The 123803-nt window shown below is 44.2% G+C and overlaps 2 protein-coding genes and 1 pseudogene across 4 annotated transcripts; 2 read left to right on the plus strand and 1 right to left on the minus strand.

Moving 5' to 3' along the window:
- Positions 1 to 548: 548 nt before the first annotated feature.
- Positions 549 to 69497, plus strand: LOC147418873 (pentatricopeptide repeat-containing protein At5g40410, mitochondrial-like). Of its 3 annotated transcripts, XM_086505466.1 has the most exons (3): positions 549 to 823; positions 65968 to 66059; positions 66136 to 69497. In XM_086505466.1, exon 3 carries the CDS (start codon positions 66346 to 66348, stop codon positions 68545 to 68547), a length of 2202 nt encoding a protein of 733 aa, XP_086361592.1. In that variant the 5' UTR covers positions 549 to 823; positions 65968 to 66059; positions 66136 to 66345; the 3' UTR covers positions 68548 to 69497. The 3 variants fall into 3 exon arrangements, with proteins under 3 accessions (XP_086361592.1, XP_086361591.1, XP_086361593.1); XM_086505465.1 differs by lacking the exon at positions 65968 to 66059; XM_086505467.1 differs by lacking the exon at positions 65968 to 66059 and having other exon boundaries at positions 66145 to 69497.
- A 132-nt stretch (positions 69498 to 69629) lies between these two features.
- Positions 69630 to 75389, plus strand: LOC147418874 (uncharacterized). Its single transcript, XM_086505468.1, has 2 exons — positions 69630 to 70588; positions 71377 to 75389. Exons 1-2 carry the CDS (start codon positions 70123 to 70125, stop codon positions 71784 to 71786), a joined length of 876 nt encoding a protein of 291 aa, XP_086361594.1. The 5' UTR covers positions 69630 to 70122; the 3' UTR covers positions 71787 to 75389.
- A 36020-nt stretch (positions 75390 to 111409) lies between these two features.
- Positions 111410 to 112569, minus strand: LOC147418875 (uncharacterized; annotated as a pseudogene).
- Positions 112570 to 123803: the final 11234 nt, after the last annotated feature.

The following is a 123803-nucleotide window of genomic DNA, read 5'->3' on the forward strand; positions in this document are numbered from 1 at the left end:
CGGGCTCATATAGCGTGCAAGCCTGTGACCAACGACTAAAATCAAGCCATGTCAAGATCTTGCATATGAATGGGCTCTAACTAGCATAATCTGGTTAATGTCGAAGCCACAAACGAATCTCTACAACAAATTGGGTCAATGGTGGTCAAATATGGAATCTGCAATCAAATCGAACCAAAATAAAAAAATGCACGTGAACATGCTCTAAAGCTTGTCAATTGGTCCAATGTAGGCCAAAATCAAACTCCGTGTACGAATAGGGTCTATGCGTGCAATCTGGCTCAAGTCTGGCCAAATTTGGCGTAATCAAACAAAATCTGGCAAAATTGGGCACTCCAGGTGTATCTACACTAAAATATGCAAGGTACACACATGCGTGATGGTTAGGGCATTGGGCTATCACCTTGCTGGCGCAGGTTCCAATTGTGGGTGTGAGGAAGAGAGGCATCCCAAGATTAAGCCCCGCATCCCCAGATTAGGTTTTTCTCGCACTAATCTCGAGATTTATTTTTAGAGATGGACGGCAGAGATTCAGCGACAGCCCCGATTTGAATATGGGCCATGGTTTCACCGGCTACTTTTACTCTCTTTTTGTAGAGTCACGCTATTTTAAGTTTGAATTTACTTAAAACATTTGTACATCAGAGCTGAGGTGAAGAGAGCGAGAGCTGTCTATGGGTACGCGCGTGCAGCTCACTCCTCTGAGTGGGGCTTACTCTGAGGGCCCTCTCTGCTACCTTCTCGACGTCGATGATTTTCGTTTCCTTCTCGACTGCGGCTGGGACGACCTATTCAACGTGGACTCCTTGCAACCTCTCGCAAGGTTAGCTTGTTCTTTGATCACTCTGAGGTCTTCTAGTTACGCCCACCTCCACTTAATCAGATAATTTTTCTTTTTTATAAACGTCTTCATGACTTGGCTATGAAACTACATAGCATCAGTTTTATAGTCGTGAAAGACATGTATGTGCTTTCTGCATTTTGCGGGATTCCACAAGTTCCATATCCATATGGGATTCTTGAATAGCTCAGCTCATCAAACGCATAGAAACAATCACGTATCAGGGATCGATTCCGAAGAAGTTCAATGGCATCTCACCTCAACATCTTGTAACCTCCAACAATGCATTTAAGGATGATATATGATTAACATCTAGTTGCAAAATTGTACTCATGTATCGTGTGAGTCGAGAGGAATGCCCAGATTATAGTTTTTTCTTTTCTTTTGTATGCCTTTTACGTGTGTTCCTCAAAGTGGAACGTAATGAATGGATGTGAGTGTTTTGTCTTATAGGCCACTTCAGTTTCTTAATAGAACGTTTTTTCCTCCTCCTCCTCCTTCTCTCTCTCTCTCTCTCTCTCTCTCTCTCTCTCTCTCAAAAGAAAGGAGTGCTTGACCCATTGTATTATGTAAGCATGTTACAAAACGCATAGGTATTACATCTGTCCGTAGGCGACATATACGGAACCAATAGCGAAATACCCACAGAAATATAACAATAGCAAGAAACCATAGAGGGGAAAAATATCTTGCAATAGAGAGTTACAAAAGATGGGTAATACACCATAAACTAGACACAGGGGCATAATGAAAAATTGTATCAAAGAGTTGAAGCAAAAACAAGCCTCCGATCTTCGACGTGGAAGCCGAAAACTCCACAAGAGAATCTCCACTATCAATTTCTTGAGCTTCCACGGCCAAAGGCGCACTCCAACAAATAAAGCATCACCACTGCTATCCACTATGCACTAAATTGCGGAGGAGAGATAGTCTCTAGTCATCCCTGGCAGCAATTAACAGGGCTATGACGCTCTTTCAACCTGCAAACACAAGAAGCCAAAGACGAGGCTGAGACCTACTTCGCCCACACACTCCCCGATGCCTCCATCAAACTGTAGCCAACCCAGACAGGGGGGAAATCAACAAAAACATGCAGAGCAAGCAGCCAGGCAACCATACACACACCCCTCACACCTGCAAACACACACAGGCATACAAGCGGACTCTGATGGGAATGAGATCGTGCTAGCTAGGGTGGATGGAAGACAAACATAATGAACACAAATGAGTGTGTGTAAGCTAGATTGGTACTCGAGAATTAGGTTCCAAGATAGATTAACTTGACTCATAAACATGATCTTGAGTAGTTTACTCACCCATCACAAGCTCACCATAAACAAGAGAGATGTAATGCAAACATGGAATGGATTTGTCTATTCATGAAATGAGCTTTAAGTAGCTCTACAGCCTTGCACCACTACATGTGGGAAAATTTCACCTTTTCTCTCCTTGACTCATCCTCTAGTGACTATAGGACAAAGCCCATACCTTACGATCCTCCCCTTGAGGTTTGAACTAGGACAATACATTGAAGATTCTTTTATCCACTAAGAATGACACAGGATGTCAATACATATCCACAAAGGATGACACAATATTCACACAGGATGTCAATACATATCCATAAAGGATGACAGATCCACAAAGATTGACAAAAAATGCTCCTTTTGAACTAGAGAGGCTACAATTTTCACAATATGTTGTCGCAGTAGACCAGGTTGTTCTCTCCTTGGTCTTTCCCTTCTTCGTCGTCTTCAATTGCTTCGTATCCTTCCGTGGAACGAGTGCTTCTTTCCTCTTTTATTGTGCTGACAAGTTTTATTCCATGCGTCATAATGACATGCAACAATATGCTAAAAGATCTTATAAAAGAAAAACTTATGCGAAGAACTAGTGTTTCCTTTTCCATCTTTGATGTTGCCTTGAGAGGCTTGAAAAGAACTTGATTGTTGCTTTAATGCTCGAATTTGTTGATGCCTTTGAATGTCGAGAAGAGGGCTTCTAATTTTGGAGTTTGAAGGTCTTTCTCTCTGGTGGGATTGCAGAGTGGGAAGGCCCCCTTGTGTGGCTTGCTGCAGCTCGATTTGAATCGAGACTTAAGAGTTTATGGCATGTGCAATGCAGGCAGAGGTCGTGGGACGGGAGGCCCTATTAGGGCGGACCCGAAAGACTTTCAAAATTTGGTTGATTGCGGGTGTGAGGTCCGCCAACAATCGAATGGGAGTGGACAACTAAGTCGGAGTGCAGGCGGTCGGTCAATCAAAGTGTTGAAAAACCACCGGATGTGGCGGGAGGGCCGACTGTCAATCGTTTGGACCCGAAAGACCTTATAAATTCCGCTTTGGCGCCTTTTTCATGTCCGTCAGGCGGCCAGTCAGCACGTGAGTGACCTCCTTTGGTGTGAAGCCTTTGACTCCTATATTTAGGAGGTTCCCACGAGCTGTCACCTCCTTCAAAGGAATTCCTTTATTCCTTCAAGCGATTTGATACACACAGAGCTACAAAGGGTGTCCTTCAAATCTACAAATCAGAGAGAAAATCAACATACAATTTGTACTCCAAAACCATGAAATTAATCAGGGCATTAATCCCTCATGTGGCACTTGATTAGAGCACAAAGGGGTGCACTGGAAAGCTTGGGAGTTTGTGAAATATCTTGATATAGCTTTGTTGATTCCGCGGTCTTCAATGGAGGGGCTTCAATATGATGCAACCTAAAATGCAAATGCTCTAATGCTAATTAGGCTTCCAATTAGCCAGTGAGTAGTGTCCCGAGAGTCTTAAACTCAAGAACATGCTCATGCAAGCCAATTGAATACTAATTAGGCATGAGATATGCAATGGGGAGATAAGAAGAGAAACACCAAGGATCCTAATGATGATTGTAACAATGTCAGACTTTGTTAATAATTAATTTATTTATGAGAAAATAATTATCTAATTAGTTGTGTGCACATCAGAATAGAACTAGCAGTTCTAGGGCCTCATGTGCGCCCACATTTGGGCCAAAGCACCTCAGGGAGACCCTAGCAGAAAATACCCTGAAGCCCTAGTGATTGGAAATCGGGTCTTCAATGAAGGGGTAGATAGTATCTTTGAAGCTCAAAGAGACATGAGTGACTTTAGTATCAAAATCAAGGCATCTGTTGACAAAGGAGCGGAGTAACTCCCCTCTTGTGCATCCCACTACACGAGATCTTCGGCCAAGCTGAATTTCTGGGTTCCGTTTGGAGTAGACTATGCTAAACCAAAACATCGAGGTAAAGTTTCACAATCCGAGGAGTATCTGCTAGGTCCTCCTCCTCCATCCACTTGGCATCAAATGCAGGAAAGTTCTTGAACTTAACCAAGAACCGCCTTCGGACTTTACCTTTCTTCGTATCGTTATGTGCCAAAATCTGTTCAGGAACAAAGATCTCCTCGTTTTCTTACACTTCGGGTTGCTCATCAGGCTCCCCATCATCAAGCACATCACCCTTAATAGGTTTCAAGAAATTCACATGCAATGCATTGTGAATCCTCCAAGTATCTGGCAGTTTCAATCGGAAGGAGACATCATTTATCTTGTCAGTGATCTAGAAAGGTCCGTAGTATCGCATACTAAGCTTTGGAAAAAGCCTCTCCTTTCCCTTTTTCTTTCGTAGGCGTGCCTTCTCAAAACGTAAGAGCACCCAATCATCCTCCTTCAGTTTCAAGACGCGACGATGACGATCCGCTGCCTTTTTCTGTCGTTCTTGAGACTCTTGCAAAGTCTCGCGAACCTTGGCAAAAGCCGTATCCAAATCTCGCGAATATTCATCCGCTTCCAATATCTAATCTTTCGTGCTCAGGAAGGATGGAACCTTCATAGCACTTTCAACAATCTCACATGGCGTCTTCCCCGTCGAAGAGTGTATCATGTTATTGTAGGCAAATTCCACCAAAGGTAAGTTCTTTTCCCATTGAGTCTTCTAATCCGAGATACAAGACTTCAATAAATCTAAAATCACTGAATTGGCAATCTCAAATTGCCCGTCAGTCTCTGCAAGTGGAACGATGACGAGAACTGCAACCGCATGCCAATGTTCTCCCAAATTGCCTTTCAAAACAAACTCATAAATCTGGGGTCTCTGTCGGAGACAATCGTCTCAGACGTGCCATGTAATCGGAAAATCATCGTGATCATTCTGTGTAATCGGGAGATCAAAAATGAAATCCATTTCAATACTTTCCCAGGGGCGGGTGGGTATGGGTAAAGGGTGTAACAATCCTTGTGCCTTATGCCTGTCAAACTTGACCTTCTGCCATACTGCGCACAACTCTTCCACGTCCTTTTTGAGTCACGGCCAAAAGAAGTATCTCTCTACCCCTTTCATGGTGGTAGCAATGCCGCGCTGACCCGTAAAAGGTGGACAGTGGCATTCAGTCATAACCTTTTCCCTCAACGGCTGTGTAACGCACAACATAGTCTTTTTCATCGAGTAGCCTTCCCGAAGGGAGTATCCAGCTACTGTCTCCCCATCCCGTATCCGTGTGAAAATATCTGCAAAATCTGTATCTGTGGCATACTGATCGACCATATCCTCGAAGCTCCTATGATGTATCGCGGAAATAGCCAGAACCAACGGTTTCCGAGACAAAGCATCTGCCACCACATTCTTCTGTCCCTGCACATGGACAATCTGGAAGTGGAACTGTGACAAGATGTTCACCCACCGCATCTGCTTTTCCGAAAGCTGCTTCTGTGACAAGAAGTAGCGCAAACTCTGATGGTTTGTAAAGACAGTAAAATCCGCTCCGAGTAGGTAATGCCGCTACTGAGTAAGAGCATGGATAACCGCCAAAAGCTCTTTCTGATAAATCTGTGCTGTCATCTCCGGCCTAGAGAACAAACGGCTCTCGTAAGCTATGACATGGCCTTCTTGCATCAAGACCGTACCCAGACTACGACCACAAGCATCACAAATGACTTCTGCAAGTCCGGCAAAGTCAAAATAGGTCCCGTAGTCAATTTCTCTTTCAATGTCCGAAAGGCAGTCACCTCTGTGGGTCCCCACGGAAAAGGTACTCCTTTCTGTGTCAAGGTATGCAAAGGGGAAGCAACCTCTGCAAACTTCCGTATGAATCGCCTGTAGTACGAACACAGTCCCAAGAAGCTTCTAACTTCATGGACATTCCTCAAATCGGGCCAATCACCGATAGTCTCTATCTTGGCCGGGTCCATTTGCACTCCTGCTGCTGACACAATGTGTCCCAAAAAGTGTATCTCTGGTAGGAAAAATTCACTTTTCTTTGCATTAATCACTAACGTGTAATCTCGTAAAAAACTGCACGCTCGCTTCTGCTGTGCCTCTTCGCTCCTCATCGCTACCCCCCCCCCCCCCCCCCCATAGCGCTACCCGTCGCTGCTGGCTGCTCCCGCCTGCCCTCAACCCCCGCTACCCCCCCTCGCGTTGCCCTTGTCCGCCCGCCTTCAGCCCCTGCTGCCGCCCCCACCCTCAACTCCAGTTGCCGCCGCCCGCCCTCACCCCCACCTTTTGTGCACTACATACGCGCTTGCAACAGCCCGCCATAAAAAAGAAAAAGAAAAATCCCCCCCGCCCTCCCCCCCCCGCCTCGGCCCGTTCGTTCGTCCGCCCGCTGGGGTCCTTCCCTCGGTTACTCCTTGCAGTTCAACACTTTCGGCAGTGCTTCAATTCCTTGGAGCAGTGTTGACACGCCCAATTGCAGCGCCATCCCGTCGTCCCTTTCTTATGCCACAGCAGTAGACACAGATGGAGGCTCCAGCTTCGCCACAGAGGGACTCGCCAGAAGCCCCCTCGCCCGACCCCGTTGAGCCCACCATTCGACTTGCTCTCTCGCCTACAGAGCAAGCGAGCCTTGCCGCAGAGGTAGAGCGATTGCAGGCGACCTCGGTCATCTGCAAGATTCTCGGCACCCGACCTAGCAGAGGAGAGCTGTGAGACCTTCTCCAGGCCCGCCTTCTCGCAGAGGTGGGCAAGACCTTGGATGTCCAGATTCTCGGACGGGGGTACTATCAGATCGAGTTCGAGACCTCCGAGATGGCTTCCAAGGTCATAGCTATGAGTCCACTGGCCATCCGAGTATCACGCGCCCACTTTCGACAGTGGCGACATGGTTTTGACCCGACTTCGGATGTTCTAGTAGAGGAGGCAGACATCCCCATCTCAGTCTGCTTTCCGGGTTTACGGAGGGAGTACCTACCACTTCTTTCCAGGATTGGCTCCGCCATCGGGACTGTCCTGGAGACACCTCGTACGGCAGCATCAGTAGCTGCCAAGGCGGCTGGCATCCCCTCAGTTCGAGTTTTGGTCAGAGATACCCACACGCTCCCGAAGGTCATCCTTCTGCCTCGGGTGAGTGGGGGTTGGTTTAGACAGAGTGTGGAGTACTCAGGCCTCCGGAACCAGTGCTTCATTTGCCGACAGATGGGCCACCTTGCGAAGGCCTGTCCACGGAGGAGGCCACAACCTGCACCTCAGCCTCAACCCCAGCCTGCCAAGGCTAGGCCGCAGCCTCAGTCAGCGGCACAGCGCACAGATTCAGAGCCACCTCCCGAGCCTGGGGCTCCAGGGGAGGAGGGGTGGCAGCAGGCCCGTGGCCGTCGACACTAGGGGCCACAGCGACAGCCTGGTACTCAGAGTGGCCCTCAGGTGCCTACTCAACAGCAGTGGGTTCCCACGGGGAACCGCTTTGGTCCTCTTGAGCAGGAGGAGTCCCCTACGCCAGCCCCCACCTCCGCTTCACCCTCGACAGCCGCTCCCCCTTCAGAGTTCCCCTCCTCCTCTTCATCCTCCCCCCCGCCCTCTGCTCCCGTCGCCTCTCCACCTCGCCCCTCTACCTCTGTCGCCCCACCCCGCTCGTCTTCTCCCCCGCTCCCCCCAGTTCCTTCTCCCCCCCCCTCCTGCTCCAGTTTCACAGTCGACTCAAGAGACTGGTCCCTCGCCGACGGCTAGGAGATCTCTTGGCAGCGCCTTTGCCACGAGTCGCCTAGAGAGAGAGGGTCAGCCCTTCTTGCGACCCCCTCTGCAGATTCAGACATCTTCCCTTGCAGCTATCCCTCGTGTTTTGACGAGCATTGACCTCCGACGCCGTTGGGACTTCTTCGACTACGGGTTCACTCGCTTTCTCGGCGATTCCGCAGCAGAGCACGAGGCAGCCTGCTTCAGGGTCCATGCTTTGTTCCTCGCCGCTAGGGGGACAGAGGCCTTGGACTCAGCAGTTGGTTTCTCCTTCCCCCTCTGTGGTAGGGTCGAGACAGAGTGGTCCCTCGACTCAGTTGTGGGATGGTTACATACACAGGTTCTCGAGTTCTCTCATCACATGGGAGAACTTGGAGTTACAGATTTGCTACAGACTTTGTGGCCACTGGCCAAGTTTGCGGTGACACCCCCAGACTCAGCAGGATGTAGGCACATTGTGGTGTACTTCTTTGCTGATACGCAGTGTTTGCCTTGCTATGTATACATTCATGAGAACTCCTGGACAGAGGAGGTTGCTTTACGCACGGCTCGCTCAGCTTGGGCTTGGGCTAGGCACACTGCAGTCTCGCCTATCTAGAGGACGCTCGGATGCGGATTACTCCCCATCCAAGCCATCCTCGAAGATAGCCCGTCTTGTTGCTGCGGCAGCATCTGTTCTCTCTCGCTCCACATGAGGATCGTCTCGTGGAACGTGCAGGGACTAGGTGGGCCCCAGTTTCAACGACAGCAGGGCCGATTGCGTTAGGAGCTTCAACGTTGCTTTGTGGGAGGAGAGATTGATCTCCTTATGCTTCAGGAGCAACATTTGTGTGAGAGCCGCATTCGGTGATGTGGTCAGATTTTGCATGGACGATATCATACCTTTTGGTCAGCTGCTTTTGGACCTGGAGGCATCCAGGGTGGGGTATGTATGACTGTTGCGGATTCATTGCAGCAGGCCATTGTGGGCAGAGGGATTATTGTGCCAGGCAGGGCTCAGTGGATTACTATGCAGGTTCGGGGTGGCATTGTGGGCTTCCTGAACATCTATGCGCCCAATGTGGCAAGTGCTCGTGCAGAGTTTTGGTCACAGATTGTTGAGTCTTTGCCGCAGGCTGACCATTGGTGTGTAGGAGGGGACTTCAACATGTTGGAGGACCCTTCTGACAGGATAGGAGGCAGCCATGCTACTGTGCATGGAGTCGAGTTAGCAGCTTGGGAGAGGTTGTGTATGACTTTGAGGGTCTCGGATACATGGCAGCACTCTGGCTTTGTGAGGCCTCCAGCTAGTCTTGCCTTCTCTAGATCGGACCGCAGAGTGGGAGGAGTGAATCTATCGAGGATAGATCGCTTCTACACTAGTGACCACTTCAGTGACTTGGGAGGATCAGTGGGCATCCTGGCAGGGACATCCTTCTTGGACCATGTACCAGTGATCCTCACAGTGGCAGACAGGCAGAGGAGTGGGAGCACGATGCTTCGCATCCCAGAGCGGGTCTTGTTGGACTCAGCACTCAGAGAGAGGGTAGAGGCTCTCTGGACAGAGGGCATGGACAGCCAGGTTCTACCTGCAGACAGAGTGGCCTTAGGCCTAGCTCAGCTTAGCCACTTTTTTCTCCAAGAGTCTCTGGCTCGCCGGGTTGCAACGAGAGAGGAGGAGCAGCGTCTCAGACGAGGCATTGCTTCATTACAGAGGATGCAGGAGCAGCATCCAGACAGTCCATGGTTGGAGGAGCAGTTACAGCAGGCTTGATAGGAGCTTGCTAGCACAGAGGAGAGGCGTCATGAGTTTGCCTTTTCACCGACAGGCATCTCAGTGGACTCAGGTGGGTGACAGAGTGACAGGTGCTTTTTTTGAGACAGTGGGACCTCAGCACTCGCATGCCAAGGTCAATCAGTTGAGGAGACCCGATGGGCCAGTTGTTTGTGAGCCCGAGGAGATGCGTGCAGTTGCTACTGACTTTACCGTGAGTTACTGTCGGCTGAGCCCCAGTCAGAGCGGCAGGATGCATGCAAGGGGCAGGTTTGGGCACAGATGCCTTGTCTTGTGACTGAGGAGATGCACCAGAGCCTAGAGATGCCACTTCAGCTTGAGGAGATGCACACGGCTCTTAGGGCCCTCCCTCGTGGTAGCTGTCCAGGTGAGGATGGGCTGACTCCAAGCTTTTTCTTGGAGTACTGGGACCTGCTTGGCCCAGATCTGTGTAGTGCCTTTCAGTACATTTTGCACACAGGAGTGATGCCTGATAGCATGAGTGAGGGCCTGATTTACCTCATTCCAAAGGAGGGTGGCTCCTTGGATGAGATTCGACAGTGGCGCCCCATCACCATCCTCAACTCAGCCTACAAAATTCTTGCCAAGGCTCTGAGTTTGAGGATTCAGCCACTTTTGGAGAGCCTTATACATGGGACTCAGACAGGTTTTGTCAAGGAACGCAGTATCCTTGACAACATCTTCACTTTTTGGGAGGCTTCTGCCCTGGCACGGCTCCGTGGGGAGGACCTTGTGATTCTTCCTCTCGATTTTGAGAAGGCATACGACAGAGTTGACTGGGACTTTCTAGTGGGCTCTCTACGCAGGATGGGCTTCTCAGATGCTTGGATCAGAGGGGTGTCAGCTTTGTACAGACAGGCTCACAGTCAGGTGCTTTTGGCAGGAGGTAGAGGTGAGCGCTTCATGCTCAGACACTCGGTCAGACAGGGTTGTCCTCTTGCCCCCTTTCTCTTTCTGTTCTATGCGGAGGCGATGAGCAGATTTTTGGTGTCACAGCAGGTTGGTCTGAGGGCTTAGCACTCCCTATTCGGGAAGATGAGCTACTGGACGCTGAGTTTGCCGATGACTCAGCCTTGTACTTAGAGGTCCAGGAGGCCAATCTGCACAGATGTGAGCAGGCTTTGGAGACCTTCTGTTGTGCATCGGGCGCACTGATCAACTGGAGAAATACAGTGGCTTTCTCGGTTGGCAGTGCTCCTGTGCCAGATTGGATGCAATGAGAGGGTTTCAGGTGGATTCCCCCAAGGACTGCAGTTCGGTACTTGGGTTGTAAGGTTGGTTTGGACTTATCCCCCGAGCAGCAGATTGCTCCTCTTCTCCTGTCCATGAGGAGAAAGCTGCTACATTGGAGCTCAGCACGACTTTCGTTGGCTGGTAGAGTAGTAGTTGCCAACCAGGTGTTGTTGGCGACTATGTGGTACATCACTTCTTGCTGGATCTTTTCGAGTTCTTGTATCAGCCAGGTAGAGAGGCTGATCAGGAACTTCCTTTGGTCAGGACGTGACACTCAGATTGCCCGAGCCAAGGTTGCTTGGTCGGTCATCACACTTCCTTGTTCTCAGGGAGGGCTTGGGATCATCGATCCAGCACAGCAGAGCAGAGCCCTTCTTGGGAAGTTCGTAGCAAGAGGACTTCTTCCAGGAGAGGAGCCCTGGAAGGAGTTCTTGCTGTAGAGGCTTCGTGCCAGGGTGCCTCAGTCAGGAGGCCCTTGGCAACCTTCGACCAGATGGATCTTTACAAAGATGCGCCGAGTTGGTTTGAGCAGGAGACTGGAGGACCGCTTCGCTGTGAGTTTGCTTCGATCTTGGGAGCTCCTACGGCGTGGCCTAGAGCAGAGACAGCCAACGTGCACGGAGGAGCGCCTACGGCAACCCCTCGTCTGGAACCTCATGGTTAGCACTTAGAGAGGCCACTTGGTTGGTAGTCAGCCTCATGTTTCTTGGGGTCGTATGGCAGCAGGTCCAGCGCGCTCTCTAGGTGACTGGCTAGAGTTCATAGGTTTGTCAGAGGAGGTGCAGGGTTTCCAGCTACAGGGCATGAGAGGGGTGCAGAGCATGTGTCAGGACATCTCAGAGTAAGTTCCAGCTGAGTGGCTCACGCCTCTCGAGCCAGTAGCACCCCGGTGGATGGGAGCCTTCACACGACTGGAGGTCCTCATTTCAGTCAGGGCCTGCTCAGAGTTTGTCTGAGCCCTGTTCTTCGAGCTTCAGGGTGGGGGAGGACTACAGCGAGTTGCAGTAGAGGCCCCGCAGGTAGCAGAGTGCTGTTTTCAGAAGATCCAAGTAGTGGGTATCAGTGGGCGGACCTGCGTCATAGACCCTGACCCAGCAGTTCTTGAGACAGGACACTAGAGGCTATGGGCTTGGGAGTGTTGTCCGTTGGCACGAGTACAGTGGGATCCTGGTGAGTGGCTATGGAGGGACCCCTTCTCTTCTGCAGACCACCCAGGAGTCCCGTTCTTTCAGTACACTGTTCGATTGGGACGTCATATACTAGCAACACACAGAGAGGCCCTCCCCGCTGCAGCACGTCATTGGCAGGAGGAGGGTCTCACAGTTGAGTTCTTGGCAGACTTTTGGGAGAGGTTGTGGGACTCCAGACAGCCGAGGTGAGTCACCTTGTTTCAGTGGCTGGTCGCACAGAGAGCCACAGCAGTAGGGAGCTGGCTAGTGCATAGTGGTCTCTCGGCCACATGTGCAGCTTGTGACCATTTGGTGGAGAGTCAGCGTCACTGTCTTTGGGATTGTCCCTCGGCCCAGCAGGTGTGGCTATGAGTTCTTCGGCTCATGCCTGCTCTCTCCACGGCTCGACAGTACACTTGGGGGGCAGCCTACACTCCAGCCTGCTATGGAGCTTACTCCACAGGAGTGGTGCAGTGAGAGAGAGGAGTGTTGGGAGCTCATCAGTGGCCTGACACTTTGGTTCATCTCGCGGGCCCGCTGTTTCCGCATCTTTGAGGCTCGCCCTGTTCCACCAGCAGAGACTGTTGGTGACTTTTGGCTAGAGCTGATCTATACTCTCAGAGGACAGCTTGAGGGACTACAGGGCAGCTCCGACCGCATGCGGGAGCGCCGCGAGGCTTTCCTTCGACTTTTGCGCCCTGGGCCTTTCTACACCATAGTCTAGGGGGTGCTCAGAGGGCACTACTGTCCACCTGTGTGGCTCTTCCCTCCTCCCATCTCTTGATTTAGCCTCATTGTATATATGCAGTTTTTTCATTGGGAGAGTCTCCCCATCATGCTTGTTGTAGCCCTCTCTTGCAGAGGTGGTGCTAGCCCTATGGGCAGTTTTCATTAACTAATAGAAGGATCTCTTTCTTGGAAGAAAAAAAAAAACGTGTAATCTCGTAATGCCTTAAAGACTTGAAGCAGATGATCTCTGTGTTCTGCCTGATTCTTTAAACAATGATGTTGTCAAAGAAAGTGCCAACAAATAGCTTGTACTCTCGAAAAATCCTATCCATCATCCGGTTAAATGTCGCAGGAGCATTGGTTAAGCCAAAAGGCATCACCAAAAACTCAAATAACCCAAAAGTCGTCCGAAAAGCTGTCTTGTAGACATTTCCTAGCGCTATCCTGATTTGATGATATCCACTCTTCAAGTCAATCGTGCTAAAGCACGAGGATCCCTGTAACCTGTTGAGTATATCATTGATGCTAGGAATCAGAAATCTGTTCTTGAAGGTGATTTCGTTGAGAGTGCTATAATTGATGCACACTCCAAGATCCGTCTTTCTTCAAAACCAACAACACTGGAGAGCAATACGGTGAAGTACTAGGCTGGACAAGACCCTTTTCCAAGAGGTCTTTCACCGGGTTCATAATCTCTTCATTCTGTACTCGGCTCACACGGTAAGGTGGCCGATTCGGTGGCGTGCTTCCAGGTATCAGATCAATGGTTTGATCTTCAGACCCTCTGAAAAGCAATCGGCATGAGTGTGGAGAAAAATCCTGGCGTTCTTTTGATCAGGTCAAAACATATTCAACCTTTATCCATCGTTCAGTTCTCTCCCAAAAGAATGAGTAAGAAATTGAAGTTCATCAAGTACAATCTCTAAGCCCTTCATTTATCAAAGTCGCTTTCTCAGCCCGGTAGTCAACCATGGCGTAGTTCTTGTGGTACCAAGGGATCCTGAGTAGAACGTCACTCGCGTGCCCTAAACACCCCTGTCATTGCAAACAAAGTTTGCCAATGCTCGGTGTAATGGCAACATCCCATCCAAGTGCCAGTCGAACTACCTCCGCCTGTGGCGTCAGTCTGTCGGGCGTAATTCCAAATCGAGCCGCCAATTCCAAGTGAAAAGAAGTTGGCCTTGGCTCCTTCAAAAGAGCTTCCTGATCCTTCACTTTGCCCCAAAAAGCGGCAAAGTTTGTACTTTCATTCATTTGATTCGGTGCAAGTCCCACGCCATGTGGTACCAGTTCTGCTTTTCTATCTGCCTTTTCTGCCACGCTCCTCAACTGCTCTTGAACTCTCAGGCCTGTTGTCGTTCTTATCATTGTGTTCTTTCTGTGCCTTTTTAGGGCACTTCGCGGAGATAAGTCCAGTTTCCCCGCATCCAAAGCACTTCCCCTCTGTGATGAAGCGAGCTCTCCCCTCAGGAGTAAGCTTGGGCGTGCATCCTTTTTCTCTTGGTTGCTCTTTTCTCTTTCTACTTTCATTCCCAGAAGTCTGTTCGGCTTGTTGTGTCATGGCCTCATCTGTGGGGTAGGTCAGACTGCCAGAGTGAATCGCAAAGCCCCGCTTCGCATGACTCATCAACTCCTGAATAGAAGCTGACTTATGTTCCAAGCAGTGATCTTAGATCTCCATAGGTAGACCCAAGGTAAACCGCTCAATTTGTTCTCTGAACTAGATCGTCTTGAATGAAGAGGCGGGTAGAAAAGAGCTCCATAATATTTCACAATAAGTATCTTTCTTGGTCATCCGAAGATGGTTCCAAGCAGCTCGTATATCTTGTTCATATTCTTGCGTCAACCCAGAAGAAATAAAAAGCTTCTTAAATTTCAGCCATTTAACTGACGCAGTCTTGTTTAAAAGAAGCGTGGACCACCAAGTACGAGCATTCCTCTTAAAGTAAGAGGCAGCTCTCCGAATCTTGGAGTGCTCTGAATAGCGTCCTCCCGCGAAAGCGATGTCAAACTGCTGTATAAAAGACAAAGCCTTCGAAGCATCTGAGTATCCTAAAAAAGTATCAAACTTGATCGAGTGGCCACCTTCCTTAAACTCTCGGACTTTCTTGCTTTTATTTTCGAGAAAGTCATACTCGGTAGCTTTGTAAAAAATCTTCTTGTTCGCATAAAAGTTTCCGTTGTCAAAGTCTGAATTGTCCGTAGACGAGTCCTCTGTAGAAGTGTCACTCACTGGGCGAGACTTAGACTTCCTTGCCTTTTTCTTGCCCTTTCCGAAGCGTTGTTTCTTGCTTCGCTTTTTGCTTTTCCTGTCTTCTTCGGGTCCTTGGCAAAATTGAGCATCATCTTTGTTGCATCGCCAATCAATTGACAACGCTCCATCTCTCTTTGCTCCGCCTGAGTAGGCCGAGGCGGGCCATACTCTCTATTTGAATCTTCGTTGTGATCCCAGCCCGCATCTCCAGATGCAGAGAGAGTCGATTGATCATTGCCTGAAGCCATAGGTGCCGCGGGAAAAAAAAAATCGGGGATCGGATTTCCCATAGAAGAGAAATCGGCCATGCTCTGATACCACTGTAACAGACTTGGACACTCCAAATCAAGAATCAACCGCGACAGCACCAAATAACCACTTCAAAACAAGTCACAGATCACAATAGATTTACACTGGCCCGGCGGAGTTCCGTGCCTAGAGATATTGGCCCCAAAGACTGGCGCCCCTTTCGGTATTTCTTTTTGTATTAATCAATCAACAAAGTACAAGAGAGTGCCTCGGGGTTCACTCTCAGACTTTGCGTCCAGATGCCCTGAGAAGTGAGGCCCTCACCACTAAATTTAAAGGTTACAAGGGATGCCCAAAAGCAGAGCCCCAAAAGCTTCAAATCAAAAGCAATTGCTCTCTCTCTCTCACAGAGAGTCAAAACTTGAAAGCAAAAGCATTCTCTCTCTCTTTCTCATTAGGTAGAGAAAAAGCAAAATTTGCGTCGCTCATATTTCTATTAAAAAATATATATTTTATTTTATTTTATTTTTTAATAAGCCTCCGCGATTTCCGGAAATTAGGGTTTTTGACAAAAATTAGGGTTTGCACGAATTTTAGTGTTTTTGGCAGAAATTAGGGTTTCTGTTGTCCGTAGCCACGTCATAACTTTGTGATACCTATCTCCATATTGTCTTCTTCCACGATGGTAGTGTAGTGTCACAAAATGATGACGTGGCAGTACTACCTGGCCAGAGAACCAATGACGTGGCAGCATGCTGTACAGACATGCCCGGAATTTGCGTTGATTTCTGCTAATTGCACTGACTGCTTTTTGGGCAGGTTTTGGGATCAAATGCTTCATGGATAAATTGCTTTTGAGTTTATTGCTTTTGGGGCATCCCTTGTAAGAATAAATAGACTCTGGGGGCCTCACTCTGGAGAGCATCTCAACGCAGAGTTTGAGAGCAGAGGTCCCGCGGGTGTTGTACTTTGCTCAAGCATTAATACTAAAATAAATATCGAAAGGGGCACCAGATTTTGGGGCCAATACCTCTGGGCACGGAACTACATTGGGCCGTATCGACTCCAATAATTAGAGTGTGATAAAGTTCTGAAGTATTTTACGTGATTCTCTCGAGTGTCGTGCCAGATTCTTGACTTGGGGTGCCCAAGTTTGTAACAGTGGTATCAAAGCACAGATGGGGTGTCCAAGTTTGTTACATGTATTGGTTTCTTTCCAGATGCATGTACCTTGAACTCTGACCCACGAGTTCAAACACTGATAACTTGAACAACACATGGGTCCAAATCATTATATGGAGCTTCATTCACCTCTCTCTGTCGCTCATAAGCCTCGCCCTCGCTAAAGCTACTTGCGGCAATGACCACCTGACTAGAAATCTAGTGTCGTGGCTGCTACCATGTGTGCCATGCCGATCTCCTCTACCAAATCTTTATCATCTATCTCTGTCAAGCTTGCCTTTGCCTTTGTCCTCTTGTCAGTTCCTGCTTTTGCCTTTGGATTCAAACTCCCGAGCCAAACAAAGCGTCTTAATCTCCCTTGAGAACACCAACTGTGTCGAGACAAGAAACTGAGTATTAGCCCTCTCGTCCTTGTCAAGCTTACATTTGCTTCTATCCTCTAGCAAGCTCATGCATTTGCCTTTGGCTTCACGATCCCGAGCCAAACAAAAAGGCTTCCTTGAGAGCTTCATACGTGCATAGGCCGCTAACCGGGTACTAGTCAATCCACTTTCGATAGCCGTTAGTTGTTTTTGATCTTGGATCTTCATGGTTGTCGTAGTCGCGAGAGGCAATCCCTCTGCCCGTTCAATGCTATCACCAAGCATATCAAAACGCACAGCATAACATCTCCAAGGTCTCCCAGCCATTGGCCTTCTCTGCCCTAGCATTTCAAAATGTTGTCGTGGGGTTTGCGTTCTGTTGCCTTCTTGAGTGCATTGTAGAATGTGGATTGAAGATTGCACTCATGGCCTAACCCGCGCCTACGTTTCAAAATACACACTGACGAGCGGCCAATGCGTTGTCCACGACATATTAAAACGCAGCAACAATGTTGATTACAGATTGCCCTCGTGGCCTAAACCGAGCCTAGGTTTCAATATGCACACTAACGAGTTGTCAATGCATTGTCCACTGTATATTAAAACGCAGCAACCAGGGACTAGTAGGGATATTGTTTTAAAACATAGGTGCCTCACTTGACAGCGTACAAGAAGTGCCCCTTGTCTAGCTCTTTGCCTGCAACGTTTTAAAGCGCAAGCAAGAGCAACTTCGCGATGCCACTTTCTTTATCCAACTCCTTTAACTCAACACGTGCTGCTCCCTTCCAATGATCAAGAAGCACGAGGCTTTGATACCATGTCGAAGTCGATGATGTAGAAGCAAAGAGCAATGGGGAGAATATATGAGAGAGAGAGAGAGAGAGAGAGAGAGAGAGAGAGAGAGAGATGTGCTCTTGAACCAACCAACTGGGAAATGAATTAGTGATATACAATGGAGACGGGTGTTGCTTATATACTAACAATTATATACTCACAAGGGGGCCTCAACTACCCCCTCAATAAATTGCCCTACCCATGACTTTGAAGCCAAAATAAATATTGGGATCACATTGAGCCATTCACTTGAGATGTTATAACTTTAACCATGTCAACAAAAATAAGAACCTGAAACAATAGCAATGAAACACTTGGACTACTAAAAAGAGAACTTTACACTTGAGTTGTGAAGAGCAATAATACCATAAGGGACACCTCGATAGCACCAATCCTTGCTTAGAGGCAAGTTTACAAATCCAGATAGGTAGTTAGAAAGATCTATTGTGGCTGTCCACAAGGAAGAGTGCTGTCATTGAACCGGGTTGCTGCTAGTTCATCATTCATTCACATTCCAAGTATGAACTACCTTGCCCTGGCAACAGTGAGCGCATAGAGCCATGTGTGCGAGATTGAGAGAGAGAGAGGGAGAGAAAGAAAGAAGAGGATTTTAACGTCGTAGGAAACTAACCTCTAAGATCTATCCAACGAGAGTTGAACTCAAGAAGAAGAGAGAGAGAGAGAGAGAGAGAGAGAGAGAGAGAGAGAGAGAGAGAGAGAGAGAGAGAGAGAGAGAGAACCTGACGACACTGTGTTGCTGTTCAGCTGAGTTGGCCTCCTCTCAGCACTATTGCGCGGTCCCTCCCCCCTCTCTCTCTCTCTCTCTCTCTCTCTCTCTCTCTCTCTCTCTCTCTCTCTGTCATTGTAGCTAGCCTACACTACGTTTAATGTTTTGATTTGACCATCGAGGACCTTTATTTCCTTTTTGGACAGAAGGTTCTTGCTGATTCACATTAGGTCTGACCTCGATGAGCTCTAAGGATAATTGGTCTATGCTGGTGCTACCTAGTTTGATTTTAAGCTTGATGGTCCTTGTAATTTTGATGGGCCCTCGTTTGGCTTTCCTTAGTCTTTTTTTTTTTTTGCTGATCCGATGTTCCCGGGGTATTTTGTCTCATTCAAATTCCCGCCCTAAAAGATGTATCACCTGGCTCCTTCCTCGAGCCCTCTGATGTAATATTCGGTTCCTACTAATTTAAATCTCATAGCTTGCTTGGTTTTTTTTTTAAAGGTTGCATTTTGGTAGCAATTGTGGATCATTGCATAAAGCTTACTAATTAGTGCCACATGGCAAGCTAATGATGACAACCTTCCTTTTTTAACTCTTGTTTTGTAGGCCTTTGTGAAAGGGTGTTGACAAGTGTTTACCTCCCTCTTTAAAGTGGAACAAGTATCTGAGTCCCATGTATAAGGCTCTCCAAAAGTGGCTGAATCCTCAAACTCAGAGCCTTGGCAAGAATTTTGTAGGCTGAGTTGAGGATGGTGATGGGGCGCCACTGTCGAATCTCATCCAAGGAGCCACCTTCCTTTGGAATGAGGTAAATCAGGCCCTCACTCATGCTATCAGGCATCACTCCTGTGTGCAAAATGTACTGAAAGGCACTACACAGATCTGGGCCAAGCAGGTCCCTGTACTCCAAGAAAAAGCTTGGAGTCAGCCCATCCTCACCTGGACAGCTACCACGAGGGAGGGCCCTAAGAGCCGTGTGCATCTCCTCAAGCTGAAGTGGCATCTCTAGGCTCTGGTGCATCTCCTCAGTCACAAGACAAGGCATCTGTGCCCAAACCTGCCCCTTGCATGCATCCTGCCGCTCTGACTGGGGCTCAGCCGACAGTAACTCACGGTAAAAGTCAGTAGCAACTGCACGCATCTCCTCGGGCTCACAAACAACTGACCCATCGGGTCTCCTCAACTGATTGACCTTGGCATGCGAGTGCTGAGGTCCCACTGTCTCAAAAAAAGCACCTGTCACTCTGTCACCCACCTGAGTCCACTGAGATGCCTGTCGGTGAAAAGGCAAACTCATGACGCCTCTCCTCTGTGCTAGCAAGCTCCTATCAAGCCTGCTGTAACTGCTCCTCCAACCATGGACTGTCTGGATGCTGCTCCTGCATCCTCTGTAATGAAGCAATGCCTCGTCTGAGACGCTGCTCCTCCTCTCTCGTTGCAGCCCGGCGAGCCAGAGACTCTTGGAGAAAAAAGTGGCTAAGCTGAGCTAGGCCTAAGGCCACTCTGTCTGCAGGTAGAACCTGGCTGTCCATGCCCTCTGTCCAGAGAGCCTCTACCCTCTCTCTGAGTGCTGAGTCCAACAAGACCCGCTCTGGGATGCGAAGCATCGTGCTCCCACTCCTCTGCCTGTCTGCCACTGTGAGGATCACTGGTACATGGTCCAAGAAGGATGTCCCTGCCAGGATGCCCACTGATCCTCCCAAGTCACTGAAGTGGTCACTAGTGTAGAAGCGATCTATCCTCGATAGATTCACTCCTCCCACTCTGCGGTCCGATCTAGAGAAGGCAAGACTAGCTGGAGGCCTCACAAAGCCAGAGTGCTGCCATGTATCCGAGACCCTCAAAGTCATACACAACCTCTCCCAAGCTGCTAACTCGACTCCATGCACAGTAGCATGGCTGCCTCCTATCCTGTCAGAAGGGTCCTCCAACATGTTGAAGTCCCCTCCTACACACCAATGGTCAGCCTGCGGCAAAGACTCAACAATCTGTGACCAAAACTCTGCACGAGCACTTGCCACATTGGGCGCATAGATGTTCAGGAAGCCCACAATGCCACCCCGAACCTGCATAGTAATCCACTGAGCCCTGCCTGGCACAATAATCCCTCTGCCCACAATGGCCTGCTGCAATGAATCCGCAACAGTCATACATACCCCACCCTGGATGCCTCCAGGTCCAAAAGCAGCTGACCAAAAGGTATGATATCGTCCACGCAAAATCTGACCACATCACCGAATGCGGCTCTCACACAAATGTTGCTCCTGAAGCATAAGGAGATCAATCTCTCCTCCCACAAGGCAACGTTGAAGCTCCTAACGCAATCGGCCCTGCTGTCGTTGAAACTGGGGCCCACCTAGTCCCTGCACGTTCCACGAGACGATCCTCATGTGGAGCGAGAGAGAACAGATGCTGCCGCAGCAACAAGACGGGCTATCTTCGAGGATGGCTTGGATGGGGAGTAATCCGCATCCGAGCGTCCTCTAGATAGGCGAGACTGCAGTGTGCCTAGCCCAAGCCCAAGCTGAGCGAGCCGTGCGTAAAGCAACCTCCTCTGTCCAGGAGTTCTCATGAATGTATACATAGCAAGGCAAACACTGCGTATCAGCAAAGAAGTACACCACAATGTGCCTACATCCTGCTGAGTCTGGGGGTGTCACCGCAAACTTGGCCAGTGGCCACAAAGTCTGTAGCAAATCTGTAACTCCAAGTTCTCCCATGTGATGAGAGAACTCGAGAACCTGTGTATGTAACCATCCCACAACTGAGTCGAGGGACCACTCTGTCTCGACCCTACCACAGAGGGGGAAGGAGAAACCAACTGCTGAGTCCAAGGCCTCTGTCCCCCTAGCGGCGAGGAACAAAGCATGGACCCTGAAGCAGGCTGCCTCGTGCTCTGCTGCGGAATCGCCGAGAAAGCGAGTGAACCCGTAGTCGAAGAAGTCCCAACGGCGTCGGAGGTCAATGCTCGTCAAAACACGAGGGATAGCTGCAAGGGAAGATGTCTGAATCTGCAGAGGGGGTCGCAAGAAGGGCTGACCCTCTCTCTCTAGGCGACTCGTGGCAAAGGCGCTGCCAAGAGATCTCCTAGCCGTCGGCGAGGGACCAGTCTCTTGAGTCGACTGTGAAACTGGAGCAGGAGGGGGGGGGAGAAGGAACTGGGGGGAGCGGGGGAGAAGACGAGCGGGGTGGGGCGACAGAGGTAGAGGGGCGAGGTGGAGAGGCGACGGGAGCAGAGGGTGGGGGGGAGGATGAAGAGGAGGAGGGGAACTCTGAAGGGGGAGCGGCTGTCGAGGGTGAAGCGGAGGTGGGGGCTGGCGTAGGGGACTCCTCCTGCTCAAGAGGACCAAAGCGGTTCCCCGTGGGAACCCACTGCTGTTGAGTAGGCACCTGAGGGCCACTCTGAGTACCAGGCTGTCGCTGTGGCCCCTAGTGTCGACGGCCACGGGCCTGCTGCCACCCCTCCTCCCCTGGAGCCCCAGGCTCGGGAGGTGGCTCTGAATCTGTGCGCTGTGCCGCTGACTGAGGCTGCGGCCTAGCCTTGGCAGGCTGGGGTTGAGGCTGAGGTGCAGGTTGTGGCCTCCTCCGTGGACAGGCCTTCGCAAGGTGGCCCATCTGTCGGCAAATGAAGCACTGGTTCCGGAGGCCTGAGTACTCCACACTCTGTCTAAACCAACCCCCACTCACCCGAGGCAGAAGGATGACCTTCGGGAGCGTGTGGGTATCTCTGACCAAAACTCGAACTGAGGGGATGCCAGCCGCCTTGGCAGCTACTGATGCTGCCGTACGAGGTGTCTCCAGGACAGTCCCGATGGCGGAGCCAATCCTGGAAAGAAGTGGTAGGTACTCCCTCCGTAAACCCGGAAAGCAGACTGAGATGGGGATGTCTGCCTCCTCTACTAGAACATCCGAAGTCGGGTCAAAACCATGTCGCCACTGTCGAAAGTGGGCGCGTGATACTCGGATGGCCAGTGGACTCATAGCTATGACCTTGGAAGCCATCTCGGAGGTCTCGAACTCGATCTGATAGTACCCCCGTCCGAGAATCTGGACATCCAAGGTCTTGCCCACCTCTGCGAGAAGGCGGGCCTGGAGAAGGTCTCACAGCTCTCCTCTGCTAGGTCGGGTGCCGAGAATCTTGCAGATGACCGAGGTCGCCTGCAATCGCTCTACCTCTGCGGCAAGGCTCGCTTGCTCTGTAGGCGAGAGAGCAAGTCGAATGGTGGGCTCAACGGGGTCGGGCGAGGGGGCTTCTGGCGAGTCCCTCTGTGGCGAAGCTGGAGCCTCCATCTGTGTCTACTGCTGTGGCATAAGAAAGGGACGACGGGATGGCGCTGCAATTGGGCGTGTCAACACTGCTCCAAGGAATTGAAGCACTGCCGAAAGTGTTGAACTGCAAGGAGTAACCGAGGGAAGGACCCCAGCGGGCGGACGAACGAACGGGCCGAGGCGGGGGGGGGAGGGCGGGGGGGATTTTTCTTTTTCTTTTTTATGGCGGGCTGTTGCAAGCGCGTATGTAGTGCACAAAAGGTGGGGGTGAGGGCGGGCGGCGGCAACTGGAGTTGAGGGTGGGGGCGGCAGCAGGGGCTGAAGGCGGGCGGACAAGGGCGACGCGAGGGGGGGTAGCGGGGGTTGAGGGCAGGCGGGAGCAGCCAGCAGCGACGGGTAGCGCTATGGGGGGGGGGGGAGGGGGTAGCGATGAGGAGCGAAGAGGCACAGCAGAAGCGAGCGTGCAGTTTTTTACGAGATTACACGTTAGTGATTAATGCAAAGAAAAGTGAATTTTTCCTACCAGAGATACACTTTTTGGGACACATTGTGTCAGCAGCAGGAGTGCAAATGGACCCGGCCAAGATAGAGACTATCGGTGATTGGCCCGATTTGAGGAATGTCCATGAAGTTAGAAGCTTCTTGGGACTGTGTTCGTACTACAGGCGGTTCATACGAAAGTTTGCAGAGGTTGCTTCCCCTTTGCATATCTTGACACAGAAAGGAGTACCTTTTTCGTGGGGACCCACAGAGGTGACTGCCTTTCAGACATTGAAAGAGAAATTCACTACAGGACCATATTTGACTTTGTCGGACTTGCAGAAGTCATTTGAAGTATTTTGTGATGCTTGTGGTCGTAGTTTGGGTGCGGTCTTGATGCAAGAAGGCCATGTCATAGCTTACGAGAGCCGTTTGTTCTCTAGGCTGCAGATGACAGCACAGATCTATGGGAAAGAGCTTTTGGCGGTTATCCACGCTCTTACTCAGTGGCGGCATTACCTACTCGGAGCGGATTTTACTGTCTTTACAAACCATCAGAGTTTGCGCTACTTCTTGTCACAGAAGCAGCTTTCGGAAAAGCAGATGCGGTGGGTGAACATCTTGTCACAGTTCCACTTCCAGATTGTCCATGTGCAGGGACAGAAGAATGTGGTGGCAGATGCTTTGTCTCGGAAACCGTTGGTTCTGGCTATTTCCGCGATACATCATAGGAGCTTCGAGGATATGGTCGATCAGTATGCCACAGATACAGATTTTGCAGATATTTTCACACGGATACGGGATGGGGAGACAGTAGCTGGATACTCCCTTCGGGAAGGCTACTCGATGAAAAAGACTATGTTGTGCGTTACACAGCCGTTGAGGGAAAAGGTTATGACTGAATGCCACTGTCCACCTTTTACGGGTCAGCGCGGCATTGCTACCACCATGAAAGGGGTAGAGAGATACTTCTTTTGGCCGTGACTCAAAAAGGACGTGGAAGAGTTGTGCGCAGTATGGCAGAAGGTCAAGTTTGACAGGCATAAGGCACAAGGATTGTTACACCCTTTACCCATACCCACCCGCCCCTGGGAAAGTATTGAAATGGATTTCATTTTTGATCTCCCGATTACACAGAATGATCACGATGATTTTCCGATTACATGGCACGTCTGAGACGATTGTCTCCGACAGAGACCCCAGATTTATGAGTTTGTTTTGGAAGGCAATTTGGGAGAACATTGGCATGCGGTTGCAGTTCTCGTCATCGTTCCACTTGCAGAGACTGACGGGCAATTTGAGATTGCCAATTCAGTGATTTTAGATTTATTGAAGTCTTGTATCTCGGATTAGAAGACTCAATGGGAAAAGAACTTACCTTTGGTGGAATTTGCCTACAATAACATGATACACTCTTCGACGGGGAAGACGCCATGTGAGATTGTTGAAAGTGCTATGAAGGTTCCATCCTTCCTGAGCACGAAAGATTAGATATTGGAAGCGGATGAATATTCGCGAGATTTGGATACGGCTTTTGCCAAGGTTCGCGAGACTTTGCAAGAGTCTCAAGAACGACAGAAAAAGGCAGCGGATCGTCATCGTCGCGTCTTGAAACTGAAGGAGGATGATTGGGTGCTCTTACGTTTTGAGAAGGCACGCCTACGAAAGAAAAAGGGAAAGGAGAGGCTTTTTCCAAAGCTTAGTATGCGATACTACGGACCTTTCTAGATCACTGACAAGATAAATGATGTCTCCTTCCGATTGAAACTGCCAGATACTTGGAGGATTCACAATGCATTGCATGTGAATTTCTTGAAACCTATTAAGGGTGATGTGCTTGATGATGGGGAGCCTGATGAGCAACCCGAAGTGTAAGAAAACGAGGAGATCTTTGTTCCTGAACAGATTTTGGCACATAACGATACGAAGAAAGGTAAAGTCCGAAGGCGGTTCTTGGTTAAGTTCAAGAACTTTCCTGCATTTGATGCCAAGTGGATGGAGGAGGAGGACCTAGCAGATACTCCTCGGATTGTGAAACTTTACCTCGATGTTTTGGTTTAGCATAGTCTACTCCAAACGGAACCCAGAAATTCAGCTTGGCCGAAGATCTCGTGTAGTGGGATGCACAAGAGGGGAGTTACTCCGCTCCTTTGTCAACAGATGCCTTGATTTTGATACTAAAGTCACTCATGTCTCTTTGAGCTTCAAAGATACTATCTACCCCTTCATTGAAGACCCGATTTCCAATCACTAGGGCTTCAGGGTATTTTCTGCTAGGGTCTCCCTGAGGTGCTTTGGCCCAAATGTGGGCGCACATGAGGCCCTAGAACTGCTAGTTCTATTCTGATGTGCACACAACTAATTAGATAATTATTTTCTCATAAATAAATTAATTATTAACAAAGTCTGACATTGTTACAATCATCATTAGGATCCTTGGTGTTTCTCTTCTTATCTCCCCATTGCATATTTCATGCCTAATTAGTATTCAATTTGCTTGCATGAGCATGTTCTTGAGTTTAAGACTCTCGGGACACTACTCACTGGCTAATTGGAAGCCTAATTAGCATTAGAGCATTTGCATTTTAGGTTGCACCATAATGAAGCCCCTCCATTGAAGACCGCGGAATCAACAAAGCTATATCAAGATATTTCACAAACTCCCAAGCTTTCCAGTGCACCCCTTTGTGCTCTAATCAAGTGCCACATGAGGGATTAATGCCCTGATTAATTTCATGGTTTTGGAGTACAAATTGTATGTTGATTTTCTCTCTGATTTGCAGATTTGAAGGACACCCTTTGTAGCTCTGTGTGTATCAAATCGCTTGAAGGAATAAAGGAATTCCTTTGAAGGAGGTGACAGCTCGTGGGAACCTCCTAAATATAGGAGTCAAAGGCTTCACACCAAAGGAGGTCACTCACGTGCTGACTGGCCGCCTGACGGACATGAAAAAGGCGCCAAAGCGGAATTTATAAGGTCTTTCGGGTCCAAACGATTGACGGTCAGCCCTCCCGCCACATCCGGTGGTTTTTCAACACTTTGATTGACCGACCGCCTGCACTCCGACTTAGTTGTCCACTCCCATTCGATTGTTGGCGGACCTCACACCCGCAATCAACCAGATTTTGAAAGTCTTTCGGGTCCGCCCTAATAGGGCCTCCCGTCCCACGACCTCTGCCTGCATTGCACATGCCATAAACTCTTAAGTCTCGATTCAAATCGAGCTGCAGCAAGCCACACAAGGGGGCCTTCCCACTCTGCAGTCCCACCAGAGAGAAAGACCTTCAAACTCCAAAATTAGAAGCCCTCTTCTCGACATTCAAAGGCATCAACAAATTCGAGCATTAAAGCAACAATCAAGTTCTTTTCAAGCCTCTCAAGGCAACATCAAAGATGGAAAAGGAAACACTAGTTCTTCGCATAAGTTTTTCTTTTATAAGATCTTTTAGCATATTGTTGCATGTCATTATGACGCATGGAATAAAACTTGTCAGCACAATAAAAGAGGAAAGAAGCACTCGTTCCACGGAAGGATACGAAGCAATTGAAGACGACGAAGAAGGGAAAGACCAAGGCGAGAACAACCTGGTCTACTGCGACAACATATTGTGAAAATTGTAGCCTCTCTAGTTCAAAAGGAGCATTTTTGGTCAATCTTTGTGGATCTGTCATCCTTTATGGATATGTATTGACATCCTGTGTGAATATTGTGTCATCCTTTGTGGATATGTATTGACATCCTGTGTCATTCTTAGTGGATAAAAGAATCTTCAATGTATTGTCCTAGTTCAAACCTCAAGGGGAGGATCGTAAGGTATGGGCTTTGTCCTATAGTCACTAGAGGATGAGTCAAGGAGAGAAAAGGTGAAATTTTCCCACATGTAGTGGTGCAAGGCTGTAGAGCTACTTAAAGCTCATTTCATGAATAGACAAATCCATTCCATGTTTGCATTACATCTCTCTTGTTTATGGTGAGCTTGTGATGGGTGAGTAAACTACTCAAGATGGCTACATTGCCGATAAATCATGGTCTAAGTTCCGAATGAATGTTGAATGTCATGTGATGTCCTGTGATGTCTGGTGATGTCCTGTGATGCCGTGTGATGTGACTGTCGATTTTGTACATGTGCTAGATGTGTCTTCCTAGTACGTAGGTACTAACAGTCAGTGTCTGCTAAGACGGTCTATGGCTTTTGTCGGTTTTGTGGGTGTAATCGCGGTCGATTACAATGCTTTCAAGAGGGGGGTATGTCACAAAGTGATGACGTGGCTACGGACAACAGAAACCCTAATTTCTGCCAGAAACCCTAAAATTCTTGCAAACCCTAATTTTTGTAAAAAACCCTAATTTCCGTAAATCGCGGAGGCTTATTAAGAAAAAATAAGTATATTTTAATAGAAAGATGAGGGACGCATATTTTGCTTTTTCTCTACCTAATGAGAAAGAGAGAGAGAATGCTTTTGCTTTGAAGTTTTGACTCTCTGTGAGAGAGAGAGAGCAATTGCTTTTGATTTGAAGCTTTTGGGGCTCTGCTTTTGGGCATCCCTTGTAACCTTTAAATTTAGTGGTGAGGGCCTCACTTCTCAGGGCATCTGGACGCAGAGTCTGAGAGTGAACCCCGAGGCACTCTCTTATACTTTGTTGATTGATTAATACAAAAAGAAATACCGAAAGGGGCGCCAGTCTTTGGGGCCAATATCTCTAGGCATGGAACTCCGCCGGGCCAGTGTAAATCTATTGTGATCTGTGACTTGTTTTGAAGTGGTTATTTGGTGCTGTCGCGGTTGATTCTTGACTTGGAGTGTCCAAGTCTGTTACAATAGGAGAAGTCCACACTCCAACAAAACCTCCTCGAATTGTTGTCATTGTTGACTAAGGGTCTAACACCACTTGCTCCACCTCTAAACCTCATCCAAGAAAGTTGGATGGTCAAACAAGGAGTGGTTCTGGAGATAGAATTATCCCCTTCTGTCCGTGAAAGCCAACTCCAACACATGCACCGAAACATGCACATGAACCGCTGCATACCGGATGGGCAAGAGATTACTGAAGCCGGAATTGGAACTTCCATCCTCAAATGAACCTAGAGTAAATCACAGAACATCCTCTGCTTCTAGAAGGAAAGAGATTCCTCTCCGTCATCCATAATCCTCAATCTGGTAAAAAAGTGCAACCGAATCCTCAACCTACTACCCATCGGATAGGTAGCTCTGTCGACAATTCTAAGAAAGACGTGCATTTGCAAAAGGCACAACAAATTTGCCAATTCATCTCCTCGAAGAAAACACGGCCATAGAAACCTCTTCCAAAAGTGAGGAAGACGATCCTACTGCTGGCCACACACTTCTCCTGAAGAAGAAGCTGGAAATGAATAGCTCCCTCTCTGGATCCAACAACCGCATGCTTGCTCCTCGTGGGAAGGCACGGCAACATGAATTCATCTAGGAGAGCCAAAGCAATCCAACACTGCTACACATCCTGAAGCCTCCATCAAGTTCCCCTCGGTGAAGAGAGGTCAAGGTAAACAAGGGTAAAGACGGGGAAGTCGTAGACGAGGATCAAAGGCCTTCACATACCTAAATCTGCCCCATAGTGGAGAAAAATAAGGAAAAACCAGCAAGCTTCTTCTCTCTCAATCAAGTCCAAAACGACACCGGATCAGCCAACTCCGAGCATCAAGGTGGTCGTGACACCTAGGGCTCTGATACCATGTCAAAAGTGGCAGCGGAAGATGCCATGAAGGCAAGAACTTGCTCGTGATCCGGTGGACACATCGACTCCGATCTAGAACACCTGCAATGCCACACACATGAACAAGGCACGTGTGGAGAGAAGAGATCACTAAGGTAGAAAGAGACAGGGCATTGGAGAATGAGAGAGAAAGAGAGACAAGAGGCTGATCTGAAGGAAGAAAAAACCAGATCAGGGCTGCCTTATCATATGGCTGAACATGGATTTGCTCCTCCCCTATGCCTCCACCAAGATGGAAGTGCTCTGCATCTGCATGATCATAGCGCCTCCATTCATGTGCCTTGAGAAAGAAAAATGCAAGCCCTTGCTGCCCATCAATTGTCGATGTGCTGCCCTGCTCACGATGAGGAAAAACGCTAGGGAGAGCAACCAGCAAAACGCTAGCCGATGCTGTCCCCATAGTTACCCGGAACGCGGAACGGGAACGGCGATGGGTCTCCTTGCGGAACGGGGGAACAAGAACGGGCCTGAAACGGGAACGGCACGGAACGGGAGGCTTAAAAAACACCCAAATAATGCAATATTTAGCGTTTTGTGTTTGAATACAAGTAGTACTGGAGTCTTTTGACTCTAATACCCACAAAAAACATGATTTGAAGACCATTCAACCTTATTATGACTTGATTGTGATGTGCAATGCCACGGTCATAGTACATACACAGAAGACAGAATGCCCATACACTTAACACATACAATTACAGAATAGAGCTCTCAAATAGTTGCAAGAGTAGAAGCTAGAGATAAGACTTGAAAGTTGAGCCATAACATTGAGCAAAATATACCTTTCGCTTGATTTTGGCTAACAAGTCTCAAGGCCTGCCAAGGTGCTACAAAAAAACCAAAGGTCACGTATACCATAATGAGACTACAAGGGGGGCAAACCACAATACCAAAAGACCAAAGGTGACAACTATCATAAAGATGCTACAAAGAGGGCAAGACGCAATACAAAAAGGTATGGATAATGGAAGTCCTAAAGTCTCAACTCTCGAGTCTCAAGACTCAAGACTCGACTCAAGAGCCACTAGCCTGAGAAGCCTCCCAATTAGTAGTAGCCAGTTGTATGTCATGCACATCCTCCCATTCCTCATCATCGAGCTCTAGGCCCAGCTCGACCTCAGCCATGGATGAAGTACCTGGTGTCGGTGCCTCTGTATCTCCACCTACCTGAGGAGCCTCTTGCTCCATCTCCCAATGTGTAAAAGGATCTGTCTGTTAATCTATTCTTGCAAAGCATTTTTAAATTTGCGCTGACAAAGACAAGATCATTTGCCTTCTCTACTCCAAGCCGATTCCTCTTCTTGGAAGCAATGTGGCTAAAGGTACTCCACAATTGCTCCAAGCATGAGGTACTAACTGATTGACTGAGAATACGGATCGCCAATCTCTGAAGCTCAGGGCTATCATAGCCATAGTCCTCCCACCATAGCACTGAACCTATCATCCTGCGATCCAATCTGAGCATCTGGACTGCCAAATGTGTCACAAAGTGATGACGTGGCGGACAACAAAAACCCTAATTTCTGCCAGAAACCCTAAAATTCCTGCAAACCCTAATTTTTGCCAGAAACCCTAAATTCCAGAAATCGCAGAGGCGGATTATTAAAAAAATAAATAATATATATATATTTTTGGAAAATGATGAGCGACGCGAATTTTGCTTTTGCTTTTTATAAAAAAAAAGAGAAAAGACTCTCTAAGAGAGAGAGAGAACTGATGCTTTTGATTTTAAAAGCTTTTGGGGCTCTGCTTTTGGGCATCCCTTGTAACCTTTAAATTAGTGGTGAGGGCCTCACTTCTCAGAGCATCTGGACGCAGAGTCTGAGAGTGGAACCCTAACCGCTCTCTTGTACTTTGATGATTGATTAATACAAAAAGAAATACCGAAAGGGGCACCAGTCTTTGGGGCCAATATCTCTAGGCACGGAACTCTGCCGGGCCAGTGCAAATCTATTGTGATCTGTGAATTGTTTTGAAGTGGTTATTTGGTGCTGTCGCGGTTGATTCTTGACTTGGAGTGTCCAAGTTGTTACAGTGGTATCAGAGCACGGCCGATTTCTCTTCTACGGGAAATCCGATCCCCGAATTTTTTTTCCGCGGCACCTATGGCTTCAGGCAATGATCAGTCGACTCCCTCTGCATCTGGAGATGCGGGCTGGGATCACAACGAAGATTCAGACAGAGAGTATGGCCCGCCTCGGCCTACTCAGGCGGAGCAAAGAGAGATGGAGCGTCGTCAATTGATTGGCGATGCAACAAAGATGATGCTCAATTTTGCCAAGGACCCGAAGATGGCAAAATATATGAACCAGACCTCTTTGGAAGAGGTACAGACGGAGTGGCAGAGAACCACAACACCACTCCCGAAACCCGCTCTCAAGAAACCTTCTGCCTCCAAGAAATATACGGAGAAGGAACTGGAGAACGTGGTTGATGCACGGATTGCTCATCTTTTCGACGTGCAAAAGAAAGGCGAAAAGCACGGCAAAAAGCAGAACAAAGGTACTGACTTCCTGGGATATTTGGGTCGTCAGTCGATATTCCACAAAGCAAAGAAACGGAAGAAGCGTGTTCGATTTGAAGGAGTACCCAGTTCTTCTTCTTCTTCTTCTGACAGTTCTTCTAGCTCCTCGGATTAGAGCGAAGAAGACAGAAAAAAGCAAAAAGCGAAGCAAGACACAAAGCTTCGGAACGGGCAAGAAAAAGGCAAAGAAGGCTACATCTCGCCCAGAGACTGACAGTTCTACTGAGGACTCGTCTACAGACAGCTCAGATTCCGATGACGGAAAGTTTTATGCGAACAAGAAGAATTTTTACAAAGCCAACCAGTATGACTTTCTCGAAGATAAAAGCAAGAAAGTCCGAGAGTTTAAGGAAGGTGGCCACTCGATCAAGTTTTATACTTTTCAGGATACTCGGATGCCTCGAAGGCTTTGTCTTTTATACAACAGTTTGACATCGCTTTCGCGGGAGGACGCTATTCAGAGCACTCCAAGATTTGGAGAGCTGCCTCTTACTTTAAGGGGAATGCCCGTACTTGGTGGTCCACGCTTCTATTAAGCAAGACTGTGCCAGTTACATGGTTGAAATTCAAGAGGCTTTTTATTTCTTCTTGGTTGACTCAAGAATATGAACGAGATGTACGAGCTGCTTGGAACCATCTCCGGATGACCAAGAGCGATACAGTGAATTCTTATGGTGAAAGATTTTGGAGCTCTTTTCTACCCGCCTCTTCATTCAAGAAGATCTCATTCAGAGAACAGATTGAGCGGTTTACCTTGGGTCTACCTACAGAGATCCGAGATCACTGCTTGGAACAGAAGTCAGCTTCTATTCAGGAGTTGATGAGTCATGCAAAGCGGGGCTTTGCCATTCACTCTGGCAGTCTGACCTACCCCACAGATGAGGCCATGACACAACGAGCCGAACAGACTTCTGGGAATGAAAGTAGAATGAAAAAGAGCAACCCAGAGAAAAAGGATGCACAACCCAAGCTTACTCCTGAGGAGAGAGCTCGCTTCATCAGAGAAGGGAGGTGCTTTGGATGCGGGGAACATGGACATATTTCCGCGAAGTGCCCTGATAAGGCACAGAAAGAACAGAATGATAAAGACGACGACAGGTTTGAGAGTTCGAGAGCAGCTGAGGAATGTGGCAGAAAAGGTAGATAGAAAAGTAGAACTGGTACCACATGGCGTGGGACCTGCACCGAATCTAATGAATGAAAGTACAAACTTTGCCGCTTTCGGGGCAAAGTGAAGGATCAGGAAGCTCTTTTGAAGGAGCCAAGGCCAACTTCTTTTCACTTGGAATTGGCGGCTCGATTTGGAACTACGCCCGATAGACTGACGCACAGGCGGAGGTAGTTCGACTGGCACCCAGATGGGATGTTGCCATTATACCGAGCATTGGCAAACTTCGTTTGCAATGACAAGGGTGTTCAGGGCACGCGAGTGACGTTCTACTCGGGATCCCTTGGTACCACAAGAACTACGCCGTGGTTGACTACCGGGCCGAGAAAGCGACTTTGATAAATGAAGGGCTTAGAGATTGTACTTGATGAACTTCAGTTTTTCTTACTCATTCTTTTGGGAGAACTGAACGATGGATAAAGGTTGAATATGTTTTGACCTGAAGAAAAGAACTCCGAGATTTTTTTTCTCCACGCTCATGCCGATTGCTTTTGAGAGGGCCTGAAGATCATACCATTGATCTGATATCTGGAAGCACGCCACCAAATCGGCCACCTTATCGTGTGAGCCGAGTACAGAATGAAAAGATTATGAACTCAGTGAAAGACCTCTTGGAAAAGAGTCTTGTCTAGCCTAGTACTTCACCGTATTGCTCTCCAGTGTTGTTGGTTTTGAAGAAAGACGGATCTTGGAGAATGTGCATCGATTATAGCACTCTCAACGAAATCACCATCAAGAACAGATTTCCGATTCCTAGGATCGATGATATACTCGACAGGTTACAGGGATCCTCGTGCTTTAGCAGGATTGACTTGAAGAGTGGATATCATCAGATCAGGATAGCACCAGGAGATGTCTACAAGACAGCTTTTCGGACGACTTTTGGGTTATTTGAGTTTTTGGTGATGCCTTTTGGCTTAACCAATGCTCCTTTTGGCTTAACCAATGCTCCTGCGACATTTAACCGGATGATGGACAGGATTTTTCGAGAGTACAGGCTATTTGTTGGCACTTTCTTTGACGACATCATTGTTTTCTCCAAGAATGAGGCAGAACACAAAGATCATCTGCTTCAAGTCTTTCAGGCATTACGAGATCACACGTTAGTGATTAATGCAAAGAAAAGTGAATTTTTCCTACTAGAGATACACTTTCTGGGACACATTGTGTCAGCAGCAGGAGTGCGAATGGACCCGGCCAAGATAGAGACTATCGGTGATTGGCCCGATTTGAGGAATGTCCATGAAGTTAGAAGCTTCTTGGGACTGTGTTCGTACTACAGGCGGTTCATACGAAAGTTTGCAGAGGTTGCTTCCCCTTTGCATATCTTGACACAGAAAGGAGTACCTTTTTCGTGGGGACCCACAGAGGTGACTGCCTTTCAGACATTGAAAGAGAAATTCACTACAGGACCATATTTGACTTTGTCGGACTTGCAGAAGTCATTTGAAGTATTTTGTGATGCTTGTGGTCGTAGTTTGGGTGCGGTCTTGATGCAAGAAGGCCATGTCATAGCTTACGAGAGCCGTTTGTTCTCTAGGCTGCAGATGACAACACAGATCTATGGGAAAGAGCTTTTGGCGGTTATCCACGCTCTTACTCAGTGGCGGCATTACCTACTCGGAGCGGATTTTACTGTCTTTACAAACCATCAGAGTTTGCGCTACTTCTTGTCACAGAAGCAGCTTTCGGAAAAGCAGATGCGGTGGGTGAACATCTTGTCACAGTTCCACTTCCAGATTGTCCATGTGCAGGGACAGAAGAATGTGGTGGCAGATGCTTTGTCTCGGAAACCGTTGGTTCTGGCTATTTCCGCGATACATCATAGGAGCTTCGAGGATATGGTCGATCAGTATGCCACAGATACAGATTTTGCAGATATTTTCACACGGATACGGGATGGGGAGACAGTAGCTGGATACTCCCTTCGGGAAGGCTACTCGATGAAAAAGACTATGTTGTGCGTTACACAGCCGTTGAGGGAAAAGGTTATGACTGAATGCCACTGTCCACCTTTTACGGGTCAGCGCGGCATTGCTACCACCATGAAAGGGGTAGAGAGATACTTCTTTTGGCCGTGACTCAAAAAGGACGTGGAAGAGTTGTGCGCAGTATGGCAGAAGGTCAAGTTTGACAGGCATAAGGCACAAGGATTGTTACACCCTTTACCCATACCCACCCGCCCCTGGGAAAGTATTGAAATGGATTTCATTTTTGATCTCCCGATTACACAGAATGATCACGATGATTTTCCGATTACATGGCACGTCTGAGACGATTGTCTCCGACAGAGACCCCAGATTTATGAGTTTGTTTTGGAAGGCAATTTGGGAGAACATTGGCATGCGGTTGCAGTTCTCGTCATCGTTCCACTTGCAGAGACTGACGGGCAATTTGAGATTGCCAATTCAGTGATTTTAGATTTATTGAAGTCTTGTATCTCGGATTAGAAGACTCAATGGGAAAAGAACTTACCTTTGGTGGAATTTGCCTACAATAACATGATACACTCTTCGACGGGGAAGACGCCATGTGAGATTGTTGAAAGTGCTATGAAGGTTCCATCCTTCCTGAGCACGAAAGATTAGATATTGGAAGCGGATGAATATTCGCGAGATTTGGATACGGCTTTTGCCAAGGTTCGCGAGACTTTGCAAGAGTCTCAAGAACGACAGAAAAAGGCAGCGGATCGTCATCGTCGCGTCTTGAAACTGAAGGAGGATGATTGGGTGCTCTTACGTTTTGAGAAGGCACGCCTACGAAAGAAAAAGGGAAAGGAGAGGCTTTTTCCAAAGCTTAGTATGCGATACTACGGACCTTTCTAGATCACTGACAAGATAAATGATGTCTCCTTCCGATTGAAACTGCCAGATACTTGGAGGATTCACAATGCATTGCATGTGAATTTCTTGAAACCTATTAAGGGTGATGTGCTTGATGATGGGGAGCCTGATGAGCAACCCGAAGTGTAAGAAAACGAGGAGATCTTTGTTCCTGAACAGATTTTGGCACATAACGATACGAAGAAAGGTAAAGTCCGAAGGCGGTTCTTGGTTAAGTTCAAGAACTTTCCTGCATTTGATGCCAAGTGGATGGAGGAGGAGGACCTAGCAGATACTCCTCGGATTGTGAAACTTTACCTCGATGTTTTGGTTTAGCATAGTCTACTCCAAACGGAACCCAGAATTCAGCTTGGCCGGAGATCTGGTGTAGTGGGATGCACAAGAGGGGAGTCACTCCACTCCTTTGTCAACAGATGCCTCGATTTTGATACTAAAGTCACTGATGTCTATTTGAGCTTCAGGGATACTGATGTTAGGGAATAAAGGCCTAAGTGCCTTGTACTTATAACTTATAAGTTAAAAACACTTATAAGTGAGGGGGCCCAAGTGTGAATGGCCCCCTAGTCACTTACTCATATACTCAAATATGAATCCCAAAAGTACAATAGCGTGGTTTTTCCCAGATTTCAACGAGCCCTCTCTCTCTCTCTCACGTTCTTCTCTGCGTGTGCTCTTTCTGTGCCAATCTCCTCTCCTCCTTCACTCTCATTGCATAGGACAGCAAGTGGGCTCTCTCTCCTGCTCCCCCACACATGGTATCAGAGCTTTAGGGTTTCCAAGAGAGCCATCTTCGCAACACAGATCAGAATTCTGTTTTTGCTCGCTGCGGGAAGGATATTCAACCGTTTTCGATCAACTCTGTCGCGAAGGGATCCTCTCACCGTGTAGAATCGACCTCCGGTGACAGTTTCCCCAAAATTAGGGTTTCAAAAACTGGCGAACAGCAGCCTATTTCTGCTGAAATTGACCAATTTCGGGGTCAATTTGATGCAATTTCATTAGGGCAAGTCTCACAGGTCAATCTTACAGGTGTTTCCACCAACGAGGTTCTGAAAATTCAGCAAAACAGGTGTTTACAGGTCTGATTTTTGCCCTAAAACAGGGAATTTCAGCAAGCAAATGATGTATACACCTTGTGGAAACCTTTGGTAAGGGTTTGGCAGTGAATGTACGCCGTTTTGGGGTGATTTCGCGTGAAATTTGCTCGCTGTTTTTCTGTAACAGCAAGCTGTTTTTTGCCCGATTGCGCATATTTGGGCGTGTTTAGGTCGGCAAAAGAGGGTTTCAGTGTTTGCAATCACTCAGAATGGCTTCTAGCAGTGAAAGTGGCAATTTGTTGCACATTCGCAAGCTTGAAGGTGCCCATAACTTTGCTATATGGAAGAAGCAATGTTATAATGTGATGTTGCAGAAGAAACAGGCGAAACCTATTAAGTTACAGGGTGTGAAACCGGTTGATATGGAGGTTGAAGAATGGGAAGAAGTGGACGAGTTGGCTTGCTCCACGATCATGCTTTCGGTGTCTGACAATTTACTCTTCAATGTAGAGAATGAGCAGACAGCATGGGGCATGTGGAAGCGTTTAGACGAGTTGTATGCACAGCAGAGTGCTGCCAGTAAAGTGTATTGGCTTAAGAAGCTTATGGATCTCCGCATGAAGGAGGGCACACACATGTCGGTGCACCTCAATGAATTCAATTCTATTTTCAGCCAACTGACAGAGCTGAAATTCACGATTGATGAGGAGTTCAAAGCTATTTTTCTGCTATGCACATTGCCCGAGAGTTGGGATGTATTCCGGACAGCTCTTAGTAACTCAAGTGCGTCACTTAAGTATGCAGATGTAGAGAGTTCTCTCTTGATGGAAGAGATGAATAGGAAGAACACCACAGGTGGGTCTTCTAATGCATTGCACTTGAGGGGCAGGTCTCAACAGAGGGAGAAATCTGACAGTAAGGACAGGGCACGCAGCAAATCTCGTAGGAAAGATGTTGTGTGTCATCATTGTGGAAAGAAAGGGCATTATAAACGGGAATGCTATGAGTGGAAGAAAGAGAAGAACAAGGGTGCTGAAACTGATGCAAAGGACAAGGGAAATGCCAAGAAGAGTATTGTGTTGATTGAGGAAATCAATGTTGCTAGTAGTTGTGACAGTGACAGCAGCACTGATGTACTCAATGCCTCTTCTGTGGATGCACATACCCTTGCTATGGGTTCTGATGTGGACATGCATACTTGGATTCTTGATTCAGGTGCCTCCTTTCATGTAACACCTCATAGGGATTGGTTTACACAGTACTCAGGTGAGGTGCAGGGCACTGTTTATTTGGGAGATAACTATGCATGTGACATTGCAGGTATTGGCAGTGTCCAGTTTTCCTTTGCTGATGGTATGACTTTTGTTTTGCACAAAGTGCGCCATGTGCCACAACTCAAGAAGAGTTTGATTAGTACAGGGCAGCTAGATGATGCAGGCTATCACACCACTTTTGGTGATAACAAGTGGAAAATTTGTAAAGGGGCCCGGATTGTAGCCAAGGGTTGTAAATCGGACACTTTGTATCCTTTGCATGTATCTAGTGTGCGTGACCATGTTGTCGCCGTAACCGAGCAGCCAAGTGTTTCTTTGTGGCATGGCCGGTTGGGACACATGAGTAAAAGAGGAATGGAAACTCTGTCTCGTTGTGGTTATTTGCCGTGTTTGAGGTATGCTGATTTTTCTCATTGTGAGCACTGTATTTATGGTAAGTACAGTCAAACACCGCACAAAAGGTCACTTTCTTTGAAGTCTGACAGGTTAGACTTAGTGCATTCCGATGTATGTGAAATGCCACAGTTGTCCTTAGGGGGAAAGAAATATTTTGTCTCGTTTATCGATGATGCTACACGTAAGGTGTGGGTGTATCCAATACGTGCTAAAAGCGATGTTTTGGATACTTTCAAGAAGTTTCTTGCGTTTGTTGAGAATCAAATTGACAAGAAGCTTAGGTCTTTGCGCTCAGACAATGGGGGGGAGTATGTATCAAAAGCATTTAGTGACTTTTGTGCTACTAAAGGTATTAAAAGAGAGCTCACGGCTCCTTTTAATCCCTCTCAGAATGGAGTTGCAGAGAGATTGAACCGGACTATCCAAGAGAAAGTTCGGAGTATGCTGTCACATGCTGCATTACCTCATGGTTTTTGGGCAGAAGCTGTGCAAACAGCTATTCACTTGATTAATCGCTCACCTAGCAAGGCTTTGGGTGGAAAGGTGCCTGAGGAGGTGTGGTCTGGCAAGCCACCCTCATATGCACATTTAAGAGTGTTTGGTTGTGAGGCCTATGTTCACATCCGGAGTGAACTGCGCACCAAACTAGAACCAAAGTCTCATAAATGCATTTTCCTAAGATATGGTGAGGATGGTGAAATGGGGTATAGATTATGGGATCCCGCATTACGGAAAATCATACGCAGCAATGATGTCATCTTCAATGAGAATTGCATGCACAAACAGCCCACAAAGGTCGAGGAAGTGCGCCGGGTTGTTTTTCGTGAAGATGTTACATATGGACAGCCAAGAAGGCCCAATGTTCAGCAGCCTTTACATGCTGAAAATGGTGCTGAAAATCAGCCCCAACAAGTTGCCATTGATGCACCACAGGTAGGGGAACAGGTTGATGCTCCTAGACCGCCCGTTGTTGCGATGCAACCGGCTGAACAGCCTGCTGTTTTTGATGGTTTACAGGCTGAAAATCCACCTGTTATGGATCATTGGGTGCGTAGGTCTACTCGGGTGACAAGGCCCCCCGATAGATATGAACCGTCTTTGGACTATGTCATGCTTACTGATTGTGGTGAGCCGTCTTGTTATAAAGAGGCTATGCAACGGGAAGACAGTAAGAAATGGTTCAAAGCAATGGTTTCGGAAATGCAGTCTTTGGAGAAAAACCATACATGGGACTTGGTTGATTTGCCTAAAGGGCATAAGGCTCTGCCATGTAAATGGGTTTACAAGACCAAGGTCACATCTGATGCTTCTTCTAAGTACAAAGCACGTTTGGTTGCTAAAGGGTACAAGCAAAAGCATGGTGTTGATTTTGATGAGATTTTTTCTCCTGTTGTAAAGCTTGCCACATTACGTCTTGTTTTAGGCCTGGTTGCTTCTGAAGATATGGAGTTAAAGTAAATGGATGTCAAAACAGCGTTTTTGCATGGCGATTTGCTTGAGATGATCTATATGATGCAGCCAGAAGGTTTTGTGTCAAAGGGGCAAGAGAAGAAAGTATGTAGACTCTTGAAGAGCTTGTATGGTTTGAAACAGTCTCCCCGTGCATGGTATCACAAGTTTGATACATTCATGAGGTCTCAAGGATACAAAAGAAGTAATTCTGATCACTGTTTGTATATCAAAACGGCAAGTGATGGATCTCTTCTATTGCTGATTTTGTATGTTGATGACATGCTTATTGCGGGTAACAATGTCACGGAGTTGGATGCACTACAGCAAAGCTTAAAGAATCGCTTTGACATGAAGGATCTTGGTAATGCTAATCATATTTTGGGCATGCGTATCTCTCGAGATAGACTCAACAGGCGTCTGTATCTATCTCAACGAGATTATGTTAATAAGGTGCTACATCGTTTTCATATGGATGGGGGAAAGGCACTTGGTACTCCGTTGCCTCCATATGTAAAACTGACTGCACATGACTGCCCAAACACAGATGATATGCGGGCTGAAATGGCCAAGATTCCTTATGCATCAGCCGTTGGCAGTTTGATGTATGCTATGGTTGCTACACGTCTGGACATTGCATTTGCGGTGGGAGTGGTAAGCAGGTACATGAGCAATCCTGGCAAAAAGCATTGGGAAGCAGTGAAGTGTATCTTGAGATACTTGAAAGGCACTAAAGACTTGTGCATTTGTTTTGGGAAGAGTGAGACATCTGTGCATGGCTTTACAGATGCAGATTATGCTGGACATCCAGATTGCAGGAAGTCTACCTCTGGATATGTGTTTACATTCACAGGAGGTGCAGTTTCTTGGATTTCTAGACTGCAAAAATGTGTTGCTTTGTCTACCACTGAGGCTGAGTATGTGGCTGCCACTGAGGCATGCAAAGAAGCTTTGTGGCTCATGCGTTTGGTAGAAGAGCTTGGCATTAAGTCACCGGTTCCTGTGCTACACTGTGATAGTCAGAGTGCTATTATGCTTGCAAGGAATCCTGTTTTTCATGCCAAGACAAAGCACATAGAGGTGAAGTATCATTTTATCAGGAGTGTGCTTGATGACAAGAGCATTACACTTGTCAAGGTGCACACAGATGACAATCCTGCAGATCTTTTGACCAAGAGTCTTCCAGCAGAGCGGTTTGCATATTGCCGTCAGATGATGGGTGTTGGATGAGTAAGTGCATGATCAGCTGTTGTATCATAGTTAGCTGATTCTTTGATCTCCCAAGGTACATTGCCTTTAGGTGGGAGGTTGTTAGGGAATAAAGGCCTAAGTGCCTTGTACTTATAACTTATAAGTTAAAAAGACTTATTAGTGAGGGGGCCCAAGTGTGAATGGCCCCCTAGTCACTTACTCATATACTCAAATATGAATCCCAAAAGTACAATAGCGTGGTTTTTCCCAGATTTCAACGAGCCCTCTCTCTCTCTCTCACGTTCTTCTCTGCGTGTGCTCTTTCTGCGCCAATCTCCTCTCCTCCTTCACTCTCATTGCATAGGACATCAAGTGGGCTCTCTCTCCTGCTCCCCCACAACTGAGAGCTGACAGTATTCTGTTGGATGACTTTATGAAATGGAATTTCTGATTATGATACTGATATGTTCTTGACTTCTTGTGAGTGCAGGAACTGATAGCCGAAATGACTGCAGCATTTTGGTCTGATTGATCTCGAATAGACATGGTTGCAATAGGGGTTAGTCAATCGGACATCGATGAGGTCCCGATTGGACCTAGATGTGATTGCTAGCTACATTGCCGAGAAATCATGGTCTAAGATCCGAATGAATGTTGAATGTCATGTGATGTCCTGTGATGTCTGGTGATGTCCTGTGATGTCGTGTGATGTGACTGTCGATTTTGTACATGTGCTAGATGTGCGTTCCTAGTACGTAGGTACTAACAGTCAGTGTCTGCTAAGACGGTTTATGGCTTTTGTCGGTTTTGCAGGCGTAATCGCGGTCGATTACAATGCTTTCAAGAGGGGGGTATGTCACAAAGTGATGACGTGGCGGACAGCAAAAACCCTAATTTCTGCCAGAAACCCTAAAATTCCTGCAAACCCTAATTTTTGCCAGAAACCCTAAATTCCGGAAATCGCGGAGGCGGATTATTATTTTTTTTTTTTTGGAAAATGATGAGCGACGCGAATTTTGCTTTTGCTTTTTAAAAAAAAAAAGAGAAAAGACTCTCTAAGAGAGAGAGAGAACTGATGCTTTTGATTTTAAAAGCTTTTGGGGCTCTGCTTTTGGGCATCCCTTGTAACCTTTAAATTAGTGGTGAGGGCCTCACTTCTCAGAGCATCTGGACGCAGAGTCTGAGAGTGGAACCCTAACCGCTCTCTTGTACTTTGATGATTGATTAATACAAAAAGAAATACCGAAAGGGGCACCAGTCTTTGGGGCCAATATCTCTAGGCACGGAACTCCGCCGGGCCACTGCAAATCTATTGTGATCTGTGAATTGTTTTGAAGTGGTTATTTGGTGTTGTCGCGGTTGATTCTTGACTTGGAGTGTCCAAGTTGTTACAAAATGACCCCCGCATCTCTCTGTACTGTCTCAATTGATCTCCGACAAGCGTCGCCTATCTCTGTCTAGAACCATCTTGTTTAAGATCTCTGTAAATTGGTTTATGACTTCTCTATCTGTCTCTTGTCCTGCACCTTGGAACTCTGGATCCACCATGTACGCTGCCCCGTGCAAAGGAGAGGCATATTAATTCCACCTCGAGCTGCAAAGCGTATGGATCTCCTCATATTGCTCTGCATCCGGCTCAAGCTGTGCAAGCTGCTCGATCATGCGGTTCATTGTCTCATAAACCTTGCCAATGCAAGGGTCCATGCCATCTACAACTCGAAGCAAATGAACCACCAGTTTTACCTGTGCATCTAGACTCTTGAGCTCCTTCCAGAACTCAAGATCCTCTGCCTTCTCCTTGCACAAAATCCATGCAACTGTCTTCACATAGGGCACATAGGGGGAGTGGTGGACTCATCATTAATGAAGACTTGGCGGACCTTATTTTGACATTCAGATAGCGTGCGCACAAGAAGAAAGTTGAATGCGAAGCGGGTGTCTAAATACTTTAGAAGCACTTTGCCGCCCAACCTCTTGAGGTACTTGCTCTGAATCAAGTTGTGATTGTTGATGAAAGTAACAATCTTTACTGCATCAACAATGATTGGAGCGATCCATTTTAGCTTGTCGATGTCTTTTAGAAGGTTGTTCAAGCAGTGTGCCATGCAAAAGCACACTCACATGCGGATAGTGGCCCTCTACAATAACTACTGTTGCCCTGTTTGATGAATCCCCATTCGTGACAAAGGCCATCTGTTAGGTGCAGCGGAATGAATGTTGAACTTTGCTCAAGATGAGTGCTCCGAACTGTGCTCAAGGGTTCCTTTTTCTTACGGAAGGGAGAGCCTTCCGTTCCTTAATTGAGAAAGTGCAAATGATCACAAACAAAGTGGGTAAACACTGTGCATGAAGGTGCTGAGACTGAGAGATAGAGAGAGAAGAGAATACGACACCAGAGACGTTGTAAAACCCTCCTCCGAAGGCCCCACTCTCTATGGCGAGAGCGGTCTACATATGATTGCACAAATCTCTACAATGCTTGGACTTGCCGAGGATGAGGACAACGACGAGGACGACGACGAGCCGGGCTGAAATCTGAAAATGCTAAGGGCTGAAATCTCTAAATCTTTATCTGCTGAATTCTGACTCTATGTCGATGACGATGTCGATGGCAACGATGTGACGACGACGCGCTGAAAACGAAGATGCTGAAATCTGCGTTTTCTGGACTGAAACTGTAAACTACACTGGATCTGACCGTGCGGCGAGGATCTGCTGCGGGAAGGTGAGATCTGCGAGGTTCGGGGACTCTACTGCGGTATTGAACTGCTGGAAACTGAAGACGTTGGTGTTTCTTGATGTTCCGTCGCGGTCAATCTACAAAACGCTGAAGTGTGATGTTGATGGAAAAACGCTAGGGCTGAAAATCTGCTAACGCTGGTCCTAGGGCTGAATCTGTCGTGATGATCTGCAAAAACACTGAGTTGTCCTGCAGATGCAAAAACGCTAGGGCTGAATTCTGCTCTGCTGCTGCGGGTTGTCCTGCAAATGCAAAATGCTAGGCTGATCTGATGTTCTACTGTCGCCGGAATCTGCAAGTGCAAAAACGCTGGTTGATCTGGTGCAAAAACGCTAGGCCTTCTGGTGAGAGAAAACGCCAGAGTTGTCGCGGGGGCTGGTCTTGTTGCTGCCAAGGCTGATCTGCTGTGCAACAAATGCCGGGTTGCCTGTGGATGAAAACGCTAGGACCTTGCAGATGCAAAAACGCTAGGCTTGCTGATGTGGGGTGTCTTGTTGAGAAGTTGCCTGTTGAGCAAGGTGCTCCTACTGCCTCTTCTGCCAGAAAGTGCTAGCTCTAGTTTTCTTATATACAAACTTAGCAAAATTGCCCTACCTACTTTCCAACAAAAGTCACTTAAAAATAATAAGTGAAAAATGTCAAAAATAGATATTTGCACTGTAAAAATGCTCTTGATGGGATCTAATGGGAATCTGATGGTCATGTTGTGTGCAACCAGAGGATATGCATCTACTCTACGTGATTGGTCATGCACGGTCTGCAAACAGACTCTCTTCCTATTCTAGACTGACTTGAGTGAACCGAACCCTGGTCATGCTGTAGCTTGTCCACGGACACAATGGGTTGGATGTGTCACGTGACACCATCACATGTTGCTCACCGATCGTTTCTATGGCCGCTGTCCACTCTGTAGCGAGGACATCGGCGGACTTGGCGCTCTCGGTGGCATCATGAAAATGCACAAAGTCATTTCTCCACTTGAGTATGCGACGAGGCCATGGATAGATTTCTTCCTTGTATTGCTCCACCCGTGGGCAATGAGGGAAACGACATGTTTTGCCCAAAGCCGTTGAATATTGAGTGTTGCTTGCTCCACGATCGCCTTCTCTCGATCGAGCAAAGTGGTTCGGAGAGCCTCTGAAGATGGTGGCACATAGCTGATGCCGTACTCTCCTATTTGCTGCACCATAACTTTCAAATACTCCGACCTATTTCGATCACACATAGAAGAGGTTAGTATGATTATTCATAGTTTAAACTTTAGAGATCACAGTGGTGGAAACGACGATTTCGGAAGAAACGAGAGAGAAGATCGATAAAGCATACCTCGCCGCGACAAATGGGATATGGTCATGATAGAAGAATCGGGCCACGGCGGCATCCTCCTCTTTCCTTCTTCTTTGGGTCCCAAGAGGTGGCAAGGGTCCTTTGGCGATGAATCGGACCCGATGAAGATCCACTGCCACCGGCATCGGTACAGAAGAAGAAGGGAAAATGAAGGTCTTTGGGTCGATACCTTTGCGTGTGGGCTTGGATTTATGATTGAATTGCCGATCCTTTTTCTCAAGCTCCTTTCTCTTCTCGACGCTTACGTTGGTGCAAAATCTCATCTCATGTCCCGGCACTCGACGAAGAAAGTGTGCCCTCACTTTCTCATGCCCCCCTTTCCGAGTGTAAGAGCATAGCTTGCATGCCCATGCACGAGAACCTCCCGCCGCCTCCGAGGTCACTTCATCCCACCACGACCATTCCTTTGCCTTTTGAGTGTTGCTCGCATGAATGGAGGGGGTTGTACGAGAAGAAGAGGCCATGGATGTGTGTGTGTGTGTGTGAGAGAGAGAGAGAGAGAGAGAGAGAGAGAGAGAGAGAGAGAGAGAGAGCTTGATCAACGAGCCTTGTAGACTTTAGACTTGAGCAATGAGAGCTTCTTGAGCCTTGAGAGCTCAAGAGAGAGAGAGGTAGGAAGATTCAAGAGGGGGAGAGAGAGAGAGCTTGAGGCTTGAGCATTGAGAGAGGGAGGGAGAGGGTAGAGTGGTGAGCCTCAAGAGACTAGAGCTTGATAGGGTAGAGGCTAGAAGTTAGAACAATGCAATGATGCACTTGGAGTTGTGAAGGGAAGGGGGGTAGCATTATATAGGCCTTTGCTCACTTTCAAAAAAACCAGTCCAAAAATTGTGGTCGTTTTTGAATGTTGGCCGAAAATATGGCCCTTGATCTGAATCCGACCGTCCAGCCAGTCTGTTGCCGTTTCGCCCGTACCGATTTTCCACTGTCTGCCGGAACGCCTGTCCGTTCCAGGAAGTTCCATGACAACCCCTACTGCCGGAACGCCGTTCCGGTATTCCAGAGCCATGCAGAGGCGTTCCCCCGTAACTATGGCTGCCCCCCCCCCCCCCCCTCCCCGCTCTCCATACACCTCCTAGGGCTCCCCAAAGGGGACGCCCTGCACCCCAAGGCCTGTGCACAACATACTCATCTTGTGCCCTTACTCACACCTGTATAGTCCCAGCTGTCCATCAACCCCCACGACCTGGTAAACTGGGAAAATAGGGAGAAAAGGCAAGAGAAGCCTTGTGGGCTATACGGAAAAATACTAGCAAGGCTAGAAAAATACCCCCAACTTGTAGGAGCCTAATGGGCATGGAACCAAGCCAAAACCCAAGGCTAAACTTGTCCTGACATGAGAAAACTACCTCACACTGGCAAGCACAGCCACAAAACAACCCTCACTCCCTAACACTTGTCCTGGGAGAAACTGGGATCGACTGGACGAATCCAGAGAGATGCTTGAACTCTAACAATTTCTTCCATTCTCGTTGGTTTTCAGAGACATAGCACTTTAAAATGTCTAGGATTGAAGAATTAGTAGCAATTTCGCTTTGTCCATCTATTTAAGGGATATCTTTCTAAGGCTTGTATTGTGAACATTATGTCTCTGTATCTTGCATGAGGAAAAGCATGGGCTTCATCCATCACCTTTGTTCTAAGTGGTCGTGACCATCCTTAATAGAATAGGAAAAAAATTTAGTACTAGTTTGTAGCTGCTGCCAGATTTCACCCAAGTCGGAGTTGTCAGGATACATCTTGCGTATACATTCTTGCTTCCAGAATTGTGTAGTATTTGGAAGTGAAACATGGAGAGGAAATTGGCCCATCTCATTTGTTTCTTGGACAACTTACGTTGGGAGAGAAAATATTAAAGACTTTGATGATCCATCTTGATTGTAAAATCTGCTTCTAGAAGGTAGTGTTTCCAAACTAAGAGAGCACGAATAACTGCCATGAGTCCCTTTGCATAGATGGAAGCATGAAGCTCTGCATCACGAAGTCGTGTGCTTTCATAAGCTATTGCGTGGTCTTCTTGATTAAGAACTGAGCCAATGCAATCACCCGAAGCATCGCAATGTACTTCAAATGGTTTTTGGAGATCAAGTACAATGAAAATTGGTCCATGGGTGAGAAAGTACTTAAGCTTTTCAAAAGCTTCCTTCTGTTTAGCCCCCCATACAAAGGATATCCTTTTCTTTGTAAGACGGTGGAGAGGTGCAACAACATGTGCGAAATGGCGAATAAAGCGTTTGTAGCAGGATCAGAGGCCAAGGAAACTTCGGACATCATAAACCGAAGCAGGCTTTGGCCAATCTGAAATAGCTTGAACCTTTGTGGGGTCCATGCATACTTGATGATGGGAGACAATGTGTCCCAGATAGTGAATAAAAAATTCACTCTTTCTTAGCATTAACTTGAAGTTTATGCTGCTGCAATTCTTTGAACATAGTTTATAAGTGTCGTTTATGCTCTTCCTTTGTGTGAGAGAAGACCAAAATGTTGTCAAAGAAGATTCATGTGATTTGTCGATGAGATTGAAAGAGACGATCCATCATTCGATTGAAGGTTGTACGGAATGCAGTCTTATGTATGTCTTCAGGAGCAATAAGAATCTGATGGTAGTCGCTCTTGAGATCTATACGGCTGAAAATTTGTGCCCCTTGTAGCTTGTCTAAGATATCCTCGATTCGAGGAATCGGAAATCTATTCTTGATCGTAATTTTGTTTAGAGAACGATAATGAATGCACATTCAAGAATTGTTGTCTTTCTTCTGATCAAGCATTATTGGTGAACAATAAGGAGAAGTACTAGGGCGAACAAGAGCCTTCTTCAAAAGTTCATTTACTTGTTTAAGAATTTCTTCTTATCGTAGGAGAGTAACTGTGTAAGGCTGCCGATTTGGGGGTGAACTGCCCAGAATTAGATCGATATGATGATCTTCCGGTCTTTCAAGAGGTAATACATCTAGGAGAGTGTCAGTAAAGCAATCTTGATACTGATTAAGAAAAGTTAGGCAACCTTTATCCAATTTTGACAAAACATTTTCACCACTCATCTCTCTCTTTGACAAAAATCAAGTAAGCAAAAAGACACTTCTTTATTCCTCTTTTAAGAGTGATGTGATTAACCATGGATATAGGCCAATCACTAGCACTTGCATCTACATTAAAGGCCCTTTGAAAGAAAAGGACAGTTTCTTATTTTCCTAATCTGAGATAGGATGAATTTTGTATAGCCAAGGCATTCCCAAAATAACATCGCATCCTTGTATTGGAGCAGCTAGGAAAGACTCTCGATCCGAGTACTTTCCAATCTTCAAATTCAAATGTCCTTGCACTGGAGTAGAGTTCGTGGTCAACCCCTCAAACGCTGAACCAGAACTAATTGGAGTTCCCAACCTCTCGGGAGTGAGATCGAGAGGTTCTGAGATATCCAACCAAATGAAGTTATCCGTCGAGCCTGGATTAAACAGGATCAAGACTCTTTGCCCATTCAAACTACCCCACCCCTTGAGTAGCTATCTTTTTCCTTTCTCCTTCTTGGTGTTAGCATGTACATCAGGGAATGAATTTGATGCAGGAAGAGGAGAGCCTTTCTTAAGCTGTGGGCAATGTGGTTTCCTGTGGCCTTTCTCGCCACAATAGTAGCATTTGCTCTCTTTCGTGTAGGTCTTCAACTGAGAGGGAGTGACAAATTTACTCATCTTAGTCCCCTTTGGCTTCTTTTTTGGGCCTTTGGGCTGATCTGAAGGCCCCTTTCGTGTGGGGGTGTTTGTCTCAGTAGAGAGAGCCTTCTGCTTTGTATGAAAGATACTAAACTCCTGCTTGCGAGGAGTTCCTTTCGAATGCAAATTACTGGCTACCAGGGCGGATTGCTTCATAATTTGAAGGGTGTTTCAAGGGTACAACTTCTTGCTTTTTTGAAGTATTGGCTGGAGTCTAGCTTCAAACTTGCGCATCTTCTCTTCATGAGCAAATTTCATGAAGGGAGTGACTTTGAGAAGATTCTCCCAAAACTTGTCGACGTAGCCAGAAACAGCTTCATTCTCTTTTTCGGAGAGCCAACTCCATTCTTTCTTTACATTTGTCTCAAAGTTGGGAGGATAGAACTGAGCATAGAAGTGGTTTTTGAATTCCTCCTAGTCTTTGGATTTGTGCCCTTCTAGAGTTGTAGTAAGCCACTAATTGCTAGCTGTATCTTTCAGATACATGCTAACATGGCGTAGTTTTGAGCGTTCCTAGAAGTTGCCTTCTGCAAAGGCCACTTCAAACTGACGGATGAAAGCTAGTGCCTTGTTGACCACCCTTCTTCCGTTGTAGCATTCGAATTTGATGTCCTTATCATCAATGCCTCTTGGAGATAGCTTTGAAATCTTTATGCACAGGGATTTTGTCTCGACTCTTTCTTCGATCCTCGTCTTGCTTTCTTGCTTCCAATGGTTGCTCTACAGTCTCGTTCGGATGCAACTGGAGATCCTCATCAGGAATGATATTATACAAGTCCTTCATAAAAGAGTAATTTGGAAAAGGGATTGAATCTTCTTCGTGATGTCGAGAGGTTCCCACTACAAGATCCCTCTGAGGCTATGTTGGAGCCCCAGTATGAGGTATTTCTTGAGTCGGCACTGAGGGATTTTGAGGTGGCTCCTCTACCATCTTTGCTTTCCATTTTTCAAGGGTCTTAGGAACTTGTTGCGATTCTGGCTGAGAGAGAGTGGCTTGTCATTCTGCCATCTGCTTCCTGAGCCACTAGAGCTCTTATGCTTGTCCTGCCATGAGGGGTATTTTCTTTTTTTCTTTTCTACGAAGGACCGTCTCTCCTTAAGAAAGGAAAAGAGGTGACCTTGCTCTAATACCACTGTCACAGAAACAAGGGAGCCTCGCTCTGATACCACTGAGCACTGTCAAAAAATGGAAGTGTGCACTTACATACTTTTGTGGTTAGTTAATTAAGTTCACGTAACCACACGAAGAAATTAGAAAATATCGCAGAAAGAGACCACAACAATAGGGACCAGAAGATGGGCTGGTCCTCCCCCTTCAAGAGATTTCTATTAGTTCTGAACCATTACAAGTTTAAACCTTAAAAGTTTATATTGTTCCGTGTCTCGAGAGACTATTTTGATGCATAGAGATGCATGTATTCATGCGCCAATTTGGCTGAAACTAATCGTACCCCACGGTCAGTATCATAAAAAGGATATCCATGCAAATCATCAAGTGAAGAATCCAATTGCTGTAAACCTTGCTTTACAATTGTTCAAAAATTCATGAGGATTTGAGGATGCACATAAAAGAAGCTCAAGAGAAATATAAGAGTAACGCAGACAACATCGGATGCAGCACCCAACATACAAAGGGGGGAATAAGTATGGCTACTACGTCATGATCTACGCTCCTCTCGTCCTTGCCAAAAGCTAGATTACAAAGTGTCACGAAACTGCGACAAACACTAACCTTATTTGTTGGTACTCTTTCCTTGATTTTTGTTTAATTTTTGGGACCCTCTTTTTGAAATCACAAATGGCCGGAGATTGTATGGCCAGTGGCTGATGGTTGAGAGTTTCACTTGCAGCAGTGAAGGCCAAGCTGCCATGACTTGGTTGGGCCGATCGGCAGTGAAATCTGAGTAGTAAAAGGGTGGCCAGGCTCAGTTAAAGTCATTTAGGCCTCTCACTGAGACTTCATTAGTTGATGGGTACTAGGAATTTGAACCAAAAGGGCATAAGGGACACTGGGTGGCTCCAAAGAAAATTTGCAAGGACACCTTAGCGAGGAGAGCATCTGATTTTGAGTTTGTTAAGTGAGTACAGTGTGTGTGTGAGTAGTGGATGCAGGTTTACAACTTTAATGGAAAGCTTGCCTTCTCCTCTGTCTTATGTAGCACAATGATTCTGCTCTCGTGCACCTCTCTCCCCTTTTAAATATAGAATCATGATGCGCGGCTCAATTCATAGTCACAACCCATTTTTGGGCTTCCCGTCCCCACTTTTCTATCCCCACTTGCCGTCCCGCCCTCTTTTTTATACTAAAAATCCATTTGAGCTCCGTACCCCGTCCCCACTTCTCGGGACGCTTCTCTTGTGACTATGGCTCAAGTTCTATATATGTGTATGTACAACTCTGTGGGTTTATGCGTGATTGCCGAGGCAAGAGCCTCTTGCATAGGTACCGGATTAGCTAATTTCTAATCCCAAGCAGGTTGTACAGGTTGATTTAAGGAGATTTCTCACAAGAAATAGGGAGGAGACTTACAGGTTGTTGTAATTTTTTGCAGGTTTAGGGTTTGACTCTCTTTGATGCCTGAAGGTCCTAGGAGCTTCGAGGAAGCTAGGGAATTGCTAAACAGGTGTTCAAGGCATTTTAGAGGCTGAAAACAGAGGATTTAGCATGCTGTATTTCTTGCCAGGTTCGCAAAAGTTCTCTAATTTGCGTGGAAAGTCACCAAGTACATGGGGATTTTGTTTGTGTAGCCGAAATTGGGCTAGGGTAGGCAATTTAAGACCTAATAGAAGTGGGACAACTCGTAGAAGTTTACAGGTTTTCTCCAAGTTTAATTGGAAGAAAGAAATACCGAAAGGGGTGCCAACCTTTGGGCCCAGCACGGTGTCAGTGTCTGCTTGGGAGCACTCTAGTTACCAAGTCGTGATTTGTTTTGAAGTGTTGAATTCCAGTCACAGGTTTATTCGTGAAGCTACTTTGTGTCATGAAGTACAATTAAAGTTAATCAACGTATAGATCAAGTGAAAGCCAAAGTTTTGCGGCCCTTTAGTAAGGCTACTAGCCAGTTTCATGGTTCCGTCGCTGGAACAATATCACTTTTTCCTCAAGAAGTGGCCTTGGTTGGTTTTCGGTGAAGACACAAAGTACAGAAACTTGGAATTCCATTATTGCTGATAGGACGAATGACACCAAAGAAGAGGTTTTCTCTTCATAGGACAGACAGGTTGTTCCTCCCGTGTTTGAGGTTGGTGAGAGTTCACGACCACCACTGTTTGTACCTTTCATTGATGTGAATTCACCACAACCTCAAGGGATAATGATTGGGCAACTAGATGAGATGCGTTCAGGACACAGTTGGTAGCTGCTATGAATGTGTTTACTCGATTGGTGCAGAATCCCAAATTTATGGAGTTTCTGCAAACTCCACCAATGTCACAGCAGGCAAGGCAACTTTCTCATCTAGTGGTGCCGATTTGAGAATTGTTTGACTGTGGTTTTGATACCGGTTTCAATGATTGGTGATTTACTCCTAGGAGGAGTATTGAAGAGATTTGATGTTTGAGAATGTTTGCACATACTCATGGCCCGGACCCTTGTGGTTATTTGCAGGCGGAGTGTTGAATGTTTGAAAGGTGTTGTTTTTACTCATGGCCCGGACCTGGATGGTTATTTATGGGGTGAGTATTGAAGACAAGTCTTAGCATTGGTTACTCTTTAGCACCTCCAAGCGATGTAGGTTGCGGTCTGGGGAATGTTTGGTTGTAAAAGGCCTCTATATCTCATGGTCCGGACCTCTTTAGGTTATTTGTGGGAGGAGTGATGAGGGAATCCGCTCACGGCCCGGACCGGGATGGTTATTTGTGGGGGGAGTGTTCATCGGTGACTATGTTTTTGTCTTGTAACATGCATATGTGAGCATTTGTGTTGGATTGTGATGTGTCAACCATTGAATATTCCTAATTGGGTGAGATTGCTTGGGTATGTAATTTTAGTGCAGCGAGACACTTGATCAAGATTAGTGAGGGTTGGGTGATGGCTAATTTTGCTACGCCGGAATTATCAAGAGCTTCGATCTGGAATGAGAACATTGAATGTTCCTCGGAATGCCCCTCGGATATTTTTGAGCTAACTTGAGTTGTTTTGCAGATATGCTGTAATCGCGGTTGAGTACTCTTCTTTCAAAAAGGGAGGATGTCACAAACTGCTGACGTGTCAAGCCACTAAAGACCCGGCGGGTTAGGGATTTCAGAGGCTAACCCTAACCGACTTGCAGATATTGGCCGAGAAGCCTAAACCCTAGAAGCAGTAGAAGAAGCAGAAGTGTCTACCAACTTATAGTTCCTGTCAAAAGGGCCAAGTATTTAAAGTCTTTCCAACTTATGGTACCCCGTCCGATGGAGCCCAAAATAAATAAAGCACAGTCACCCTTACACACTTGTGTAGCTGTTGATGATGTGGCAAGGTTGTAGGGACCTTCCGCATTTTGCGTTGCTGATTGCCACATGGCACGGTACGGATAGTTCCACGTTTTGCACTGCTCGCTGTTGACGTAACAGGTTACCTACCGGACTTCCTGATTTTGCGTTGACAAATTTTTGGAGACCAGATGCTTTTAGATTCCATGTTTTTCATGTGTATTGCTTTTGGATGGGCCTAGGGTCTTCATATATTAACGTGGGCTTTTTCTCTAGCATTCTACCGCGGGCAGATGCAGAGCAAAGCCACAACCGTTGTACTAAGTTGAAGTAATATAAAGAAATTTCGAAAGGGGCGATAGGGTTTGCGGTCAGTGCTCTCTTGGGATGGAACTCCGCCTCCGTGTCTCGTGTGTTGTGCATCTCATTCAGTTCAGTTGTTATTGAAGTGCTTTAAAGTTTGTTCTTTCTGTTCTTTTCCGTTGGCACATGGTGCCCTCCCGTTACACTCGACGAAGAGTGTCAACATTCAAGTGACTAACCTAGTAGTGCCATGAGTCGTGTATGTCATCAAGGACATCACGGAGCTTGTAGAGGGGTTGTAGAGTCCTTGGTCCATTGTGCTGCCTCTGACCTCCTTGCCGGTGCTATCATCCCAAATGCAGATTGAATGCTTTGTGGAAACCACCTTTATGCCAAGCTTACACACCTCGTGCTAGACATACGATGGTCAAAGCTGTGGAACATAAAGTACCTTGGAGGAATGCATCCCCCCTCCAGTAGGATTCATTGATTTGTCGCTAATAAGGACAGACTTACTTTGTCTTTGTATGTTGGATAGAAGTTCCTTCAATGGTGTCATGTGACGTGAGGCACTGGTGTCTAGAATCCAGTCGCAAGAATCCCGTACAGTAAGGACTGTCTCTATCTTCAATGTCGATGAAGAAGTAGTAGTATCTCTAGGTGGACAAAGGCTGGTGACTTCGTTGCAGCCGAGGATTCTCTAGCACGCTTTGGGTTCGCCATCCGTCTTCTTATTGTGTTGCCTTTCTTTGCTTTATCCTTTTTGTTGAAGAACAATTGAGCCAAAAGTTGGAGGTAACATCCTTCGAGCTGATATGCTTAAACCCATGTGAAGAGTGGCTTGCAAGTGTCCCCTTGAGTGTTCCTTCAATTTGTTGATGTGATCTCATGAACAACTTTGGTACATCCAAGGTCCTCAATTGCATCTCCATTAATAACTTTTTTGTAGAAACTCGATCACACAAGGAAGCACGTCAATTCCAAATCATCTTTGCATCCTTCAGCAATTTGATGTGGCTGATTACTACTGGTATACTATTGAGGATGATGAATGACTATTTCCACAATGCCACTCCAACCGCATTCGCCGGCCTTATAAACTCCTTGGTAACAAAGCCTTCAAGCTTTGACGATCTGAAGACTGCCATGGCAAGACTTCATATAGCATAATCAATTGCCGGTTCGTTGGAAAAGTCGGAAGAGTAGGGATCTTGGTTGGCTTATTTGCAACTCTGGTGCACAATTGAAGGGGAACAATTTTCGTTTTCACTAAGCAAACTGGTCCTCCTTCCCATAAAGATTTGCAACTAGAATATTCATGGAGTCAGAAGAATATAGAAGGTTTTTTGTGAACGTATTACAGGATTTGCTTTCTAAGCAGCCACAAGGCAATTTACTGCACTTGCAGAATTTTCAACAGTTCTTGGACTATGTAAATCCTCGAGTCCGCAATTAGTTCCACACAAAATTGACCTAGCACTTCTAGGGCTTCTACTCAGAATTATTGGGAATCGTCCTCTATTCCACTTGGGGGAAGTTTTCGCCTGATGGCAGTAGGACTTACATTTTAACCACCTCTATTGGTGGATTTGCCGTTCCTACTTCTCCGCCCCCACCGCTGGAAATTTCATACTGGCAGAACTATCATAGGTATCCCCATATAATCATAGCAGCAAGGTACGGGATCGAAGGTATAATGCGGTGAAAAATGAGACGTGTACTAGACGGTTTTTTTGAGGACCCCAAATAGAAAGCGTGGTTTTATTGTCATAGAGCTTTCTTTGCATACCCCTAGCCATAAGTCATATATTATACATGTATCATGAACTATATGACATGGCACAGAAATTCATAATCGGATTTCACTTTCAACATTCACCAACCAAAGTATCTAGATTCATAACTAAAACTTAACTTCCAAGAGACAAGAGTCATAAAAACCATAAAAAACCTCTCGCCATTAACTAAAATAGAGCTCAATTTTATATATACGGGCTGTCCATAACATTCTTATACAAAATTTCTAAGGTTCAGAAAGACGTACATGTTTTATCAATGCTACATACTATACGCAAAAAACCGTCAAATCATGTATTCTAAATATAATTCGCACAGTATAACTGTTATGCATATATTATTAACAATTGCCACCTCCTACTCATACTAAGTGTGAGACAGACTCAAAAGCCCTCGAGTTCCATGAGGCAAAAATATGCCACCTCACCATAAATGTGCGAAGTGACACATTTATGCCACATCATTTAAAAAATGCTAATCTTGCTATAAAGAGATTGTGAGCGCATAAAGACCTAGGAATGGGGGGTTGTGCCTCAAGCCAGCCTATCAAGCGGGGACATGTACGTAGCTCAAGGGGCCTTGTGCAAGTAGATCTACCTCACATACAACAAAGGTTGTCCACATCCAATGGATAGACTCTTTGTTTGACATGTCCATTTGTGTACCGATGTCCAAACTAGTATGTCAGGTTTCCGGCTAGTTTGACCGTAATTTACTAGCTGTTGTTTTGGGCAAATTTGGGTCCTTTAGGGCACTATTGCCCATGGGGCTAAGGGCCAAGGTTCAAAGGGGTGGGGCCAAAGTTAAAGGGGGTGGGGCCAAAGCTCAAGCCTCAGGTGCTACAAAGATGCCATTTGGGACTGTCAACTTTGGCATCCTAAGCTCTTTTCTAGACTCTCTCTCTCTCTCTCTCTCTCTCTCTCTCTCTCTCTCTCTCTCTCATCGTACGTGTCATATTAGCTTTGGCTTAGTTCATTTTATACCGTGCTAACATCGGACTGTACTAGCATTAGATGCTCAGACATGTCAACCTTGCATACTGCCGAGCACAACCACAAAATAACCCTCCCTCCCTTATGTATTCCTAGGAGATATTGGAGCCACCACCAACAAGAGGTACCAACAAGAGGTGAATTGCATTAAAAAGACTTGGAGAGAAATAGGCCTCTTGTATCATTATCGCAACAAACTCAGAAAGTAATTCATCTTCTTGCTTAAACTTGAGGTCCTAGTCAGTTCTTTGTGGATGCTGCAGTAGGTGAGCATTGATTATTTTTGTGATCGTGATTAGGCGATGTTCATAATGTGTTGGCTTTTGGCATTGTGAGCATGGATATGGACCATATCCAGCTTAGTCCTGGTGGAGGTGCGAGCAATCTCACATGCATTTTGTGACAGGCCATCCTGGCATGATGTACGTACGGTAAAGTTCTTGTTTGTATGGCTGGCATAGGTTTTATGGACTTGGTAGTTTGGGGATCCCATTAACATCTGTATTGCCATTGGTAGACATAATTGTCTAGCCTAGTGCCTTTCTAGGATGATTGTTAGTAACGGCTTGTTTTGTTACTTGTTGCCGTGGCAATTACCATTGTTTGTTATAAGATATTTGCTTGATTTCTATGCCCTCCATATCCGACAAGGGGTGTGAATTGAGGCTTAGCTACTGGGTTATGCCTACATCTAGGAAGTAAGGGCCTCTCTCTCTCTCTCATATATATATATATATATATATATAAAATATTCAATTACCTGTTAATTTTACACAGAGCACTGAGGAGAAAAGAGAACATAGATGCGTCCAGCAACTAGATCGTCACTCTGCACACAAAGACCGACAACTTGTAGGCCCCAAAGACTAGCGCCCCTTTCGGTATTATTCAATTGCAAATAGACGATCCGAACACTTAGATCAAACTCTCACAAAGCTTTCCAAACCTGGCGAGGGCTGAAATTGCAGGTTTTTGACCCAATTTCGGCAGCACGACGACGCCAAAACCCCTGTAGGTCAAAAGTACAGGTCTAGGACGGATTCCCTCGCAATTTAGAAGCTTTTTGGTGAGCTGTAACAGAATTTCAGCATGCTATAATTCCTTGTTTTTTCACCGCCAGTGCCCAAAGCTCTGTATAAGCATCCCAAGACCTTCCCAGGGCTCCCTTGATGATTTCTTGCAGTTTAGGTGCGAAACCCTAAACCTGCAGAAAAACACAGCAGGCTGTATTTCTCTGTTTTGGATCGTTTTGAGCAGAGCGAACACGTCTACGCGTGTCCCAAGGTTTCCCACACGAAATGGGACAGTTCCCTTGTAATTTGGACGAGTTTTCACACGAGAAAACTATCGAAAGTCGCAATCTTTCGGGATGGAACTGTGCTTCCTGTGGGGGATTAGTAATTAGCTAATCCGGTACCTGTTCAGAAGGCCCTTGCCTTGACAAACGCGCATAAACCCCCGAGAAGTATACATGGTCAATTGGGAAGGCCAACTAGTGGGGCATTACCATATGTGCAAAGAGAAGAGAGAGACGCGTGAGAGCAAATCGTTGCGCTACATGAGACAAAGGAGAAGGCAAGCTTTGCATTAAAGCTGTGAACCTGCAACCACTACTCACACACACATTGTAGATGCACACTAACTCAAAAATCAGACTCCACTCTCATTTGGGCGCCCCCTCTTGCTGAGGTGTCTTGCAGGTTGCTCTCCTACTGCATGTGTCCAATTTGCCCTTTTGGTTTAATTTCCTAGTACCCACCAACTTATAAAGTTGTCAATGACTTGCCGAGTGGCCCAAATTCCATTTGGCGAACACAAGCTTCCATACTCATCCGAATTCAATGCTAACTGGCCCGACCAGTTCTTGGCTGACTGACCTAGATTCCCGATGTGAGAAACCTGTTCGGTGGCAGCCGTTTCACACTGGCCATGCAATGTCCTCTTGCACCTCTTCAAGGGTTTCGGCGGGAAAACAAGTAAAAATAAAACAAATAAAAATATGTAGTACATATTTAAAGAAGGCAACATGAAAAATTCACCTCCTAGTGACAGTGCACTCTCTGGACCCATGGACCTCACGAAAAGAAATAGGAAGGCAAGATTTCGGATATCGAGATGTTTTTCGGTGATGAAAAACTTGTTGAATAGTCAAACTCCTCATCAAAGTGAGGGGACTGACTCCTCCAATAGTGCCTGTTGTAAGAGGCACCTTTGACTAGATCTCCAAGGAATCCAAAGGTTGCTGAACTGGCCTATCGTGGGACATCTCAAGCTATTGGTCATTCTTTGTCTGTTTGTTTAGCTGCGTTGAAACATCCTCTCGCTCCCGATTTGGTGACCTCATCATAGAAGGTCTGTCTAGGGGCCACTGTGCCTCAACTTACATTTGTCTCACTATGCGTCTGTAAACACCTCTCTGACCGAGGTTTCCAAATGGCTTAGTTATTTTACCTAGTGTAAATGAACTGTGTCTGCTAAAGGAAGCAGACCTACCTACTGACTCAAGTTGGATTCTAAATGATTCTGTAGGTGTGATTCCTGTTAAAAAGTTTTTGAACTCTTCAAGAAGCATTAAGTAGAAATTTTCTCCTTTATGGCTCCAAACTTTTGACTTTACAACACTATATACAAAGCTAAATTTTGAGGATCTTAAATTCAGAGTCAAGTCTCTTATTTGAAAAAACTTTGTATACAAGCTTGAGAAGGATAGGTATAAGGCATTGCTAGTAGAAAAGTGAGCCTTGAACTTTGACTTCTTATGGTTAAAAAGTAAGAATGTAGACGTAGACAAAGGAAGAAAGAGATTCACCAGGATTGTCGATGACATTGACATGATATCTTGGTTAGATTTTCTTTTGGATAACTGATATATAACCGTCAGTGACTCTCTTTTCAAGCAAAGATATCCCTATGGGCACCAATTGTGGTGTTTTTCTTGCTAATTTCTATCTTTTTACTTATGAGTTTGATTTTATGGAGTGTCTTGTCCTTGCTCCAAAATTTTTGCACAAGTTATGTATTGCAGGACACTTTGTAGATGATCTTTTTGTTCGTGATGTCCTTCTTTTCAAGATTTTATGTACTTGAATTCGAGTTCCGTAGGTGGAGGAATTTCTGGAGTTCTGTGAACTTACTGTACCACAAATAGTGATTGCTATGCCTTTGACCTTAAGATGTTTCAGACTCCCTTGGGATTGGAAGTAGATATCTATGATAAACACCTTGAACCGGAGTATGCCAATCCAAATATCATGCATATGCCTCACATTTCTTCGAACATTTCTCTTTTAGCTAAGTGCGGCGTCTTTTGCTCACAACTATTTAGATTTTCTCGTCTTTGTTCTAGTAAATCTTCTTTTATTGTTCAGTCGTGCCATCTTATTGCTTTACTCGTTGAGAAAGGATTTTGATTCAAAAGAATCATGAAAAATGTTCGTTCATTTTTGCATCGGGGTAAGTTTATTTTCAATGTTTCTTCCTTTGGAATGTTCAAGATAATCAGAAGTAATTTCAATAAAAGTGGGAAGCTTAAAATCCCACTTATTGTTTGACTTAGTAACTCACTATTTTGCTGTTTTGATTTCTAGCGCTTCTAGTATTTTTGCTCTAGCTTGACAAATGCTAGCCTTACTCATGGCTGAGTTTGCCCATCACCTCCGGAGGGTGATAGAAACTTGGTTCGTTGGTTTTATAGAGTAAGTTCAAAGCATGAATGACCTCTATACAAACTTATACCTACTCTTGGGCACTGACGATGTGAGTAGTTGTGATAAATTCTATTTGGACAAGCAACGAAGTTGAGGTCACATATTGTCAAGTTTTGATCTTTGTACTCCTTTGGTTTTTTCCAGCCTCTTCTTTGCTAGTTTGTAGTAGTATTCATTTCTAGTTTTTAGCTTACATTAGGACTTAAGAATTTGTTCCTTTAGAAGTTGTTGTGTGGGAGTCTGATTTCTAGGATTAAGTCTTTGAGATGTCTTATCCTTTTTAGTTTAAAATTGAGTACTTCTTTCAAGTTTTAGCTAAGTAATCTCCTTCAACTTATTTTGCGTATGCCTTTTCTATAAACATTTTTAAGTAAATAATGGTTTGTTTTATCTAGTTTTGTTTAGTAGCAGATAAAGTGATTTAGTTTTTTTTTTTCTTGTGTCCCTTGCTTTTGTAGTTTTATGAGTGTTTTATCCCCTCTTATAATTTGTGAGTTCAGAATATTCTGAACTTATGAAGGTATATATATATATATATATAGACTATGCTTGCCTCTATCTACCTGCCCGTCTCTATCGTTGGCTGTGTGTGTGATCAACGTTGTGTTGCTGTTGAGCACTTTGCTGTTGCTGACTCTGACCCCTTTGATGTCTATCATGCTTTCGCGCAATGTCCTATTGCTGTGCAGAACTCTCGGGGTTGGCTGTGGCTATGAGGGCCGTCCCCTCCTGCGACCAGTCTGTCTTTGTTGTCGCCCTCTTAGGCAATCCCTCACGAGATGCCCCATCTCATGACATGTAAGGCACTGGTTCAATCTGTCTATAACTGCGATCCTCTGCGAGTGTAGCACCCCTTTCCACTCAAAAGTGATGGTATCTGGAAACTCTGTGGCCGGGGTGGTAGCCCCCTTTATAGATGGCTCAGATGTCTGGGTCTATACAGAGTACATAAATGGTATTGAATAATTAGAACCCATCTGCCTCAATTTATCAGGCAATCAAAATTGTGATGTCAGCTTTGGAAAAACATTTTTTACAGGATACTTCGGGACCTGGCGAATGGGATGGATGGAGGCAACGGATGTGTGAATAGAAGGCAGCAGCAAGAAGGGTGAAGCAGTAGCCTCTGCACGAAGCAGCAACGAATGAGGCGGGTGCACATAGTAGATGGGGCGGAAGCAAAAGATTGGTTAAAGGGTCCCTCTTGTGAAAATGATTAGGGTGGATAGGCGGAATGTGGTTGTGTGGCGCAGGCAACCGGATGCCGTTGGACTGTTGCTGCGAAGCACAAGGGTGTAGGGCAATGCAATGCAGCATGTGATTGTCCAATGCCTAGAAACGCAGGTCATGAGGAGCTGCGCATGTCACGAGGGATGAAAGGGCACATAGGGAAAGCAGGTGATGGGTTGGGAGGTGGTGAAAGCTTTAGGCGATGGCTATAGGCAGGTCGATAGGCATAAGCTGCCCCCCCCCCCCCCCCCCCCCCCATCTCTCTCTCTCTCTCTCTCTCTCTCTCTCTCTCTCTCTCTCTCTCTCTCTCTCATGGTGGAAGGAGAAGGCCAACCTCCTTCAGATGGTCTTCAACGAAGGCGCACAATGGAAGAAGGAGAAAGAGAACCTAAACGTAGAGATACAACCACTTAAGGCGGACTCACAGGCACTCAAAGAAGAAGTCTCAGCCCTCAAACGGGAGCTTATCGACAAAGCAAGCAGTGGACTAGAGGAAGGTGAATTTCAGCCCTTTGTGATAGAGAAAATCAAGGTAATCAAGGAACAGGTAAGGATGATCAAAGAGGAAGAGAAATGGAATGTGGCTAAGACGTCTTCATGGGCGGATATGATAACAAAGACACAGAAGAAGGTGGACGAGGCCGAAAAATGGATTGAGGTTACCAAGAAAGGGAAAGGTACGGAAGCTCCTTGTACACAGACGCTTATCAACATGACCCTCGAAGAGGAACAAAGAAGGCGGATGCGGGCTCTACATGTGAGAGTGACCGGCCTCAAGGACATAAAAATGTGGAGAAAGAGGTCACAAGCCTCACATCCATAATGGGGGTGGAGAAGCCTTTGCACACAAAGGCATGGAGAGTAGGCAAGAAAAGTGATGGCCCGGGAGAGTTTTCAAAGGAGAGAGCTCTCATACTACGCTTCCCCTCCTTGGAAGAGAAGAAGGAATTCTTGAGGAAGAGGCGTACTCTCAAGAAGACGGGTATTTTCCTCGGCGATGACCTTACTCTCTCACAGCTCGCACATATGAGAGAGGTAATGCCAGAGATTACAGCGGCAAGGGAGAAGGGAAAGATAGCCTTCTACAGAGATGGTTGGGTGGTGATTGTAGAGCGGCGCGTTGCATGACGGTGCGAGACCTATGGGACCACACCGAAGATTGCTACTTGGAATTGTAATGGGTCTATGAGGTTGGACGTTGGTGCATTTGAGGATAGTTTTAGAGACAGGGACATTGTATTCTTCTCAGAGACTCACCAGGCCCCTAGACAGGTGATGCCACATGTGGTGGGATATAGATGGGAGACAGCCCACAGGACAGCTTCGAGATTTGAGCATGGGAGTAGAGGTTCAGGAGGAGTAGCAGTGCTATTTAGAGAGGAGCTACAGCCACCACTACTACATATTGTACGGAGAGATGATTATGCTAGATACATGTGGGTGAGACTGAGAGCTGACACAGGTCAATTTCTATACATTGCCATATGTTACTTTCCTCCCAGTACGTTAGTATATGTTGCATCTAGAGGGCAGTCACCTTTCTCTATACTAGACGATGACATATGGGAGTTTTCTAGGGATGGTGATATCATTGTCCTAGGGGACTTCAATGCCCGAACGGGCAACTCTTAGAGAGTCTTCTACGACACTTCAGATGAGATGCTTAGAGAGTTGGATGTGGGTGAGTTGGGGCTTGACAGGCGCTCACATGACAGAGAGCAGACGGAGTATGGGAGACACCTCATGGAGATGACGACTATACATGGGTTAGCCATACTTAATGGCTTACAACGATTTCTTGCCGGTTTCACATGCTTTCCACACAGACATGGGGCCAGTACAATGGACTATGTTATGACACAGCCGAGCTTTGTCCCTTGCATTCAGGATTTCACAGTGGGAGCCAGGCCAGTGGGCGTAGCAGTGGATCCTGCTCTCTTGACACTGTCTGTTTCATTTCAATATAATACAGCCCAGACATCAGGAGGCAGGTCACACTTGTTGTACATTTACACCAGAGAGTGATTCCGTTTATACAGAGGAGATCTGGGACCGTCTATGGGAAGGCACAGCTAGTACAGGCCTCTCAGTGGAGGAGTGCACCACTCTATGGACTGAGACACTGCATGGTGCTGCATCAGTGGCATACCCACACACTCAGCCGGGCAGGAGACGACATTCTGGGAGCATGCCCCAGAATAGTTGGTATGATGAGGAGTGCAGAGAGATGAGAGCCCAGCTTTAGAGGGATCTTCTTTTAGGAGTCATCACTTACTAACAGTCACGGATTGCTTCCCGGCGCCTTGTGCGACGGAAGAAGCGAGCTTACATGGCTCAGATGGAGCTAGACTTATATCAGATGTTCTTGAGTAGGGACTCAGGAGAGGCATGGCGACTCTTTCATGAGCACTCCCCTCCCCCAATGATTATTTCACCCGATGTGTGGGGCCAATATGCAACATTGTTATATACGGTTCCTTGACAGGAACCCCTTCCAGACCCTACAGAGCCATGCCCAGCTACGAGCACCTTCTTTGCCACTGGGATGGTACAGAGGGCCATTGACAGGATGAGGACCGGGAGGGCATATGATCATGACGGTCTAGTAGCGGAGCACTTTATACATTCTAGGGATATGTTGATGGAGGTTCTTGTAGTGTTGTTCAATCGTGCCATGTGTGAGGGGTTACCTGAGACTTGGAGGTTGTCTACTATTGTACCTATCTTCAAGGCAGGTGATCCTACAGAGCCTGGGAACTATTGCACTATTATGGTTGGACACACATTGGCACGGTTGTATGCATCCATTCTTGAGCAGCACTTGAGTAATTGGGCAGAGGGTGAGGGTGTACGAGCAAAGGGTCAGGCCGGTTTCAGGTTTCTCCACTCTTAATTATATTTTGACACTCAGAGCCATCATTGAGGAGGGCACGTCACATGGGAGACGGATTTATTATAGCTTTGTGGCTTCCCGCAAAGCATTTGACATGGTACCGAGAGTTCGATTGATACACAGACTACGGGAGATGGGGGTGCCCATAGAGTTGATTTGGGGGATTATGGTTTTGTACAGATCAGTTATGGGACATGTACGCACTCCGGAAGGGGTATCTGATTTAGTTCACTCTACTATTGGGGTGAAACAAGGATGCCCATTGTCTCCTACTCTATTTGATATGTATGTTGATGAGGTGTCTGATTACATTGACAGAGAGGGTGACAAAGGTGCCCAACTGGCAGGGACGTGGATCCCATTGTTGTTATATGATGATGGTATTGTGTTGATATCTGACTCACAAGAGGGTATGCAACGACATTTGGATGCACTACACAGTTTTGCAGAGGATAGTGGATTGTGTGTAAACCTTGGTAAAACCAAGGTTATGGTGTTTAACACCACACCACATTGGATCAGAAGATCAACACCTACTTTCACATATGGTCAGGAGATTGTGGAGTACACAGATGCATACACTTACCTTGGGGTAGTCTTTACTGGGCCGAGATTTTCTTTGAGAAGAGCAGCAGAGACTAGACTGACTAGAGCTTATGCGGCTTTGGGAGGATCGGAGAGTACGTGTTCGTAGGTTCAATTCCAGGAATCTAGGACAAAGTTATGGCTCTTTGATACTTTGGTTGCCTCTTCTATGCTATATGGGGTGCAGGTTTGGGGACCTTCTGTAGGCCAGGAAATCTATGATCTCTCGGCTGATTAGAGCCAAGGCCTCCGTACCGCATGATATTATTCGAGCGGAGTTAGCTGCCCCCCCTATGGAGATTGAGGCGCTTAGAAGATCAGTCTCCTTTGTACACAGCCTATGGGATACTACCAGAGATAGATATGCCAAGTTGGCCCTAGAGTCCTCCAGACAGTTAGCTCTACAGGGGGATACATCATGTTGGTATGCACAGATGACATCATGGTTTCAGACACATGGCTTCACCATGGACAGGCTGCCTCCTTTTCAGTACTCCCTGCAGGCACCCCTAATGTCTCTGACACGGGTGGAGATTAATAGACTCATTCGTCAGGATCTGATCCAGCCGGACACGAGGAGGACATGGATAGAGCCGGTACAGGAGTTGGGCACGAAGATGGCTTTCTATAGAGAGCATCTTCTTCACCTCACAGGGGATGGGTTTGTGATTCGACCTAGCTATATGGACACACATCTCTCTGCGTTGTGCCATTGGCCAGATACGCACATCCTCACATCAACTCGAGATTGAGACTGGCAGATTCAAAGGGATACCAGCAGATAGCAAGATATGCCGCTTATGTCATCTAGAGGCAGAGACAGAGTTACATTACATATGTCATTGCACAGTGTACTATGAGATACGAGGCCGTTTTCATTGTCTATTCAGAGAGGGTTTTGGGCCTCTATCTAGGGTCATGAGTTATGAGGATCAGAGATGTCTTGGACTGTTGCTACTTGAGTTACACAGGCATAGAGACACTTTACTGAGGAGAGCTGGAGAAAGACAGTCCCAGAGACAGATTACAGATTTCTTTACACTAGATATTCGACACCCAGAGGAGCAGCCACCATTGCAGAGCTCTGCCCGCACTCATACTACCACTACTGGCACTCTCATAGACCGAGCATTGGAGCTAGGGAGATCTAGACGACCGCGATTGAGGAGAGGAGCTACATAGTATCAACGGAGACTACAACAGAGGATTCGAGCCATACTTTCTTGACGTCCAGAGTGCAGATGAGGATGGATCTCTACCATATCCCCCCCCCCCAAATTGTACTACACATTGTATTGGGCACCTTTTGTAGTAGCTGGCACATCCATACAGTGCCAGCTTGTAGTAGTTTTAGTTCTTCTTGATTCCGGACATGGTATCAGATTCACTATCTTGTAACAGCTTGGTCTTATAGGTCATTTTGGCCTTTTGAAGACGTTAATATATCATTTCATTTCATTTCTCTCTCAGTATATGTACACACACACGCACGCACACACAAGTGTGCACACGTACAGAGTGCATGGCTTTGTTTTTTTGTGCTGTCTTAGGAGATAGATCATAGACATGCATATAAGGTTGGGACGGGCATTAATAAGGAGCTTACACTGGAAGTATACTGGCCTTGGACAAGAGCTGTAAAGTAATCATGCAAATATATTGCGATCTTCTCTGTGCCTTAGTCTTTTCAGCATTCTCACCTTATATAAATTGTGCAGGGGTTTCAGAATTCGAGTTTCTTCAAGTTTCGAAGCACATGCTGCAGAAAAGTATTGAGTGGATGATAAGAGGCTTGGGCTGAAGTGTCTTTGTGTTTGCCTGGTTCTTACCCAATATTGGCTTGGAGATACAGAGTCCAAATTTTCAAGCATGGTGTAGTGCAGTCGCAATGTGGAATTGCATTTTAAAGTTTTACAAAGTCAAAAAGGATGGCAAACATCAGCACCAAACCTCAACTTCCACGAACTTTATTATGGAGGCAACAGGGTCTTGTGAGCGAATTTCCAGCACAGGAGGGTACATATGTAGACTTGTCAACTTCACAGAGTAAAAGTTGGGAGGCATGTAGCTTAGAGCAGGCACTTGTCAATTTAGATAGAAAACCTGACCTTCCTTCTGTCAATGATTTTATTGACATTCTCCAAAAGTGTAGAGCTAATAAAAATTTGAACTCTGCACATCGTATATACCTCCAAGCTCGTAAACATGGGCTGGAGGTCCATAAAGAAGTTGGCAATTACCTTGTGCCCTTGTTTGTTGAATGTGGGGCTCTTCTTGAAGCTCAGCAGATGTTTGATAGGTTGGTGCATCGCAATGTGCACTCATGGACTTCTTTGATAGCAGGGTATGTGCAGTCTGGGCAATCAAATTATGCTGTCAACCTGTACCAGAGGATGCAAGAAGATCATGTTCACCCTAACAGTTTCACTCTTGTGGCAGTTTTGAAAGCTGCTAAGAAATTGGATGATATCCAAATAGTTCACCTTGACGTAGTCGAGAAGTGTTTGGAGAGGGATCTCTTCGTTGCTAGCTCTTTGATTGATGTGTATGCCAAAAATGGGGCTGTCTGGGATGCACATAAAGTTTTTAATACGCTGCCTGGAAGGAACATTGTTTCCTGGACCGCACTAATTGCAGGATATGCTGAGCATGGGCCAGGCCAAGAAGCAATAAAATGCTTTGAAGAAATGAAATCTGAGGGTGTCGCTCCCAATGAGGTAACATACATTTGTGTTTTAAAGGGTTGTGGTACCTCAAACAGCCTCGGTGATGGCAGGAACATTTATGCGGAGATTACAATGAAAGGATTAGGAGAAGAAACTGTTGTAGGGAGTACCGTCGTCGATATGTTTGCCAAATGTGGTTCACTTCAAGATGCACAGAAAACCCTCAATAGCCTGAAAGTTAGAGATATTGTGTCTTGGAATGCATTGATAGCAGGCTATGCAGAGCATGGGCCTGGTCAGGAAGTGCTGACATGCCTTGAGAAAATGCAGTTAGAGAAAATCCCTTTGGATGCTGTTACGTTTGTTTATGCATTGAAAGCTTGCGGCAATATAGGTGCCGTTGAGCAAGGGCAGGAACTGCACTTGGAAATTGCCCGAAAAGCGTTAGAGGGTGATTGTCACATAGGAAGCACTTTGGTTGACATGTACGCAAAATTTGGCCGGACTTCTGATGCACAATGTATTTTTGACAAGCTTACACTGCGAGATGCGGTGTCATGGAATGCCATCATTAAAGGATATGGCATGAATCATGCTGGCAAGAAGGCCGTTGAGTACTTTGAGGATATGCAAAAAGAGGGCATAAAGCCTGATGGTGTCACATTCACATGTCTATTAAGTGCATGCAGCCATGCAAGACTGGTAGGTAAAGGACAGGAGATTTTTGAATTGATGTCCACAGTTTATGGTGTTATTCCGACAATGGATCATTATAATTGCATGATTGATATACTTTCACGAGCAGGTCGCATTTATGAAGCCCTTAGATTCATCGACAGTATGCCATGCTCGCCATCTGTTGACATGTGGACAGCTCTACTGAGTGCTTGCAAAGTTCACGCTGAAACAGATTTGGGATTTGCATGCTTTCAGCAGCTTGTGAAGGCAGATGCAGAATGGGCCGTTCCTTACGTTTTAATGTGGAATATCTATGTAAGTGTGGGACGCTTGGAAGATGCTAACAAAATAGAGGAGCTGAGAAAGAAGGCAGGGGCAAAAAAGAAGCCTGCAAGGGCCTTGATTGAGGTGAACAAAAAGGTTCATGAATTTGTGGTGGGCAGGAATGATAGTAAGGAGGTTGCTTCAATGCTCGAAACTTTGCAGTCTCGCATGGAAAGCAGAGGTTGTGTGCCTAATCTTGAGTTGGTTGCAGGGCTTCTTTCAGATGATGGTAAGGAAGCTGCATTATGCGATCATGCAGAAAAGTTGGCCTTAGCTTTTGGGCTCCTCAATACCCCACAAGGGCATACACTGCGTGTGACAAAAAATATGCGGATGTGCAGTGATTGTCACATTACATCAAAGACAATATCCAGAATAGAAAAGAGAGAGATAATAATTCGAGAAGTTTACCAGGTGCATCGCTTCAAGGATGGTCTGTGCTCTTGTGAAGACAACGGATAAGAACTAATACTATTGATAATTGGGCACTGCGTTGTCTGACTTCTCAAAATGCAACATGCCGACGCTTCGGCCTGCCGATAGGCTGCCATCACCCTCGCCTTTACCCCATTGCTCACCTTCAAGTTGACAGAGGCCCACTCAATCATCTGGTTGGTCGACCACTCCTCGCTGGAGATCATCTCAGGGGTATTTTGCCAGGAATCTGTGACAGGTCTCTTCCACCCTCGCCTGCCAGGACACTCTTCATATGAGGAAACTTGGGGTGCCAAAACATTCTTGTGACTGAATGCTAATGGGGCTGAAATACAAGGTATTACATAGTTGATGCAGGAACAAGGGCGTGAATTTATACAAGGCGAGTGGATGCACCAGACAGGAAAATTCCCAGGACTGAACCTTGAAATCTTCAGAGAGGCACCCTTTCCATGCCCCATGGCTCAATCGAGAAGGTAAAACTTTGTTCAACTATAGTTCCCTAGTTCAACTATATCTTGTGTAAACCGACAAAGCTGGAGCTATTGATGTGCAACAGCTTTACTTAATTCTACGCAATTTACAAAAAGACAGAAAAATTGGAAATAGTGCTTCAAGTTGGCTGCCAAAGGCACTGAGAGGAGACTTGGGTTCCTTTTTTTAGTGTACATACAATCATAGCACCGGCAGAAAATTTCACATAGAACAAAAGCCGACACAGCATCCGACAATACTTTACTAGATAGAATGGCTCTCAAAGAGGATAGTCAATAAGGAGTCACATTAATGTTCTTTCTAAGGGGCTGCAGTGAAATCATTAAGGTCCCCCTAGAATTCATGGAAGAACTTGATTAAAGATGTCAACCAATCACTACAAGGAAAGTGTATTTGGATTCTTATATGCATAGCATCTGATTACCCAATACATCTATGATTTACATTCGTACTTTTTAATGAAATTGAAGTGCCAGTAACAATAGTATCGTGCACATTTTGGTCTTAGTATTTGCATCCATAATGACCCCTGTCAACATGCATTTTAACACTACCTTCTTGGGGACTCATGGAGCAGAGTGAAGGCCCCCTTGTGGACGGTACTTTGTGATTCAAATTCAAACCTTATCATGGGCTGTGCCCATTACGAGTTGTAAGTGTTTGTGAGGGATTCCCTCCTAAAGAATCTCTAGCTGTAAACAGTGGGAACAGACCCTAGTCAGAAAGTAGAGCAGTAGTTAGGAACTGGTAGTTATCGGACATAGTTACCGCAGTAACTGTACAACGCACATTCAGTGAGAGGCCGAGTCGGGTAACCTATAAATAGGGCCCATTTCTTCATTTTGCGGGCTAGTCATTTGGGAGTCTAGTTTCACTCTTTTGTACTCTTTTGGCATTTGCTCTAAGCTTTATTTGGCTCTTGTGGTTGTATTTGATACCAGTTGTACTTTTAGTACCTGAATATATCCCAGTTCCAGTCTCAGTCTCTTGTCTTCTATTTCCAGTTCAGTCATTGTCTGATTGTATATCTGAGGTCTTTATTTGAAGTCGGTCTGTCTGATCTGACCTGACTAACTCCAACTCTCCAACGTGGAATAGCTGTCAGAAATGATTGGCTCATTCCATTTTGGCGGAAGACCATTCCTGGGCAATCATAGTGAGACTTTGATACTGAACCTGACTTTGGATATGATATGGTCCGGTCGAGACGGTAACTGGCAGGTCATTAATGATCAAATCCTTTTGGGAATCTCTCCAGTAATCATTACAAAGATCGACCAGTGCATGCACGCCACGTCAAAAACGGTGGGCATAACTTCACTGCCACAGGAGAGTGGTACATTCATGGCTCGAATCCGTATAACTATGCGACGTGTGCGCAATCCAGATTTAGTCCCTCAGCGTCTCGCACGATTAGCACCTTGGCTTGCAGAGCTCCCTGTGCCATCACTTGCATCACCGTCATCCACATCGCTCACTTTGCGCGCATCGCCAACTCTTTCACCTTCTACAGCGTTCACTTTGCAACCGGATACTCCGAAGTGCTCCTGTTTCGATTCGCCTTCATCATCAAGTGAGTTCTCTTTCTTTACACAGGATCCTTCACAGGGTCAGAGATAGGAAGGAACAAGCAGTCGATGTCGCAATCCCTGCAAGAGGCAATTGATGTTTAAGATTGTGGAGCTTGAAGAGCCGCTGAATCCAATTGAGCAAGAATGTTTTGTGCCACACCATAAGATAGGGAAGTTTGTATTCCACCAGAATGAGAGGACGGTACTCATGTTGTGGGGCATGGAGGTGGTGCTTGAGGCCATCAAAATCAGCTTTGATGCGGGAATGTGGCTGAGATCAATGGAAGACCAGTATAGGCAACAATGGCAGCACTAGCTCATTTGCAACGAAGGCAAATCCATGTTCAACTGAGGAAGTCAGCACTTTTCTGAAGGAAGACAATCAGGCAACGAAGAAACGCAAGATTGAAGGACAGGGTATCCTAGTGTCGGCATTGGAATACAGAGCAACATATAGGTTCGTAGCAAAGACTTTCAGTTTGAAGAACAATCTGACATATGTTTCAACTTTTCAACATGTTGTTAGCAAGGATCAAAAATCCCAAAGCTGATATTAGCCTCAGCACGCACTTGCATAGTAATGTGATGCAGCAAACTAGTAAAGACTCAAAACCTGTTCAAAGCGTGGTATGCCTGCCAATTTTTATATTGGGCCACTTGTATTCCACCTCATGTGAATGCTACCATTGCTTGGACAAAAGCCAATGTGGCGGGAACTCAGGAGACTCGAAACACTTACAATAGACACAAGTGGGCCAGGTAGGTGATTTGGCTCTTGTCACAACTAAAGGGATAGCAGAACAATCGGAGGCAGGTACATCAGAGCGAGAGACGAAGAAGCAGAAAACAACCCAGTTTAAGGCTAAGCAGAAGACAGCAACCGTATCGACTGATTTAAAGAAGGCACAGTCTGGAGTTGATCCGGTCAATGGAATTTCGGCTGGCAAGGCTTTTGAATTACCTAGTACAATTCCAAAGACTACTGGAGACATAGGGAAGGAACAAGCTCAGGTCAGTACGTCTGTTAAGCATCCAGTATTGGACCGCCTTCAACAGATTCAGAAGAAGTCTATGGTGGGCAACTTGGTGATCAAAACTTTTGAGAAACTCTTGGTGCCCTACCAGACTCCCCTGCTGGTGTATGAAACAGATCAGAATGGTCATGACACTATCACTGACGGTTGTGTGTCTACCATCTAGGCAGGGTGAAACATAGTATTTAATGCTATTGGCCAGATGATGGAAGCCCAGGATTCTGTTTCAACTTTTGAGTTGGCTAGTCTGCAGGAAGAGCTGAAACAGGTGAGAACCTAGACTGAAGAGGACAAACAAGAAACACCGTGCCTGAAAGATCTTATTGTGAAACATCAGATTGAGCAAGAGAAAGATGGACAGATCATGACCATTCAACAAAAGAAGCTAATCAAGTGCCCAAAACTCAGTTTTGGAGGAAGAGAAGAAGGAAGTGCTCAAAGCAAACAATGCACTAAGGGTCCTACTCAGTCAGAAAAGAGCTGCTCTGAGTACTCTCCAAGCTGTTCACAATACCCTCAAGCAGTCTATGATGGATAAATGCATCTATCAGTCTTTGGTGGATATTTTTGATCCAGAAGGGTATCTTACATTGAAGTTGGAAGATTTGCAGAATCTAGTGGGGTCAATTAAGTTTCACTTGGATGAGAAGTTTGAAGAATACGCTACCACATTAGTCAATCAGGCATTGTTGGATCACCTAAAGAACACAGGGTGATGAAGAAGATGATGATGAAGACAATGAGCAGGAGATGGAGGATGGAGCTGGCACTAGCAATCGCAAGGATGATGATGATGATGGATTACCCCCTCCTCCAGTCAAGTTTACATATCCCCTTGTTTACCCCTGGACGGTGGTCTCGGATTCTTGTTCAGAAAGGAGGATCATTGTGTTACTCATGCTTAAATGGAAATGTTGGATTGATGATATTGGCTGGGAGGTCCTTGTGACTCGAGCTTTGTAGCCAAGGGGGGTTGTTATCTCTCATAGAGACAACATGTCTCAACGTAGAAGCATAAGCAAAAGGCACAAAAGGATGATACTTCTAGTATTGGTGAGAGATCCAAGAAGGAGGTGATATGTCAGTGTCATGAACATGGACATGTGCCAAAGACATGGTGCAACACACGCGAGAGAAACTGAAAGACAAAACGGAGAGAGAGATGACATGGCACGGCGGAGTTCCGCGCCCAGAAGAACTAGCCCCAAAGACTGGCGCTACTTCTCAGTATTTCCTTATTATTATGCTTCAAAAGTTACAATGCTTGAGGGTCCTTGCTCTCTCTGTATTTCCTTATTATTATGCTTCAAAAGTTACAATGCCTGAGGGTCCTTGCTCTCTCTGGAGTGCTCTCTTGCAAACGGCTAGAGAAGAAGGCCGTGGTGCACTTATAAAGGCCCCTAGCCAAAAGCAGTACATGAAAAGCATCTTGTCGCAAAAGCTAGCGTCCTCTTGGGCTATCCGTACGTTTTGCCACATCAGTATTTCAACGCGATTTGCGTGCAAATCGCGGAAGTCAGTACAGCCTGCCATGTCATCAACCGTATGTAATTTTGGGTGTCTTGCTTTATTTTTATAAGTTTTAGGCCCTTCGGTCAGGGTAACATAAGTTGGGAACAACTTTATTGACAAGTTACATAACCTGGTGGCCCTTCTATCCTTTAGGCCATGCCATGTCTTCACTTTGTGATAATATGCGTAGGAATTGCGCAAAGAAGTTAGATTCAATCTTTAGATTGGGAGTCCGGTGAGGCGACTTCTGTTGCACTCGTTTTGGCTTTTACACGCTCGGTTGGCATACCTTCATCTTTATCAAGGACTCACAAAAACTTGCAAATGTATAGCACTCTTAAAAATTCTTTCTCAACGTCACAGACTTGAACACCCCAAGTCCAGAATTCGGCACGACAGACGAGAGAATCACTTAAAATACTTCACAACTTTAAGATTTAAGTCGACACGGCCCGGCGTAGTTCCGTGCCCAGAGGTGTTGGCCCCAAAACCTGGCGCCCCTTAAAGGTGGGCGGCAGACTAGCAATGCACAAGAAGGCAAGCAAACAGGTGGGCAAGTTGATGGTCAGACTCGGAACTAGAGGGATGAGACCCAGTCTGATCAAACTCGACAGGAGTCCACAGTCCACAGGGCAAAAACGGGCTCAAGAGGCTTGGAGACTAAGAGAAGGCAAGAGTATTCTTAGACATTGATTTGGATTACTCAACTAAATGTCTGAGTCTTAACAAGCATCTAAGAAAGCAGAAGGCTATGCAGATCCAGAAATACTTGCATGCTGATGATGCCTATTTGGATTTAGAGCCATTCCCAATGCTCTATGTGGGGGCGAGACAAATGTTACAATAGTGGCAGATGATAAGTTATCATGAACAAAATCCTTGTCAGTTACCCCCTCATCCCAACACCATTCAGTTGTTGGAGGGAGTACCAGAGCATTTGATTACTAGATGATGTTGTGGTCAATCCTCAACTATAACATCCATCCACTGACAATCTTAAGAGTTTGGCACTCCAAATTGGAACAATTGTTGGGTGATCGGCCAACACTATAGCTGCATGAAGGATATTAGAGTGGAAATCAAAGCCATGTTGGTAAAAATGTAGATTGCCCGACAAGTTTTGGATCAGAAAGTGAAGATGTTGCTTGAAAACAATGCCAGCAGCAATAGAGGCCCCAAAACCAGAATGAGCCTAGAGGAGCAAGAGGTGGCTCTGAAAAGTTTGTTTCATTTGATTTGGATTTTTTGAAAGATGTTGCTGCAAGAGAACTAGATAGTGATGAACTTCATCGAATTTGTCCCGGATTCACCAATTCTGCTGTATGCCTTGCCGATGAAAGATGAGGAATTGCCAAAGTAGTTCCTTGCTCTGTATCCCAAGTACAATGAACCAACTGATCAACAAAGGGACCTCAAGATAGTGGATCAGTTGAGAGAATGGTATGAGCATAGCGAAGCAGATTGGGCAGCATGGAAAAATGTTTTGAACGACACTGAACAAAAAACAAGTGTTGGAGTTGAAGGAAGATCTCCATCACTTCGTTAGAGGGAGGATGAATCAGTGGTTGAATCAAATGCGTACATTGACTAGATGTACTAACGAGCTCCTTCAAGTATCAGTCGAGGGCTTCCAAGATTCTAGAAAAAGAGCTGGCAAACAAAGCAACATAGGAGCCCTAGTTCCCCGAAGGTTGGATTCATAACGATCAATTTGTCACAAGTTGCCAGAGCCGGACTCACCAAAGGAAGACATACTTTGTATGATGCTGATACAAAGACTTGGAATGCTCTGATGTCATACAAAATGGAGATGATGACTGATCATAGGGAGCACCTGGGCGGGAAGCCATTTATTGTGTTATTTAGAAGGATAATGCGGGTACCATTGCTCAAGGTACGGGTCAACCTCTGGCAATTCAAGTTTCACCCAAGTCCGTTCCAAAGGCCACAAAGTAGAAGGCTCCAGATAAGAAGAAATGGTGACACCCCAGAGTGTGTACAAAAAGCCGAAAAATCTGCAATTTGTTGCAGAGGAGCGAGCTAGAAGAAAAGTGGGTGGATTCAAACCAATTCCCCGAGGATATTAGTGATTTTCAGAAGCATACCTGGAATTTTGGAATACTCCAAAATTCATAGAAAAAGGGGAAGGAAATGTAGACAGTAAGAACAAATCATAGTCAGAAAGCAGAACAGTAGTTAGGAACTGGTAGTTACCGGTCAAAGCTACCACAGTAATTGCACAACACACAGTCAGTCAGAGGCCCAATCGGGTACCTATAAATAGGACCCATTACTTCATTTTGCGGTCTATTCATTTGGAAGTCTAGTGTCATTCTTTTGTACTCTTTTGGCATTTGCTATGAGTATTATTTGGCTCATGTGGTTGTATCTGAAACCAGTTGTACTTTCAGTATCTGAATATATCCCAGTTCTTGTCTCAATCTCGTCTTCTCTTTTTGGTTCAGTCATTGTTTGATCGTATATCTGCAGTCTTTATCTGAAGTTGGTCTGTCTGATATGGTCTGATTAACTCAACTCTTCAACCTGGAATAGCTGTCAGAAGTGACCAGTTCATTCCAATAGCAGGCACGCATTACAGGGAAAGGTCACCAAGTCATCAAGGTCGGGGGGTTAGGGGATGGACTCTGGGAGATGTCCATCAGGAGCCCATTCCAGGTCAAAATATATGCTTGCACCGATGGATGCCCGCAAACTCAGCAGCCGGAATCAATCCAGCCATCATCCAATATAAGCATGCCAACCCAGCCATTATCCAATGCAAACAGGCCTCTATATGCCTGCCAACTCAGCAGCCGGAATCAACTCACCCATCATCCAATACAAACAGGCCAACTCAGTGCTCAGAATCGCTGTCACCAGCACCTGTCACCGTCGCACCCGCTGTAATAGCAGCCCGCCAAGCCAGCAGGCGGAATAGTTTGCTGGCCCTCCTTCCCCCAACACTCGACGTCCGGGAATGGTCAATTGGTGACTATTCCCTCGCAATGCATACTCCCCCATGACTCCCGGCCTCTGCTACTGGCCATGCAGTCACCTGCGTTATAGGGAATCGGCAACAACAGACCATTCCCTTCACCATATGTAGCCTTAAGGGTGCACGAACTTTGTTGAAAAGAAAGCTCAACACCATCAGATGTGAGTTCTTCAACAAATATGAGATTTTATTCTGATCTTGGAACATAGAAGACGCGAGCTATATCTATGAGAGTGCCGTTAGGAAGTGTAATAGTGGAATTATCTTATTCTTTAACATATTAGGTGCTACTATCTCAAGAAGATTATGACGAGATGTATAATTACATAGCCAATCATAATGTTATGTCATATATCATGTGTAATTACATAGCCAATCATAATGTTATGTCATTATGTCATAATGTTATGACATAGTTGCTGCAAATGATTGAAGAGAAGTTGGTATTCATCTCTATCATAGTTTGAGATGTTGGTGAAGTGAGAATGACCATGATGATGTACACCTTGCCTTGATTTGGATCAATAATCCTTCACCAAATGACCATGTTTATGGAAAATAGTGCACATTTAACCATTATACGATGCATTCCTTGGATGATTTTGACCCCCGTTCTGTTTGTGATGTTTAAAGTTGTTGTTGTTGTTGTTGTTGAATGAGAAAGGGTGGTGGTTAAAACAGCCTTCTTTGTTTGTGTTGATGGAAGTGGCTAAAGACACCGTCTTGCCACTTTCAATTGTTTCCAATTGAGCTGCCTCCTGATGGATTTTGGCCACCGACCCTTGAAATTGAAGTTTGGTAGTGGCTTGAGTTACGAAAAATGCTCCCCATGAAGAAGGTAGAGCCACCAATGAGTGCATAGCTTGAAGTTGTTCTAGGATAGCTAGTCCCGAGATGAGAACTTCATCAAGTAGGGCTTGCCAAGTGTCAAGAAACTGGGATGCTCATTGGCCCTTTTGCATGGGATTGCTAACCAATCTCTTGATTAGAGAGACCTAATACACAAGGTCAGTGTGCTCATAGCTTGTATTGAAGTTTGGCAGTAGAGGGGGCTCTCGCCATTTCTACTTGACGATCGTCACACTGGGAGGATAATCTCTATTTGGGCTATGATGTGCTTTTGATCCCAAGCTTGTTCTTCCTTGTCATCTTCTTCTTTGCTTCTCACTTTTGCAAACAATCTTTCAAAGCTTGAGTGGCTTCAAATAGACCTCCATTCCTAATTCTCTCACATTGTAGTTTGTGCCATGTACAGCCTACAATGTACGAGATGAAGAGGAACTAGAGCCTTAAGCCTAGGGAATCTCTGATGCCATGTGAACTTTGAGCTGTGAAGCAAAGAGAGAGAGATTATGAGGATCATTAGCATTTCATTAATCTTTCTCAATATCTCTCTCCTTGGTTTTGTTTGATCAATTCTCGCACTAACCATGCATGGTAGCCTCATTCAGCCTTCTTAATTATTGATTAGTGTTTTGCATGCTACCTTGGAAATTCCAACATTGTTTCAAAGTCTATTACTAATCTTCTAGTACAGTATTTATTACTCTAGGAAAGAATTAAAGTGAATACTCAAGGAAAAAGCTCAATCAATAATTGTTTGTATTATGTCTCATTGGAATATTTCCGTAGTACATCAACGCACAACTAAATGCTTGACTATCAATGATTGATTACATCAATATGTTATCTCCTTGTGTTAAAACTAAGGGAAAATAACCAAAATGTCCCTGAAATTAGAGGAAATTCCCAAAATACCCCTCAAATTTCAAAAATTGTTTGCTAAAACAATCCCAAAATGCCCTTTAATTTTTCCAAAATTATCGAAATGTCCCTGAATATTCTTGCAAACATCCTCAAGCACTTTCCGTTTTGCAAGTCTTCATAGGAAGATTAGGTCTTGTTGAACAAAAGATGATAGAAGTAGGATTTTGGATGGTGGTCAAGCTAAAATGCTATATTAGTAGTAGACATAAGTGCCTTTGTTTGTGAGCTCATTGGTGATCTTTTTTGTATATAAGACACTTGAAAATAGATCTCTATTGACAAAAAGACTAAACTGTGCAACATTTGGAGCAATCCATCCAAAATTGATACAAGTGTATTTTGGGAATTTTGCCAAATTTCACGGGTGTTTTGGTAATTTTGAACATATCCATTGAGGTCTCCACAATCTTGGAAAAATAAAAATTGGGAAAACTACCAAAATACCCCTCAAATTGGTGCGACATCCAAGCTTCACTCCTGATCTCATGGCTCATTGCCCCAAATATTGAGGGGCATGGCCCCAAAGCTCACCCAAGGCAAGGTCTTTGTCAAGGAAATGGAGATTTTACCCCATTTTTATCGCCACTCTAGATTTCTCTATAGTATGTAGGACCCTTTAACTCAATGGTGGAGGAGTAACGCCATGGTTAGGTGGAAATCATCGGTTCAAATCCGACAAAGGGCTAGAATAGTCATGTAAGACACCAATAGAGAGAGTAGTCATGTAAGATGCCAAAGTCAAATAGCCACCCTTATTGCAACCTATATGCCCTCAATTATTTTGTCACCTCATCCTACTCAAACATGAGGATCAGTATTGATTGCATAGACCAAAATTCTCTCTTGAAGTGGGCACATTCTAACCCCATAATGAAAGCTAAGCACTTTATCAATTGGGCACCACATAATTTTGAAGTCTCAGAGAAGTAAAACAATTACCAAAAACCAAACACCATATTGATCAGTATGGTCTTGGCCCTCTACAAGGTTTATGGGGATGAAATGAGAATGCCCTTCAAAAATTATTTGGCTAAAACATTAAAATCAGGTAGTCCATTTGTTATGCTAATCTTTGCCCATATAAATTGTGCATTATCCCCATTTTCTCCACATCTTGTTTTGAAAAAGATCTGCTAATGTGTCAAGAAAAGACATGTTATGCTTACATTAAAAGCTCCTAAGAAACAAGCAATCAAAGCTACCACAATTTCAATCACAACTAGATTGCATCATGAAATCTAACTCCGGAAGTAGGTCAGTCTGAGGGTGTGTAGCTCCATACTAAATCTTGTGGCCCCTCAAGGCACGTCCCGTGCTTGAGGCTTATTGTGCATTCCTTTCTGGGTGAATATAATGCATCCACTCACAATTGTTGAGTATGGAAAAAGCCAAAGAAATAAGTGCTCAAATATCCTCATATAAGATAGTGATCAATAGGTATCTAAAATGCATGCGTGTGAAGAGCTAAGGGGGGAAGATCATGCTTCTTTATATTAATAAACTAGTGCACATCTATCTTCTCTCCTCGTTTTTTATCCTCACCCACGTGCATCTAACTTGCTCTTCCTTGCAAACCATTTTGATGATCTTGTGCAACTTCACCCCTTGTAAGGAATTGCCAAAGGCTCAGACCCTTTTATACAAGTTGCCATGTTGACCTGTATGTCAACATTCACACGTATTCAATCACAATTGAAAGTGTTCTTTCTAGCACAAGAAGTTTTTGACATTTTTTCATGTGGGAAAGGAGCTCTTTTATCCATATCTTTCACTATAGTGCTCAACATCATAATTTGTTGTTTTTGTGAGGGAGGGACCCCATGCCTAGCTAGGTGTGGTGGGGGCTGGCAAGTGAGTGCTAGCGGACCCGGCCGCACCTAGCTAAGCATGCGGTCCCTCCCTCATAGTAGATCATGATGTCGTCGCAACATGCAATGCGGAAATTATAGTGGGAGTTTGTCTAATACTTCTTGTGAAGACCTCAATGTATTTTGAAAAGTATATATTTGATAAAGAAAAGAAAATCTAAAATGTATCATGAGTCAGCCCTTATGCCCCCTTTGGTCATATCTTGTGGTATAGTAAATAACACCTTCTTAGTCTAATAGATAGAGACGTCATAGTGAGTGCTAGCACCCTTAAGTTACCCCTACCCTAACCTTGTCACCCTCTATCTTAACCAAAATCTGTGCCAATAGGTGTAGAGGATCCATAGTCCCCCTTCTTGTGTCCAACTTGCATGTTTTCATCCATTATGTGACTTGCTTTCAAGCTCACTACTATTACATGAAAGCTTGTGCTTTTCCCATCTTCTATTTGTTTGATGTATCCTTAAGGATGGTGTTGGTTGGATTGGGGTGTGTTAGCTTTACACCGATCCTTGGATTGGGATGTGTTAGCTTTACACCGATCCGTTTCATCTAGATGAAATTTCATCTTCTTGAGCATTCATTCCGACCTTGTAAATTCTTTGGTTTTCTTCTCTCGGTTCTCATTTCAATTATGCATCTTCTCTTTGAACTTATGGGTCCTTTTGTTCACATGAGTGCTTCTCATATAATCAAGACCTTGTCAATCTTATTCTCTAATTGGATGTTGCTTCTACTTCAAGATCCATCCCTATTGTGTCACATATGTTTTCTAAGATCTTGGTTCTATAAAGGGTTCTCATGATGTAACGGGGGTTGGGTGTGTGCGTTGTAATTTCAAGTTGTAGATATCTCTCCCCCCCCCAAAAAAAAAAAGAAAAAAAAAAGTTCTCATGATTAAACTATTCAAGCAATTTTTTGAGTTATTTTTGGCTTTATAAAACAAGTTTTAGAAAAGAAGAGAATTAGCCATATGATATTTCGTTGTTCCCGAATACAATTTGACCTACATTTTTATGCGAAGCATTGAAGTCTTCGTTTGTGTTTAGTTTATTAGAAGGTCTCTTTTAGAGACAACAAAAGGTTACCATGCTAATGGAAAAAAAGGGTCTCTTTTTTATTCATAGCCTTGCTTTACTTGACTTCCTTGCATTACATCCTGCGTGTGTGGGTGTGGAGCGAGTGTGGGACCTTGATCGTTGCACCCACGCCATCTTGTTACGATTATTATCATTGCTATAACAACGAAAAGATAATTATCATCCCATCTTTTGTCCACAACCCTAGCCCCCTCCACCAAACCCCGCTTCTCTGCCTTTTTCGCCACCACTCCCCCTGTCACAAAGGGTTGCTCATGTGTGGCGGTAGCTATGGAGATTGAGGTTTTTCCCATAGAGGAGGATATCGTCAAGTTCTTGCAAATGCTTGCGATTGGGAAGCTGCCATTGAAAGAAACAGTCGTGCCGATGGATGAAGGGGATGGGTCAGACTTGCGACCATCGATCATGCCATTACACGGGGGATAACAAAGTTTTGTTGGGTGAAAAGGTTCCCTTTGTTGATGAAAAAGAAAAAATGATCGATCGAACTACTCAAGGAACCAACTTCAAGGTTAAAACCCTTTAGGCCACTGAGCCCCGAAGTCCGATTTGTGCAAATGGGAACAAGATGGTGATCGGCTCTACATCTCTCAGACCACGAGTCTCTTTCATAAGCATTCTAAAAGGTCCCGACTCTAAGGACGACGCTAAAGCCACTTCAGATGGACCATTTGAGGCCTTGAAATATTAAAGAATGTAAAGGCTTGACTCGAACACGAACTCAAAGTAGTTAACAGACAAATTGAGATCAGCCCAGACAATAACAAAAAAACTTGCTCACGGGCTGAATGTAGTGGGTTATTCAAAGATGGGCTAGCCGATAGGGCCTTTAGTGCTTTAAGGAAATCTCTGCCACAGCAGATGGAGGTCATTGATGCTATTTTAGTGGCGATTCCGTCAGCTCTTATTAAAAAGCAGTTGGCAATGCAAGTTAAGTTTATGCTTGTATTTGGATTCAATGGGAGAGTCCTGAACAGGTACAAGGTGGTTCAAGTGGCTTTAGGGACTACAAATTCTTAGGCATGGAGGAGCAACTGAACATACCACTTACCTAGCCAAGGGTTTCTACTCGGTTAGATTTAAAGAACTCTCCGACACCTTAAAGATCTTGGATAAAGGTCCCCTTATTTTTAACAAAACTATTGTCTGTGTGGTGCCATGGGAGCCAACGTTTGACTCGACAAAATCCAAGGGTTTCATCCGGCTTGGGTCGAGTTTAAGGGATTGCCTATCTGGCTCTGGGATAATATCAGGATGCTTGCCATTCAATTTGACACCCCCTTCTTTGTTCCTAATAAGAGAGGTCTATGCAGGTCCTCTAACAATGTTTGTATAGGATGGAATGTTTCTAAGACACCACCTAAGAGCATGGTGATCAATGCTGGGACTGGGCTGATAACTATTTAGCTCAATTTCAAGACTTACTTTGGGGCTTGTTTTGAATGTAACAAATTCGGACACTTTTCCAAGGATTTCCCCATGAAGACTAAAGGCAAGATTAGGGGAGGTAAAGGAGGCTATGATTTGTGATAAAGGTGGACACCAACCTGTAGGAGACTTTGGAGAAGCTGAACCACACACTACAAATCTCCAAATGCCCATTCAATGAACATGCGATTGCTTTTCCTGCTTCAATACCTAAGTTTATGATAGTGACAACTACATCAGCGATGCAAATCCCAGGTCTAAAGAGGGCCAAAAGGGTAACGGAAGTGGCAAGGGATTCCATGTCACTTGAGGCTATAAGAGCCTTGAAAGGGAAAGGCTCTACCCCACCCCCCACGCAACAGAAAGGGGGGACGTGTGACGTTCCGCTTCACAACCCCTTTGCAATGCTTCAAGAAAAGAAATGCCCTGATTTGGAACCCCCGGATTCTCCGAGACCAGGGATGTGGCGACTGGGTAGGGATCGAATGTTGAAGAATTGATCCCTCTCTCCCAATGAGCCCTAGATGGATACTCTCACTATACATTCTTGGAACCTAAAAGGATTAAAGACCTGGAAGAAGAGTGTCCTCTTCTGGGATGAAGTTAAGAAGGAGAAAGCAATCAATTGCTAGTCCATCCAAGAGCACCACCTGGATGCTCGTAGTAGGAGAAAGCAAGCTTTAGGGAAAAAATTTGTATTCTATGGAGAAGGAAGTGATGGATTCAGTGGCGTTCTACTTATTGTAGACAGAGAATTAGAACCAAAGATGGTTCTCAACCACCCCTCCAACAGAGTCCTTGGAGTTAGAATTAGGTGGGAAGATCAGCCCCTCACCATAGTGAATCTGTATGGCCCTTGCAATGCAAAGGATAGAGCTAAATTGTGGATGCATCTCAATGATACTCTTATAGAAGGGGAGTGGATGATGATTGGGGATTTCAACATGGTAGAGAAGAGTAAGGATAGAACAGGTTCCACTAGTATGTTGGCTGGCACTGAAATTTCTAAATGGCTAGCTTGTGTGAGAAGTGGGCTATGGTTGATTTGTGGGAGGTGGGCCCCTAGAACAACATGCTTGGGTTCACCTACACAAGTCTCCAGTATGCCCACACCGCCTCCAGGCTTGATAGATGATATTGCTCTCACCAAGCTGACTAGATCTCGTCATTGCTAGAGATGAAGGTGATCTCAACAAAAAGCCTATCAAATTGCATGCCCTTACACATTAAACTCAAGAAAGATAAAGCGGAGGGAATAAAAAGCTTCTTATAACAAGGACAAACATATTCAAAGACCGTATTTTCAGAAGACTCACTAAGAAAGCATTGGGTGAGCTCAAGAAAGATGTGGATCTCAATAAACCTAATGCTTGGGATCTATTCGCTCGAAGCATTCAAAAAGCGATCAAAAGCTCGGGCCCTCAGATTTAAAAAGTTGGTGGGCACACCTTGAGCATCTCACAGCGGAGGTGGCTTGAGGCTAACATCAAGAAAGGTTGTTGGGCTAGCTATCGAAGATGAGCACAAAGGGTGGCTCGAAGCTAAATTTAACATGGCTAATAAATAGCTTGAGGAAATCAAGAAGGCAAGATTGCTCTCCATGGAGATCTTCCTAAAACCAGAAGCCTCTGATCAAGCATATTTATTTAGGGCTTTGAAAGTCAAGAAGAGTTGGGGCTGCATCCACTTTCTCTATGATGAGAACTTGAATGCAGTTTAGAACCAAGATAAGGGGGTTGGTCTAATGCTGAACTATCTAAGCTAGATTATTGGCCAGCCAGAGAGCCGATCCTAGGAAGTGGATGAAGCCAGAGCGACTTTGCTTGAGAGTGTCGAGAAGAGGTTTCTCAATCAGAAGCCAACCGCCTGAAAGTGGCATTCTTCTCTGAAGATGAATTTTTACTAGCACAGCAACCTCTTGGCAAGGAAAAGTCCCCACGGTTGGGATGGGACGACACTGAATTCTTTAGAGAATTTTGGGATGATCTCAAGGTCCCAGTCACATGGTTGACTAACCAAGCTATTACCGAAGGGTCGTTGATACAAATGTGAAGAGAGGGCTTATCAAACCCATCCCTAAACAGGTATGTTGCTCTCAACTAAATCATTAGCGTCCGATTACTATGATGACAGTAGCTTACAAAATTTGCCAAGGCCGTTGCCCTCAGACTAGCCCCCCTACTGACTCTCCCCATCAACATGGATTCATTAAAGGAAGATCTATTTATGACAACATCTTGGCAGCGATGGTGGGCATCGATTATGCAACCTCCACCAGGCAAGAGCACAATCTGCTACAGTGTGACCTTGACAAGGCTTATGACAGAATAGCATGGTCATATATAGAAGATGTCATGGAAGCTCTGGGCTTTGGGACTCGCCTATGTCGCCTCATTCTCACACTGGATACTGGCAGCCAGTCAGAGCTCCTATTTAATGATAGAATTGTGGGCTCCTTCAAGGTCAAAAGGTCTATTAAGCAGGGTTTCCCCCTAGCGATTGCGTGAATCCAACAAGCGAAAATGTACGAGAGATGTGAGCAAGGAATAGAAAAAGAGAGAAAATGAAAATGCTTTTCTAAGAGTATTTCATAAAGAAATATATTAGTCTAGCATCTAAATAGTGTGTCCACATCAAATTCAAAAATTTATCAAAATCATAATCCACACACGTTGAGTTTAAGCATAATGATGAAGCAACAAAAGAGCCATTAGACAACCGATAGTGTACCCATAATGTCAAACGAAAAGAAATTTCATTTTATGGTGCAATTCACTTCAAGGAGAAGTGATAACTTTAAGTACAATGTCATACTAAAACACTAATTACAAAAGTGAAAACAATTCATGTTGATAGAAAAGTTTACATGGATAGAACATAAAATAAGTCTACAGGGACAGAAAAAAAATAGTCATACATCCTTCTCATCATTATATCAAACCAAGAAGAACCTCGATTATCATGCAATTCACTTCAAGCAAAAGCAAATTGAGTTTGTTTACCAAATCATAAATACAAAGCCACACCTAAACATTATTTGCAAAATTCAAAAAAGTTTACTTAGATAGTTTTGCCATATACAAGTGGTAGTGATGTGTGTGAACACACTTAGGACCGCCGAGGCATTTTTTCCCTCACTAGGAGGTTTTTTTCCTTGTGCATTGTATATACACCCGTTATTCTAGGGCTATCTATCTTTTCGTTGCACACCAAGTAAAACACTCTCTGTTGTGTGCCTTGAGCTTCCTTTCGTCTTCTCCAAGTTGTGTGTGTTTTCTTGTAACGCTAAGTCCAACAATTGGTATAAGAGCAGGTTGCATCCTCCCGGGCTTAGTCGCCACCAGCAGCTCCAGCACACGCATGCTCATTTTCTTCAATTTCTGTGAGCTTTGGAAAGCGTTTGCAGGTCGACAAAAATTTTGGGTGAGTTCGAAGAGTATAGTCTTCTCAAATTTCTGATACTGGCTCATTTCGGCCTTCGTTTCCACTACAAGCAGTATTGCACAAGCTATTTTGTCATTTTGTGCAAAATTTTTGTCAGTGCCGTTTTTCGTATAACACGTCCCTTACGGTCTTCTACGGTTTGTGATATATAGCAGGTGTTGTTCCCGCTTTCCTTCTCCTCTTTTCTGCTAGTTTTCACATCATGTGCAACATTTACCATGGCCAACAACAACACATATGTGTTCAAGATGTTTTCTGTTGAGGACTGATTACCCTATGTGGGCTTACATGATGCAACATGTTCTTGTGTCAAAGGGCGGCTAGAAAATTGTGCAGGGCATTGATGTACGTCCTGGTTCTGAGGATGTAGGCGATGTTGGATGTTGCAGGTATTGCTGCAAGGATTGCTCCTGCTAGAGTTGTTTTGCCTATGGCAGAACAAGCTCATTGGGATGTAAAAGATGCACAGACTCATGCGTTGATTGTGTTGTCTATGAAACGCACTATTACTCCTCACATTCGTTCAGTAAAATCTGCAAAACAGACTTGGGATATTCTGACTAGTCTTTATGCAAGTCGCAATGAGGCAAAAATTACATTGTTGCGTAAAGAGCTAGAGTCAAATATTATGCTTGAGGAAGATGATATGGCACTTTCCTTGCTGGTGTCAAGGATATCAATGAGCAACTTTTTTTCTGCAGGTGAAGTCATTTCAAACAGTTCCCTTGTGCAGATTGTTCTTGATGCCTTGCCAGATTCTTACCAGACTTTTGCTAGTACTTGGGAGACTTATGACCCAAGGAAATCCTGAAGTTGTCAAGTTTGATGCATTATGCACATTGTTGTTGCAAGAGTCGCTTTCCAAAGAAACAAGAGTAGAAAGCGTGGAGTTGATCATGCCTTTATTGCTGCTCAAAGAAAAGGCGGTAACAATAATGCATCCACTTCTCATGGCTCTTCTACGAGTGGAAAATCACATGTTCCTAATGCTTTTGATGGCAGGAATTCGTCTGGAAATTTTGGTGATAAGGGAAAAAATAAGATGTGTTGCCATTATTGTAAAGCTAATGATCACTTGATCAAGCAGTGTCCTAAGTTAAAGGCCAAAGAGGCTAGCTCCACTACAAATATTGGTTCCACTACAAATGCAACTATTGTTGAGTCTTCTGTGAAAGGAAGCCGTGATGTTGATGTTGATGCGGAATGGGATTTTAGTGCAGAGTGCAATTATAATCCTGATGTCCATGATGCATGCATGTTAGTTGCTGCAGATTCACATGTGTGGTATTTTGGCAATGGTGCTACAAAGCACATTAGCTCACATCGTGATTTGTTCACCTCTCTTGAGTCTGTCCCTCATGGAAATTCAGTTACTTGTGCCAACAATGCCTCTTATCCGGTTCAAGGATTTGGAAAGATTGTGCTTATTGTTGCAAATGGTAGTTCTTTCACACTAGTTGATTCACTTTATGTACTTGGGATCGAGAAGAATATTTTGTCTGTATCTGCACTTGCTAGACTTGTTCTTGAAGTCTAATTTGTGGATGACAGATGTATAGTACATGATCTCGATTTTGGTGATGAAATTGTTGCATCTGGCATTTTATGTTGTGGGCTATATAAGCTCACTTTGTATGAAAGTGTGGGCAAAATTTTGCAAATGCAGTTGGGAATTCAAAGGCTATTTCAGATGCAAAACTTTGGCATGCACGTTTTGGTCATCTGAATTTTGTCAGTTTGCGGCGTTTGCAAAAATCTTATATGGTTGCTTCTTTGCCGTCTCTTAAAGCACCTGTCAAACATGTTTGTAAAGGCTGTATTTTGGGTAAGATGCAGCGTTCTAAGTTTCCAAAGGTTGGGTCAGTTTAGGGCCACGTGCACGTTGCAGCTTGTGTATAGTGATGTTTGTGGGCCCATGCAAACTCCGTCCTTCGGCAATTACCTTTACTTCATAACTTTTATTTAATGATTACTCTAGGCATGCATGGGTATATCCACTTAAAGCAAAGTCCGAAGTATTTATGTGCTTCAAACGATTTTTGGCTGTGGCTGAAAATGTCTCGAAATGTACTACGGGCACCCTCCGTTCCGACCGAGGGGGGAGTATATGTCTCATGAATTTAATGCATTTCTGGCTAGTCATGGGATAAAACAACAATGTACAGTGCTTTATACACCTCTGCTAAATGGTTAGAGGAAAAACAGGTCACTTACGAAAATGGCATGATGTATGGTCAAAAGTCAAGCTTTGCCGCATGTGTTTTGGTTTGAGGCCATCATATGTGCCACTTATGTACTTAACAGATGTCCTACGAAAGCTTTGCAGTCTTTGACTCCATATGAAGCATGGCATGATAGAAAGCCTTCTATTGAGCACATGCGTGTTTTTTGTTGTTTGGCATATGCTTTGGTGCCACAAACACAACGCAAAAAATTGGATGATAAGGCTGTTTAATGTATTTTTGTTGGTTATAGTATTGAAAGCAAAGGTTACAGGTTGTATCATCTGCAAAGAAAGCATATTCTGATTTCACGGGATGTTGTGTTTGTGGAAGATTATGTCCAGCCCTTGCTGTCATGTACTAGAGACAGTAATGTAAGCTCCTAGGATATTTATGACACTTTGTTGCCTCTTTTCAGTGGTGAAAGTTCGAATGTAAATTCCCATAAGGCAAATGTACAGCCTATGGGGGTCTCTGAAAATGTTATAGATCAGTGTTGACGGCTTGGTCAACAACACGACATAGCCTTATTTTATGAGAGTTACGGAATGCTAAGGATTATGGTCATAAACATCATTTGTAATAAGTAGGTAGTCTAGCTACAGAAGCCAAGGTGCAATGGCACTTCCAGATTGTAAATGCCAAGCCATTTGACCCCTCAAAATCTATTTTATGTTTAACCTAAGGTACCTAGGTCATTTTGTGAAAGAGAACTTTTATCATAATCATAAGTTTTAAGTTGTCGTCGACTGTGTGTGAGAGAGGAAGAGAGAGAGTGTGAGCTTCATTGTGGTGCTAACTCCCCGCTCGTTCATCACATTGTAGATCCGATTGCACCATTGCACTAGCCTCGGCAAGAGCTACACGACAACGCCAAGCATTTCTGGCGGAATGGAGCATACGCGCTCGTGCATCTACGAGCTATTTGCGGCTGTAAGTATATCAAATGATGTCTATTTTGTGCCTGCAAGTAGTTATTATAATCGTGGTGACATAAGCTACGCATAGGTATTCATAGATTTCAGTTTCGAGCACTTCTAAAATCCGGCTCTGTCTTTATATGCGTTTTTTGTAGATGGGTTTAGAGCTAGGATTTTGAGTGTAGATGCTTAGGTACAGGTGTATCCTAGTGAGGGGATGGTGTTCCTTGAGTTTTGAACGATTCTGATGTTTGTGTGTATGTGAGGTAGGTGGTGTAGTTGAGAGCAGTGAGATTCTAGGTTGTGGTTTAGTTGGCCTTCCAAAGTGTTGTATGTGTAGGATGGTCTCAGCCTGACAAGCTAAAGAGATTTCTTCCGTGTGCCTATCGTGTCATCTGTGTCCTCGATTGACATTATGTTGATCTAGGTTGTGTTGCATGCACTTTATAGGTGGGTAGAGGACATCAATGAGAGCTCACATACCAATTTTTGTCAAATTCTGAGCACATAGACATTATACACGTAAATGTCTCAAGTGTCAAAATAAAGGTCAAAATCATAAGCATACCAGAGAGTAGAGAACATCAAGGAGAGTCTACAGTTTAAATTTGGAGGTGAAAACTCACATTGAGCTTCTAGAAGTGCTAAGCTCTATAAAGTAAGCCTAGTGACCAAGTTTCAACAAATTTGGGTCACATTTGGTCAAGATACAAGCAAAAATCCTTGATCCTGAAATTGTTTTGAGTGTTGTTTCAAGTGCAGTTCACCAAAACTACTCTAACTTTTGATAGACAACTCCAAATTGAGTCAGGTATAGCCAAGAGAAAAGCTTGCGGGCAATAAGATACACCTAAACTATATTTTGAGTTGATTTTTTCCAGGTTTCCTAAATCCAAACTTTCAGGGTACCCAGAACTAGTTTCCAGAGACCAAAAGAGTCACAAATTCCTGACTTGTGAGAGACCTGGTCAAGGGCAAAAAGGGATAAGTTGCACTAAGCCAAGGTGGGCTTGTTAAGGACTATCTTGAGAATATTGAGTGGGCCTGGCATTAAGAAAGCTAAGATCATCAGGATGAAAAGCTAATCTACCAATCCTTTCGTAGATATGACCAGAGGAATGACAAGCCAAGCTAGAAGTGTTGAAATGCCAATCTATCCACATTTTGACACAAACCCACACAATGCACTAGAAAGAGGTGGACATTGGGTCAATGAAGGACCATAGATATCTCCACCAAGCACAAGAATTCCTTCGAGAATTCCAAAAAGGGAGCCACCTAGATTCCCTTCTAGATCGATAACGAGAGACGAAGTGATCACAGAGATGGCCGACATGCCTCCTCAAGTGAATTTGCCTAAAGAACCATATGTGTACCAAGATGCAGCCATAGAACATGACTTTTATAGAGGTGGACATTTGGTCAATGAAGGACCACAAATATCTCCACCAAGCACGAGAATTCCTATGAGAATTTCAAAAAGGGAGCTACCTGGATTCCCTTCTAGAGCGATAACGAGAGATGAAACGATCACAGAGATGGCAGATATGCCTCCTCAAGTGAATCTGCCTTATGGACCATGGTTGTACCCAGATACATTCATAGAGCATGACTTTTACTGAGGTGGAATTGCGGTCACAACAGGACCATATGTACCATCACCATCCCGTATAACTTACTCCTATCCAAATCAGAGCAGAACCTTGAGAAGATATGATACTGAGAGTGACACATCTTCTCAGACGAGTGATTCACCAAGAACCCAACTCACAATAAATCCAAAAGTATCTAGTGAGCAAATGAAGCTTATAGAAGGATTAGCTCAGAGACTTGCTCCTCTAGTCAAATCTGACCTCCAAGAACCTCTATTGTGCGAAATTGAGAGAAAATGGACAAACCATACGAGAGAAGGTGCTACTATAGCATGGAAAATGCTAGAGAAAGGTATGTACAACCTATTCCAGTAGCACCTACTCCACCTAGATAAGTTACGAGAAATGCGCCAGGACCAGTAGGAGTTGCAAGGCCACAGCCTGTCTTCGACAACAACCTCCATTGCTAGGTGCTAGAATGCCTATAGACATGAGATATACGCATATGATGGAAGCATCTAATAAACAAGAAATAGTACCAGCTACAATGTATTATAATAGCCAAAGTGGGTACTTTCCTTCGAAGCGACAGAAGATGAGAGAAACACATGGAGTGGTGAGGCCGGTACAACCTCCACCTCTTGCGTTTCGACTGAAGAAAGAAGATACGAGATGGAGGAAAGGACGTTGCGGTTCATTGCTAATAGAGGCTTAGCTAGGTCAAAGCCTGTTTACAGCCAAGAGGAATTGGAAGAAGAAGCTCCTCAACCAGAGATAGATTGTCACAAAAGCCGTGGCAACCACTTGGTGAAACAATGTCCTCAAACGGAGATCACACAAGTGAATGCCTATTGTCTTGAATGTGGTGTCATTCACTTGATCCCCGACTATCCAAAAAATCCAAACCGAGTCATCAAGATTGCAAAGCTTGTCTCCGGAATCATTCAGCTACCCAGTAGCTCGGAAAATGAAAATGTTGTACCAGTTCAAGTAGTTAGAAGAGCACAAGCTCAAAAGGAAGCTGCTGAGAACCCAAAGACAAAGAAAACGAAAATTGACGCGAGTCTAGAGACAGGTGAACCAAAGACTGACGCACCTAATCAAAAAACCAAGAGCAAACAGAATAGTTGGAAAGCTAGAAAGGCTAGGATGAAAGCACGCAGGGAGTGAGAACAGAAATCCCTAGCTGAAGAGTTTACCCAAGCTAAAGAGATGATAAGACAACATGAGGAGATGGTTGCACCTTCTCTTACGCGAATGTCTAAAACTCCAAAAGAACCATCCACAGATGAGAAACCAATAAGTGCTAGTTCAGGAGGATCAGTGTTGGTCGAAAAGGTTGGAAACAAGTTAGACGGGCCAATGCAGCAAGTGAGCTAAGTAGACGAGTAACCGGATGAGTGATGGAAGAGGAGTGTCTCTTCCACCAATAGAGGAATTTGAGGCTGGATCTCAAATGAATTTAGAAGTGGAATCGTATTGGGGAGACAAAGGATCTGTGCAGTCTATGGACAGTCAACCCCGTTCGCTAAGAACACTACCATCCTATACGGGAGAGTATGATGCCAAGTCAGAGGTTGTTGCAGTCTCGTCATAGAGACTATCACCCAACAAGGTCATACATTTCAAAGTACTGATAGATATTCTATTACCCCAATCACCTGTACGATAATGTTAGCCGAGTTGCTCAGATTACGACCAAACATGTGGGCTCCAATGGAATAATGCTTAGAGAAATTTGTCATTAAAAATCCAATGACTCAGATCGAGGAAAGGATCAAAGAGCTTGAAATTTCGCAGCTAAACACTAGGCAAATGCCTTTAAACAAGGTAGGAAAATATTATCAGGGAAAAGATGGGAACACCACTCTTCCTGTGAAATTTCAAGGTGTAAAAACCATGGCAATCCTTGACAGTGGAACCGGTGTTTCCATCGCAACAAAAGAGGTTTGAAAAAAATGGAAAAAACCAACAGTGAGGGCTACCAGGATGAAACTGCACCTTGCAGACAGACACATGGAGAGGCCCATAGGATTTCTATAAAAAGTAGTTGTTACTTCTTGTGGCATTGAATATGAGCAAACCTTTGCTATTGTTGACTTTGGCAAGAAGAACAACTATGACATCATTCTAGGAAGACCATTCACACGACCACTGAAAATGGTCCAAGACTAGGGATATGACCATATCTACCTGAGACATATGGAAACCACGACAAGGATAAATTTGAAGGACCATAGTTACAGGGATGTGACAAGAACACCTATGGAAGAGTTTGATTCCGCTATACTGTAGCAGGATCATAACTTCCAGCATGGTTGGGTAAGCCTAAAGAATTGTGGATGTGTGGAGCTTCGCAATGCAGAAGCTTAAAGCGAGAGGAAGGAATCCTAAAAAGGGAAATTGAAGATATGGATTATATCCTAGATCCCTTTCCTGAGGAAGAATTAGAGCCACTTGAATGGGAGCACATCTTGGCTACTCTTGATGTGTGCGCTATTCAAGACGATCCAACAACAAAGTTTTGTGATGAAAATGGCTATGATGTTGTTCCTTACTTTGCAGTGAGTGTAATCTAGGGAAATGAAGATGAAGAAGACGACGAGTTCTATGATTCCGTAGAAAACTTGGAGCTTCAAGAAGATACCAACAATGGATATCCAGACGAACCAGCAGGTGATAAGAATGAAACTTTAACTAACACATGGTTTTATGATTGTCCAGATCAAAGACCCAAGAACCAATGTCACCACTACAAGAGTAAAGTGCATCAGAAATGGATTCCAAAATCCTTGGTGGAAACGCAACTACAACAAGCATCCTCATACGTGACTCCTATACAAGAAGAAAAGACTCACCCAAGAAGAGCACAGCCATGTCAACGAGCTACCAATGCTCTAATGAAGTGGATACCAAAGTTATCCCAAAAACAACAATCCAATAGCAAACAGAGAGTAACTTTCCATAACCAGCCAAACCACAAAGGGAAAGTGCTAGAATACAACCTTGCGGAGGATAGCAGTGAGAGTGATGAATCTTATGACATCCCCTACCAGAAACTCAGGTCATCACTGAACAATGAAGACCAAAAGCAAAGAACAACAAGTCAAAGTCAAAAATCTCGATACCAAAGAGCCAAATTGGCCAAAGACAGGTGTGGATCAAGAAGGCAAAGATCTCTGATGAAAAATCATGCGATCCTACATCAAAAGCAAAACCGTCAAAGCTTGTAAGAACATCTAAGAAAGTCACAAAGTCACAAGCTTTTGCAACTTATATTTGGGTTTCAAAGAAGTTGATTCAAGCACAAAGAGGTCAGGAGTTCGTTTGGATTCCAAAACGGTTGAATTGTCAGCTCCCAAAGCATCAACCCCCAAGGTTACTTCTGAGTAGCCATTGATACTTTTGGACAGGAAATCAACACCACAATAAGCTTTACCGGGCTTGTGAAATATGCGAAATTCAAACTCCATCAAGAACATCATCCATCTAATCAATCTGCCTTGAATAATAACTTTGTTAATAAAAAATAATAATGCCTGATGATCCACATAAAAAAGAAATAGCTTGCTTAGTAGATAATGTCGAAACTTAGTAGTACTGAAAACCATTCCTAAGGCTTCCCTCTCCGTAGTAGTATATCCTTGTTGAGCTTGACTGAATCTCCAACTGGAAAAATACACTGGATGGTCAGTCCTCCCTTATGGTTGAGCCAGGATTGCTCCCATTGCCAGTCCCGATGCATCAACATGCACATGGAAGATAACTTCCCAATCCGATTGTTGGAGTATTGGCTTATTGATCATGGCATTCTTCAAACATTGAAAACTCTCCTCACCTTCAGCAGTCCAAATGAACTTGTTGGTTTTCTTTGTGAGTTCGTACAAGAGTAATGCCTTGGAAGCAAACATATGAATAAATCTTTTATAAGAATTGATATATCCCAAGAATGAACTTAACTCTGATGTTGTGCGGGTGCCTTGGCTTGCTGGACACTCGGGATCTTATCATTGGCCATCTCTATGCCATTCCTGGACACTATATGTCCCAATAGTTATCCCTTCCAGACCAGAAAAACAGATTTGAATGGGTTCAAACAAATCCTCTTTTCCTTATATCTTTAGAAGACCATTAATGCTTCTCCCTATCGAGAATACAGTGAAATCATCCATAAATATGGCAAGAAATCGGTGCAAGAATTCACTGAATATCTCCATCATACAAAGTTGGAATGTTGCTAGGTGGAATGTCGTTGGAGCATTGCAAAGACTGAATGGAATGAATAGATACATGAATGCACCCCATTCAGTAATAAAAGTTGTTTTACTCCAATCTTCAGGAGCAATCTTTAGCTGATTATAACCACTATAGCCATCCATAAAGCTATACATCTCATGGCCTGCAATCTCATCAAGAAGCATGTCTGTAAAAGGTAATGGAAAAGGATATTTGATTGTTTGAGCATTCAACTTTTGATAATCCACACAAAACTCTGAGCTTTCTGTTCTTCTTGGGCACTACCACAATTGGAAATAACCAGTCACTACTGGCTACCTCTGTGATGAATCCAGCCTTTAGAAGGTTGTCGATTTCTTCTTTGATCTTCTTATTGTAATTTGGATTCATTTTCTACCGTTGTAGACGCACTGGTCTAGCATCTAGCTTCAACGGTTTTCGATGTTGATAGACCTCTAGATCTACACCTTTTAGATCGGTATGCTCCCATGCGAATAGGTCTTTGTACTTCTGGAATGTGTTGGGCTTTTTCTTTCATTCCTAGGTTCAGATGCTTGTTTACCTTGATCAATCAAGGACTTTCCTCAGAACCCAGATTCCATTCTTCAATTTTTTGATCATCTGGAAGCAACCAATTAGGCCCACCTTCCTTCCTTTTGGTTGACTCTCAGCATAATCCCAAGACGGACCTTGTAGTTCAGAACTGTCATTCTGAGCTTTAGTAACTTCTTCAGTGGTCGGTGGTGTACTGCAATCTGAGAATTCTTCTTTGGAGTCAACTAGTTTCTCTAGCTGTCTAGTTAGCTGAACTGGTCGTTCTCTAGGATTCAATCCAGTGAACTGATCTGGAAACTGCTTCCTTTGCTTTTCAGTCTGATCCTTGTCAAATAATACTGCATTTAGATCTATCTCGGCAAATGAAAAAATATTCATTGCCGCTAGGATCCTCTCAATCTTCTTTACCCCATACTTCTGGCAAAGCTCTTCTAGTCGCAGTGCCTTCCTCCAGCTTCTAGTGTTTTTTGTCTGGACCTAAATTCTTCTATTGGAACCCTATATTGTCAGAGTCTGATTTGCATAATCATGAACACCATGTGCCGTTCGCAGCCATGGGCATCCCAGATGCGCCTTGCACATCCAATACTAAGAAGTTGGTCTTGAACTTTTCTTTTCCCACCCTTATCTGCACATTTTTTATCATCCCGGTTGCTTGCACAACTCTGTGATCAGCCATCACAAACTTTAAATGGTTCTGGTTTCAAGTTTGTGATACCCATTCTTTATTGAAGGTGTGCTCCTAGGATGTTTATACTTGTCCCTCCATCCAGTACGAGACCGGATAGCGATTCCCATAGTTTCCTGACTTTGTAGTCTACCTGGATTATCGGCACTTCATCATCTCTGACACTTGTAACGTCAATTGCTCTTGCATCGGCTTCAACCTTTCTTCGCTGCCTGATGAATTTTGCTACTTCATGCAAAGTTTTTCTGGTGTCTTCTAATTCAACTGTGAGTTTCTAAATTCTTTCATAGATCTTTACATGAATTTCTTCTCTCTCGTGATCAGAGTTATCATCAGAACTTGAGGAATCGGGACCATCTGCACATTGCCAATCCTCTGTTCTGGTGTGCCTACATCATTGTTTCCCACCATTGCAATTAGATCTGATTTGACATTTCCTAGATCTTTCACCAGTCCGTGGACTACAACAAGCATAGTCATAGAAACTCCAGATCTTGACTGATCTGGCATTCTTTTCTCAGAAGACTGGGCTGGTATCTTCTGAATGACTCGAGCCTCAGAACTTTCTGGCTACTCTAGTAGCTTCTTGGCTAGATCTTCTGTGATCTTAGCCGCCACTTCTCTCTGCTCCTGCCACTCATCGACTACCTTCTCTTTGCCCTCTGCCTTCCATGCCTCTCTCTGCTAAATCCATTTGCTAGTTTCAGTGGTTTTACCGGCTTATCTAGGACTTCCTCAATGACTACCCCTTTACTGCTCGTATTAGAACTGGCTTTGGGGATTTTGCCTCAATAGCCACAGTATTGGGTGCCTCTGGACACTAAGCCGCAAAGTGCCCATACTAGCCACAAGTATAACAGTTAAGGCTTCTATTTTCAATGTTACCACGGCCCCGGCCTTGGCCAGTACCTCCTTGGTATCTGCCTCGCACAGTACCTGTTTTCTCTTCTTGGGGTACAGTGGTTGTCTCTACTCTAGCTGGTTCAACATTGGTAAATGCTACCATAGACAAATCCTTTCCCTTCTTGAAGTGATGAATGCGAATGCCACAATTTTTCCATAAATGACCATACGCTTTGCAGTAGGTACATTGTGGGCATTCATTGGAAACATGATCTTTAGATTTGCACCTTGAGCACTAGGTTTCCATTCTCCTAACTAGTTGTCTAGTCTAGCTGATTTCAGCAATCTGCCGGGCCATTTCATCAATATTCCTAGAGCAAGACCCCTTCTTAGCCTTGTCCTTTCTCTTGTCATATGAGCTGCTGTCAGAGTTGTTGAAGGTCGCACTAGAATCGGAATTCTCATTGGAAGAACTACTACTGTTGGACCTCCTCTTCTTGTGGCTGCTCTCCTTCTTAGCTTGTTGTTCAATCTTCAGAGCTCTCTGCACCAAATCATTAGATTTCTTTGTTGGTGCAGGTACCTCTTGTTCTCTAAGCTTCTTACTCCAAAACCCATTTTGAAACCATGCATGTAGCCTCTCTTTTTATGGTGGCTCCTGCAACTGCCTGGTTAACTCCTTGATCTTCTCTACATAACTTCTCACTAACAACTTCCCTTGTTTAATCTTATCTAGCTCGCAGAGGATGTCCTCATCACCCCTGTTGTCTGAATAATCCAGTCTAAAGCTTTGAGCAATTTTTTGTATGATCTCATTTGGTAGGCTGGGTAGTGGTAATACCATTTCCTTGCTGCATCTTTCAGTGTCTGAGGAAAATATTCTCCCCAGTCATCTTCATCAATATTCTTCAACTCAGCATATTGTTCTCAAGAAGACTTTTTGTAGTGATCTGTGTCAACATCCCAGTCAACTTCTTCTTCAGTCTCAATCTCTGTCTCTTCTCTGGATTTTTTGTTGGAACTGTGACAACTACCCTTCCTGCATTTGGCCCCATCATCTGACTTGTGTGTGGACCGAGAACTCCTGGTTTTGTGTTCTTCCCGCTCAACCCTTCTCCTCTTGGAATGATTGGAGTGCTGAGAGTCCCTGGCCTCTTCAGCATGATTGTGCTCCTCCTGAGCCTCAGTCTCAGTCTCAGGGTCCTTCTTGGGATCAGACTCTCTTTCTGATACCTCAGAAATAGGGTCGATGCGGTTGGAATCAGTGCCTAGCCGGGTTAACGATTTGCAACCACGATTGGCTTTGGACTCAATGTGTACCAAAATGGAATTGGAGTTGGTCTCTTCAGACAACTGATTCTCGTGTTAGAATTTAGAGCTACTGGTTATGCCATCAATTCAATTAGTAAGACTGGAACAAAGTATTGAATGGACTGAAATAGATAACTGAACTGGAATGTTATACTGAAACGAGAGAATAACTGAAAGACTTGAAAGAGTATTTACAGATTTAGATTAATAGCTCAAGGACAATCAATACGGTGTATAATGGGTTTAAGCTCAGATGACTATAGAAGCAATGATTACAGGGTGAAACTAGAGGCAAAGAGCTCATAAACCCGAAAGTGCTTAGAAAGCTAAAGCAAAAAGACAAGCAACTCAAAAGCCTGATTACAAGGTAGTGGGTCCTATTTATAGCTCTCAAGAGTTATTGTAGTATCTGCCTACGGTAAATACTTCCAGTGTGACTGCCTCTCGCTAGTCGCCCTTCTAAGGGATAGTTCCCGCCTGCTAGGACTGTCCTCGCCTTCTACAGTTTTACTAACTTGGGAATTAACTGGGGTTTGTCGGGCATTAATGAAGTCATGTATCAAAGCACATAAAAGCTAACAATGGAAAATGCAACTTTGATCGCCTTGATGCAGGAACAAAGGAGTTACAAATGAAGAAGAGCATAAAAAATGGTTGACAAAACCGACCTTCACAAGGTTATATATCTTGTCCTTGATGAGGTGGATTGAATGCTAGACATGGGTTTTGAACCTCAAGTAAAAAAAAATTATCTCCCAAATTTGGCCTGACAGACATACTTAGCATTGAAGTGCAACTTGGCCTAAAGAAGTTGAAGGTTTAGCCATAAATTTTCTACAGATTCCTTACAAAGTTGTCAATGGTTCACAAGATCTAAAAGCCAATCATTCACTTCTACAAATTGTAGAAGGTGTTTCTGAAAATGAGTAAGACACAAAAGTGGCAGATGTTTGTCATCAATTATGATTTTCCTAAATCATGTGAAGACTATGTACATTGGATTGTACGGACAGGACGAGCTTGTGCAAAAGCTACAGCCTATACTTTCTTTACATCAGCAAAACGACAACAAAGACCGCACCGACATCGACAACCAGGTCATGTCAGGGACGACATGAACGCGGAAGGGGGGAGTGTTGATGGTTGGATCAACAACACGTCATAGCCTTATTTTATAAGTGTTATGGAATGCTGAGGATTATGGTCATAAACATCATTTGTAATAAGTAGGTAGCCTAGCTACAGAAGCCAGGGTGCAATGGCACTTCCAGATTGTAAATACCAAGCCACCCCTCAAACTCTATTTTAGGTTTAACCTAAGGTGACCTCAGTATATAAGGTACCTATGTCATTTTGTAAAAGAGAACTTTTATCATAATCATAAGTTTTAAGCTACCGTTGACTGTGTGTGAGAGAGGAAGAGAGAGAGCGTGAGCTTTATCTTGGTGCTACTCCCCGCTCGTTCATCACATTGTAGATCCGACTACACCATTGCGCTAGCCTTGGCAAGAGCTACGCGACAACGCCAAGCATTCCTGGTGGAATGGAGTATACACGCTCGCACATCTACGAGCTATTTGCGGCTGTAAGTATATCAAATGATCTGTTTTTTGCCTGCAAGTAGTCATTAGAATTGTGGCAACATAAGCTACTCATAGGTACTCATAGATTTCGATTTCGAGCACTTCTGAAATTCGGCTCTGTCTTTATATCCGTTTTTCGTAGATGGGTTTAGAGCTAGGATTTTGAGTGTAGAGGCTTAGGGACAGGTGTATCCTAGTGAGGGGATGGTGTTCCTTGAGTTTCGTATGATTCTAACATGATTTGATGAGTTTCCTTCCGTTTGTGTCTATGTGGGCTAGGTGGTGTAGTTGAGAGCAGTGATATTCTAGGTTGTGGTTTAGTTGGCCTTCCAGAGTGTTGTATGTGTAGGATGGTCTCAGTCTGACAAGCTAAAGATTTTTCCTCTGTGTGCCTATCGTGTCATATGTGTCCTCGATTGACATTATGTTGATCTAGGTTGTGTTGCATGCACTTTATAGGTGGTGTGATTTGCTCCCACAACAATCAACCTATTACTGATGCAGATGTACATGATGTACTTGATGAGGAAAGGGCTGAAAATGAATAGGCTAGAGGTATGCCAAAATGGTTGGTGCATACATTGCATGATAGTAAATTGGATGCACCTTTGTCTAGTCGCACTAGTTCAGGCTCTCACCATGCATCTTATGCATCAAATTGTTATGCTTTGGTTGTGTCTAGCTTGCACGATTTTTAGGAACCTCTGTCTTTCGATGAAGCACAAAATTCAAAAAATAGGATGGCTGCCATGCAATCAAAATATGATGCACTTATAGAAAATGACACATGGACTTTATGTGATTTTCCTCCTGGCAAAAAGGCTATTGGTACGAAGTGGGTTTACAAGTTGAAACGCATGTCGGATGGTGAGATTGATCGCTATAAGACTCGACTTGTTTCAAAGGGTTATGCACAGCAAAAAGGCATAGATTATGAAGAGACTTTTGCTCCCACTTTTCGTATGACTACTGTGCGTTTTCTATGTGCATTAGCAACTCATTTTGGTTGGGATGTACATCAATCAAACATTGTTATTGCTTTCTTGAATGGTGACATATTTGAGGAAGTTTATGTAGCGCAGCCTCGCAGTTTTGTCAAGAAAGGACAAGAGGATGAGGTGTGCAAATGTAACAAAGGGTGTATGTATGATAAGGTGTACCCACTTTCAGCAGTTTCCCCCACCAAGATAGCCAATAAATAGCCTCTTTTTTTCCATTCCTACGTACATTTGACTTGCTTACACTTACTTTGAAGAGGCAAGATTTGGTAGCCACACAAAGCACATAGTTGCAAACACAATCAAAACCTCTGACCTTGATGAAGAAATACTTATAACTTTTTATGGGCTTTTTTTCTTTACTTACCCTCTTGCACATGAAATGTTCACTTGGTAAGCAATTTAACTTGATTTATTGATAATTTTTTGGATCTTTGCATAGTTAATATTCATTTTTCTTTGTTAGAATTTCTATTTATAAAAACCTAAATTTTTTACACCATATATCTACTGATGTAGAACTTATTTTGCAAGATCCAACGGTCATTTGATAGATTATGACACAAGAATGTGACCATCCAAAAAAAATTAAACTTCAAGGGTTCATTTTTTAAAGATCTACCTCAGAAAATAGCAAAGATTGCTTAGAGAACCTTGATAAATATTTTTTTAATCTAATAAATAATGTACATTGTCACTTATTTTGATTTTCATATATGTCATAACTCTTAGTGTAAGGTCCTCATATAAAAAATTTGAGTCAATTTGAGTAAGGGAAAGACACGTTTTCATTGTTTTAATTTTTTTCACTTGCACCATTCACTTGAGGTGTGTCTCCTTAGGTTTGGTAAATACCAAACCTAAAATTTTTGACAATTGTCAACCAACCATGGGTTGGTTCTACTCTCTCAATCCTAATTGGCTAGTCCACCTCATACGAGGAGGCTGCCACGTCACCAAAGGTCCATGTCATCACAGTAAACACTTTGACTGTAACACTTGGCTTGCCATGTCACTCTAATTGCCAACTCATCCACCACCCTCCACTGCCACCTTGTATGCCACTTCACCTTAAGTGCCATGTCATCCACCATCTCACATGTCACGTGTAAGTATTGCTTGCATGGCTTGCCACATCACTCGCAATCTCATGAGCCACCAAGCATGCCACATCGCCACCTTGCCAACTCATCACATCTTTTTTTGCCACCTAATCATTACATGTCACCATTTTGACACGTCATCATATGACATGGCAAATGAGGGGATCCCATCCGCCACGTCATCTTTCCACCTATGCATTCCATGTCATCAATCATCCACATCAGCTTGCCACATGGATGACCATGTCATTCATGCATGGCCACCTTAAAATAGCCATGTCATTTTTTTTTAATTTAAAAAATAATGTAAGTAAATTAAAAATCAAGATATCTCAATCTAATTATTTACGTGGTAATTTATGCAAAAAAATGTATATATTTTTATGTAATTTTTAATTTTTTTAAGTATAAAGAAAATTCTATTTATTTGAAATGTCATTGGATCACAAAAAGAAAGAATTTTTTTAAATAGCTTTTAGTTTACTTATGCACACGGGTTCGGGACCTTTTGTATCGATACAAGCCGCACATAGCTCGCGATGGAAAAAACGTCGACCACGCTCCTTGATCACACCACGGCCCGGGCGGGAGCTTACCGTAGTCAGTGCCTCAGCCCTAGACACGATCCGCCATCACTTATCGCCTATTGAGCCCCGTCGGCCATCTCGAGCACGTTGAGCCCTGCTAGACCTGAAAACTGCATGAAAGTAGCCAAGCCCGTCGGTGGAAGGTAGCCTTGGCCCTCGCCCGAGGGGGGGGGGGGGGGGGGGGGGGGGGGGTCGCATCCCAACGTCACAAGAGGGGTGTGGGGAACTCGTCGCCTCACCTCACCCGTCCTTCGCGCCGCGGTCTGCCCCGTTCCCATCTCAACCAAGCACCACTATCTTATAGTTGTACACAATCCGGTGCAGGCCGACAAACTCCCCAAGAACCATGACCCACGGGCCGGCAAATGGGGGAAACCCCCTTGTTGGGGGAAGGCCGTAAGAGTAGGGGTGAGGATGTAGGTGCTTTCCCTGCCCTTGCAATTTTTCATGGCCATCCGATCGCCAACTTTTCGTTTTGGCTTCGCTAAGGGTCCAATGGTCAAAAACTGGCAATTGTGCCATAGTAGACCGTCGAGACGGATTGCGTTGCCCATGAAACTTTGTAGGGACTGGTATTTAAGTGCTTTCCTTGTCCTTGCAAAGTTTCATGGCCATCTGCTCTCGTATGGTTGGTCTAGGGTGGCACAATCGCCAAATTTTTTGTTTTGGCTTCGCTAAGGGCCCAATGGCAAAAACTGGCGATTGTGCCACCATAGCCCGTCGAGACGAATTGCGATGCCCATGAAACTTTGCATGGATGGATATTTAGGGCTTTCCCTACCCTTGAAATGTTTCATGGCCATGCACTCCCGTCTCGTCGGTCTAGGATGGCACCATCACCAATTTTTTCGTTTTGGCTCGCTAAGGGCCCAATGGTCAAAAACTTGTGATTGTGACACAGTAAACCGTTGAGATGGATTACGATGGCCATGAAACTTTACAAGGGTAGGGATTTAAGTGCTTTCCCTACCCTTGCAATGTTTCATGGCCATCCGCTCCATTCTCGCGGTCTAGGGTAGCACAATCGCCATTTTTTTCATTTTGGCTTCGCTAAGGGCCCAATGGTCATAAACTAGAGATTGTGCCATCGTAGCCCGTCGAGACGGATTGCGATGGCCATGAAACTTTGTAAGGGCAAGGATTTAGGTGCTTTCCTAGCCCCTGTAATGTTTTATGGCCATCCACTCCCGTCTCGTCGGTCTAGGTGGCACAATCGTCAATTTTTTTATTTTGGCTTCACTAAGGGCCCAATGGTCAAAACCTGGCAATTATGCCGCCGTAGCCCGTTAAGACGAATTGGGATGCCCATGAAACTTTTCAGGGGTAGGTATTTAGGTGCTTTCCCTGCCACTGCAACATTTCATGGCCATCTGCTCCCATCTCGTCAGTTTAGGGTGACACAATCGCTAATTTTTTTGTTTTGGCTTCGTTAAGGGCCCAATGGTCAAAAAGTGGTGATTGTGCCACCGTAGCCCATTGAGATGGATTGCAATGGCCATGAAACCTTTTAGGGGTGGAGATTTAGTTGTTTTCCCTGTCCATGCAATGTTTCATAGCCATCCGCTCCCGTCTGTCGTTTGTACCGCCTCCTCCTCACGCACCCCATCCTCTAGTAGTGCTGCCACGACTGTCTGTCTGTCTGACTTTGCAGGGACGGGGGTGATAATCGTTACTTCACCCCTACAATTTTACACAACCATCTAATATGGTATGGGCGGCCAAGGCCCATATTATGCGCCAAAATGGGACGTATGAGCCATACGATCCATTTTAGCGCATAGTATGGGTCGGGACTACCCAAACTATGTTGGATGGCCACAAGCCTTTGCACGAGTGGGGAAGAGTATAATTTTTCTACATCACAAATTTTCCTAGCCATCCGATATGGTATGGACAGTCAAGGCCCATACTATGTGCTAAAATGAGACATATGACTCATACAACAAATTTTAGCACATAGTATGGGTCGAGACCTATGAAATTATATCGGATGGCCATAGGACTTTGCATGGAAAGGTTTGAGTACTATTTCCTCACTTGTGCAAAGTATCACAGCTATTCGATATGGTTTGCATGGTCAAAACCCATACTATGCGCTAAAATGGACCGTATGAGCCATACGACCGTATGGCTCATACTATGCGCTAAAATGGACCGTATGAGCCATACGACCCATTCTAGCGCATAGTATGGCTTGAGACCACCTAAACCATATTGAATGGCCACAAGAATTTATAAGAGTGGGTATGATAACTATTTTTCCATCCCTGCAAAGTTTCATAGCCATTCGATATGGTATGGACGATTAGAACCCATAGTATGTGCTAAAATGGTTCGTATAAGACATATGGTCCATTTTAACACATAGTATGGTTAGGGACCGCCCAAAACATATCGGATGGTTACAAGACTCTGCAAGAATGGGGGTGATTACTGTTACTTCACCTCTGTAATGTTTCACAACCATCCAATATGGTAGGGGCGGTCAAGGCCCATATTATGCGCTAAAATGGGACGCTTCAACCATACGGCCCATTTTAGCGCATAATATAGGTCCGGATTGCCCAAACTATATTGGATGGACACAAGACTTTGCACAAGTGGAAAAGAGTATAATTTTTCCACCCCTACAAATTTTTCCAGTAATCTGATATGATATGGGCAGTCAAGGCCCATACTATGTGCTAAAATGAGATATATGGCTCATACAACAAACTGTAGCACATAGTATGGGTCGAAACCTCTCAAACCATATTGGATGGCCTTAAGACTTTGCATGGAATGGGTTAAGTACTATATCCTCACTTGTGAAAAGTCTCACAACTATTCGATATGTTTTGGGTGGTCAGAGCCCATACTATGGGCTAAAATAAACCGTATGAACCATACGACCCATTCTTGCGCATACTATGATTCAAGACCACCCAAACTATATTGGATTGCCACAAGACTTTTCATGGGTGGGGATGAGATCCATTTTGCCATCCCTGAATGTCTTATAGCCATCCGATATGGTATGGGCTATCAAGGTCCATTATATGTGCTAAAATGGGCCGTATGAGACATACGGTCCTTTTTAGCACATAGTATAGTTCGGGACCATCCAAACCAACCACAAGACTTTTCATGGGTTGGGGTGAGAACCATTAGTTCACCCCTGTAATGTTACATAACTATCCAATATGATATGGGCAGTTAAAGCGCATACTATGTGCTAAAATGGGATATATGGCTCATACAACCCATTTTAGCGCATATATGGGACTTGACCGCCCATACCATATCGGATGAATGTGCGATTTTGCACGGGTGAAATGATAGTGCTCACTCCCATCCGTACAATTTTTCACAGCCATCCACTATGGTTTCGACGGTCTTGACCCATACTATGCGCTAAAATGGGCCATATGAGTTATACAACCCATTTTAACGCATAGTATGGGCCTTGATCGCCCACACCAATTTGGATGGATGTGAAAATTTATACAAGTAAGGGAATGAAACTCATCCCCACCCTTGCAAAAGTCCTACAACCATCCGATATGGTTTAAGCGGTCTCGATCCATACTATCCATACTATCCATACTATGCGCTAAAATGGGTCGTTTGGCACATACAACCCATTTTAGCGCATATTATCGGCCTTGATCGCCCATACCATAGCGGATGACTGTGAAAGTTTGCATAGGTAGGAAAATGATTCTCACCCCCACCCCTAAAAATTTGCATAGCCATCCAAACTGGCATGGGTGGTCAAGGCCCATACTATGTGCTAAAATGGACCGTATGGCCATTTGAGCATATAGTATGGTTCGTGACCATCCAAAACATATTGGATAGCCACAAGACTTTTCATGGGTGGGGTTGAAAATCATTTCACAACTTGTGCAAAGTTTCATAGCCATCCAATATGGTATGGGTGGTCAAAGCCCATAATATGTGCTAAAATGTGTCATATGAGTTTCACAACCCATTTTAGCGCATAGTATGATTTGGGACTGTCCAAACCATATTAGATGTCCATGAGACTTTTCACGAATGGGCATGAGCACCACTTAACCACCCCTACAAAGTTTCACAGCCATCCAATATGGTACCCCTATGGTATGGGCAACCAAGGCCCATACTATGCACTAAAATGGGACATATGATATAACCCATTCTAGCGCATAGTATGGGTCGGGACCGATCAAATCATATTGAATGGCCATGAGACTTTGCAAAAATGGGTGTGAGCATCATTCAACCGCTCCTAAAAAGTCACAAAACCATGTGATATGGTTTGGGAGGTCAAGGGCCATACTATGTGCTAAAATGGGACATATGGCTCATACAGCCCATTTTAGCTCTTCTATCATGAATTAGGATATGATCATCTGGTATTGTTGAATCTTTGTCTATGTACATGGGTCTTTATATGGTTTATATTTTCATCTATATGATTAGATTGATTGCCACATATGTGGACCTTTATATATTCATCTACATTGGTATCCTTTTATAATGGAATAGGACGCGCTTGTCTTTATAGTTTCTATATGGGTGTTTACATGATCCTCTATAACTGCATCTACAATGTTGTCTCTATGGTCATCTATACAGTTTTTTGCATGGACATATACATGGTTAACTTTATAAAGATTGGTTGTCTATGTGGATCATCAATATGATCAGCTAATGTCATCAATAGAGTCATCTTCATTGCTATCTTTCTATATGATGGATTAGGATATGATCGTCTTTATATGGTTCTATGGAAATCTATATTAGATGCTATATGGTTTCTCTATGACTATCTACGTGGGAATTTATATAGTCCTCTACATTGGCATCCATATGGTCATCTAAATATAGTGCTATCCTTTTTCCATAGACCACATGTATATGGTGTCTATATGGTCAGTTCTATGCTAGTCTATATGGCCAGTTCTACAAGCTTCTACATAGGGATACATATGGTCATCTATATGGTTGATGCTATGATTCTCTATATGTTCATCTATATGGTTTCTTATAGAATTTCTCCAAGCCCTTTTCAATGGTTTGTTGTATGATTAACTAGATTATATTATTTTTTATATCATCATCTTTATTGTCGCATATATGGTCAACCAGATTGGTGTATACTTAGACAACTAGCTCATCGTCTATATGGACAACTAGATTTTCATCAATTATATTTTAAAAAAACTCTCTCTCTCTCTCTCTCTCTCTCTCTCTCTCTCTCTCTCTCTCTCTCTCTCTCTCTCTCTCTCTCTCTCTCGCTGTGTGTGTGTGTGTGTGTGTGTGTGTGTGTGTGTGTGTGTGTCTTGATTTTTGTTGCCAGGGGGATCCAAGGGGGGGTGGCGACAGCTATTTAGCCCCCTCTTGGTGGTGGAGTTTGGGGGCAGTGCCCCCAAAGGTTGGAAATTGATGTATTTTTGGATATGAATTTGTATATAATTTGACAAAAAATGCGATGATATTTATCATGTGGTAGAGAGACTCTTATACACATTGTATGAGGAGAGAGAGAGAGAGAGAGAGAGAGAGAGAGAGAGAAAGAGAGAGAGAGAGAGAGAGAGAGAGGGAAAAAGAGTCCCAATAGAGACAAGGAGTGATAGAGATTTGATCTAGAAATTCTCTGAACTAGACACCCTAGTACGATTCTCCTCCAAAAATTCCATGCACGCATGTGGATCCATGTTCAATCATCTCTATAAGTCTCATCGAGTGCCACGTAACTCGCCGAGTTGCGTGGAATGCAAACGGTTGGAGATGTTCCACGTAACTCGTTGAGTTATGTGGACTTATGACGTATATGCCACATCATTGTTGAGAGTTCTTTCAAGAAGGCATCCACGTAACTCGTCGAGGTACGTGGCCCGCCTATGTAGCAATCTAGTAGGCTTTGCCACGTAACTCGCCGAGTTACGTCGCTTGCCTAGGTTGGCATAGCCACGTTTCTCGGCGAGTTACGTGGCAATGCCGTGCTTGCATGTACATGGAAATAGCACATCGCCTTTGTGGCATGACTACATCACTCGGCGAGTTACGTGGAGCTTCTTACCAGTAACTTGCCAAGTTTTAGAAGTAGGCCACGCATCGCAATTTCCTGCTTCGGGCACAAGGGTAACTCGGTGAGTTAGCCGCATTGCGGAGGTCATGCTTGGGTGCGGACTGTGGGAAGTGGGTACACTCTATCTTGCATACACCCCAAAGCTTTGTATGGGTTGAAGCAATCTCCTAGTGCTTGGTATGAGAAGGGTGACACTCATTTGATCAAACGAGGCTTTCGTTACAATCCAACATAAAGCACATTGTATGTAAAGCATGAGGGTGATGTATTTCTCATTGTGGTTCTTTATGTGGATGATTTGTTTATCACTGGACCAAATGAGAGACATATTGATGAAGTTAAGGCTGATTTGCATGCTACTTTCAAGATGAAATATTTGAGGTTGTTGCATCCTTACTTGGGTATACAGTTTAAGCAATGTGATGGTGGTATTGCCTTGTGTCAAAAAAGTTACATAGAGACATTGCTATGTAAGTTTGGACTTGAGTATTGTAAACCCCACTCCCATGGAAATAGGTTTGAAATTGAGTCTTCATGATGCTGGTGATCCTGCAGATGTCACTCTTTACCAAACTAATGTTGAATACCTCATTTATGTATGCAATACGAGGCTGGATATTCAGTTTTCACTCTCACAGGTCAATAGATGTATGCATAGCCTAGGGTCTAAGCATTGGCATGCTGTCCTCAAGAGGATTTTCCGCTACTTGAGTGGCACTTTACATATTGGCTAGTATCCCAAGGGGGGATCATTGCTGCCAGACTTACATGCTTTTTCGAACTCAAATTTGGCTGGTTGTTTTGACACTCGAGTGTCCACAAGTGGCTTTTGTTTCATGCTTGGCAGTTCATGTATATCATGATTGAGCAAGAAGCAACCTACTGTGGATACTTCTAGTTGTGAGGCTGAGTACAGGGCAATCTTCACAGCTACGGTTGAGTGTGTATGGCTCACATGCCTTATGGCTGATTTGGGTGTTGGACAGGACACTTCCAACACTATCTACACTGGCAGTCAAAGCGCAATTGCAATTGTGAGCAAACCAATTTTTCATGCTCGCACAAAGCACATTGAGGTGCATTACCACTATGTCAGGGAGAGACTCTCCGCAGGAGAGATCAGCTTGGCTCATGTGCCAGCACAGGACAACCTTGCAGATCTTTTCACAAAGGCATTGTCTCGTGAGAAGTTTGAAGCTTTCCACAAAGCTTGGGCTTACTCCCCTTTGTGGACTAATCACGTCCTCAAGGCATGGCACTTCCCTTTATTTATGTGCCAGCTCTCGTTCACATATCACTCCAGGGGGGATTTGTTACCATATACATGTGGTAGTGATGTGTGTGAGCACACTTAGGACCACCGGGGCATTTTTTCCCTCACTAGGAGGTTTTTTCTCCCGTGCATTGTATATACGCCCATCATTCCAGGGTTATCTATCTTTCCATTTCACACTAAGTAAAACACTCTCTATTGGGTGCCTTGGGCTTCCATTCGTCTTCTCCAAGTTGTGTGTGTTTTCCTGCAACCCTAATCCCAATAAATAGAACAAAACCCAATAAAGTTCACATGGATAGAGTCCATATTTTCTTCACATCTAATAAGCAACTAAGCAATTTCTGCCTCATCATCGATGTATGTGCATCGCTTGGCAAGTTGTCAATGTATTAGTAAATGGCCATAAGATGAACTTGATATTATACGCCTTGCCCTAGTCTCTGCATAACATGGAAACTCACTACAATTTGGTAAAGCAAAAGAATATTTCTTACACAAAAAATGCATGCTATCTCAAGGTCACAAAAAAATGTCACCTACTAATCTAGAGGAGCCTTGCCCTAGTCTCTGCATAAAAAAACAACTCACTAAAATTTGATAAAGCAAAAGAATAATTCTTACACAAAAAATGCATACTATCTCAAGGTCACAAGAAATGTCACCTACTAATCCAGAGGGAGCCTCGTTAAGAACAAAATCATCATCATCATAACTAGCAAAAGCTCCACTTCCATGCATATTTACTCCACCCATATTTCCATAAAAATTTGCAACCAAGGGCGTGAGATAACCATCACATATTTGTCCATCATTATCAATGAGCATACATGGAAAACCTATGTGCATGGCAGCCTTCAACACAAGTCTTGTGCCTCCACCAATCTCCAACACCGTGCCCATAGGTGGCGGAGAATCTTTGGTGTTATTTTTCCACAATAATATTTTTACTGGTTTCAAGAACTCCTCTCAAGAACACCCCTCCATCCTCCACTCTTCCCTTCACATTGTGCCCTTGAGGATTGTTGTAATGACCAACAATCTCCAAGGAGAGATCCTGTTGGAGCAAATTTCCCATCTTTGTAAATAGCAATGAGAACATGCTAGTGCTCAAATTCAATTTAGTGATTCAAAGAGTAAATAAATTAGAAATTGTAGAGGTTATTCACCTTGTGTCCTCTTTCCATATTGAAAGAGGGTTGCATTCCAATTTTATGTAATGCCAATACAAGAAATGTGCTCACCTAAATAAGAGAATTATAATCATCTTGAAATTTCCCAAAACCTACCATACATATGTGATGCTTGTGCATGTAATGAAATGAGAAAATAGCAATCTAAGATCCATCTCAATCCCACAACTAAGCATGCACGCAAGCTTATACACTCCACCAAAGCAATGGATGAAAGTGGGCATATCACTAATATCCACCCCATGTCATCCATCATTGTGCTTGCCACCAAAATAGAGCACTTGACATGGTCCTCAGACAATGCATTCCAAGCAAGTATGCCATCAAATCCAACAATGTTGTCACCTAAAAGTTATCTCAATTTTTATAGGCATGCAAGAAAAGAAGAAACAATAACATTGAGAGTAGATTTGAAAGAAACCTGTAGGAAGATCTATCACACTTAAATCCACACTCCAAGCACATGGTTTAGAATTTTGCATTTTTCCACCCCTTCCCAAGCTCATATAAAACTCACGCATCACTGCAAAACCCTCCTTGAAGTTCCCTTCCGATGAACTCTTTTCCTGGCACAATAAAATCATAGTTCCATACTTTTACTTCTTTCAACAAAGTTCTCTTATCAAATGAATGAAAAGTAGCAAGTGGAATGTAGATTGTTGAGCCCTTGCTAGTCTTCTTTGTGGATCTGCTTCCACCAATCAAAGATTTCATGTCTACACAAAAAAGCAATCACATTTTAATATACATTGTTAATTACTATAAATCACAGAACACAATATGTAACATATGCATGCTCAAAGCATAAATAGATACAGTAGAACTCATTCATCATATTTCTAGAATAGTTAGGAACTTACCATTCAAAGAACTTCCTACTTTTCTTGTGGATGGTGGACGACCACCCTTCATTCCAAGTGTTTGAGCATCTTGATCCTCTTTGTCCTTGAGTGTTTTTAATTACTCATCTACCCTTTTCCTTTGATCATAAATCATTTATTCCATAAACTCAGAATCTGATTTGCATTCCCCTTTCATATGTTAAAGATATGCCTCTTTCTCCTCTTCCAAACACTCTCCTTTTTTCATGTCAAGCCACCAAGGACAGTACTTACGCTCCCAAGCATCCACCAAGATGGTTCCATCAAGTGAGCCATTCTCCCTAAATATGGTAGATGTAAACATACAATATGTGGGCAGAGATGATTGTCCAAGCTTTGCAAGTGTCTGACAAGCATTGTATCTCTTTTGTAACCAAAAGGTGCATCAAAAACCTACAAATGACACCTACCGATCAAGATCTCAACAAGTATCACTATAAAAAGCTTTGACCTACATGCTTAGACAAGTAAAACATACCTATAAACCAATCAACATGAAGAGTTCTTCAAATCCCCAAGCTTGCTCCTACATTCATCTCTTTTTGAAAGTCATAAAATAGCACACCTCTGTATCTACTCACAATGTCACTAAAATATTCTTGCAATCTCACACCCATGGGAAGCTCTACTTTATTAGTACCCATATTAGAATCCAAGACTTGTTGCAAAAGTCTAGTGGCATCTTCTAAAAGTTGATCCATCCATACCTCCTTGGCCAGCCAAGAAATGTATTGATGGTCCCTAAGTGGCATATCATAGCTTTGGCAAAAAAAATTCATCTTGGCCCAACATTTTTAGTATCCTCAATTTTAGCTCAATTGAACATGAGGCAGACGAAATAGAGTACAACTTTTCAATAGAAATTTTGAATCTCTCATCTTCAAAAGGAAACTTCCACAATATTTCAAACCATTCTTTTCTATTAGCAAGATTAACCATTGAGAGATTCTACAATAACATAAAACAAATATTCTTGTAAAATGAGAAACACGTTCTTATCAAGTTTAAGACTTCAAAACTCACCCGTGTCATTTTTTTATTGTAAGTCTTTATCACACTTTTTTCGTGCTGCAGTAGTTGTCGTCAAATGCTCATCCTTCGGTAAATTTGGAGGTATCTTGCTACAAACCATCTCATGATCCTTTTTCCACTTTCCCTATAAAACACAAGGGCCTTAAATTTAACCCATTATAAAGATATATGGACAATAATTCAATGCAAAACCAATAAAGCACATTAATGTTTACCCATAAACCAAACGACCGAGAATTGATTGAGTAAGAGGATACCGAACTCTCTTTCCACTAATAGCCTCGTGCTCTTGTCCTTACAATATACTTTTTCTCAGCTTCATCAAAATCTTGTGAAAATTGCTTTTCATGACAAGCACAGTGTACTTGTATGGAATAAATAATCTTTCAAATTGGTCTTAACTATGGCTTCTTCATTCATTGAAAATAAAATACAACGTCGTACTCATAGCAATATTTGAAAACCAAGAAGAAGAAGAGAAGGATAACTCAAATGCTCAATCTTTGTAGAGTAGCCACTAACTTGAGCTCATTATTCAGAGAAGGTACTATGAATTGAGCTTGAACTCGTGTATGCATTCTTTTGTTATTTTGGTATATTTCATTTATGCATTGCATCCAAGCAATTGTTCTGTGGTTGCCTTCCCAAACAAAGAATATTTTGTTGCTAAAATGTGACCAATTTTTCTTGAGCTCCTCTTCAAACTCTTTGTTAACCAAGCTCCAATTTTTATCCATGTGTCAACAATATTGTCATCCACATCTTTGGTTGTTCCATCTGACATATTAATAGATAAAATGAAACTACCCTTCATAACAAAGTACCCATCATCATCAAGAAATTCTTTAAGCAAAGACACGTCTTGTCTCAGCTCCCTCACCCTCTCATTGACAATACAGCAACACAAAGGAACAAGTAACATCATGCCATGATTCATGGTTATACTCTCCAAAAACTCGGAACCTTGTAATTTATTTAAACACATGGGAATAACGTCCTCTGGATCTTCTTCTTTCTCATTGCTCTCAGAAACCGCATCCTTTGTCATCGTGAGATCTTTGTTTCACCATCTTTGCTCTGACTATCCGGCTCTATGATCTCCATTTCTTGCTCAATCTTGACATCAACATCTTTGTTTTTCTTGTTTGCTCCTCCTTTGTTTGAGGTTCTACTGTGCTCTTCCTTTTTCCTAATGGACTAGACTGCAAACAAGACAAAGCACAAAACAAAATATTAATAGTTCTACATGTTCTTTGAAATGCATTTCATGATTGTTGGAATTAGGGTTGTAGAAAAACACACACAGCTTGGAGAGACGAAGGAAGCTCAAGGCACACAACAGAGAGTGTTTTACTTAGTGTGCAATGGAGAGATAGATAGCCCTAGAGTGATGGGCATATATACAATGCACAGGGGAAAAAACCTCCTAAAGAGGGAAAAAATGCCCCGACGGTCCTAGTGTGTTCACACACATCACTACCACATGTACATGGTAACAAATCCCCCCTAGAGTGATGCGGTGAACAAGAGCTAGCACATGAGTAAAGGGAAGTGCCATGCTCTGAGGACATGATCAGTCCACAAAGGAGAGTAAAGCTTTACGAAAAAATGCCCCGACGGTCCTAGTGTGTTCACACACATCACTACCACATGTACATGGTAACAAATCCCCCCTAGAGTGATGCGGTGAACAAGAGCTAGCACATGAGTAAAGGGAAGTGCCATGCCCTGAGGACATGATCAGTCCACAAAGGGGAGTAAAGCTTTGCGAAAAGCTTCGAACTTCTCATGAGACAATGCCTTTGTGAAAAGATCTGCAAGGTTGTCCTGTGTTGGCACATAAGCCAAGTTGATCTCTCGTGCTAAGAGCCTCTCCCTGACATAGTGGTAATGCACCTCAATGTGCTTTGTGCGAGCATGAAAAATTGGATTGCTCGCAACTGCCAATGCACTCTGGCTATTAGTGTAGATAGTGTTGGCAGTGTCCTGTCCAACACCCAAATCATCCATAAGGCGTCTGAGCCATACGCACTCAATTGTAGCTGTGAAGATTGCCCTGTACTTAGCCTCACAACTCGAAGTGGCCACAGTAGGTTGCTTCTTGCTCAACCATGATATACATGAATTTCCAAGCATGAAACAAAAACCACTTGTGGACACTCGAGTGTCAAAACAACCAGCTCAATAAGAGTCTAGAAAAGCATGTAAGTGTCGTGTCAATGATCCCCCCTTGGGATAAAACAAGCCAAGATGTAAAGTGCCACTAAGTTAGCGGAAAATCCTCTTGACAACCTACCAAAGCTTAGACCTTGGGTTATGCATAAATCTGATGACCTGTGAGACTGCAAACTGAATATCCGGCCTTGTGTTATATACATAAATGAAGCATCCAATAGCAATTTGGTAAAGAGTGACATCAGCAGGATTGCCAGCATCATGTAGACTCAACTTCAAACATGTTTCCATGGGAGTGGCAATAGGTTTGCAATCCTCAAGTCCAAACTTACATAGCAATGTCTCTATGTAACTTTTTTGACACAAGGCAATACCATTATCACACTGCTTAAACTGTATACCCAAGTAATGATGCAACAGCCCCAAATCTTTCATCTTGAACATAGCATTCAAAACAGCCTTAAATTCAAAAATATGTCTCTCATTTGGTCCAGTGATCAGCAAAACATCTACATAAAGAACCACAATGAGAAGTACATCACCCTCACGCTTTACATACAATGTGTTTCTTGTTAGACTGTTACGAAAGCCTTGTTTGACCAAATGAGTGTCAGCTTTCTCATACCAAGCACGAGGAGATTGCTTGAACCCATACAAAGCCTTCTTACATCTGTACACTTTGTCCTCTTGTCCTTTCTTGACAAAACCGCGAGGCTGCGTTACATAAACTTCCTCAAATATGTCTTCATTCAAGAAAGCAGTAACAATGTCTGATTGATGTACATCCCAACCACAATGAGCTGCCAATGCACATAGAAAATGCACAATAGTCATACGACAAGTAAGAGCAAAAGTCTCTTCATAATCTATGCCTTTTTGTTGTGCATAACCCTTTGCAACAAGTCGAGCCTTATGGCGATCGATCTCACTATCCGGTGAGCGTTTCAACTTGTAAACCCACTTCGTACCAATGGCCTTTTTACCAGGAGACAAATCACATAAAATCCATGTGTCATTTTCTATAAGTGCATCATATTTTGATTGCATGGCAGCCATCTAATTTTCTGAATTCTGTGCTTCATCAAAAGACAGAGATTCCTCAACATCATGTAAGCTAGACACAGCCAAAGCATAACAATCTAATGCATAAGATGCATGGCAGGAACCTGAACGAGTACGACTAGACAAAGGTGCATCCAATTTACTCTCACGTAATGTATGCACCAACCATTTTGGCATACCTCTAGCCTGCTCATTTTCAACCCTTTCCTCATCAAGTACATCATGTACATCTGCATCCATAATAGGCTGATCTGTAACATTTTTGAAAACCCCCATAGCCTGTACATTTGCCTCATTGGAATTTACATTCAAACTTCCACCACTAAAAAGAGGCAACAAAGTGTCATAAATATCCTGTGAGATTACATTATTGTCTCTAGTACATGACAGCAAGGGTTGAACAGAATCTTCCACAAACACTATATCTCGTGAAACCAGAATTCGCTTTGTTTGCGGATGATATATTGCTTTCAGCACTATAACCAACAAAAATACATTTGATAGCCTTATCATCCAATTTTTTGCACTGTGTTTGTGGCACCAAAGCATATGCCAAACAACCAAAAACACGCATGTGCTCAATAGAAGGCTTTCTATCATGCCATGCTTCATATAGAGTAATAGACTGCAAAGCTTTTGTAGGACACCTGTTAAGTACATAAGTGGCACACATGGTGGCCTCAAGCAAAAAAGAATGCGGCAAAGCTTGACTTTTGACCATTTTGCTTAAGCGTATAAGGCACTGTACATTGGTGTTTTATCCCACGAGTAGCCAGAAATGCATTAAATTCATGAGACATATACTCCCCCCTTGATCGGAACGGAGGGTGCCCATAGTACATTTTGAGACATTTTCATCCACAGCTAGAAATTGTTTGAAGCACATAAAAACTTTAAACTTCGCTTTAAGCGGAGATACCCATGCATGCCTGGAGTAACCATCAATGAAAGTCACGAAGTAAAGGTAATTGCCCAAGAGCGGAGTTTGCATGGGTCCACAAACATCACTATACACAAGCTGCAACCTGCATGTGGCCCTAACTGAACCATCCTTTGGAAACTTCGAACGCTGTATCTTACCCAAAATACAGCCTTCACAAACGTGTTTGACAGGTGCTTCGAGAGGTGGCAAAGAAGCAACCATATCAGATTTTTGCAAACGCAGCAAACTCACAAAATTCAGAGTACCAAAACGTGCATGCCAAAGTTTTGCACCTGAAATAGCCCTTGAATCTGCAACTGCATTTGTAAAATTTTATCCACACTTGTCATACAAAGTGAGATTATACAGCCCACGACACAAAAGGCCTAATGCAACAATTTCATAATCAAAACTGAGATCATAAATTGTACGTCTGTCATCCACAAATTTGACTACAAGTCTAAGTCTAGCAAGTGCAGATACAGACAAGAGATTCTTCTTGATCCCAGGTACATAAAATGCATCAACAAGTGTGAAAGAACTGCCATTTGTAGCAGTAAGCACAATCTTTCCAACTCTTTGAACCGGATAAGAGGCATTATTGGCACAAGTGACTAAATTCTCATGAGGGACAGACTCGAGAGAGGTGAACAATTTACGATGTAAGGGAATGTGCTTTGTAGCACCACTGTCAAAATAAAATAAATGTGAATCTGCAGCAACTGACATGCATGCATCATGGACAACAGGATTGTAAGTGCACTCTGCACTAGAAGCCCATTCTGCATCAACATCAGCATCACAATCTCTTTTCACAGAAGACTCAACAATGGCTGCATTTGTAGTGGAACCACCCTCTTTCTTCTTAGCCTCTTTGGTCTTCAACTTAGGACACTGCTTGATCAAGTGATCATTAGCTTTACAATAATGGCAACGCATCTTCTTTTTGCCCTTATCACCAGAATGCCAGACGAAGTGCTTCCAGCAGAAGCATTGGGAACATAAGTTTTGCCACTCGCAGCAGAACCATTAAAAGTGGCTGCATTGCTGTTGCCACCCTTTCTTTGAGAAGCAATAAAAGCCTGTTCAACTGCACACTGTCTAGTCCTGTTCTTTCTTGAAGTGACTCTTGTAACAGCAATGTGCACAATGCATCAAACTTGACAACTTCAGGATTTCCTTGGATCATAAATCTCCAAGTAATAGCAAAATTCTGGTAAGAATCTGGCAAGGCATCAAGAACAATCTGCACAAGGGAACTGTCTGAAATGACTTCACTTGTAGAAATAAGTTGCTCATTGATATCCTTGACACCAGTAAGGAAAGTGTCCATATCATCTTCCTCATGCATAATCTTCGATTCCAGCTCTTTACGCAGCAAAGCAATTTTTGCATCATTGCGGCTTGAATAAAGACCAGCTAGAATATCCCAAGCCTGTTTTGCAGATTTAACTGAGCGAATGTGAGGAGTAATGGTGCGCTTCACAGACAACGCAATCAATGCATGAGCCTGTGCATCATTTACATCCCAACGAGCTTATTCTGCCGTAAGCAAAACAACTCTAATAACAGCAATCCTTGCAGTAAGACCGGGCCACATCCTCAACATCGCCTACATCCTCAGAACCAGGACTTACATCAATGCCCTACACAATATTCTAGACTTCCTTTGACACAAGAACATGTTGCATCATGTAAGCCCACATAGGGTAATTGTCCCTATCCAATCTTTCCTCAGGAGCAAACATCTTGAACACATCTGTGTTGTTGTCAGCCATGTAAAATGCCTGCACCTTATATGAAAACTGCCCAAAATGAGGAGAAATTGAGTGAGACCAGCACGTGATATATAGTACAATCCGCAATAGACTGTACGGGACCTATTATGCAGTATTTGGCACTGACAAAAATTCTGCACAAAATGACAAAATTGCCTGTGCAGATCTGACTGTAGTAAAAACGGAAGCCGAAATGAGCCCGAATCAGAAATCTAAGCAAAGCTCATTGAAATCGAAGAAAATGAGCAGGCGTGTGCTGGAGCTACTGGCGACTAAGCTCAGGAGGATGCAACCTGCTCTTATACCAATTGTTGGAATTAGGGTTGCAAGAAAACACGCACAGCTTGGAGAAGACGAAGGAATCTCAAGGCACACAATAGAGAGTGTTTTACTTAGTGTGCAATGGAAAGATAGATAGCCCTAGAGTGATAGACGTCTATACAATGCACGGGAAAAAAACCTCTTAAAGAGGGAAAAAATGCTCCGATGGTCCTAGTGTGTTCACACACATCACTACCACATGTATATGGTAACAATGATGACCCCTACTTTCAAGAGGGTTTTGCCAACGAAACCCTTTAAGAAAATGCTCAATTTTTTTGCCAAGGCTATTGATAAAGTGTGTCATCATGCACCACCATTACAAATAGAAATGTTTTAAAGTCTTGAAAGTCATTAAACGTGAGCCTATGTCATAAAAACTGTTGTAGAATTAACGGTTTCACTAAAAAAAACCCTAATAAGAAGGGTATCTCAGTGACTGGGTACACACACACACACACACACACACACACACACACACACACACAATCTGCATGTTGTTGAATTCTTGTTGGGAAAGGTCGGGTCAAATCAGAAATCTGAATTTGAATTTGGTATCCTCAAAATTTGATCAGATCAACGATCAGATAGAAAATCTGAATCTGATCAGATCCAAAATTTGAAATCCTCAAAATCTGAATATAAATTTGGTCATTAATCAATCATATGGTTTTCGTGGGCATATTGAATTGGGAAGCATCTGGTACACCATCTGTGATGCCATGATTCAGACATATGGTACGCCATTTGGGACGGCATGATACAGGCATCAGATTTTGGTGTGCAAAAGCTCCATTTCAGAAATGGAACTTGGTGAGTAATCTCTCAGCGAGTTGAGCACATGACAGTGATGGCACAAAGTTCAGAACGACAAACCTGTCAAGAACAATGATGAGAAAATGTTGTCAATTGACTGACTCTAAAGTGCAGCTTGGTCTGCTACACACCTGCAAAGCTTGGCTGCAAAATCCAAGCCTAGGAAATTGCACAGATTTGTGTTGCCATTGCCAAGTGAGCCTCAAAATGTAGAAGAGAGCATGCTCTAAAATAAAAACCAGGGTCTTTTCTACAAAATTCCTACGTGAAACAGACCTTGGAGCCTTCGCCCTTCTCTGAGCTGTCAGCTCACTCTCTCTCCTTACTAACAATGCACAGTGCCACACTAGAAAGCGTCAACATATCACCTGCTTACGTGGACAGTTAACTTAAGTGGACCTGAGCAATCTGCAACATGTTCAAATTTTGCACATTCTGCAAAACCTGCACAATATGCACCCAATCTGCAACCTGCTCAAAATCTGCACAATCAACCATCAATAGGGTCTTGCAAAGCGCTTTTTGAGATCCATCAATAGGGTTTTGCTAGGGCAAGGCAAGGCAAAACTGGAAATGCGCATAATGCATACAATATGGAAAGGAAAATATCCTGGCCTTCTGGAGGGTTTCGCCAAACGAAACCCATTAGAAGGCTCCGCATTTTATCCTCTTCTCCTGGTCTTTTGCAAAGCCCTCAATAGGCGAAACCCACATGGCAGGGCAAGGTAATGTGCTTGTGTGTGTCCGTGGGGGGGGGGGGGGGGGGCAAAGAGAGAGAGAGAGAGAGAGAGAGAGAGAGAGAGAGAGAGAGAGAGAGAGAGAGAGAGAGAGAGAGTACCTTGCTTTTGCCTCTTGTCATGATCAAAATAGCTCCTCCTTTGGTTCTTCCTGTGCTTTGAGACTTCATCTATACCTTGAAGACTTTGTGTTCATAAGCTATGAACTTGAAAAATATTCCTCAAGAGAGGAATGGGGGAGAGAGAGAGAGAGAGAGTTTAGGGTAATCTCAACTTGTGACACCATATGGGAAAGCCTCTATCCACCTAAGAAAGGATAGCTGATGACATGGTCCAATAGCAAAAGGATGCAACCTCTCTAGCCAATGATTGTAAAGCACTAAGCTTACTTAAGAGACGATTCTCCAATGAATCAATTACACTTTGAGTTTATCATTGTGTCTATACTCTCTCTCTGCTTTTGCTCTTGGCATAGCTTAACCCTAATCTTCATCTCTCTAATCCTAACCCTAACACCATGATCAAGCTAAGGCTCCATCCTCCATAGCCTAACGCTAAACAATTGGTGATTAGGAAACACACTTTCCAACACTCATATATGCATGCAAAAAATGCCCCCCTTTCCTAGATTGAATATAGGCTTTGATACCAACGTGAGACCCCATAGGATGTGCATCACGAGTCTCCACACCCTACGGTCTCACACTAGTGCTATGATACCAGTGTGAGACTGTAGGGTGTGGAGACTCATGCTCCACCACGCCTTCTTGTGCTATCTTAGAGATAGCCCCCGTTCTAGACCCCACCTAGCCCATTGGCCTCACACAATGCCTTTTTGTTGTGCATAACCTTTTGCAGCAAGTCTAGCGTTGTAGTGGTCAATCTCACCATCCGGCTTACATTTCTTGTAAACCCACTTCGTACCAATGGCCTTTTTGCAAGGAGGAAAATCTTGCCTTATAGTGATCAATCTCACCATCCGGCTTACATTTCTTGTAAACCCACTTCGTACCATTGGCCTTTTTGCAAGGAGGAAAATCACATAAATTTCATGTTTCATTCTCTATAAGTGCATCATATTTTGATTGCAACATATTCTCTAGCCTTGTAGTAATCAATCTCACCATCCGGCTTATGTTTCAACTTGTAAACCCACTTCGTATTGATGGCCTTTTTGCAAGGAGGCAAATCACATAAATTCCATGTTTCATTCGCTATAATTGTAGACATTCAATTTTTTGAATTGTGTGCCTTATCAAAAGAAAGAGGTTCCTCTTCGTCACATAAAAAACAACCAAAACATAACAATATGATGCATAGCAAGAACTTGAACGAGTACTAATAGACACATGTGCATCCAATTTACTATCACGCAAAGTATGCACCAAACCATTTTGGCGTACCCCTAGCCTCTTCATTCCCACTTGTTTTCATATCAAGTATATCATGTAAATTTACATCAGTAATAGTTGGACCACCCCATAGGTTGTACATGTGTTGCATTGGAACTTACATTCAAGTTTCCACCATTAAAAGGAGGCAACAAAGTGTCATAAATGTCATGTGAGCTTACATTATTGTCTCTGATATATGATAACAAAGGCTACACAAAATCTTCCACAAATACAACATCTTGTGAAACCAAGATACGTTTTTTTTGCGAATGGTATAAAATCTAACCTTTGCTTTTAGGAATGTAATCAATAAAAATGCATTTGATAGCCTAATCATCCAATTTTTTGCATTGCGTTTGTGGCAGTAAAGCATAAGCTAAACAACCAAAAATGCGCATGTGATCAATAAATGGCTTCTTATCATGACATGCTTCATAAGGAGTTGCAGACTGCAAGCTTTGGTAGGACACCTATTAAGTACATAAGTAGCACACATGACAGCCTCAAGCCAAAATGAATGTGGTAAAGCTTAACTCTTGACCATATATCGAGCCATCTTCATAAGCGACCTGCTTTTTCTTTCAGCAACACCATTTTGCCGAGGTGTATATGACACTTCACATTGGTGTCTTATCCCACACTAGCCATAAATGCACTAAATTCATGAGACATATACTCCTCCCCGGGATCTAAATGGAGGGTGGTACTCAACCATAACAAGAAATTTCTTGAAATACGTGAACACTTAAGACTTAGCTTTAAGCAGATACACCCATGCATGCTTGGAGTAGTCATTAATAAAAGTACAAGTAATTACCCAAGTATTGAGTTTGCATAGGACCACAAACATCACCATGCACAAGTTGTAAATTGCATGTAGCCCTTATTGAACCATCCTTTGAAAATTTTGAACACTGCATCTTACCATCCTTTTATTCATGATACATAACGTGCATCAACAAGTGGGAAAGAGCTGCCATTTGCAGTAGTTACAATCTTTCCAAATCCCTTGAATAGATAGAAGGCATTGCTGGAACAAGTGATCGTACTCCCATGAGGAACAGCCTGAGAGGCACATAAATTACGCTGCAAAGTAATGTGCTTTATATAACCGCTATGAGAGTACCAAACATGAAACTTTGCAGCAACTAACATACATGCATCCTAGATAGAAAGGTCATGAGTACACTCTACGCTAAATACCCACTTTGCATCCACATCAACATCACAATGTCCATTTTCTCAAGATTCTACAATAGTTGCGCTAGTAGTAGATCAAGCCTCTTCTTCTTAGATTCTTTTGTCTTCAACTTAGGACATTGCTTTATCAAGTGATCATTGTCTTTGCAATAATGACAACATATCTTCTTCTTGCCTTTTCCTCCAAAATTCCTAGACGAGTTGCTACCAACAGAAGCACTAGATACACGTGATTTGCTACTCACAAAAAGAACCATGAGAAGTGGATGCATTGTTGTTATCACATTCTCTTTGAACAAAAACAAAAGCCTATTCAACTACACGCTATTTAGCATTGTTCTTTGTTGAAAGTGACTCTTGTAATAGCAATGTGCATAATGCATCAAACTTGATAGCTTGAGGGTTTCCTTGGGTCATAAATCTCGAAGTACTAGCAACAATCTGGTAAGAGTTTGGCAATGCATCGAGAATAGTTTGCACAAGTGAACTATCAAAAATAACTTCACCTACATAAATGAGTTGCTCATTGATATCCTTGACACCAGTAAGAAAAGTGTCCATGTCATCTTCCTCTTGCATAATCTTTGAC

This window comes from Adiantum capillus-veneris, chromosome 29 (genome assembly GCF_014529385.1).
Source record: "Adiantum capillus-veneris isolate H3 chromosome 29, ASM1452938v2, whole genome shotgun sequence".
Classification (NCBI taxonomy): Eukaryota; Viridiplantae; Streptophyta; class Polypodiopsida; order Polypodiales; family Pteridaceae; genus Adiantum; species Adiantum capillus-veneris.

Excerpts from the sequence above, each read along its gene's own strand:
- LOC147418873 (XM_086505466.1), top strand. The coding sequence starts at position 66,346 with ATGGCAAACATCAGCACCAAACCTCAACTTCCACGAACTTTATTATGG.
- LOC147418874 (XM_086505468.1), top strand. The coding sequence starts at position 70,123 with ATGATTGGCTCATTCCATTTTGGCGGAAGACCATTCCTGGGCAATCAT. Across the intron at positions 70,589-71,376 it reads CGATTCGCCTTCATCATCAA|GGATAGCAGAACAATCGGAG; the intron begins GTGAGTTCTCTT and ends TCACAACTAAAG.